The 144,179-nt window shown below is 40.9% G+C and overlaps 2 long non-coding RNA genes across 4 annotated transcripts; one reads left to right on the forward strand and one right to left on the reverse strand.

Annotated features, from left to right (window-relative positions):
* Positions 1-41,244: 41,244 nt before the first annotated feature.
* LOC128850560 (uncharacterized) lies at positions 41,245-115,488 on the reverse strand. 3 transcript variants are annotated; one of them, XR_008448007.1, is made up of 6 exons: positions 115,444-115,488; positions 85,850-85,977; positions 83,819-83,939; positions 44,380-44,522; positions 42,591-42,799; positions 41,245-42,323 (listed from the first exon to the last, which is right to left on the reverse strand). It is a non-coding gene; the product is annotated as an uncharacterized LOC128850560 (long non-coding RNA). The 3 variants fall into 3 exon arrangements; XR_008448006.1 differs by lacking the exon at positions 115,444-115,488 and adding an exon at positions 93,660-93,768; XR_008448008.1 differs by lacking the exons at positions 44,380-44,522; positions 115,444-115,488 and adding an exon at positions 93,660-93,768.
* LOC128850559 (uncharacterized) lies at positions 97,991-112,359 on the forward strand. The gene is made up of 3 exons (XR_008448005.1): positions 97,991-98,444; positions 100,264-100,313; positions 111,749-112,359. It is a non-coding gene; the product is annotated as an uncharacterized LOC128850559 (long non-coding RNA).
* Positions 115,489-144,179: the final 28,691 nt, after the last annotated feature.

Genomic DNA, 144,179 nt, shown 5'->3' on the forward strand with positions numbered 1-144,179 from the left:
TTGTTAGCTGGCTAACATGGGACAAATTAACACACATTATAGCCCTAAAAGGGTGTATCCCACACTACTTTTATCTCCCATCACCCACTCCAGCTCACACACTCCAGGCTGTTACAAAAAGCTCAAGTTGCAAAGGTAATGCAAGAATTAAGTAGCTGGCAACAACTTCATCCCTCAGAGGTCAGGAGAGTGAGAAATGGGTATTATTGCAGATGGTAAGTGGTTTCAAGATGCAGGGACTTGCTAATAGCCTTTGCATGCTGGTAGGGCTGAGACGTGTTTATCTCCACTCAGTGGTTACACATTGTCCTTGCTCTGTTTCTGTGAAGAAAATGAGCCACAACCAGTTCAGATCTCACCACATAAACCAAAATGTATTTTTGAAAAGTCTTGAGAAGCAGAGATTAGCAATGTTGCTTTCTGATGCCATTTTACCTTCTACTTTACTTCTGCCCACTTGTAGACAATAGTGCTGCCTATATTTTTGGTTTTGCCCTCTTAGTTTCAGAAAGCCCTTGAATGGTGTGCCATTCATACATCGCGGTACACACAGCTTTTCCTGAGCAGCTGGGCTGAAGCTTTTTCCAGTCCAGTTTTCAGATCTCTTTTGAATAGAGTGGGAGAAGTCCTTAAGGGCAAATATTCGAAATTTCCTTGACACTTAAAAAGACCTCTACCTTTGGAAATACAGCAGAGATATAAAACATTTGGCCCTCCAGGCACACATCACACAAATGTAGGTATTCCGGTCAATGTTGTATGTCCAGCTACCATTTACAAACCAGGTTAGGCATCAGCCATACACCAACACACAGGATATGATTTTAGGGAGATTTTTTTGAATCCTTGGCCTAAAAAAAAAAAAAAAGCTTATGAATCTGTAAAAGCTTTGTAGAAAGCAGTACTAAATAGAAGCTCTGAAAAACTTTCTCTGATCTCTGAAAAGCCATCCATGCTAGGGGATTCTTGCACAGATTTCCTTAAACTGGCTTTCTAAAAAATCCTTGGAAAACATAGTTTTCCCCTTCTTTCTCCATTTCTCAGTCATATATATTTTATTCATACATATTTTTTTTGAAGATGCACCATTTTGTTAACACAAAGACGTTTTGCAACCTGTTATTAATATTGATCAGTGGAATGGTTTTCTGACTCCAGAATGTAATTTCCATACGGAAAAAACATGTGTCTAGACTATTTTATTGAAAACTAGAACAAAAGCTAATGTAAAAATCTCAAAATTCATTCCAAATAGCTCTCTTCAGACAAGCTTCAGAAACTTCTCCAGCCCCCATCACCACAATAGTCACAAAAACTACCCCACAAAGATTTAGCTTTGCAAACAGATTTAAAAAGCTCAACCAGGTCACATTTAGCAGCTCTCCACCTTGCCAGTGTTTCTTTTAAGTCTCACATCTTACTTCTCACTACCTCAAGAGTTAATTTACATAGAGCCAACAAACAGTATCTCCAGCAGAGGTGTACAAGAGGCTGTGACATTCACAAATGATTGTGAGGCGGAGAAGTTGACATGTTTGCTCGAGAATAAGCATCACATTAATTAAATATGCTCTCAGGGGAGCAAAATATAAGCCACTGCAACTGAAATGTGCAGTCTCTTCCACTGCTGTTCAGGAGTCTCTGGAGCAAAGCCAAACAAAGTATAATTAATATGCCTGGGAACAGATAAACAAATGAAGGGGGCAGGGTGGGAAGTAAAATTTCTGTGTCCCTCATATGTAGGTTTATCTGTGTTGATAGCTCAAAAATAATTTGGGGAGTACTTACCTGTGGAAAATTATTTTCCTTCTAGAGCACTGTTTCTCTACAGACAAGTTGTGCCATGCAAGAAGTAGGAGGATCATGTTTTCTTAAAAGCAACGGTGCCAAAAATATTCTTCCACAGCTATTTTTAAGCTAAATCCAGGAAAGTTTATTGGCTAAAGACTGAACGTGTCAGAAAAGGAGACGTCCTTTGTACTCAAGTCTTCCCAATGGTAGTTATAGCATCTATCAGTGCTAGGATCATAGGCAACACAGTACAACACTCTATATACATATTATAAGGACTAGTACACAGCACTCAGAATTACAAGCCAATAAAATATTCATGAAGATTAATCCACAGCTGAATTGGAGCCTAGCCAAACCAAACTATGATTTTATTTCTTATCCCCGTCACTTTTCACAGTAGGCAAAGCTAGAAATGAATAGATGAAAATTTGGAGTATCTTTTTGTTTAAAAGTCATTTAATTCAGGAAATGCTATCCTTCTAGCCAAGTGAATACAAAGTATCTTGATTCATTAGCAGGAGAGCAATCTCCCTCATTTTGCCCTCCAATTCTTTTCTCAAACATTGCTGTTCTCCATGCTTGTGGAGGAAGACCTGCTAGAAATTTACTATCTACTGCAAACGTGATAAATGCAAACGTGATAAGGAGCCTGAATCTGTAAAGATTTAGTTATATAAATCCCATTCAACAAAGCTGTACTATTGAGCCCATAAACAGCCCCTGCACATGGAGGGAGTGGATTCAACCTGTATAATGCTGTACTTACTTTTTAAGCCTGACCAGAGAGACAAAGGATAGAGAGTTGAAAACATTTCCTATCTGGTCTCTCACATTGCATTTCAAAACAAACCCTGACACCAGCCTTTTAAAAAATGTGAAAAACTAGTGGGTGAAAAAGTAGCTGCTTTATTTAAACTCTAATGTGCAGGCACTTGCCTTTATTTCATAATATTTACATAGCACATTGGAAATTAATATTATTGTCAGGTTGCTAATGTTTTATTAAAGACACTAATTGAATATGAGAAAAGTAATAGAGTTCCCTATATTGACTGGTAGTAATCCGATCAATTAAATAATTTTGCCAAAGACTTGTTTTTACAATCTGAGTTAGGATCAAATTTAAAACCAAAACCCATTCAAGCTGAATGACAAGCATTTGCGGTAGAAGGAGGAAGAAACATTGGAATAAAAGATAGCTGAGTCTGTTTTTTATTTTCAGGACATAGTTGTTCCAAATACTTCTTTGAAGTTTGGGATTGAGTGTTGCTTGGCATAAAAGCCCTTCCCACCCCAGCTAAACATAAAAGCATTTTCTCTTTCAATGTTACTTATTCTGTCCTAGCTGCTCCCTGAAGCCTCTCCGTTTCTTGTTTTGGCCTGTGTCATCTCTGCTGCCATTACCGTTTAGACACATGCTCTTCCCTCTGCAGAAATTGCTATTCATCAGCTGTAGGCCACTGCCACATGAATGGCTCGGAAGAATGACATGAGATGCTAAAAATATAATCCTTAAACATTGCCAGCCAGGCATTCCTTATGACAACACAATGCTTTTTCTGTCACGAATGCTACAAATTCAAGGCCTCAGAAAGGAGTTTTGTTGTTTCCAAACAAGCCCATATCTATTTGGACTAAGATTGATGGTGGAAACCACGAAGAGAAGGGAAAAAGCTCTCCTATTTTCTTTGCAGGTGCACACTATCACACCTTGATAGGCCTCAGCTTATCCAATGACTGATACCAATGTCTGCACAATTTCTTCTGTGTCTCAAAATGCAGTATAGAGGTCAAGGTTTACCTGGGCTATACATCACCTTCCAGAGCTCAGGCAAGCAGAGGCTGAAGAACAGAAGGTAAGTAGACTTAAAAGAAAGCATTTTGGCTTCACCAATGTCAAGTCCTGCCTGACCAACCTAGTAGCTTTCTATGATGAGGCGATCACATCAGTGGACACAGGCAAAGCAATGGATGTAATCTATCTGGACTTCTGTAAAGCCTTTGACACAGTCACATCTACTCTCTAAATGGGAGAGATATGGATTTGATTGGTGGACTGTTCAACTGATAAGAAATAATTTGGATGGTCACATTCAGAGGGTAGTGTTCGATAGCTCAATGTCCACATGGAGACCCATGACGAATGGTGTTCCTCAGGGTTCCATACTGGGACCAGTGCTGTTTAATGTTTTCATTGATGGTATAGACAGTGAAATCAAGCACACTCTCAGCAACTTTGCAGATGACACCAAGATGAGTGATGCAGTTGTCATGCCAGGACAGGATGTCATCCAAATGGACTTGGACAGACTGGTGAAGTGGGCCTGTGTGAACCTCATGAGGTTCAATAAGGCTAAGTGTAAGGTACTACACGTGGATTGAGGCAATCCATGGTTTCAATGCAAGATGGGGGATAATGTGATTGAGAGCAGCCCTGCAGAGAAGGTCTTCAGGATGCTGATTGATGAGAGGCTTGACATGAGCTGACAATGAGCACTCACAGTCCAGAAGGCCAACCATATACTGGGCTGCATTGAAAAAAAGCATGGCCATCAGGTCAAGGGAGGTTATTCTCCCCCTCTATTCTGCTCTTGTGAGACCCCACCTGGTATATTGTGTCAAGTTCCGGAATCCTCAACATAAGAAGAATACAAAGCTGTTCAAACAGGTCCAGAGGAGGGCTACAAAGATGATCCGAGGGTTGGAGTGCCTCTGCTGTGAGGACAGGCTGAGAGGGTTGGGCTTGTTGTTCAGCCTGGAGAAGAGAAGGCTACAAGGAGATCTTATAGCAACCTTCCAGTACCTGAAGGAGGCCTACAAGAAAGATGAAGAAGGACTTTTTACATAGAACATGTAGGCACAAGTTGAGTGGGAATGGTTTTAAATTAGAAAGGGAAGATTTAGATTAGACTTTAGGAAGAAATTCTTCACAATGAGGGTGGTGAGGCACTGAAACATGTTGCCCAGGGATGTTGTGGATGAACCCTCCCTGGAAGTGTTCGAGACCAGATTGGATGGGGCCTTGAGCAGCCTTATTTAGTGGGAGGTGCCCATGCTCATGGCAGGGGGTTGGAATTAGGTGATCTTAAATGTCTCTTCCAACCCAAACCATTCTATGATTCTGTGATTCTATGATTTTTACCAGAAGCCTGAGCAATGCGGAGAGAATGCAGAGAGGATACATTGAAGAACAGGGAAAGGGGTCTTCCTCAAAATTGGGGTGAGAAGAATCACCAAGGAACCCCTCATATACACTTTGCCCAGGAAACACACACACAACAGGAACCAGCAGTAGCAGCCTTTCAGGCTACACAGACCAGTATGGAAAGATGGCTAAAGAGACCCTCAGACTATGCTGAATATGACTTACATGTAGAAATGGAGTACTTCGTTGTTTGATGCCAGTGGGCATTTATTTTCAGTGCTTTTTTTTCTGTCACATAAATTAAATCAGCTGTGATCTCAACATTCACTGTACTGGCTGGCACTGAGAGGACAAGAGTCTGGCCAGATGGTTCGGCAGGCAACACCATTGTGTGTGCCAGTACTGGGTTCAGCCTTAAACAGGCAGCAGGAATTCAGGTTGATAACAGAGTATTTCTGCATTTCTGCTTCAGTGAGTTCCTCCTGAAGGGTAAGGTCTTCAAGATTCATCCATCAAGTCACTACAGTCTTTGTCTGTTAGGTGCATAGGTGTGCAAGACTGAGGATCACTATTAGAAAATTATGGGGAAATGTTATGTATCTGCACCATTCCTTTTTAACTTAAACAATTTTGTCATGAACACAAAAAGTATTCATATAAGTCTAAATAAAAAATGTAACTCAAAAAATTATGTACAAAAGCAAAATAGTAGAAAATTTTTGGAACAATTAATATTTTTTTCACAGGTTACCAACACAAAGTAGCCAAACTACATTCAGAGGGTCAGTGCTTTGAAGAGGTTAAATAGAACCAAAGGCAGAATAAATAAATAACAGAATATTCAAAAGCAATGAAAACTACCTCTCTTTGTTTAAGCATCCTGCCAAGACCAGTGCCAAATTTTGTATTCTGGAAGACATGCTCGGCTGTTTAAAATGACAGTTTTTCCAGAGAAAATGTCTGAATTAGTTATTTTTTAATCATAAACTAAAACTTCTGACTGGATGCTTCAGTCAGAGAAGTGCAATGTCCTTCACACTACAGAGCAGAATGCCATTGTAAGATGCAACTGTGTATGAGATGGTACAGTGTGCTTATGACATTTGTGGTCTGAAAGTTCAAGGCCTATTTCAGAAGAACACATTATTTCCTATATGCCCTCTTAATAGAAATGTTAGGAAGAGAGTTTTGTGGTTATCAAAATTTCATTTGTATCTTGCAGACTCTTGCACCTAATTTCCTAGTAAGTTTCACAGAAACCTATTTAGCTTTAAATTGTGATGTATTGTTCAAAGAAAGGGTGACGTATGCTCTTTCCCTTGACCTTAATATCTCCAGTAGAATAGAGAACAGATACTTCATAAAAAATCTGCTTCCTGTGAAATTGAAATAGTAAATCAATTATTTGTAAATACACACCACAATCTCCTTGCAATGAGTAATCTAGCTGCCATGTATTTTGCAATACCAACCTTTCTCATTTACGATTTGCTCAAGTGCACTGAAAGGGAGTGTGACCACAGTTTTTAATAAGTATTAATGGTAATGTGTTGTCTTTATATTCTGATACTATTTTCCAGTAATGTACATATTCTATACTAGTAAATAGTGCAGAGAAAAAACTCTGTTTCTTATAGGACAAACTTTCTTGTTTCTGGCCCCTGTTGACTGTGCATGCTTGTCAACACACCTAGATGCGAAGAAGCTGTGCTTAAGAAACCTAGTGCCCAAGTAAACAGACTGCAGAAAGGACTCGGTGAACGTAGTTACTCTGCTTCAAAATCTGAGCTCGCTCTGTAAAAGCAGGAGACTTTTTTCATCATATCAGCGGTTCTGATGCCATTAAAGGAACCACACTTGCATGTAAAACCAACTGCAGGGTGTTTGCTTCTCCCATGTTGATACCCTAATGTAGAAGAAAAGGAATATATGTCCCGAGGGCTGAAATTTTGATCCTGAAAACACAGACTCTTCTCTTCCCCAGTGCTGGGCAGCGTTTAACTCAAAACTCCCCAGGCAGTAAGTGCATCAGAGTTAAAAAGACACTCTTAGAAGCTCTTCCTTTATTTCTGGTTCAACTCCAGTGAGGAGGTTGCACAGCTGCAAACTACCCATCCACCAACTGTAAGACTGAGGAGAAACAAGATGGGGAACGGCAGCAAGTTTCTGCAGAAAACCTGTTGTCCCTATCCACACAACAAACCCCCAGGTTCCCTTGCAGAATAAATACGAAGCACTGCAAGTGAAATCAATCCTTGCAGAGGAAGAGGATGGCTCCCACAGCCTGTAAACATTCCCTAGGCTGCACCATCCTCAAAAGAACATCAAAACAACCTCCAAGAAAAAGAAGAGAAGAGTGATTGTCTTGCGGGATTCCCTTCTGAAGGGAAAAGAGGGTCCTGTCTGCAGACCGGACCCACTGCACAGGGAGATCTGCTGCCTGCCTGGGGCCTCAGCGAAAGACATTACTAGAAAACTTCCTTCCCTGGTGAAACTCACAGATTATTACCCTCTGCTGGTGTTCCAAATAGACAATAATGACATACAGAGGAAGAAGCTGAGGGCAATTAAGAGAGACTTCAGGGCTCTGGGGAATATTGTGAAGGGCTCTGGGGTACAAGTAGTGTTTACCTCCATTCCAACAATAAGGAACAAAGAGGAAGAGATCAGGAAGAATCAGTCGCTTAATACCTGGCTCCAAACCTGGTGTGAGGAGCAAAACTTTGGTTTTTTTGAGCATAGGCTGGCCCATGCACCTCCAGGCTTCCTCACCAGGGATAGGGCACGCTTGTCTCTTAGGGGTACAAAAATCCTCACCAAAAATCTAGCAGGGCTCATATATAGAGCTTTAAACTAGATGTGAAGGGAGAGGGGGATGAAATCAGGATAGTCAGGAGTGAGCTTGGAAGTGGAACTCCAGTGCCTGAGAGACGGTGTACTGGCCAGGACCTCAAGTACATCAATGCAGAGCGAGTGGGGGCAAGTACATCTGGTGAAGGAAAGGATGTAACTGGCACTGATGGATTAGACAGTCCAAGTACCAGTCATTTGGGAATGAACACTATTCCCTTTACAAGAGTGGAGGGATTATCAGCCCAGCTGAAGTGCATTTACAGCAATGCACACAGCATGGGCAATAAGCAGGAGGAACTGGAAGCTATTGCAGGGCAAGAAAACTACAACGTAGTAGCCATCACAGAGACGTGGTGGGACAACTCGTATAACTAGAGTGCTGCTATGGTGGGATATAAAATCTCCAGGAGGGACAGGAAAGGTAGGAGGGGTGGTGGGGTAGCCCTCTGTGTTAGAGAGTGCTTCAATACCCTCGATCTGTATTATGGTGATGACTGTGAGTAAGAATCAGAGGAGCCCACAAGAAGGCAGATATTGTGATGGGAGTCTGTTACAGACCACTCAGCCAAGAAGAAGCAGATGATGAGCTCTTCTATAAACAACTGGGAGAAGTCTCAAGTTTGCTAGCTCTTGTCCTTGTGGGAGACTTTAATCTTCCAAATGTCTGCTGGAAGTACAATACAGCAGAGAGGAAGCAGTCTAGGATGTTCCTGTAGTGTGTGGATTCCTTCCTCACACAATTGATGAAAAAGCCGACACAAGAAGGCACCCTCCTGGACCTACTTTTTGTGAACAGAAAAGGCCTTGTCAGGATATGATGGTTGGAGGACGCATGGGGCAAAGTGATCATGAGATGATAGAATTCTCTGTTCTGGGTGAGGTGAGGAGGGGGTTTAGTAGAACAGCCACATTAAAATTCCAGAGGGCAGACTGTGGACTGTTCAGAAGGCTGGTTAGCAAAGTCCCATGGGAGACAGTCCTTAAGGGCAAGGGAGCCCACGAGGGCTGGGTACACTTCAAGAAGGAAAACCTAGCAGCTCAGGAGCAAGCCGTCCCCATGTTCTGGATAATGAGCTGACGTGGGAAAAAGACAGCTTGGTTGAGCAGGGAGATATGGGTGGACATCAGAAAGAAGAGGAATGTCTATGAACTTTGGAAGAAGACACAGGCGTCTTGGGTAAACTACAGGGAGGAAGTGAGATCGTGCAGAGGAAAAATCATCCAGAGATCAGATTGGCCACTTTGGTGAAAGATAACAAAAAAGTCTTTCTATAAATACATTATCAATAAAAGGAGGACCAGGGAGAACATTCAGCCCTTATTGAATGCAAAGGGAACAACTGTGACAAAGGGTGAGGACAAGGCTGAGGTACTTAATGCCTCCTTTGCTGAAGTCTTTAGTAGTAACGAAAGTTGTTCCCTGTGTGTACATACGCAGGAGTTAGAGGAGCAGAACAAAGCTCCCGTGTTCCAAGAGGAGGTGGTTAGAGACTTACTTGCCCAATTAGACACTCACAAGTCTATAGGGCCAGATGGGACCCATCCAAGAGTATTAAGGGAACTGGCAGACGTGCTTTCCAAATCCCTTTTCATCATCTTCCAGCAGTCCTGGCTGACTGGGGAAGTTCCACTTGACTGGAGGCTGGCCGATATTATACCCATCTTCAAGAACGATCGAAGGGACGACCCAGAAAACTACAGGCCTGTCAGTCTAACCTCAGTGCCGGGGAAAGTCATGGAACAGGTGGTCTTGAGTGCTATCATGAAGCACACGCAAGAGAACCGGGTGATCAGGCCCAGTCAACATGGGTTCACAAAAGGCAAGTTTTGCCAAACTAACCTGATCGCCTTCTATGACAAACTGACCCGCATACTGGACGAGGGAAAGACTGTAGATGTAGTCTTCTTGGACTTCAGCAAAGCCTTTGACACAGTTTCTTACAGCATTTTGCGTAGGAAACTGTCAGCCTCTGGCCTGGACAAGCGCACACTTTCCTGGGTGAAAAACTGGTGGGATGGCCGGGCACAAAGAGTTGTGGTAAAGGGAGCTAACTCCAGCTGGAGGCCAGTCACAAGTGGTGACCCCAGAGCTCAGTGCTGGGTCCAGCCCTGTTCAATGTCTTCATCAATGACCTGGATGAGGGGATCGAATGTACCCTCAGTAAGTTTGCTGATGACATCAAGCTGTGTGGAAGTGTCAATCTGCTTGAGGGTGGGAAGGCTCTTCAAGAGGATCTAAACAGGCTGGACCGCTGGGCTGAGACCAATGGCACTAGGTTTAACAAGGCCAAATGCTGGGTCCTGTACTTGGGGCAAAACAACTCTATGCAGTGCTACAGATTAGGAGAAGTCTGGCTAGAAAGCTGCAAGGAGGAGAAGGACCTGGGGGTGTTGGTTGACAGCCGACTGAACATGAGCCAGCAGTGTGCCCATGCTTTATCAGAAACGGCGTGACCAGCAGGTCCAGGGAGGTTATTCTCACTCTGTACTCGACATTGGTGAGACTGCACCTCAAATACTGTGTTCAGTTCTGGGCCGCTCACCACAAGAAGGATGTTGAGGCTCTGGAGTGTGTCCAGAGAAGAGCAACAAAGCTGGTGAGGGGCCTTGAGAACAAGTCTTACGAAGAGCGGCTGAGGGAACTGGAGTTGTTTAGCCTGGAGATGAGGAGGCTGAGGGGAGACCTTATTACTCTCTACCACTACCTAAAAGAAGGTTGTAGAGAGGCGGAAGCTGGCCTCTTCTCCCAAGTGACAGGGGACAGGACAAGGGGGAATGGACTCAAGCTCCACCGGGGGAGGTTCAGGCTAGACATTAGAAAAAAATTTTTTCCCAGGAAGAGTCACTAGGCACTGGAACAGGCTACCCAGGGAGGTGGTGGAGTCAACTTCCCTGGAGGTATTTAAAAGACAGGTGGATGAGACACTCAAGGGCATGGTTTAGTAGTTGATACAAATGGTTGAACTCAATGATCCTGGGGGTCTTTTCCAACCTAGTGATTCTGTGACTCTGTGAATGAAACCCAGCCTCCAAGTAGCCATCCTTTAAGGTTTCCAGATAAGCCTTAAACACACCTTCATGTACTCACCAACCTGGACTCCTCACAAAATGGAGTGAGATTTTACAGGAAAATATGGACATGATCATATAATTCTGATTATATAATTAACCGTCAAATATTTAGACCATTTGCCATTCTACCTTGACCTAGCTGAACAAATGTGATGGCATAGCCAGTAACCATCTAGCTTCAAATTGAAAGGGAAAGGCCTGCAAAACTGAGGAGGTACCTCAACACCCACACCATTCAGTTCCGGAGTCCTCAACACTGGAAAGACATAGGTTTGTTGATGCGAGTCCGGAGGAGGGCCACTGAGATGAACAGAGAGCTAGAACTCCTCCCATACAAGAACAGGCTGAGAGAGTTGGGCTTGTTTAGCCTAGAGCAGAGAAGACTGAAGGGAGACCATAGCAGCCTTCCAGCACTTCAAAGGAGCCTACAGGAAAGCTAGGGGGGAGCTCTTTGTCACAGAATGTAGTGATAGGATGAAGGGTAGTGGTTTTAAACTCAAAGAGGGGGGCATTTAGATTAGATATTAGGGAGAAATTTTTTCACTTTGAGGATGGTGAGGCACTCTTAATGGGTTGCCCAGAGAAGTAGTGGATACCCCAACCCTAAAATTGTTCAAGACCCAATTGTATGAGGCTTTGAACAACCTGACCTGCTGGAAGGTGTCCCTGCCCCCAGTAAAATGGTTGGAACTAGATCATCTTTAAGATCCCTTCCAACCCAAACCATTCTATGATTCTGTGATATGCTTTTTTTCTTTCACATTGGAGCTCCAGTAAAATTTCTCCGCCTTCTGAAGTTAACTATGCACATGTCATTTCTATAACAAGATTTGTTGAAATTAATACAGGTATTAAACCAGAATTTAGTTTACTGAATTCACTCTGACGTATAGTATAGACACAAAATTGTGCAACTTAAACAAATGTCACAGTCTCCTGTAGGTATTACTGTAGATGGAGTATCAAAAACCATATTTGTCTAAGAAATTACTATCTTCGAGTTTCTTCTGGAACAAATCTTGACGTTGAACACACAAGACATTACCTTTTTCACACAAGACATTTACCTTTTCAAGTCACTGGAGTGTTGAAGTAAAAAGAATGAAGCACGTTCTTAAAAATTAGCTGGCTTGCTCTCGAAAAAGATCTAAAAATACCTCTAAATCAAATCATAGTGACTTTCATGTATTGAGAGTTTTTTTACATCGAAAATAAAGCTTTGAATTCCACTGTCTTTTAAATGATGCTTACTTAGCAAACCAGCAGCATAACACAGTATTGTTATTCATATGTGCCTGGTATGCTTAGCTTAAGCCTCATACTCAATTGCCTTAGTAAATTACCTGGTGCTCTCTGATATTTTGCTTAGTTTTGCCATAGTAGTGAACCACTGCAGCTGCTCTTTCAGTTTCAAAATTTGTCCTTTTCTTTCTTTTTTAAGCTTTTCTGACTGCTAGCCTGGTAAGTGATAAAAAACAGTCCAAACATTCAGACCAAGGTTTTAAGAAACAAGTGCCTAAAAATCAGGCCTACATTTTCATCTACATTCTGACAAGCAGAAAGGAAATACTTCTGACACATCTTCACAGAACCTGTACTTTTTTCACCCTTGAGTGACAAGACTCAAGTATTTATTTTCAAGTACTTATTTTCAAGTATTTGTCTAGTGGGACATGTCTCCGCCCATTGCAGGGGAGTTGGAACTAGGTGATCTATAAGGTCCATTCCAACCCAAACTGTTCTATGTTTCTATGATCCTATGATTTTCCATTTTGCTCCATACTAGCAGGCATAAATTACTTTGCACATTTTTGTAATTCCTGGTTGACCAGATGCACAAGGCTTTATCCTAGTTATCGGTCACATGCCTCTTTCTATGACAGTTTGTTCTAATGCCACACAGCTTGTATACTGTAAAATTTGTAGGGAGTATTTTACTTCAGCATATATTTTGGCATAGATGCTCTAAAACAATGATGGCAGTTGGCAGCCAGACATGTGTGTGAACTTCCCCTCTTCTCTGATACAGTAGCCAAAATAAATACAGCCCTACACCGGACCCAAACAATATCTTGGAGAACAGAGCCCCATGTGGGACTCTCCTGACTGCCCATAAAAGATACCCCTTGGCCTGGTATTTGCACCTTGCATGGAGGAGCACAACGTGATTGGGTGTTAACCAAGCACACAGAAAGTGAGTTAATACCACTTATTAACCCCAACAGATGAGCATAACTCCAAGCTGATCAGAGACTGTGTTTGAATATAATTGCTAGCAGCAGTATGTCTAACTGGGAGAGTCAAAAGGGTCTGTCAGTTTTGAGCTTTCATGCTTCTAGTTAAAGACATCCCTTGCTGCTAATCTTGCTTTTTCTAAACTTGATTAGATATAAGACATTCAAGTGCCTTTCCTATGGATTCATGAAAGCATCCCTTATCTCAGGTCTAAAGCATGAGGCACAACAGTGTCAGTTCACTGAGTAATCACAGACCCTAGTTCCATCTTTTAATTTTTTCCTCCCCCCATAAGCTCAGCTGGATACGTAGCTGGGATGAGCCTCAATCTTCTCTAGGGATAGGAACTGCAGGGTATTTAGGCTAATATGAAGGCAGTGCAGACTCCCATTGGTAATCAAATGACAAGGATGTGCCACACCTCCACAGATGACTAGAAGGTGGGATGTAGTGACTTGACAGCAAAATGATAGCTCACTTATGACTGTTGATTGCTTTGGTGCTGCATGACAGACTAATGAAACACTTGTGATTAGAACCTCTGCAATGTCACATTTTGAACCTGCTTTGGTTAAGGTCTCATTCTGCAGCCATAACACTGCCGCATGTCTACCTCTGACTTCCCACATCTGTGGATGGCCGAGCGGGTCACTTCTGCCAGCCTCAGCGGTACCAACTCAGAAAGGTTGTAGCTTCCAGCAGAAAGAAAACTGATGACACTTGGCTGTGTGTACAGCTGTGTGCCATAGTCTTCCATTTCTCTCTTAGGATTTTGTCTATTAATGCTATTTTAATGCATCATGGGACTTTACCCTTGATCTTTTAACAGCAGCAATTGCCCTTAGAAAGGATTCATTAATGAAAATCTCTGTGTAGTAAATATTGCTCTTGTTCCTAGGCATGAAGCATTGAAACAGTCGCAGAAGCCCTATCCTGCCCACAGGCCCTGAAAACTCAGTGAATGACAAAACTAGGAGTCTATCACCTTCCAATTGTTTCCAGCATGTTTATTCTTGAATGGCTGTGTTGCCTGAAATGTTTGTCATCTTTTCTATGCAAATCATCTCCTTTTTAACAGTGTCTTTCTTTGCTTTGAAAGCATCTTGTAGTGGTATCAGACATTTTTTTGCAGAAAGCTCCAGACAGATCTCGTCCACTGCAATTAAAATTGCAGCTCAAATGTTTCATTCATGGAACTAATTTGGAACAGATCTTCCTTATTTTAAGCAGGGTTTCTCTGTAAATTTACATTAACTGTCAGTACACCAGGAAATTTTACTGCTTTCAAAATATACTAGGTTTATTTCAAGTCCATTCCTACTAGCACAAACCATTAAGTACTTTGCAAATAAAATCAGCAAAAGCAGAATTTAGCAATTCTCTCTAGCAGAAGCAACCAAAACCCATTAAAATTCTCATTTCTGGGTGTAAACTATACATGCTTTTCTCACTTATTTATATTCACTACTGTCTTGATTTTTTTTATAGCATCCAGATAAATTACTCAATAGGGAAACTAAGCACAGCCATTACTAAAGACAGGGTCCTGTTTTGAGAAGGTCGTAAAAGGAAGTCATTAAAAGAGTAATGCAGAGTATACACAGGAGTTGAGATAAAAACTTACAGAAACTGACAACAAAAAGTATATTAAAATTTCCAGGTAATAAAATTATGGTGTTGAATATTCTCATAAAGGAAATGGTTTCCAAACACTCTTATTTGCAATAAAATGACTGCCAAGTTATGGGGAAAGAAACAAGCAACAGACATGGAAACAGAAAACGTTCTATCAAAGTATCAATAAACAAACACTAGGGCCAGATTTTTGCATAATTTAGTGCATGTTCTGCATTATAAACATCAGGTACCCTGTCTGTGCTTGTGCTTCACGAATGCCCAATATTAATTAATTTCATTTCAGAAAAGGAAGGAAAAAAGTTGAATTTCGATCTCTGAAAGCTGCTTACAAAGTATCAGCAGATAACGCAAGCACACAGGAAACTACGGAAGGAGAAAGAAACCTCAGAGGGTTGCAAAGTTTATTTTTACTGTCACTGCTGTCTCAGCATGTCCCTGTTCAACCCATCAGCCAGACCAGGGGTACATGAGTGTACCTGGTACCATGGGGTACCTCTCAATCAGTCCACATGCCCAACTGATACAGTGAAGGAATTAGGATGGCAGAAGGAGCAGATCCATAATCAAGTCTCAAAAAGCCGACTCAGTACCCAGTTACTTCAATACACTCAAAAAAAGAGATGCCCTATTTCCAGTCATAGTTGAATTGCACATAATTATTCTCTTCAGAGAATATGAATGTAATGCATTGCTTTATTTTGAAGAGCAATTATGTACATTTTCAGGAAAATATAGTGATGGGGTAATTTTTTTGCAGACTTGAAAACAGGAGCTATAGCTGATAAACCATCAAAACACCACAGTCTGAAAGTCTGAGTACCTAATAAATATTTTTAAAGGAATTCTAATGTACTTGTTACATGTATATATTTCTATTTTGAAATTATGGTGTATGTATACATAAAAGTGAGCATGGTTCTTGCCAACACTGTTTCAGATCACACTCACCCAAAATTTTAACAAAATATGACAAAAATTTGTCACAAAGCATCTGTACTGACTTGAATACCGAGTCTCAATAAAATTCCACAGATTCTAGAAAGGAGAATTAAATACTGTGAAATTTGTTCTAAGAGTGGAGTACTGATATCTCCATAGGCAGATATATGTATGCAACAAACCTGTCCTGACAAAAGCTCTGGAAAGGAATACCTATTAGGAAAGACTTGACATGAAACTTTCTGCAACGGTATGGAAAGGGGCTGACAGGTAGCTGAGTTAATCTGTAGAAAAGTAGTTTCCTGTTAATAAAAATTTCCTTTTCTCCTCCTCGCTGTTCACATCAACCCTTAAGAAAGCTATGACTTCCATCCACTGCAGGGCCCATTCATGCTCTTCTCTCTCTCACGCATTAGCAAATACAGCCTGACAAATTCCCTCCCTAACAAATGGAGATTTTTAAATAGATCATTTATGCCCATTTTTATTAAATAAGAACTCAGCTATCTTACCCTTTTTCCCCAACTGCTAATCCCCCAGGCTCTTACCACCTTGTTAAATGGTTAATGTTGTGAGCATGCCCTGGTTAAAGCCAGGTCAGTGACCTCCCTGATGAGGGAGGAGGCCAGTTTGAGAGATGTAATATACATCCTGCAAAGGCTGCGAGGGAGGAGGATGCAAAACAGCTGCTAATCTGCCACAGCAGGGTGGCACCACTCCTGGAGCATATCTGTCTTTATTTTTGCAATTCCACTCACTTTGTTCTCTCATTTGCTAACTTAGTACAGCCCAAGAAAACTAAACAGACAGCTCAATAGGAAATAATGCATCTGCCATTGGTTATGCAGAGCTGTACAAGTATGATTAGTGTTTTGGCTAATAAATAGGCAAAACCTCACAGAGTAGCTGTCAGCACAACCCTGGGTTTGATGCTGAAAGGGACAGAGATCTTTCAGAGAGTTGAAATTAGGACAGTTTGAGGTTTGGGGTTTTTTTCCCTGCAGAAGAGGAACACACAGGATCTCAGGCCAGCCTGAAGAGAATCCCACTAGCTCAGAGAAATTCTCCTTGTCTCCAGACAGCAACCCACTTTCATAAGACAAACAGGTTCACTCAACAAAACAGTTTTCAGTCCTCCTTGACTAGAATGTTGTACAGGTACATAGGGATAAGGTGAAAAGAATTTTTATTATACTTAAAATTATTCTGCCGTTCCACATTAGTTCATGTTAGACTTGAAAAAGTGTTAGTTGTGAGGGTTGAAAACTGTCATGCGTTAGGGTTTTAGGATCTTTGCAGTCGGTTACATGGTACAAAAAGTCAATGTGAAGTTCCCGATTCATAAACCTTAAAACTGCTTTATTCTTACAAGCATCATCATTGCCACAGGAAAGAGGATATCTTAATCTAGTTGGTGGAAGGGACAGATCTGTGTTTGTGATTACATATCTCACTTAAATTGATTTTCCCTTACTTGAACTTCTGATTTTTCCCACATGTCATCCTCCAAATCCCATCTGAATTTGTTTCCTCTCCTTACATCCTATGCCTGTTAATGTTGTTTCTGTGACAGGAAGATGGGATGTTACATCTACAAGACAAAGAGTATCAGAGTTTATCTCAGTCTGGAAGGGATATTTGGAGGTGACTTGGTCAGATCTACACTCAGACGAAGGTAAACATACCTCATATTCCTGAGGGCCGTCTTCAATTTGAGTACACTCAAAGATTCAAAGTCCACAGCCTTCTTTGGGTAAACTTCACCAGCATTCAACAGCCTTCAAGGTGGGAAAAAAAAAACATCTGATCAGAATTTTACCTGTTGCAACTACTGCCTGTTGTCCCTTTTCCTAACCCTGCACCCTTGGCTAACATGAGAGAAAGCAAAAAGCCCAGAGCTACGCTATGAATGAAACGGAGACAGGGCAGACAAACGAAGTTATAGGCTGCAGAAGGAGTTCTTCCATGAAACATTTCTAGTCTGGCAAAACTTGCAGTGCTTCATCTGAATCTCCTCCAAAGGTTAGGAATTCATATGCCTTCTCCTACTAGTTTCTCAAGGAGTTGTTTACTTTTTTTTTTTTTTTAAAAGGTCTAACTGTGCCTTCTCCTCTGACCTACTGAGAACGAATCATAGGTAACCTTCCTGACATAGTGAAAAATGAAGTTGTGTTAACTAGAAGCAATCACTATATGATGATCAAAATATTTACATTGGAGTCTTTCATTGACCCTAGTGCTCACTTTGTCAGAGGTACATTAATTACTTGAATTTTGCATCATATAAGTCAGCATGAACATGCAGGTCAAGATAAAACCTTGAGAATGTTATACTTCCTCTGTGTTGAAATGTAGTTCTTTTCTTGGGAATTACTCTACAACACTTGGTGGGGTAAAAGCTAAGCTGCAGAAATATATAAGGCCAGTAGTGGAGTGTTTTATGAGAAAGAAAACTGAGTATCTTAGAAAAGAACTCCATAACGCTATTGTCCAAATAGATCTTCAAAAGAGTGAAAGAAGTGATATTTCAGATTATATCTATGGAACACTAACTAATCTAAGCACTGATTAGAAACTAATTAGGAACATTTCTGCCAAAATAATTGTTCAGATTTCACGCTTGATCCCTCCTTGATATTTCAGTCATAGATAAGGAAGAATATGTCTGATGCCATAGCTTCTTACTACAGGGGCTGGATTTCAGTTAGCTGGAGGAAACATAACCTTCATTCATAAATGGGCATGATAATGTCAATGTAGCCAGGTAATCTGATATAAACTGATCTCACTTTATTTGCATGTTGTATGTAACTGTCACTGGAAACATTAGGAAGCAGTTTCCTGCGCGAAAGCTCGGAGGACTATTAGGTTCTAATCACTGGCACAGATGGTAACATATATTGAATAGCCAACCATTAGTCTGGACATGGTTTAAACAAGAAATCTCAGCTCCAGAGTAACATTCCCCGCTATGAAGGTGCAGACACTCCACTCACTATGCCACCCTGGCCCTCTGAAAGTGTGCTGTTAATTAAATCAAATTTGCCAAGGCAACCTGCTCCATGCTGGCACCTTCAGCAGCCGAGTAGAAGATCGTTGTGTACAGGGAGTTTCCCGAGTCAAGGAAGTGCCAGGGTCACAGAAAGAGATGTCAGCTGTGAACAACAATCATGAGAGCAGCTGACAAGAACTAGGTGGGGCGGGCCAGGAGAAATGGTGGGGCATTTAAATGTTGTGTGACTGCCACTAGAAAAGAAGTCTCCAGGGAGACCTTACAGCAGCCTTCCTGCTGTAAGGAGCCTATAGAATAGATGGAGAGGGGTGTAATGACAGGAGAAGGGGTAACGGTTTTAAACTGAAAGAGGCAAGATTTAGATTAGATACTAGGAAGAAATTTTTTACAGTGTGGTTGGTGGGATACCTGCTCAGTGTTACAGGCCCTTCCCTCTCGATTTGAAGCTAGATGGTTACTGGCTCTGCTAGCCTGTTAGGTGTGTGAAACATAAGACATTCTCTTAGTATTTTAATCTACAGTGCTGACTGCACAGGGAGGAAGAAAGGTGGCTCATCTCCCGATGTGGCCAAGCTCCCCTACAACGTCCCACGAGTGCTGTAATGCAACAGTCTTTTCTTCAGCACAATATACTTCCTAGCAGAAAAGAAGGAAACTGAGAGATGGATAACTCAAGCACAAAGTTACTACTCTCCAACAGTCCAAGTCACCAAATCTCTTTATTGCCTTTTGCTTAAGGAAGATCACACACTTACTACGGTGCCCTAAATCATTATAAAAGTGAATTATTCTGCGTAGCAGGAAGATGAGCTCAGCCTGGCGTCATCGTAGGCAAGAGCTTCTTTGGGAAGCAGAAAAGAAACATGCCAAAAATAAATACCAAGAATAGAATGAAGTATTTAATTTAAGGAAAAAACTAGTAGGAAGATAGAAAGGGGGGAACACACACTTTCCAGCAATAAAACTGAGGGTGAGAACTCAAAGAAGGTGGCTAACAGCAGAAACAGCAATCACATCCCGAGATGTAACAGTGATTATTTTACAGCTGGAGACAGATCAGTTCAGGACAGTGTATATATCACAGTGTCGCATGTGACAGAGGAACTGAAATTGATGAAGGGGGAGTATTTCTTTCTGCTCCCTGCTCCTATGCAGTATCCCTAGCATAGAAAAACATACAAATGCCCATTTTCAAAGGTATCCTCTCCTTGTGGTATGCTGCATGGTAAAAGAATCTTCTGCATGTGGCTTTAACCACAGTTGTTAAATACTACTACAGCGAATGTGATGTTTTAATATCAAGGCTTACTGCAATCCAGCTTCTGGATCTTTTCCTTTCAAGCCATGTCCTACGAAGTTCTTCTTGGAAACCTTCACTTACGTATTCATGTACCTGGCAGTAATCATAACCTTACTTCCAATCCAATAAATGAAACCTTTGTGACTATTAAAGTCTTAATTATAAGCTGCACCATAAGAGGGCAATGTGAAAAGCAGAGTAAATTGCAACAAAGCCAGAACAAGCACTTCTTGCGAGTGACCTGCACTGCTACTGCTAAAATGACAACATTTTGTACTAGCACATTACTGAAACCCGTCCAAGTTCCCCAGTTTTTCTGAGGGAAATTTGTTTAAGTAGGAAAACTGTGCTTTAAGAATACTGTTGAAAAGGAATGTGCTACACCCTTAAGCTTACATATGAGAAGCGGAGCGGTCTTTTGAGTTGACAGCAGATATCCTCTATCTAAAGGGCATGAAATTGCAAGGTAGTGCATCTTACTCAAGAAGAGGAGAGGGGAGAGAACATTCAAATAGATCATGCACGATCATTTGAAATCATGCCACTGTCTGATGGACCATGAATCCAATACAAAGTACAACCAGATGATTCTAGAAGCATCAAGCCATAACAAACAATGTTTTCTCTCTGCTCAAAGCAGCTTTCTTTGTCGTTTTAAAACTGACATTTCTTAGCCAAAACTTCTTCTCTTTATTAATCCTTTTCTTATTTTGACCTAAACCAAGACGGACTTCTGGCTATGCATCATTTTCCATGTCCTTGAAAAGGAAGGACATCTTATTTGCTTAATGAACTTCTCTGAAGTTTAGCAAATAAGTGCTTGCAGCTTGCAAACTGCAGCAAGAATGACCATCCTGTTCCTCTGTAAGGTTGTTATCACACAGTAATGCTAAAAAATGTGTCACTGAGGTCACTGAACAAGCATATTTTAAAGACATGAATTTCCCAATGCATTGTTTCAACCTCCCATTATAAGTTACCAAGCTCAAAAAGAAGATGCTAGGCCATGTTAGAAAGGGTAAGGTGTTATTTGCAAAGAATGAGTAAGACAAGGTTCAGATAATCATAAAATCACAGAAATACAGAATGGTTGAGGTTGGAAGTAGATTCTGGAGGTCATATTGTCCGATGTTCACTCTCAAGCAGGGCCACAAATATCTGTTTGCAATGGACCAAAACTGCATGCAGAAGCTCTCCAAGGATGGAGACTTCAGCAGCTCTCTGGGCAACCTGTGCCAGTGCTTGGTCAACCTCACTGTAATCAAGCCTTTCCTGATGTTCAGGAGAAGTGTTCATTGCATGTTTTGTTTTGTGACCTCTGGCCCTCGCCCTGTCACTGGGCACCATTGGAAACAGCCTGGGTCTGTTGTCTTCGCACCCTCCCTTCATGTACCTGTATACCTTAAGGAGATCTACCTGGAGCCTTCGCTTCTCTAGGCTAAACAGTCAGAGCTCTCTTCACCTTTCCTACTATGGGAGGTGCTCCCCTCCCTTCATCATTTTAATGCACCCTTTGACTGCACTCTCTACCGTAGCGCGCTCTCTCTCTCTCGTAGTGGGAGCCCATAACTGGGCACAATATTCCAACTGTGGCCTTACCAGTGCATGGTTCCTTTTGCTTGAACTTGTGGTTTTGCTGTGAAAGCTTAAAAGTTGATCAAAAATTTTCAATAACACATGATCTTTATAGAAACTGAGCTGTCACAAGCCTTAAGAATAGTAAGCCTTAAGTGCATTATTAGGATTTGCACTGCAAAATTAATGGAAATGATGTTTTTCACAAAAGGAGTGGCATAAATTCTGCCACAATAACATGTGCTATGCATACTTTGCCTGTAGGAGAAGGAGAGAGGGAATGAAAAAGAGCAACACAACTAATTTCCAATAAGTTTTTTCAGTTGTTTCTTTCTAGGCTGCATCCATTCTCCCCTGAGTACTGCCTTCATGTAGTAATAATTAAGCACAAAGGTCTTTAGCAAGCAAACAGTTGGCGTTTAAATCATTTTGTCATTCCACATGACCTTTAACTCCTGTGGAAACCTCCTTTGCTTTTATCTCCTATTTCTCTGTAGCTACAACGACAGCACGAATGCACTACTGCTTGGAAAAATTTTGCTCCCCTTCTTTTCTTTCTACTCCTTCTCCAGCAAATCTAGGAAGGTTTAAGTGGAACTATCAGTGTCAGTTTATCTTAGGTTCAGAGGGCAGGAGGTATTTTCCGCAGATGCCTCAGGGGAAGGGAAAAAATGAGATTGCACAGATCATGTGTCTAGTCATGGTGCTCTACTAGGTGAGAGTGCCTCAGCAGCAGTCTCCTACTATGATTACAATTGAAGTCTAATCTGATGATCAGGGAAGACTCTGAACAGTCCACAAACCTGGAAATGCCATGAGAAGTCTTCCCGTTCCTTAGTCTATGGAGTAGCTACAGAATATTTTTTTTTCCACAGTTCATACTTTAGATAAATAATAATTTTAAAAATTTCTCCAGTCACAGTAGGTAGTTTTATGTTCTGAAATTCTACTTAGAGCATGAAGATTTTTAGCATAAAATCTTCTCTGTCAAGAAACCCAAATAAAGAGGAGTGTTGTTAATACGATGTCACTGAAAAGGAAATCATCTTTGGTGTGACTTTGAAGCCTTTGGAGAGAAAGTAAGAGAAATCCACAGGACAGAAATGTAGAAATAGGAGCCAAGAAGCAGAATTTAGATTATGTACTCTGCCCATGAGAGAGAAAAGCCCTATGCTTAAATATTAGCAACCTCAGTGGCAGTGAGAATTTTTTCAAGGACAAAGGTAGTGACAGACAACAATGCCAAGTGTATATTACATATGCCGACGTCCCTTGATTGGGGTTTAAATGTTTAAAATACAAGAGAGAGATAACAATGAGGAAAAAAACACTTTATTTTTAACACTTATATTTAGGTTTGGTTCCAACATATTTGAATTTTTATTTTCTGTAAGTCAGCTGCACAGTAAGGATGCAACAAGGACAAGCACTATTTTCTAAAAGCTGGGCTTTATGCATTATACTTCCTACATTTATATGTTTCTGGCTTTATAGTGTTTCAAAGCTATTAACTCTTGATTTACTTTTACGTTGATAGTCTACAGTACAAGAATATCAGCAGCAAATATACAGTGTTCCAATCGTCATACTTTTTTTTTATCCAGAATTAATCTCACAAAAAATAGTTTATAAGTAACCAACTATCCACTCCAAACCCATAGTAATTCTGCTAAAACGGCCTCTCGGATTTATTACATTTTGTAAAGTGTTTATAAGGTCTGTTTTCTAGTGACATATCATTTCAAGATATCATTTTATCTTTCAGGTAAAGCTTTACAAAAGGTTTCTTATTGTTAAAGCTTGTCAAAATTATTAGTCCATCAGCCTAAGAGCATGCCATTCCCACAGGAGATATGCCGTGGTCAAGTGATTTGGAAGGTCGTTTGGCACGCTATCTAAGACCTCCTCTTCCATTTCAGATCTATCCTCTGTCAAACACAGCTTAGGTTATTGTGGCAAATAAGCTTGACTTATTGTGGCACTTGGCAGCATAGTCTGGGTTGTGCCAGCCTGAATAATCCGAGAGAAGGACATAGTATATCTGTTTCAAGTAGCCTGCAAGGAGATGGAATCATTTTTGTGTTCACTATGAAGAAGCCCTCTGTGTTCACTTCACCAAAAGGCGTAATGTATATTCAGAAACCAGCTGTCTTTCATGAAAGAAAATATCATAATGATCACTATAGTGACCATATGTCTAAGATGCATCTACATATAGATTAAAATGTTTGCAAGACCTTCCTACTTTTTGCACCATTTGAGAATTACCCTGTGGCATGTCCATCTCACTCAACTTCTACAGTGCCCATCCTCTCCAATTGCTACTTTTGTCCTTCATGTTTTAGCCCACATCTGTTTCCACAGTAATTCAAGTTTCAATGGGCCTCCTATCTCCCAACTGCACATCTCTCTGAGTTTGCCTCTTACAAAGGCCCTGAGTAGGACCAGATGAAATGCAGACAGAGCAGGTAGATGCCTCAGACAGCAAGCTGCCTGTTTTGCTCACCTGGATAGGAATGAGGAACAGCTACCTGAGAAGAGTGAGTGTCTGTACGGCACTGGGTAACCCAGTCTTAACGACTGTCCCCATAACCTCAGGGCTCTGCCCGATGGCCAGGGGAGCGTGGATGACAGCAGGCACACGTGAAGTCCAGCTATTGCCCTACTTTTTGTTTCTCCTCTCCTGTAGCATGTGTGATACCTCCTATGTCAGCCCAGCACTGCTTCTTTTCTTTCCAAGTACAGATCTGGAGTTAGCAAACTCCTCCCAGCCAGAGCCTGCACCAGCCACTGGAGATGCCCAGGGAGTCGGAAGGTCACAGTGCACACATGGGAGAAATAAGGTAGTAAGTAGCAGTGGAAGGACAGAAATTTCCAGGGGAGATGGGAAAGGCAATTTTGCAGGCTGCAGAAGAAATTTGCCTGGGATAACTTGCAAGGCATTCTCTTACTCTCAGCATGCTCGAGCCCCTGCTGACTCTGCCATCCTCCTCTTTTCTGATGACACAAAACTGACTTTGCTGCTCTGTTGAAGGTAGAAGTGAGTTACTCTGTGCTCTTCCCCAGGCACCAACATGGACTGTGTCTGTGTTGATAGGAAGACCTGTCCCAGGGCCGTTCACTGAATGCCGCTCACCTCTGATATCTCTTGGCATCCCACCTGGTGCCTTTTGTTTCTGGTACAAAGCTAAGCTCTAACAACAGGATTTTCAGATCTCTTATGCTCACTGTCAACATTCTTCATCCCCTGTTTCCTTCTCTCTCCCTGCCTGCAAACAGGCTGCCCTTACAGTTATGGAAGTGGAATAATTCCACCAATATTTCTGGAGATACATTGCTATCCAACCGTGATTATCCAATTGTTGCGGACTTGGTAGATGCTTAGCCAGATTTCTTTTGTAAGTAAGCTACATAAATAACTCAACAGATACGAAATAGCAGGAAAAAACAACAAAATATTCTTTGAAACATATTATGGCACTCTTGTCTGTGCCAACATATTTAGAATTAGATTCCCAAAATAGATGTTTCCTGTTCTTTAACTTCATTTCTCTTCACCATTTTTGCACACATTTATCCATAACAGATTATTTTACTTTATCACTGAAGATGACAGTGATATAAGGAAAATTAAAACCCAGGATGATTCTATCTCCACACCGCAATAAAGCAGTACCAAAAATAGACGTAATGGACTTGGGGTTTTTTCCTGTAGCATGAACTATTTTGAAAATACCCTTAAAATTACTAAACCATTTTCAGAAAAAAAATGATCTCTTGATCATCAGCAAAGATGCACTGAATTCAATCTGTATCCTGAGCCCAGACAGCATAACCGTACCAGTTATACATCTGGAACACCTGCACACAACTTTTTAATCTCATTGAAAGTTTCTCTGAAGCTCTGACGTTCCCGTAAATTCATTTTGCCTCTTCTTTCTTGTGACAGAGCCACCAGTCACCCTCATTGGATTGATAGGTTTCTGCTCTTTCTGTTCAACTGGACCTGCTCTGGAGCTGTCTGGCTGACCTGCTAGACCTCAACATCACATCTAAGTGGCTGTGGTGGACTTCAGGATGGCACAGATCTCCTTGGGGCCTTTCTCTTTGGTGAGAAATCAGATGCAGGATGGAAGTATATGTCACATTCCCATCACTTTGATAAAATGGCAGTGTCATAAACACAAGGTGTTTTGTTTTTTGATTTGGTCACATTCTTCTGTAAGGGCTTCTCATCTAAGAGTCATATTGCAGCAGAAAGGTGACCTGTTGCAACCCAAAGCATACAGAAAGAAGGAACAAGAGAAAAACTGCTCCAGTTTACCCCACTTACTCTCAAATACACTTGTTCTGTGTTCTCTACATTTATCTAAAATAAAGGAAAACTGAGCAAAAATAGATGTCTAACAGCATAGTGGAAATGAAGACTTAAGAGACTCTCTGGTGCATTAACAGCTAACCTGCTTCTTTCCCCATAATACCTTGCAGATTTACTTCAATGTTCTTAGGTATTTCACTGAGATACAGACCATATATTTTACCGTGTTTTGTTGCTCTGCACACACTGTTGTGTTATTCTTCCCACATTGTCATTTCCAGCTTTATGGATAACATAATTTGCTGAATATTTGCAAAGATAATATATTTACATAATTAAAAGCTAAATGACTATGACCTTTCTACATTGTTTTCTCACATACTGTCAAGTGCTGTCACATTTTAATCAGTCTAATTTCTTAATGGGCCTTTAAAGATAGAAAAAACTTAGCTAGATGTGTTTCTAGGACACTTAGAAAGATATCATTTCTTCCTACCTGATGTGTTACACTGTCTCTATCTATAACATCCTTTCAGGCCTTCCTACACATAGTAGGGGATAACCGCATCCTACTAGAATATTTACTCACAGCTAGATGTAATTGCAGGATTTATTTGCTCTAGAAAATTTTGAGTTGAACTATTATTTTTGGACAAGGCTGTTAAATATTGCTTAAAGTCAGGATCCACACGGATATCCCCAACATTGTTAGAGGATGATGAGAAACTGGCATAACAGAACTGATGTCCTCAGCATCCAAACACATCCCTATGTTGGGAGGCCAGTGTGTTGGACTGATCTGGAGGTGAGCAGTCCCTTGGAAGAGCAAAAGTTTGGATGTGTCCTGCTTCATTTTGCTTCTCCGGCATATTATCTGCTATATAATCTGGATTCTGGATTCACCAGAGTATACCAGCAACATAAAATCAAAAAGGACATTTTTTTTCTGTTGAGTGTATTTATTGGAATATTAATAGCATCAATGAGGCAGAGACACAAACATATTTCCCCTGTGGATGCTCAAGGCAAATTCCTCCTATATCTGCCAAAATTGGCCAAAGCGTGTCAGGCAATATTGCTACGAACACACAGGCCATCCTGTGGGAACATGGTTCCCCTTCTGAGGGCACAAGAATTAGCTAACCTCCTCAGGAAGAAACGCTGAATGTTATCTACGGCATCAAACAGGAAGATCATAGTTTAGACAGTGGGGAAGTTGATCTGAGAAAAGTCTTCCGAAATTATGTTGCATTTATCTTCCTATGTGTTACACCTTTATTTTGGTAAATGCTAAAAAAAATTAATAGCTTTGGGTATAATATGCAAGAAGAATGATACTGTTACTGTGACTCAAAATGGAAATACAATGCAAAATCAAGTGTTTGTAGTGTTGTTCAACTAAATCTGATCCAGTATTTTGCATGTTTATTCATATCTGGTTTAGGTAGGGTTATCTTTTTTCTTTCTTTTTTTTTTTTTTTTTTTTCCAGAAAAAGTCCACTTTAAGGGTTCATTCATTTTTTTCAGTCCCAGAAACAGGAATAGATGCAGATTGTTAAGTCTGTCAATGGAAAATAAGTCTAAAATAAAACCATAATAATGGTACCACCAGACCTTCAAAGGAACTTAAAAATAAAATGTTCCAAGGACACACCTGCTGAGAGACAGAGGAGTTAGTGTCTCTAAGCAGGAATCAATTATTGATGATCACTGGTGGGAAATTTTCAAAGGTGATAGTTCAGCAAAACTAGAAAGCTTTTAAAAGTTGCCAAAGCTAAGCAGAGTCTTGGAGGTGAACCTTTCTGTATTATACCTCATCAGGCCATTGAAACACTGTCCTTCCCAGCCATACTGCAGGTAGGCCAGGTACTAGCTCAGACCAAGGTTTGGCTGACTCTGTTTCTGTCTGAGTGAAGATGGAGAGTCCCTTTCTGAGTTTTCTATAAATTTGTTAATCAAAATCCGTTATACTTCATTCTTTCAGAAATATTATGTCAAATATGTTTTTCTTGAATGTTTATATTAAAGCATCTTGAAACACCTTCTGAAATCAATACTTTCTGTCCATTTCATAAATCCATGAAATATTGATGTTGGCATATGGATACAAGTATTCTCATGACAGGACCCAGTCTCTGTTCTTGTAAATACAGTCACATTTTCGGCTCTACTTATTCAAAATGCTGCTCTACCTTCACTAAGGTTGGCTTTAACTCTTTTTGAGGCATGTTGTTGCTGTGCTAACACTTTAATTTGGTGCTGATTTTCAACATAGCCATTAACAGGAAAAGAGCAGAAATGAGACTAGGTATTGATTTTGGGTTGGACTTCATTTGTTTTATCGTTTTAAGCATGTTTTGAACAAGCAACCCAAACATAGAAGGAAAAACCCAAAGTAGGGCAGGTTTCAGTCCTAGGAATATCTCACTGCCCCCCTCCCAGATATGCTTAGGGAACAGAAAAGAAGTAGGGTACAGAGACAGAGAAGGAGAAAAAATTACACTATATAAATTAAATTGGGCTTCTGTTTATACATTCTGCCCTGCTGAAAAACTCCCAGCCCTGGTAATTCATTTCCTTTTTGCAGGGTGCAAATTGCTCTGTAACAGCAAGAATGAAAAGGTGGGTCATGTTTTTACTGCCTCACAAGAAATTGCTTAAGTGATTTAAAATTACTAGGTCACAGTTTCTGGATTAAAACACTCTGAGAATCCTGTCTTTTTTTGAAATAGGAATTAAAATCTCAGACAATGATTAAATCACAGGAACCCTCACACAGTAGCTGAGCCACAGCATGCTAACTGCAGTAAGGTGGAAACAATCAATGTAAACATGAAATATGGGCTTCCTAGTGTTGTATCTACAGGTGCCTGTGTGGCTATTTCTAGCTTTCTTTTACAGTCTTTTATTTATTAGGATTTTGCCTAAAAAGAAACCAGAGTACTTCTTCAGGGAGTATATAGGGTCACCAACTTTTTTCTTGTAGTTACATTGCACAGAAAAGAACAACAACTACAGTCAACAGCAATCCAAATCAGCAGCCAGAGATGTGTTGATATTTCAAGTTTGTTGATTCAGTGGATTCTATTTTGTCATTTGGTGGATGGGCTTTTAGATTTATATAGTTTGTTGCTTAAATAAGAGCTGCTTGCTTTAGGTAGCTTTGGTCTGAATTGCTTTGGGAGAAATCAAGATTATTAATGTCACAAATTACACATTATTTTTGTCTCGATTGTGCAGTTTAGAGCAGGAAGTGGCAGAAAAATCTGATCTTTGTTATCAGAGGCGGTAACGTTATCAAGGCTCTAGAGTTAATCTCTTCTTTGGATACTGCTGTCCAGCCAGCATTGTCATGACACAGACACCTGCTCTGAGCCCCTTCAGGCTGTTTACCAGCTTATGCAGGTATGAAGGAAGGAAGGAAGGAAGGAAGGAAGGAAGGAAGGAAGGAAGGAAGGAAGGAAGGAAGGAAGGAAGGAAGGAAGGAAGGAAGGAAGATTAAGCAATTATATTTATAAATAATAAATAATAAATAATAAATAATCCCCTCGGCACTTCTTTATTGTTAGTTTTCATAAGCAGGACTATGTGACAAGGCTCTTATGTCCAAAGCTGCAAAGGGCAACATTCTCCCTTCAGATGTTCCCAAACGCAAAGTTGAGAGTGCTCTTCCATCTGTAGATGTTCCATGGACAGTAACAAGAGGTGCTTCGCATTCAATAGCCGTAAAAACATGCTGTCAAAGTCACCTTGTAGCTGGGACAGGAACGTCCTCCTGATGAACAGAAATATTAGCAGCAGCAACACCCAAATGCCTCTTGGGATCCTTAGCAATTACAGCACACACAATGCTTGGCATGGTTAACGCAGACCATGGATAAAGTGGAAATTGAACCTTGTTCTAGCTGAATAGGAAAACTGCTGGAGAGTTAAGAAACACCCAGGCATTCCTGTTGTACTGATAAATGCTCTGGGCCTGTTGATCCTACAGCAGCAACAGCCCTCTATAGTTGCTCACAAGTGATCAAGCAAAATATGCTAACATTAGTGTTAGCGGCAGGCTAAAGTTATTCCACTTCTTTTTCGCACTCCTATTGCCCAGTGCACATTGAACTGGTATATGGGAACTAAAGGGGAGCATGTAATTCTTCTACAGGTACGACAAGAGGCGATCTTATTTTTGTACTGTAGTACAACTGTGACTTATATTCACAGAGAATATAAGTCATGAGAAATGCAGAAATACACAATTCCCTAAACTTGTTGAAGTTATTATATATGCAAAACACTCTGACTTCTATCAATCAGCTCTCTTATTTTCTCCTTTCATAATTTTTATGAACCAGACAGGGCAAATTCACCTGCAGTTTTCCACAGACATAATACATGACTATTCTTATTTAGATTCGCAAGGGACACCAATGAAGTCTGACTGAGGAACTGATTAGGTCTAACATTGCAATGTGTTTGGTATTTTTATTTTTTTATTTACAGGACACGGCTTCAATGTGGGACAAAGACAGATGAAAAGTTCTGTGTTAGAGTGGAGCAATATTCAATAAGAAATTATCAGTTGTAAGAAGCTCTTATGGGACAATCTCTTGCTAAGGTATCTTCAAAATATTAATAACTTCCATGTCTGCTTTTTACAGGAGTTTTGCAAAACTCATAGAGCCAAGAACGCCTCCATGTAATTGCAAGGGACTGGGCAGCAAAGGTAAGTGCTGGCCATAGTATATTCAGTATAGGCTGACATATGAGTTATGATCTAATTGCCTCTTTCTTTGGTGAATATTTTCTACTTATGTTTGGTTAAAGTACAGCTGCAACATGTTAACTGTCTCCATAATTTTCAATACTTTTCTGTCATGGTAGTGAGCATACTTATCCTAAAGTTGAAAGAAAAGTAAAGCACACAAAAAAACTTAATCCATTTTAGGAAATATCAAATTGCTGTGACTCCAGTATGAAAAGCAGGCATGCATATACAATCAATATGTGTATAATGTATGAATAGTCTGTATATACTGAAATAGCAGCAGTAACTATACATAAAGCCTATAATTAAGAGATTTCTGCCTTTAATCTATTCCAAAATGAGTCTTTATAAAGGGTTCAAGCACTTTTACACAGTCACTGCAAAGAAGTGTCTAAAGAAGTCTTCAGTGGAAAGATAAATAAAATAGCAAGAATTTATTTAAAAAAAAAAAAACACAACATTTTGTGTTTTGAAAATATGAAGTACATTACCTATATCTCAGAAGAGGGCATAAACAACCTGAAATCTATACTCCCATTACCCTGTAATTATCCCATCAACACATATTTTGAGGTAAAAATAAAGTTAAAGAAGTGAAGATGAATAGAAAACAGGGGGAAAAGGAAATGTTATTAGGCCAAGAAAATTCACCGTGCCAGAAAAAATACATGAGAATGCAGTAAGTCTAATGCACCTTGACTACATAAAAACTGAAAAAACAGTTAAGTTGAAGAAGATAGAGGTGAGAAAAATTGCATAGTAGGAGAGATTGGACGAAGCAATGGCAGATGGTGGTTCTGAACATGACAAGTTGGGAGTTGCAATTTCAGTTTCTAAATGATGTCTGAACTGTCATATCCTATTTGTACTCACAGCAAATTGGTGCCCATGAAAGAAACTATACTATTTACACACCTATCAAGTACTTCTGTACTTTCTGCACCTCCGCTGCTTGCCTGCATATTCAAACACCTTATGTGTCTTCAGGCACCAGGGCAATGGGTGGCTAAAGTGACTCCTGGATATTCTTTTTGTCTCTGAGCCTGAATCAGTTTCTGCCTCAATATAATAGTACAAAGAAGGCTTTTTTGGCAGCATCCTATGCACCACACTGACGTCCAGGACCTTTGCTAAACTGTATGACTTGCAGAGCTACTTCCCTGCTTCACTGCCGTGACTTCTTATCATTTTGCTTCAGCATCAGTCACAAAAATACAACACAAAATAGTCGGTCTATGATGAGTGAATAGTCCTTTAACTGTCTGCTAGCAATGCCCAACTCCATAATACAGGAATAAGGGTTAAGAACTATTTGCATATGCTACACCTGTAGCATCTGCCCAAAAAACATGCACTGGGACTGAAAATTACATTCTTAGCAACTTTTTCATTTACAGTTGAAGTAAATGGACTCCTGTATTTTCTTTCAGTGCATGTGAGAGTTAAGTGCTGCAGGATTTGTGCTCTGGTCAAGAATGTCCCCTTCTTTTTGATCAACGTCTAACCCGAAGCATACACCTCGGAAAGTACATTCAGAACTGATGTTTGTCTTCCATGTTCTTTCTACCTAGCTTATTTAAAATAGTCATTAATTAGGTAGAAATGCATGCTTTTCCATTCCTGAAATACAATTCTCATCTGCTAGGGGCTGGAAATTTGTTGATCTTTCATTCAAATACCAGTAATTCAAACTAGAAGGAAAAATGTGTTTAAAAGTTGGTGGATGATACTGATACAAATTAAGATGAACATTCTTTGCAACTTCAAGGTTATGAATAAGAACTCACATGCAATAGCACTACAATGAAGATCCTAAAAGATAGGTAAGCCAGTTAATATTTTCATTTCTTAAAAAAATGCCTGATTAAATGTAATTATCAGTGCTGATATAAGAATTTATCTTGATATTTGAATAATAAAACGAGAAAGGAAATATGGAGCCTATTGCTTATGAACACAGAAAATAGTCCAGATTAATATAACTGCAGGAATCTCTCAAAGCAAACAAAGTCTATTTTGTCATTTCAGCACTGTCTTTTAGGACATTCACCCAAAGAAATGAGCAGATGTTACGCAGAATGTAATGACAGCAACACATCCAGAACTGGAAAAAATCCAAAATCAAGATAAGGCCTGTGATTCAATGACAGTCTTCTATAAAATACCCTTTGAAAACAACTTCTAAACATTACTAGGCCATTTCTAGAAGCTGGCGTGTAAAGAAGCATGTGATCAACAGAGCATCAGAATAGGAACATCTGTTCCAATGTCTTCTACGAGTGAAGCATTCCTTTATTCCTCATCCAAGAGTTTCCCTTTCATCTAAGAGAAGCCCCACCGCCATAAATTCTGTAATTGCCTTGCAGTGAGTAAGATGAGGTACTGAAACTAAGATACTTCTCTTGAATAACCCCATGAAGGACTTGTTTCTGATGCTGCCAGGACTGCCCCTTCGGTAACACTGGAACCCTTACTGAGGAATGGTGTTAGATGGGCCCCAAAGCAACCCATTGCTATGTTAGATGTTGAGATGTTAGTCACAAAGAGGTAGGCATTTTGGTGACTGCTGATGGTTACATCATAAGAGACATTTACAATTCTCTCTTTTCACAACACAATTTGATTCAATATCTATCAGTCAGCTGACATGCAAGCAGCGTGCCAGTGGTGTGCACATGCATGACATTTGCATGCAGAGAAGAACGTGATCAGACATACAACGGGCAAGTGTGCATGGACAGAGCTGCACTTACAATGGAAAAATACCATAATTCTGCTCCAGCTCAACACTGGATAATCACCTGAAGTTCCTTCTCTATGTAACCCTGTGCTGTCACTCTGACAGAGAAACTATCTTAAAAAAATGGGAGGAGAAATGGGCTGTAAGCCAACTGTTGAGCAAGATTTCTTTACATGATACACAGCTTGACAGGACACAGAAGAATCAAGACTTAACTGTCCAGCTTCTTCATTCTTAAAGGAGGTAACAAAAGAGAAAAACAAAACGAGTCTTACGTGAAATCAGACAATTTTGTACATCAAAAGGAGCATGAGTTTGCTCCACGTATTTTTGGGGGGAGGTAGTTATCAAGGGCATAATAACCCTAGACTTTTCACCTTTCAGCGTCAAACCCTGAGATACTGTCAGACTTATTAGCTGGCACTGTCAAATATTGTGAGCATTTGAGGACATACTCCTAAGAAATTGCTGAAAAGAAACAACAATACCCACCTTCCATCTGCAGCTCTCTCCTGGCTGGCCCTGTGTTCGGGTGGCTTACAAACCCAGAGAAGCCATAACAATGAATATACAACAAAGACCACACATGTCTGTGTAAACGTAGGTCAAAGCACAACAACATGTGTTTGAAGAGGTCAAAGATACTTAAGCAGTAAAACAGGCTTCTGTAGGAAGGAAACAGTGTTATTAAAAGACAAACTCCCCAGGGGTTTTGATAAACTGCTCTTTTGGGTAGCTAAAGGGTAAGCAGCAAAGGGCAAAAATTAACGGCAATTTGGCACCAAGGAGACATGTCAGGAGAAGAGTACCATCAGGCACCAGGTTATTCAAAACCTTAACTGAAGACCTAGAAAAGTCAGTAAAGAAAGTGATCTCTAAATGAGTTACTAAACATCATCCCACTGGTAAGGGACTCTGGAAAGACTTTACAGAACTATATAAAAGTAAGGTGAAATGAGCTTTAATATTAATTAACGTAAAGCATCTAGGCAAAATAACCTATGTGGACCTCAAACTCATATTGAACCCTCAGCTAGCAGTAAGGGCATAGGAAAGAAATTATGAGGTAAGTGCTGACCTGAAATGATCATCTCTGCATGCAGCAGCAGTCAAAACATATGAAAAATATTAGGTGTCACTAAGAACATTACTGAGAAAAGACAGAGTGCCATTCCTTCCAAATATAAATGTCTATTTGCCAAAGTACCAAGCTGTTTGCCAACATAAAAAGGAAAGACATCTCCTGTGAGAGGAGATACTCAGCAGGCCAGGCCTTTGCAGTCTGGAGATGAGAAGGCTAAAGAGGGTAAGCTAAGGCTTTGGAAGTCTGTAAAAGCACTGAAAAAGCTGAACGTCAGCCTGCTCTTTGCTGAACCCTGTGCTGCAAGAAAGGTATTTTGTGATTTTCATGGTCTCCTAAGGTTACCTCCGGCCCAAGTGACTCTGTGATTCTAAGCCTCCATAGAAAGTCATGCCCAGACCTCCACAACTACCCTTGCCCAGAGACCTCCAACCTTTGTGCTCCTCTCCAGCTCACGAACACCTGCACCTTTGAATGTCACCTCATTTCTGCATAACAATTGCCTTGGAAATGAGTACACATTTCATAAATAACAAACATGAAAGACCTCTTAATTAATTTAACAAAGTATGTACCTGTGGTTTCTATTCCATTACTTCTTTATAATTAATATTTAAGGTCTATATTTTGCCTTGACATATAGTCTTCTAATAGATACATAATTTATTTATTTTTTTTTAATAGCCACCATGCTTCAGTGTTTGATCAAATAGAACTCTAATTAAATTGCAAATATTATACAGAATGTCCACTGACCTGCTGGGTGTGGCTACTTGTTAGATTTTTCCTATTATTACTTTTCACATAATGTCTCGTTATTAAATCAATCCAGCTGAACTTCGATGAACAATAGTAATTTACTATATAGCATTCCAGTACTGGAGTAAAGCATTGCATTTGATCAGTTAGCTACGTACAGAAGACTTTCTATACTTCCAGAATTATCAGAAGTTAAATCTTTAAGAATAAAAATGAAGAGTGTTTTTTGAGGTTTTATGAGATATTCAAAATAGTCCCAGAGACCTCATAGGCAAGTGTTAGGGCACTGCCCTGCTTGGGACATGCGTAAAGTACACCATTCCTCTCTCTCCATGCCTCTGTGGCCCTATCTGTTGTCATTTGGGGCAGTTTAAATAGCTGAATCTGATTATTTTTTTTTAATACATCTTTTGGTCACATTTTTCTTTCACTATAGCATTACATTCTCTGTAATTAATAGAGAAATATTTTTAATACTATCTAAAGAATAAGACTTAATAATCTCTAAATTTAATAATTTCTAAATATTTTTGGATATGTCTGCTAGATTTAATGCCTTCGAGAAAGGATCAGAGATTTACCATCTGAATAGATAAGCTGCAGAAGTTTAAGCTGCTCACAAATGAGCAGAAGTTGAGTAAATCTTGCAATGCACTGAACCTTGCAGGTAATGCAGGTAGCTGAGCTACAGTGCACTTCACATCCCAGTAAATCTTTTCAGTATTTGTTAAGTCTGTGGCACAGCAACCTTCATTTTGTGCTGTATTCATACAGCATAAAGTGTGAGAGGTTCACGCACCACGCCAAGGCTCAGATACTACAGTAAAGCAAATAAGCTGCCTGCAGGAAAGCGCAGCAGCTGTCACTATCAATAAAAGAGGGAGTTCATTTTTCCTACTACTTTCTACAAGCTTGTTTGATCCCCTGCAACTGTCCTTTAAGAACACTAGTATAATTTATGTATTTTTCCTCGAGTCTTTCACTCAGCCTTGAGTGTCTTCTGCTTTGCCTTATAACAGATAACTGTTCCTGACCTGAAGGAAGATCCCTGGTAGTTTTCTGCCAACAGTAAGCTATAGTTTCCATTTCCGTTTTTTGGAATTTATGACCCTCCAGAGAGGTGTGCTGCCTACCAGGGGCTCGTTTCAGGTTCGCCTCCAAGCGTGTGCCAAGCCTGGTGCAGCCCACAGGCTACTATCCACTACCATGGGCAGCAATATATCTAGGGGTAGTCTAAGGGATATCAAGAGGGATTACAGAGCCCTGGGAGCAATGATAAGAAACTCAGTCCTCCTGGTCAAGGGAATGGGATTTCAAAAGGCCAGTCAAGCCCGGCAAATCAATAAATATCTGCAGGACTGGTGTCACAGCCAGGGGTTTGGCTACATAGACCATGGGACTTGCTTTGAGAAACCTGGTCTACTGGGGTCTGATGGGGTCCATCTGTCAGAGAAGGGGAAGAGGATCTTTGATCATAGCCTTGCCGGGCTGGTGGAGTGGACTTTAAACTAAAGCTGACAGCGGAGGGGAAGCTAAATCCATCCCAGTGTGATGCCAGTGCTGTCAACAGATGCTCAGAGACTGGAGAGGGAACACGGTTTTCCAGAAAAGCACCTGAAGTGAAACACAAAGCTTCTCTTGCCAGTCAGAGGACTTCAGGGGCTCAACTTAAGTGCCTCTATATGAACACATGTAGTATGAGGAATAAACAAGAGGAGTTGTAGATGTGTGGACACCTGCAGAACTTCTGCCTATGATCTCATTGGCATCATGGAGACATGGTGAGATGGATCCTGTGACTGGAAAGTTGGGAGGAAAGGATACAGGCTCCTTGGGAAGGTCAGGTAGGGGAAACAAGGAAGGAATCTTGCTCTCTATGTCAATGGACAGCTGGAGTGCATGGAGCTCCACCTAAAGATGGATGAGGAGCTGACCGAGAGCCTATGGGTCAGGATTAAAGGGAAGGTAGGGACAGGAGACATTACGTTGTGGGTCTGCTATACACCACCTGACCAGGTAGACTGAGCGGATGAAGCCTTCTATAGACAGATAGGCATGGTACACAAAGCCTATAGAAAGGAAGATAAGGTAAGTCAAAATTATCCCATAGACTAATGGGTATTTTGCAAAACAAATACCCATCACAATCAATTTTAAGTTCACAATCAATTTTAATTAGTAAGTTCATTATCATTTATTTCTCTGAGAAAAGTCAGTTCACTACAACTCCATTTTATATCCTTGGTTATTAATAAGTATTAAGAGCACTAAAAAGTCTTGAGGTCCAGGAACTTTTCATCAACCTTTGCAACAGAGGTTTTAGGCAGTTTAAGAAGAAACTATTCACAGTGTATCACAAATGGAAAGTTCCCTGGCAGGCAGTGCATGAAAATATTATGCTTCAACCTCACTCAGCCTTCAGAGTGTTTCCTTGACAGCTTATTCATTCACTGGGGCTAGAGCACATTTCATGTTAAAGCATGTGCTGCTGTTATCACATCATTTACTAAAGCTGAGGTGAGGATTTCAAATTATGACACTGACATCATGTTTTGGCTCAAGATGCTACCAAGTTCCTCTGTGTGATTACTGGTGCACTTACAAAGCACACATTTGGTGTGCAGACTCTTGATTAAGTTCAGAAGCACAACAGAGGGTGAAAGCTCACTTCAGACCACCAAAACATTTTGTTTTATCTTTATAGGGACTGCCTTTTGGAGCACAGCTTCAGCCAGGCTTCACACTGCACTCACAGGCCTTAGGGAACAGTAATCTTTTGTAGATTTTAAATACAAACTGTGTACATCTTCCAAAGCATTCATTTGGCTCTCAGGCTGGAAAATGACGTTGTGTTTAAATCATTGGCATTGACCTCATAAAATCTAAGTATATACCGTCAATTTGGATTAATTCTTGTCCTGATTGATTTGTGCATTTCGTCTTCACAATATTTTGCCTACAACCATGTTGTTGAATATGAAATACATCTTTTCTGGATAGTCAGTCTAGTACACAAAGGCTCTCAGAGAAGGGAAACCCTAATCTTAGGAAATTAACTCTTAGGAGTGATTAACTCTGAAGACAGTTTTATCTCTTAATATCTGACTTGGAGGTTCACCTACTGAAATTATTTTCTATGTTATCATTTGATTAGCCTGCAACACTTTATGGAGGCACAGAACTTAACTGTTCTCGTGCATGAACAAGAACCAAGAGTAACACAAAATCCAACAGTAACTGGAAAAAGACCGAAGTATTTTCCTTCTGCCAAATCACTCAGAGGAAATGTAGTTGGGATCATGCTGTCTGGACTCAAAACCAGGGTTAGGGCTATAATGTCAAATGAAGTTATGCAACTTCAACTAAAAAGTTAAAGATGCTTGGACCATTGGGCTTGCAGAAGCAGTAAACTTCCTTAAATAGCCATGACCTTTCCTTGAAGTTGCAGATTCTTGGCTCTTCTGTAAGATCAGATTCCAGCCCTCTGTAGTTAAAGATCTGAAAAATGAGATCAGAAAACGTAGTAGATGTCTGGACAATTGACATTGATCTCTATAGTCTCTTTCTTGTTGTAAAATAAGGACACAGGAATCAAACTTGTAGAAACATCTTGAAGTCTCTAATTGATAATATGGAGTCAGATGGAAAATGCTGTGTAGTTGTTAATCAGTACTGGTATCATTACATAGCTCAGAACAACACTTCATCCATCCCATGGTGGGAGATTTTTTTAAAGGTCCATGGGACTCCATGCAGTTATCGTGTCTGAGTTACATGCAGATCTATTAACGCATGCAGTGCATTCCCCTCTTCCCATTGTGGATATCCTCCTTAAGGGACACATACCACTGACTGACCATTAAGAAAAACATCAGCTTTCCTACAAGGCAAGTGGAGTGGTATAACTTTCATTTTGTCAGTGCTTTCATGCCATGGCTTACATAACACTTGAGTATATTTACCAGGGCTTATAGCCTCCTCCGGATAACTGAGAAATGGTAAAAAACAAGAAAGAACCTTCAATGGGTAAATGCAGTCAACCTCAGAATCTGGATTTTCCATCATGTCCACTTTTGTATCCACAAGTAACTACGATGTAATTCCTATAATTAAAATGTTTGAATACTTTGCCTGCGGGCACAATCACGTATTTAGATGTCTAGTTGATGCGAAGCTCCTGCAGTTCCTGAAGCCTGCATTTGCTACTGTAAAAATATACAGCATTGTTTAAAATCAGCCTCTTAAAGTGTGTCCTCAATGAGAGGTAACATCTGTCCATAGCATGTGCCACTGCCAGACAAATAGAAAGGTCATGGACAGATCTGCACCCATTTCTGCAGAGTGAGACAGAATATAAACCCTTGAAAGACTCTATTGCTTCCACCTTTTTTCTTTTCTTACACAGGTAAAAGCAGTTCTAACTACAGACTGTCTGCACCTCAAAGGATTTAAGACCGTATTCAAAGGAGATCTAAAGCAGGAAAAAAACATAGTTTTTTGTTACTTAGCCTGTGCCCAGGACTTGCTGGATCTGTAAAATAGTTCACTAAGCCCTTCCCTCATGTCTGTCTGAATAAATATTAATTGGCCCAAAAGATCATAAAATATGTTTTAATTGAGCATCGTCTAAGCAAAGAACACAGGAGCTGGACTCATGATACTCTTGTGTCCTTTCCAAACCAGCATGTTTTAAGAGCTCAGTAAAAAGAAAACTGTACTGCTATGTCAGGGACAGGTCATGAGCATCTCTTTAGAGAAACGCTTCCTTAACTACTCGTCTCGGAAGAAAATAATTTCTCTATCCCGTCTTCTCTGTGCTCATTTTGGTGGTTTACTACTGATCTTCCACTTCAACTTATTTTGCTCTGCATTTTCTTTAACATCCTCATTTAAGGCTCTTTTCTTTCATTAAACATGTGGTGAACTACAAGATAAATCAGAGGGAAGCAGGACATGACTAGCAGGTATTTGTGGAGGCAGAGGATTACTCCCCAGCTGGAGAAAAAGGAAACCATGTTCCCATCAGGAAATTTATTTAGCTGTGACTGAAGTATATGCAAAGACTGGGAGAGTAACTTACTGACTCATTCAGTTCAGGTTTCCCAAAATGAAAGGTGGAACAGCAGAAGTTGAGACTGGGAAAAGTCAACAGCAGGCCAAGAGGCATGAACTTGAGGCACGGTCTCAAGTCTGACAAAGAAAGCCAAACAGAGTGGCAACCAGCTGCTCAGCAGAGATCTGCAGGCAAAGCCATGCTAGAAAACTTTCCCATCATAAAGACATGACTGTGAAAAGTGCAGGTGCCAACTCTTGTAAGGGTCATGGCTCTGCACAGAAAGAGCAGTGCGTGGCCAGAAGTTGATAGGATCAGAGTCCAGAGGAACAGCAGCCCCAAGTGGTGAATCAACATGTATCCCAAGAGGTGTACTGCTGTCAGAGGGGCCCAAAAATGCAAACACAGCCAGTGGAAAAGCAGGAAATCTGTCCCACAGGGAGGGCTGCGGAGCAGCATCAGCTCAGCCAGGACAGCTGCTACTTCAAACATCCCAAATTCAGCGTGCATCAGCTGTAGGAGAAATCACCCAGCTCTGCGCGATTGAATGAACTTGAGCTTCAAATAAATGTGCCCACACCATGCTGTATTCACACACACACACAGAGTTCTCCGAAGGCTCTTGTGGAGAATCCCACCAGCAGTAACTCCAGGAGCTCCAAAACCACCAAGAGATTGCATGCGCATGTAACCAAAGTGACATGAGGGATTACGCATCTGGGTGAAAACTACACACGTTAAATCATCTACACTGCCTGCACAGCAATTTTTGGTATTGATACAGTAAGGACAAGGGCACTGAACGCTCAGGAAATGTTGGTAGATACACTAATTGATGTATCACTTGAAAATAACTCTTTAATTATAACTAATTACATTAATTAACAAAGTGAAAGAGTAATAATCCCAAACAGACAGGTATGAGAATGCAGAGGCCTGCTACAGGATTTATTTATGCAGGATTCTATATAATGCGAAGAAAGTGGCTAGGAGAGAAATAGGGCCATTTTTTTCCCACCTGCGAGCAGGTGATAGGTTTACTAAATAATATATGAACAAGTGAAGAGGTTTAGCCTATATGTGAGTCATTGAAAAATTTTCAGTTAATGTCAGAATAACCATGTCTTGGAATGTATACTATCTATTGCGGAGTGAGACTAGATTTATCATCTTAGTATAATAACACCTAGAATAGAATTCATTTCAAATTACTTCAGGGTGGAGCTCTTAATTAAGTTACAAGTTGGGTGTGAATATCAAATGCTGGCAAAATCAGAGTCTTAAAGATATCCTTTGTGGAAACTGTGAGTAATTAAAAGCAGCTGTGAGAATTTCAGAGGAAGCTAGTGCAATGGTTCCCTGCATTTTTGTGAGCTGAAAAGGGGGACAAAACAAGAAATCTGTAAATTCTAAACATATCAGGGAAGTTAGAGGAGCAGAAATAATTGCTTCACCAACATGTCCCAAACAGATGTGATTGCAGACAATATCACCAAATGGGGTTTCCCAATCAGATCCTGTACTCTAGCAGGTGACCCCGGCGTCACTTGCAAACCACATGGGGGTCCTGCTGTGTAGTGTAGTCACTGGCAGCAAGCCCTAGAGAAAAGCCAGCACATCAGGAGAGAAAGAATGTCCCACATCCCAACCTAAGCAATGAAATGAATAGTGTGCATTCCAGACTCGCCAGCTGTCGGGTGACATACAGAGCGAAAGAGCAAGAATCCTTTGACGGCCTTCAGGAAACCCTGATTTCAGGCCACCCAGAATAACCCCTCCTACTGCAGACAGCATGAAGATTCATCTTTGGGCCTCCTAAATCACCTTTGCAAGTTCTTCTGCAGAAAGACTGACCCTGTTCAAGGCTGTGGCAATACTGAAGTTGAAGAGCCTGGAGAAGAGTATCCTTCGTCAGAGATGACCAGGGAAGTGGAAGCACTTGGCTAAGTGCCTGAAGTGTCAGGCACCCAGCCAGTCCCACCCTGCTGTTTAAAGTCTATGAGCTATAGCTTCATCATCCCATGTCTTGGCAAAGCTGACTTGCTCACTCTGTAAACAGAAAAATGGATTGGCCATGTGAGTTTTCGGGCAGTAGGGAATTACTGGAGAACTGGACACTTGCTGCTGAGCTCTTTGATGTACCCAGGTATGCCTTGCCCCTTTTAGTCCTTTGAGGAATTATCCCGTAGTGAAATTCAGATGTTAAAAAAAAAAAAAAAAAGAAAAAAAAATCAGACCTAGGTGGAAAGATTTCCTGAAGGGAAGGAGCAACTCAGACTTTGTGGAAATATTTTTTTATGACTGCAATATACTCACCATCAGTCCTTCAAAGATGCCCCACCCACTGCACTTTTCTTGAATTAAGAAAGAGGCAGACAAAAGCATTCAGACTTGATAGTAGAATACCAAATGCAGGTAACATCACATAATAATGAAGCATCCAATAACAACAATAACAGCGAGATGTAATTTCTGCCTTCGGGACACCAGGTACATCATCATGGGTGCTTAGGAAGACATGGCCTCTGTAGAAAACAAAATCATGTACAAGATTAAGTGACAGTAAGGGAGAAAGAGAAAAAAAGACACTGTGGGTAAAGACTCTGAAAGTGCCTGAGGGGGTGACTAATAGACATCCCCAGGAACTCTGTCTTCGATAGAAAATACAGTTTTACAAAAATCAAAAACTTTCATAAACATCAGCCAGGTGGGAGAGAAGGCCATTTAAAGCCTGAGAAGACGTGGACTTCCTCACAATCCAATTCACAGGAGAAAATGAGGGCACAAGACCTGTTGACAACAACTTCTGAGAGAAAACAATTCCTCTTGGGAAATGTGGTTTAATTTTTGAAATTACTCAAAATGTGTGGTACGCTTTCAACAGACTAAACTAAAGCATTTTAATTGTGAATTTTTTATTCAGAGCTTTCTGTTCCATAATAAAAAGTCTTTTTTTTTTTTTTTTTGCAACTTTTCCCGTTTGTTTGGTATGCAAATGCATTTTTGTTTCTTACAGAACAGAAATTTTGATTTTGAATTTGTCTTATGCAGACTTCAAGACTCAATTTTCAACAGCACTTTCAGGAAGGAGCCAGTGGTATGGTTTATATGAGCATTTACGCCAGCAGAAAGGGAAGAACAGCACCTGGGTGGTCTAAGCAGCCAGATGTTGTGATGCAATGGTACAGCAGAGCTTCCTTCTCCAGGAACAAAGCCCACTTAAAGCAATATTCAGACTTTGTCAGTATTCTTAGAGAATTTTCAACACTGTTCCTAATCATTTTTCTTCTGTTAAGTGGGAAATGCAAGCTGACAGCTGTGCACAGGGCAGTTCAGTGGGAAAGGGGTCCACAGTCCTCCTGCATGCTGCTGGCATGAGAAGAGACAATCAAACGTTCTGCAAGACAATTTTCCTGGATGTGAAGTGGAAAGAACGTTTGGGATAAATAAGCATCCACACACCTTTTAGGGATGTGGATACAGCACAGGAGATTTTGTTGAAGGAACTTGACTAATGACATGCAAATGGGCATGCACACTTTCATTATACTAAGAGGGGAAAGCAACATACATGTTCCTCCTACATCTGTGCACACATATTTGATACAAGCTCACAAACATGGTAAATCCAACATTATTACATCAACAGGTAGCCTAAAAACAGACTGCCTGAACTTTGTATAGCATGAGGAAGCCCTGTGACTCCCTGCCCAAAGTTGCTCCCAGCAGCCTTATGTACTGCTCTGACCCTGAAATATCTGGCTCTGAAGTGGAGCTTCATGGAAAAATTTCTGCATACTATTCACAATCCAACTCTTCAAATTCAGTTAAACAACTTATTTCCACATACATAACACATTCAAGAAGATCAACAAACCCAAGTAACTGAAAACATTGGGCTACAATGGACCCTTTCAAAAAAAAATATGCAACCCTGTAACTCCTGGGACCCAGCACAATGCTAATTTAGTTTTGGGACATCTTCAAATGCTGAGTAAGCATACCCTAAAATAGAACTTGCTAGAAAGAGCACTGAAATTAACTTTTGTCAGTACCTATAGAAAGTACGTGGGTCACTGATATTGCAAACTGTGAGTACCCACACCTCACGTGATGCGTGACTGAATACCTTCTCCAGTAATCACTCAGATTAATTTCTTGATTGATGTCCTTTATTTGTCTTGGCTTCTTGAATGAGCAAGTCATACATCTGCCACATTTATTTTCTACTGGAACAAGCATCTATGTCTAACAGGGATAAGAGTGGGGGGAACATGAGGAAACAGAGAGTTATAGAACATTTTTTTGCTGCTGCAAGAGAATAACATGGCTTTTAACTTCAGCAGTTGTGGTCTGTACAAAAAAAAAAGCACAATTCCTTATTATCAAGCTGTTTAGAGACACAAGTGAGCAAGAATGAAAGGTAGTCAGGGCAACAGAGGAGGGCAGAAAGCACATCAAGTAGGACAGGAATACTTCAGGCATATAAAGAGCATTTTCATCCACGGAAATCTTATGAATGTTGTAACTAACTGTTTCTTAGATGCCTGGTCTTAGGATCTGGTCTTGGGAAAATATGGACACTGAATTCCTGCCTAGCAAACAGGTCTCTCTTTTTTTTCATGAGACATGGAAAGGTGGCAGTAGTCTCACTGATACTGATCTCTCAGATGCTACAGGGCAAAACATGTCCCTGCTTTGGGCTGGCCATGACTGCATAATTACCTAGTCACTCCTGTGTGTCATCACTTCCCACCTCTTACACCTCTGTCATCACAAAGCCTAGATCTTTGTTAAAAAGAAAAGCTATATCTACTATAATATCTTGCCATTCAGAAATATGCATTTCCTCTTGTTTAACTTTCAGCGTTTGCCAGCATAATTACATCAGCTGTATAATCTGACATGAAGTTGCATAACACATACTGCCTCATGTAATTTGCTGCATCATCCAGGAAATGTGAAGACAAATAAAAAGAAGCTAAGCCATCAGGAGTTTCTTTGCCTTGTCTCAAAGCTGCTTTCAGATCTTTAGTCAGGAAACCATAGCTTTCAAACAGACCTTTTAATCCACTGTAGCCAATGCATCATCTTTACTAAAGCAGTCACTGCCTCTTCGCATGGTCCATTCCAGCAAAAGTGCAAAATTTTTTTTGCTGTAACATAGCATTCTTTACCCATCATGATCTCGACCCCACTCTGGGGCTGATTCTGTCACTGTTATTCACACTGAGTAACACTCCTGAATCAAGAGACAACACCCACAATTCTGACTGCACAATTTCTTTATGATATTGTCATCTCAGCAGTACAGTAGTAGCACATGCTCTTGGATATGCCACACACACATCTATCCTAAATTCTCTTTCCACTTTACTTCCAGGGCCATAAAGAACCATGGTATGAACAAGAGAGCCATCCAGCTTCTGTTAGATGTTGGTAGTTCCTACCTTTCTTAGTATTTAAGGCAAGGCCAGGATTTTTTTATTTTTTTTATTTTTTATGAAGTTGGTCATCAGCTCACATTCGTGTCCACTGTGAGAACTCCCAGGAGAAAAATAAGCTTCCTTAAAGCAAGGAAGACTAGAATAAAAGCCTTTTAATTTCTAAGTGTCGTGAACCACAGTGATAAAGACTGCTGTAGTGACAGGTTTTATTTGAATGGGTGAGACATATCTGACACAGTAGATGTATGATCCCTGGATTTTTTTTTTCCAGACCTGCACTTATATGATTCAGTAGTTCCTCCAGATAGGGAAATTTATTGCTGCGTGACCTGCAATTTGGGGGGTACACCTCAGCAAGATCACTGTTTTAGATTCCCTGTTTTGCAAGTGAGACTAGGACAGAACAAAAACAGTACAGTGCAGGTCCCTGTGGCTTGTCTTCTTACTTGGCATGGACGTGAACTTCCACTTTCCCATATTTGGAAAATGAACCCTTTCCAGCTGTTACGGTGTGAGCATTTATTTGTTTCATACTACTAAGACCTGGCCTAAGAAGGAAGGAAGACTTTACTTAAAACAGAGGTGTTCAGTTAGGAAATTAAGGCTTAAATCGAATGAACAATCTACCTCAATAGTAACTGTGGTGGTAGTTCTCTATGGCTTCATTGTCCTGCCCTGGGTTCTTGGTGTATACACCTGTCTTGCAACGCTGTTTACAAAACATAAGGTCCTTCATCTATACCTCTGAGCCATACTCTCCCTGACATTTACTGTGTTGTACATACACAGACAGTACCAAGGAGTATCTGTAATGCACACTGTAATTGCACACCTTAATTTTCTTCACAGTAGCATGCTAGCTCACATCTTTAGTCTCATGGTACATATACATCAAAAAAGGGACAAGCAAAGGTCAAAAGCTTCTGAAATGCACTTTGTGGGCTAGGATGCTCTATAAGAACAAGTAAGCTTTTAATTATGTCAATCAATCTTTTGTTTAGAGTTATTAATGCAATTTGCTTATTTCAGAGTGGTGAACTGAGAGTTCTGATGCAGAAGTTCTTATGTTTAAATAAATACATTTCGCTGAGATCTGTCACTCAACATCCAAAGGAACTATATTTTTCAAATACACCTGAAGACATAAAAATATGGAAAAATTAAATCCTCTGACAGGCCAAAGAACCCTAGCTCTGACATACAACTTAAAATAGATTAATTTTTATCTCTAGACCTTTTTTTTCATCACGTAAACAGTATTCTCATGGAGGAAACACTGAAGTGCCAATGTAAGCACTAGCCTGTGTTGAAGTCTTTCCTCTTGTCCTGCATACTAATATGCATATGCATAATAATACGCATACGCATACTAATTGTTCTCCTTCCCCAACTGAAATCTTTTTCTTTTAGCAGAACATTTTCGACAGAAAGAAGTGTCATGGTTTATCTGTGGTGTAGGTCCACATGGCTCAATCCCAAGCAGTTACTGGTGCATCCCAGTCTTCTACCAGGGAGTTGTATACTGGTTCTTCTTTCAGAGAAAGTTTGCAAGGGAGCCTTCAGCATCACTGCCTGAGCACAGGGAGGTCTCCAGGCACTTCGTATACACACACTGAGACATCACAGTGCTCAGAGGCAAGACCGCCTTTTCCCACCACTCACCACTCATCATGGGATGTACCCTCTTTCTGCCTTGCAGACTCACCTTGGTTTCAGAAGTGACTGCAGTGTTTCACAGGGGGGAAAACGACATATCCCTGAAGCACTCTTCTGCCACCAGGAGTAAAAGGATGGTGTGCATCTAAGTCACAACCATAAAACACAGCCACTCAGAGCTGTGAACCACTTCACCTGTCTCACTTCATACAGCCTCCTTTCATTGTTCAAGGACTAAGTAAGGGAGTCATAACATTTTTCCAAATGACAAATTCTTATCTGTTTCAGAAATTCTCAAATAAATCCAGAGGGACATGAATAGCAATAGAGCAGCCACTGAAAGTCCTCGTGCTCATGCCTCCTCTGAGTAACACAATGTAGTTACGAAGCATGGACAGGCACAGGTTGATGTGCTCTGAGCTCGGAGCTTAGTCATTTGATTCTCACTATCCCACAGAACAAGAGGAAAATTAATGTAAAGTGAAACTAGTTCCAACAAGCATAAGCTGCACAACAAACTAGTTCATTATTTATGGAAAAGTCATGACTGTTACTTTACACAACACTGGTGAGACAGCGGACATTTCCTAGGATTATTCCTGGGATGTTCATAGCATTCAGTGAGATGCTCAAGATGATTATCAGAAGGTAATTTGAGTCAGATAATGTTCTCTGCAAGCAAACACTGATTTCCTCTCATTTCTTATGGGATGTGGAGGTAGCTTTTCTTTCTGGTCTATGTAGCACCCATTGCATAAGAAACGTGGCTCCCTAAGACCCTCAGAGGTCTTAAAGGCCATGAAGCGTCACTCTGGCTTTCAGAAGGCCAAACTAAAAGTTTAATACAGCTATATGTAGCCACAACCCTGTGTTCTGACTAAACCCTTCTGCCTACTGGTCATGTAACTGTCTCAGGAATCATTCTCTCTTCAACACCTTCAGCATCAAAATATAGATTTTTTGTGAAAAGAGTCAGAGCCTCTTCTGTAAGCATCTTCACAAAAGACAGAACAATCTACATGCTGAGCGCCAAAGTGTTTGGGCCAGGCTGGATAAAGCTTTGAGCAGCCTGACCTAATGGGAGGTGTCCCTGCCTGTGGCAAGGGATTTGGAACTGAGTGATCCATAAGGTCCGTTCCAACCTAAACCATTCTATGATTCTATGAAATAACATCTCCCAGAGTATAATCCTATCTGAAGAATCAGATGGCTTGGTTTGGCATTCAGTAAAGTTGCTCTTCTTCCTTATTGAACCCTTCTCATCCTATGCCAAAAGTGTTTGGGTCTGAAAGCCCCAAATCTCTCTTTTTTGGGGGGGTGGGGGAGTGGGGGTGTAACTTCTAGCTGAACCTATTGGCATTTTTGTGTTTAAAGTGCCACACAAGGCACAGTCAATTTTGTGACTTGGGACAGAACTATGTATAATAAGTCAAGCACAGGTTTTTGTCTCTACCACTGATCATGCAGACCTTTATGAAGAATATAGTCTAAAAATAAAAAGGTACACCATAAAAAAATTAGCTAGCTACATTACTAGTGCTTAAGCAGTGGGTGTGTGTTCCCTGCACACATAGTGGAGGAAGATCCAGGCCTATGTTATGTTCAGAGTCAAACCTCCCCTTTAACTAATTTACGTTCTTGAGAAAGAAAGCTTCTGTGCTGACTATTCTTCCCGGGCTAAAATCACCTTTTTTTTGAACTATTTTCATGCAACAGAGGAATCTCATACATCCAACTGTAGTTATTCTCTAGTGCTGCTGCCTTCATTAGACTTTCATCTCCCAAATCCAACCCAAGTGCCATTTCCAGAGCTGATTTCTTTGAAAATTGACCACAAAACATGCAGAGGAAAAAAGAAGCAGCAACACCTTATATCAGTAAAAGCTTATAAACTCTCTCAGTGTGGAGAGCTGGAGTTGTTCCATTGTGCACTGGTTATAACACGTTCATTAGGCTGGGAGGATTAAGGTGTTTTCTGACCCCGAAGGACAGTACTGGGGAGTTGTAGAGCACATAACAACACAGAAACGAAAGAGCTGAAGGACGATTTGGACTGACTGATGCTATTCAGGACAAAACTGAAAAAATTACTGTGTAGTGACAATTTCTTATTCTAAAACTTTTCTGCAGGAAGAGGGAGCTGAAGACTCCACACTTCCAGACTCTCTTTTACTGACTCCCTAAGTGATTTAAATATTCCTGACCTTGTTCGACTGGAAAGAAGGCTTGTAATGAAATGGGAAACTATTCTTGGGTAGAAAAGACAATTCCATAAACCACTATATCTTTGAGAAGTGGATCCATTAGGTAACCACTGTCTTCCTGCACAGAACCGACCATGTTTGCAAAGGCACAAACATAAACTATTTCATTATCATTATTGGGAAAGAATAATTATGCACGCTTTCCAAGGCACTTTTAATCTAAGTTATCTTGTGATTCAGCTAAGATCTGGCTTAAGATGGCTATGAGGTGGGCTGTGAATGGCCACAATGATTTTTAGACTCAGCACTCTATTTAGTCTGAACATACCATCACAAGAGCTTTTTTAAAAAAAGATAAAGCAATGTGTCTTATCCCTAAACATCCACAAGTTTAAAAGGTGTCATTGGCATAATTTGTTCACCGAACTTATCAAAGCACTTCATTACTGTGAATTCAATACACATTTTAGACACACTACTCTTTCTGGGAAACAGCATGTGTCAGAGATGCTGACACTCGGGAAGATGTGCAGTTGCCTGCTACTGTGGAGATCCTTGAGATTTCCTGAACAACTTTTCCTACATTATCTAGGGAAAACTCTGTAAAACATCACTTGTTCTGGAGTTCATGTGTTTGCAAGTCAGCCTAAATCCTGAATCCAGTCTTATCTTAGCTTCAGTACACCACTGGTTTTGTTCATCCTGCTTTAATACAATATATTCTTCCTGAAATGTCTTTGTTTCCTTTTGGTAATGAAGTGTAAGTCACTGAAGAGCTTTCCCCTGCAAGGATGCATTTATATTGAAATGTTCTTTCCATGGAAATCCAATTATATTGCTTTCAATAGAAAACCTAGCATCACATTTTGTTAGAGAAATGAGCCTTTTTAACTCACTGATCCTTGCCAAGTTTCAATCTAAGAATACATTCCTAGGTAATGATGAATTTTCCCCTTCCTTTTTTTTATTTATCTAATTCAAAATACCAGGCTGCAATTGAGAAGATGAAAACAACAAAGTGGCAAGAGGCAGTAAAGTCTCAAGAAGAAATGCCTAAAAATCAACTTCATTGTACCATCTGGAAGCTTCTGAATTAAGTGTCGAGGGGGGAAAAAACACACAGAGGAAATATCAACTCATTGTTAAAACACACACAAAAAAAGGGAAATCTCACTGGCTTGTGTAAATGGAGAGAAATCACACGGATGGCTACTACTGCTAGCCATGTCTTCTCAGCATGACACCAAGGTGCCAGGGATTCACAAAATCACCGCCTATGTACAGGTTTGGTGGTGCAAAGCAAGTTCCCTGAGGGATCAGCAGCCCAGAGCAGCCTAAATATATGACATGAACCAGGGCTGTGTTCTTCTCTCACTGCTCTGTAGTATTATTTCTAATAACAGATAATGAAACCTACAAAAAAACTGGTGAAGCCAGCAATGCCTGTATTTTACTGAGATGACCTATGTTTTACCAGTAAATTTCTGCCACTCAGCACAACACTAGAAATGCTAAAACAATATTAACACAGCAAAAATAGCAGGAAAAGCAGAGTTAAAATTAATGAGGACAAGAAAACCAGCAATGAAGTTCTTGATGTACAGCTGCAATACCACTGGAGCAGGCAAAAATCAGAAAAAGATATGAGCCAATGCAGAAGGAAATTACATTAAGTATCAGACAATTTCCCACCACATTCACTAAACCTAATGACAACCTGAAATCAAAGCAAATACAGCTTCAGGATAAAAGTGACTTTTTTTCCCAGAGACATCTTGGAGATACAATTGCAAGAGCTGGATTTCTGCCAGTGCATTGGACAGGAAACCAGGTGTTTCATAAAACAACTGCTGCCAGAAGTCCTAGGCAGCATCCAGAAAGTCTGCCTTATTCATGAGACAGAGAGAGAGAACTTGCCCATGCACAACAGAGTGTGAAAAAGTGTTACAAATAATTAGACTCTGCATATGTGATAAGTACCAAGATACTGCCAGGGACATAAACCCAGCCAGCAGATACCATCCTGGCTGAGGAAACAAATAAAGGTGGGAGCAATTCTCTTTCCCTACTTTTATTTATCTTAGCTCTCCAAGAGGAGACTTTAAAAATCAAGAAGCCATAAACTTTGTAGTTTTGGTTTAAGCTCTTCAGTCATCCAGCTGCTGACTTGCAAAGCTTGCTACTCCTATGGAGCATTAGCACTGTTTTTACTTAACTATTGTTAACGATAGCCTATATTTCAGGCAAAGATCCTGTAATGGAAGGCAACAGAACTATTTAGTTTTCCTTTACCTTCTTCACCCAATTTAGAGTACATGATTTGTGCAAAATTTGAACAGATTCAATATCAAAAAAGAAACCAAAGACGCTGAAGAGCAACAAAAAGCAGCATGATCTCTGTGAACACTGATACAGGAAGGTGTTTCAAAGCAAGTCATGCCTCATACTTTTCTGGGAAAAATAAATAGTAAAAGGCCACAGTTTCCCTCTGGGGGAAAAGAGAACGAGGAAGAAATTATCTCAATATATGAGGAGTCTTGTACAAATGTGACTTATCGAGTAACATTTATAGCAACAGCCAAAACAGCCAAAGCAGTTATGAAACTGCTAAATGGCTGTCTTTCACCTACTAGGCAAAAAAAAAGACATCTTTGAATTTGCTACAGGAAAACAGCAAGAGTATGTATTTAAATAGATGTACTCATGCATCTTCCTCTTAGATCCTGTGTTTAGTTGATGGAGTCATTTTTAACTGTAAAAATTCAGTGCCTCAGGTGGAGTTACTTCAAATGTTATTTGCCTTTTCCAACAGGACGCTGTAATAGTTAAACCATAAAATATCTGTATAGGACCAGGAGAAAATGATGTGGTACATCACAATGTGGGTGCACAAACTTTTGGGTCAAGAATTTCATAATGAGCTTTTTCGTCCCACAACATGGAACACATTGAACAACAGTAAGACTCATTTGTTATGAAATGGATATTGGATAGAGAAATGAGGTAAAGGTATACTAAAAGAGACCTATGCAGGACTCTGTGGGAATCCATTAGAAAGTGTTTCATTTCTCAAAGAAAGGAGTTTTTTCTAGGGGTCTAGAAGTGATACAGTGGTTTTAAATGGAAAGTAAATTTGTATTAGAGCAGAAGAAGATAAATAATCCTCTAGATGAATGCAATAGCTTCTGGATCTGTGGCTTTCTAGAGCTAAACAAGTTCTAGAAACAACTAAACAAGCTCACCCAGAAGAGCTTGAGGCCTCCTACCAATTCATAAAACAAAAGAAAGATTTCAGACAACCGCTTTTACACAGAAGACTGTCATGGTGAAAGGACTGTAAACTGCTTGAAATGTCCCGTGTCCTGGAGATCTCTGGCTTGCTGAAGGACTGCATGTTTTCATGCAGGTTAGCTAAAAAGTGATCAAGACCTAGGGCTTTGTACAAGGTTGGATTCATTTCCACCTCTTTCCTTTCTGATCTGAAACTTTAAATTTTGAAGATATCTCAAAACAATTTCCTCCACAGCTGTAGTCCTTTGGTCCTATTTTTATTAGTTCAGGTACTACAGATTATTTTCCTTCAACCATATGTGTTTCCTCACTTCCTAGCAGAATTTTGAGCCTGAGAAATGAGTTGGATGTATAACCTGTTTAAAAAATCCTGCTATCTGCCCAGCAGAGATGTTTCCAGGCAGTGTAAAGGCAGGTTTAGGTAGACTGTGCAAAATTACCCATCTCAGTTAGCATAGACTTTACCCCTAGGTTACCTGGCAGCATTTATTAAATGAGGACAAAAAGCTCCACATACAACATTTCCACTAATCATTTGCACACTTACTTTCAACACACCACACCGCTTCTCCGTATTGGTATCTACGCAACAATCTCTGCATCCTGGTGCAGTGTTCAACAAAGCCATCAGCCTTTCCCAGTTCTATTAGCTTCTAAGAACAGCCTTTGTAAAATTAACACCAGAGCCTCTAGTTTTCTCAGACCTCTTACGAAAGGTATTAGAACCAAAAGAGCTTGAGATGAGAGGTAATTACATACATTGCTATTGCAAACCAGTACAAACGGATTGTAACACCAGTCATTCCGAGCTTTCTGTCTCATTGCTCCCTGCCAGTCCTGCTGGTACATTCCCACTGCTTCCCTTCAGAATGCTGTTCTCCTAGAAATGCTATCCCATCAAGCAAGGATATCTATATAGCACTCCTGAATGAATGAAAGATGCACTTTAGTCATACCAAGTACAGAATTTCAGGAGCTCATGCCAACTTAGTGATGATTTGAAGTAGTCCCATAGTCAGCAGAGACTCCCTGCTGGGGTTGCCCATGAGTGTCCATCAGCATTTTCTGTGCAGGAAAAGCTACGGAGGTTGCTTCAGGTAAGAAAATAGCTAGTAAATTATGCGGTCCCCTTTATAATTTTTCCCATTTCAGCACTGTCATGATTTACGCCCAAAATGTACGTATCACATACTAAGAGCAGTCTAGACTTAAAAGATAATTTAGAGTAGACATTTGTACGGTTAGGTCACTTCTTGGTGATTTTTCAATACTCTGCAGACACTACACACAGGTCATGCAATTTTATGGCTATATTTATATTTATGTCTTTATCAGTGAGTGCTCAACTGTCATCTCAAATACAGGGATAAATCAGGGTTTCTGGTGTCACCAGCAAGTCCTTGGAATAATCTTTTGGATTTGTTTTTTTTATGTAACTGCCAGAGTGAAATGAAGCTTTGCCCAAATTCATTAACTTCTATAAAGAAGATAGAATATTTCTTTCAACCAGAACATAATGTAAAATTTGACTAAAATAAAAGGAGGAAATGGCTCTTGAGAAGATCTAGCCCCTTCTGCTTTGAGAATAGACAGATGCAATCCTGGGGTTTTTTTTGAAACCTAGCTGACTAAGCACAATTGCTGCTGCAAAAGTTGTATGAAAGGACCAAATAGTGGGTTTTGGTTCAAGCCTTCAGTTCAATTGTGGCAAAGAATGACTAGGTTTATGTAATCACTGCTTGTCCCTTTAAAACTTATGTGTGCTCAGCACAGGCAATGTCTCTCTTAATACTGTAGAGTGAAAAATTTCTAGTCTTCATCTCTCAAAATTGCAGGAAGATTTTTTTTATTTAACAAGAAATATTAAGAGTGCAGGTAAGCAAATAAGATCACCAGCTTGAAGTTAGTGCCTTTTTTGTAAGCTATGCTGTGGTATTTAAAAAATATTTCTTCTCAAATGCCAGCAAAAAGGAACCTTGGAGAAGTACTTGCAGTCACAACAAATACAGAAGTATGTAAATGCAGAAATGCAGTCTGGGACTTTTATCTCTTTTATTACAAGAGTCTTTTCAATCCTACAAGAAAGTATTATCTAAGCAGAGCAAAGAAAAAATATAATTAAATATAAGATCTATCCATTTCATAATTCATACTATTTATGTTTTTCTTAAACTTCAGTAACAGTTACTTCTACTCCCATTACTACAGGCATATAGTATTATTATTAGCAAAAGTTTAACAACATGCTTTTGCGTACCTAACCGAACAAGAAGCAGGATCTTGGTAACAGATTGATTTAAGAAATTATTAAATGCAAGGAAATATTTGCAGACATTGACTGTTGAGTCAGCCCGGCCATTAAGGGCTGTAAAATCTTTCCATGAATTCCTATTCACTTTACCGCACAGCAATACCCTGTTCTCAAAAACTACCTAGGCAAACACTGTGAACATCAAGAACTATCACAGTTACTAGGAACTGAAGGGGAAGATTTTCATTAGCTAGTGCACAAAACAGCAGTTGAAAGAATTTTACATAGAGAACAAAAACTACATTGATTTGTTATGTGAGATTCACAGAATCCTGTCACAGGAGAGAAAAAAAACATGAGTCACAAGTGAAAGAAAAGGAATACAGCTGAAAAGACAAAAAATACTAGCTAAGAAGCAGAAGTTACTTTCCTCATGAAGTAATCAGAAGGTATCCTGTACTTTGGCAGAGTCCAAGACAGGGGCGTGCATCCAGGTACAGCTGACTTTTTCCCTTCAACACACCCACACCACTCCCTCCTTATCCCAACTCCCACTAATGAGAGTCTGCATGCCCCACACACAGCCCCTCCAGTCCCCAGGATGCCCATTCAGGCATGAAACAAACACTCAAGGACAAATCTTGTGTTGACTTATCTGAGTTTAAAAGGCCGTTAGAGTTACCAAATGTCTTTTCTGCATTTGCATCTTTTCACTTCAACTCTTGTACTCTTAACTCTTGATTAGCTGATTTTTCCCAATGTCCACACCCAGGAAAGGGACCTATGGATAAATTCAAGGTCAGTGGCATTTTGTGGATGTGTCAGCATCCGATGAGACCCCAATGATCCTGTGGATTTTCACATGCAAGATTTCCTTCTTCTCTGTGGGCAGATGGTATATACAGGACAACCTCCAAACTGAACAACACCTTGCTGATCTGAAAGGAGAGTTTTGACTTCATTCAGGAAGCAGAGGGAATTGAGTTGTGGCATCTGAATGCTGAGGAGCTGCTTGGTGCCATAAAAATGGAAATGAGCTGCACTGCAAACACTGTTTGGCTCTTGCATCCAGACCTTGTGAGGGTTTATTTTTCATTTTTAGTTACACTGCAGATGATTTGTACAACCACGTGGCTTCCTTCAGCTGTTGCAGAGGAATGAACAGCTCCAGTGAAGTCAATGAATCCATGCAGATTCATTCTGTCTGAAAAGGGGAGTTAAGTAGACTTTATGATCTCCTGTTTTCCTTATGGATTCCCATACACTAGTGTACTAATCATAATTTTTACAGAAGAGAAAAAAATCTCGTGAACCTGGGACTATCCTCCACTAGTGCGGCTGCCTAGCCCTTCAGGTGCCAAGGATCAGTTCATGCAGCTGCAGCTACTGCATCGCAAGCCAAATGATGTCTGGACTGCGAATGTTACTACACATCCAGTCTCAGACACTCAGGAGAGAGATGGCAGTTTTTGTACATCATAGATTCTCCTCTCACTTGTGGTTATAGCATAAATTAACACAATGGATCGCATAGAGCAAAACGTGCTGCACAGGTACCTGAGTGAAAATTGTAGTGCCCCGTGTGCTCCCTGGGCTGAAACCATGAGTAGGGTATGTGAGAAGTAAGCTTCTTGCAACAGCTTTCTTTTCTGGAGTTCAGGCAGCACCTGCAAAGATTAATACCGCTTCCTCAAGCAGTCACTTTAACAGAAACAAAATCTGAAGCACTGTGTTTCTAACATACTTCCCTGTCTTACCAGACGGCCCTTATTCAAACTGGTAGGAGTCTAACTACTGTACAGCAGCCGCTGTTGTACAGCAGAGATTGGCAATATGGGAAAGGTCTAATGCATAACCCTTAACCACTATTGAATTAATTCAGATAGTAATGAATGAAAGGCCTTGGTAATATAGCCTGCAGAGTTAATAAATGTCAGGGGAATTTTGCAGCAGCAGCAACCACAGCACTTGTTTCCCTTTCACATACATTTTATAGGAAGCTTACCAGAATTACCTGTCAGTTGAAGTGAGAATCAAAGGCAACAATATCACAAACTGGTATAAATAGTTTGCAGAGAGGTTTGGCTTAAAAATCGGCTTCTCAGATATAGGGAGTGACAAAAATAATTTCAAAGTGTTATGTGTCCATTTGTCTTAGGATGGAAATTTCAGTCCCCCTGTGTTTTAACAGACTCTTCCTTTTCATTTGTTCACTTGTACTTCAGATCTTTTTGTTTCCTTTCCATGCTCCACTGGCCTTTTCTGGGCCTCTCAGTCTTGACCATATAACAGTTATAATAGTTAATATTTCAGAATTTTTTTTTTAGTACTTATTCTAAATGTAAGTACTTAGTATTTTTATTAAGTACTTATTCTAAAATCTCTACTTTCATTAAAGGAATTGTTCCCATTGAAGTAAATGGCCAAATTCCAGAGTGAGTACCATCACACCTAATGTGATAGTTTGATGTCACTTTCTATTTTTAAAATGTTAATAAAAGAAAGATTTTGTGCACTCCAAGAATAAAAGCAACAACCTCATTACCTAAGTTCATCTTAATCTAATTGTGAAACTGTTCAAAAGAAAACACAGCCTCTATTCATGTTGAGTCTGTTTCAACAATGTTTATTGAGAATTAATCCAATTGCTTTTTCCCTCTCTTCATTCAATGCAATGTGGTGTAATTATTTCAAAATACAAAAAAATATTTTAATCAGTGCCTAAGATAAAACATTGGTAACTGCTGAAGCAAAATGCCACAACCCTGGAATTGATATCTGCTTTTCACTTCTGAGAACCATCAGGATTTCTGTGTGCCCAAGGATTTCAGCTCTGGGCTGCAGACTGCCAGATCTCACCAGTCTGCCCAGGAGCCTGAGCCCAGCAGTGCAATGGCAGCTAGCAGCCCTGGATGGAGTGAGCCTCCAGGATGCTGTGCTTTCAGCAGGGATGTTTTTCCCTCTTACATGTGTAACGTGGGCTCACCTATGGGCCGTGAACTGTAACATATATCTGCAGAGCACATGGGGCATCATCACAAATGTAGACCTGTATAGGCTAAATTCTTCTTTAGATCTCACTGCTCATTCTCTTCCAATGAGGCAGTCTTCTGCTTCCTTTCATTTTGTGCAATTTCTTTGTTAGCTTTCCAATATCTTTGAGAAGGAGGAAGCTCAGATCAGGAGTATTGCTTCAGCTGCTCCAGTTTTATGGTTTTGTTCAAGTCGATTAAGTTTGAATTTCCTAAATGTCAAATATGCCCAGATGCAAGGCTTTGCTTCAAACCCACCTGCAAATGAAGAGGTCACAAAGAAGTGTCAAGTGAAAATATCATGATTATAACACAGGATACATCTTGGAGAGGTACACAGGAAAAAAGCTCTGGTTTAGATGGGCTTCTAATAGACATCAGGCCTATTTTTATCTCCTTCCTCTCTTGTAAGATAATAAAACATTATAACTTCTCCAGACAGTGTGTGGGCAATTACCTTCAAACAATACTTTTGAAACAGAGTGGGAAGAGAAGCCTCGAAAGAGATGTAAATCCCAACATGTTTTTTATTACGGAAAGAGAAATATTGCTCATATCAAAGTGCTGAACTACCACTAGTTACCAGAGATCATGTTTTCCCTAACTGTGTCACAGAACGCTCAGTCACTTGCAAAGCTTAAACATGCTGCAAATTATGACCTGCTTGTGCTACTCGACAGGCGTAGATAATTCTTCTAAGCCTTTGCACAATAGACTGCTTACAGCCTAAATAGAAATCACCCTTCTGAAACCCAAATATTTTCAGTTTGCTCTTATTTCTTCCAGTTGCTGACCCAGTTTTGGAGTGGAATAGTGGTTTTCTGAACCAGAATTATGAACCCTTTGGAAGACACCAACAGCAATTGTAAGACAATATCTGAGAAGGGTTGTGCTCTCGCCAGACCAGGAGGCAGCATTCTGCTTGGTGCGCCAGGTTCTTGCGTCAGCTCACCTGGCAGTCACAGCTCCCCAGCTGTGGTGATTACCCCACAGGCTCAACTTGAGGAGGGCAGTGCTGCTTTCCAAAACATTCAGAGTTCTGCCACCCCTAGAAATCATCAGCACAGATGAAGGGTCTACTGGAAAGTAGCACCAGACCCTCCAGGTGTAATTGTTGCACCAGGAATAACTTTGGGTAAGGAGTGCTGGAGATGTTACAATATGAGCTAAGAGAGAGCCATACTTGTATTTTAGAATACTGGCATACATACATTGACCACAAAAACTTTCTGAAAGCAGGAATATTTCTGGCCCATGTGGCAGACCTTCATTTCCTACAAGGGAGTGACAGGCTGCTGGTTTGAGAGATGGTTCATCAGTTGTGCAAAGTGAAGTTCTAGCCTTACGCATCTACAGCAGCTTTGTTCTGGTGGGGTTTTTTCCCCTGATGCTGGTAACAATAGGAACTTTTATGCCTGGTATGTGCACAGGAAACCAAAGTTGAAAACACGAAGCAAGTGTTCCTTGGGAAAAAAATTTCATGGCTGCCAGAACACAGTGATTGTCTCCTAGTTTTCCAACAAATTGCACCAATCTCTTTACATTGTTATTCATAAAAGGTAATTACTAATTTTCCACACATTTCCAAACTGGTAACCCTATCCATTACCCATATGCCGAACATCAGACTGCGGCAGCTGATTGGAACACACTTTAATCTCCTTCAGACAGCTTAAAATCCACGGCTTATAATTGTATAAAGGTACAGCCAGGCAAGATGTCATAAAAATGTTAACTTCGAGGCAAATGGGATGTCAGATGGCATCAAGAACTCCTCAAGTTTCCAGGATACACTCCAAAGAAATCCCTCATTTGTTTGATGTCATTCCACCCCAGAGAATATTGGCACCAGGACACCTCGTGTGAAATGTGAGCCCCTTCCGAAGTACCTCCTGGAAAAAGCTGTGCTTCTTCTGAAGCTGATGTGAGTATCATAGACCATATGCAGTGATTAATGGACTGATCACAAAAAGTCAATGCAGTGAGGCAGCAAACAGCTAGAGACCACACAAAGGCAGAAGGTGTACTGCTGCTCTTGCAGGAGGCCCATATCGAAGGGCTGAATTATCTCTATAATGCTTGTTCTTTGTGCTGCTAAACTAATTATTCTGTTTCAAAGGCAGCGTTGAGGGTGGAATTTGCTTTAGTTTATCTATTTTCTCTATCCCTTATATGCAATGCTTGCCCTGCAAGAGAAGAAAGGTCCATTCCAGTTTCTTCTTTTGGTGGCAGCTATTAGCAGGAACTTTAGAAGGATATGCAAGAGTTTCCGTAACCTGTAGTCTGATAGTAACTTGCTTATAGGAGAACTTGTTCTTCAGTATCAAGCATGTAGTATTTGGCTTACAACAAGGTAAATTTTTTGATGATTCCAGAAAACCTCAGCTAAAATCCTCATTGTTGTCCGTCTTATTTAAGACATGTCATCTCCAGTTTGTGCTTTTCACACCCAAAATTTCTCTCCAGTCCATCCAAATCTAAACTGATAGAATATTTTCTCCTTCATCTTTGAATCGCTGGTTTCTCCCTTTGGGTTTCCTTTTCCTCACTGAGATCTAAAATGTTGCATTGCATAACTCTTCTATTCCCTCTTGCAGGATTTGATGTTCTACTTACTATTTAAGTCACTAACCACTAAATTTCCAGTAGCACCACTGCTTTCCAACAGTCTTAAGATTTTGACACATCAAGAAATGGTCTAGCCAGGACCAGAAACAGAAGTTAAAATCTTGAAAAGTCCATTAATTGAGGGTGTGGAAAATGCTCCAAAATAGAGCAATTAAAAAATATCTTATTTTTTTAATTCATAAAACTTGTTTTATTTTGACGGTTCTCACTTTTAAATTATATCTTAAAAGATTCAAAATATGTCATTTATAAAATATAAAAACCATATGCTTTTAAAGGTTCGTAGCTTTAAAAAAAAAAAAATGAACATTTTAACCATGCGCATCTTCAGAACAAATCTGTCTTTGAAAGCAATTTCGTTTTCCTAGAAAAAAAAGTGAAAAAAATCAGCAGTTCTCTTTTTCAAGTTCACCAGACTTGGCTCTCCATTCTCTAGCTTGGCAAGATACTAGCGGCTTCAAAAGTACGTAGTCTTTCCCTATTTACAAACGTTATTTAAAATTTATCTATCATTTTATCTATGATTATCTTAATCTTGCCCAGGTGAATGATGTCTATGAATATACCACTGAAACTTGCATCCTCCATCCTCGTACTATGATTTATCTGCAGCTGTCATAGCTGAAACTTATGTTGGAAGCTCTTTGCAAGGAGACTGAGCCTTACTGTTTGGGATTGACCCAGCCCCAGTAAGGGAGCTGCATAAACTTGCCATGGCAACCATCTCCTTGTCCACCTGCCAGTGTTAATTGGGACAGAGCCAACAGCCTTAGTAAATGTGCATTTGACATTGTGTGTAAAGTGGTTATGTTTCCCCTCGGCACTATGAAATGGGAAACTGTTGTTCATGTAGTTAAAAACAAAGATAATATACTTCAGAGGATTCTTTGAATTGTCCAGTTATATTCCACTGGACAATTTCTGAAATAAATTAGGGAACTGTGATTTTCTTTCTATCTGAGGATTTCACACTTATTTTTTCCCCTTTAAAAATCTCTCTCAGGGCATATGTTTCTATTGCTCCTTTCATCCTGCGTTCAGGCTATTCCTTTTACGGCCTGAAGTCCTTCAGGTTCTCAATTCTCTCCCCGTACTTCCCTAAACTCCTACAAGAACTATCATGCAAACTTAAAAGGAAAACAAGATTAACCATGGCAGCCTGGGGTTCCACCATACCATCGGAGCTTTCACAGTCCCACAGCTAGGAAGGAGGGAGGCAGGGGTGGGGAAAGAGTCTGGGAGGGGAGGGTGGGGTGATGATAGGGTGGAAGTAGCTTTTGAGTGGATTAAGTTCAGATGATTCGTAAGACACTTTGAGTTTCCCAGCCATGACAGCTCAGCTGTTGGGAATAATCTGCTTGAACTTGATGATGTTCAGGGAGGATGACTCAGAGCTCCAGAAGGGCCAGGCTTAGGGCTGATGCTTAGCTCTGCCATCCCCGTGCAGAAGATACTGCACAGCATGACTCAGGCCAGTGCCGCTCACGGTGTGCTGCCGTTACATCTCAAGACTCATGTGATCTTGATGCAATTCCAATTACATCACCCACATGATGTAACAGATCAGAAGAATGACCAAAGAAAATATTAAGCAGAGCTAAAGAGAAAAAAAGCAGATTTACAGTTTCAGTAACCCATAAGGATCTTTTGAGGCTAACTTAAAATCTACCAGGACAACTCTCTTGCACAAGCCAGGCTACATGATTGCATTGTGATAATAACTACTAACTTCCAGTCCTATTTGCATATTCTTTGGCTTTTAGTCTTTCCTTTTTCAGTTTAAACTCATCTGAGGGGAGGCTGGAGATATGAGTGGTTTAGGATTAAGCCCACTGCTGCAGCTCCCATGATGCTGCTCAACTGACTCCTTTCACAGTCGATTTAGAACTGAACAAGAATGACTTAGAATGGGAAGTAGATGAGGCTAGGGCTTTCCCTAGACTAAGAAAGAAAAGTATTTCATGAAAAGTCCTTGCAGTATAGATTAATTCTCTTTAAGAGCATGCATATTCTTGTAATCGCACCCTTTTTTTTCAGTTTTAAGCCACAAGCCAATACCATAAATGAACCTCTTTCCATCACTGGACTTTGAACTAGACTTGATAATAAGTTAAAATCAGGAAGGGCAAACTTGCTGCTTGTTTTAAACTTATCTCAAGACCAAAAGATCTAGGTGTCTTAGAACAAATATCGCTCATTTTACTCACAACATCAAGGCTGAATTTCAAAGAAATTAATTGCACTCATAAAATTCACAGGCTTTGACCAATTGTTAGATTTTACAATTAACAACTTAGATCAAATTCTCTGTTTACTGCATGTCATGCTGCAATTGCACCTAAGATAAATTCTTTTACTTAGCTAATATATATATCATTACTATGCTCAAGATAAAAACAGAAACTTTACACACACGCTAAGCCACGTCTACTCCAAGCATCCATATGATTGCATGGTGTGTGATGGCTTGTAAATAAAAACATAGCCATTTTCAAAACATTAAATCCATTTTTTCAGTTGACTGAAAATGCACCTTTAGGACAACTTTACTTGACAAGAGTCTTCATAGGTCTAATGAGTTATTCTTTATACTGGAAGTAACAATTCCCTTGCAAATTTTCTAATTAATTCTGCAGCTGCTTGGAAGAGTATTAGCACAGCAAACATTTCCTCTAAGCAAGCATACTGGGACTCTGCTAGTGACCTTACCCTAGTTGTCAGCTGAACTGAGGACTGCATAATGCATGATGCAGTGTAGGCAAAATCAGCCTCATAGCTGCTCACAAAGAAGGACAAGTCCTAATGAGGGTAAAAGTCAGGGAGAAAACACCTGCAGTTTCTTATTGGGTAACAGAGCCTTTTCCATATTTTTCCTAAGAAAAGATAGAGATGCAGGAAAAGTGTAAGACTTGAAACAGGTGGAAACTCATTTGCTTTGCATGCAGAGACTAGTTGAGATTTAAATTCAACATAAATAAACTCGATCTCTTGGCTCCTTGGAAAGAGCTGGAGGTGGGGGAAACCATTGCAGGTGTAGCACATCTTGCAAAATAGGCTGAATCAATCTCAAGATTTTGTCCACTAATAAAGAAAAAAAAATATATGTATCCAGCTGTCTAAACCTAGTGAAAGTCTTCATGAGTATAACAGCCAAAACTGTATGAATCAGAAAGGATACACAACTGGTCTAGTTTCAGAAGTAATGCTTTGATAGCTTACGAAAGATTGACCTCTGCTTTTATCTAGGGCTTTTAATCATTAGGCCTGCAAACTCCAGAATTTTGGAGTGTTTTGATGACTTGCAATAGAACTACATCAACTCTTCAAATGCTTTAGAATGAATTTGTCACCATTTTGAAGTGTACTGTCTGCTCATACTGAGGTACAACGTGACTACATAAATATTAATAGCTGTGTCTACAGCTACGGTGAAATTTCTATTTCATCTTAAGATGAGATTACGTGCAAACATATTAATGAGGACTATTCACACCTCTCAGCACACACCCAACCATACATATTATCATGTCTTGCTACAGGTAAATATAAAGCAGTAGACTGTTCCACTGTACCCTGTAGTCAGCAGGGAACATCAGGCAAATCACTGATGAGAATGCAGAGTGCACTCGTGTGGCATACAAATAGTTATCAAAAAGAGAAAGGAAGGACCATTAAAAAGATAATAAAAGGCTTCTAGGTAAGCTTCTGTCTGTTTTATTTTTCTTAGGAGCCATAGGGTAGGAAAAATCTTAGCATAGGCAAAAGGACTGCAAAGGATGTCAAAAAAAAGGTTGCCCGTGAGAGGGAGCCATCAATAATGCACAAAGTCTGTATATTGATCTGTGAATCCACAGCTGTCAATTGCATCTCCAGTACATAATTTTGTTTCATTTGTTTCAAACATGTTTATTCTATGCTAGGGTATCCTGCAGACAATCTCTTCTCTTCTACCAGGGGTAAAGATACCTGTACCATTCTTAAATACCCTGAGCGATGTCTCAGCCCTCTCAAGATGTTATGCTCAGCTGTCTTATATTGGTAGTATGACCTTCTTAGTAACAGGACTCCCCTAGTACATGCTGCTTTCAAATATATGTTACAATTTTATCTTATTTTCTAGCTAAATTAGGCCTGAAGAACAGATTCATTCCTTCTTTTCTGGAGGTACCTTCTATATGCTTGAGGATCATTATCAGATGTCCCTCTAGCCTTTTTTTCCCTCTTGACTAAATCACTCCACTTCTTTAAATTTGTCCTCAAAGGTAACATTTTCTAGACCTCTGATCCTTTTCATTGTTTTACTTTGGATTTTAAATAGATAGTTATCTATTTCTGTAAGTCCAGTGTCCAAATCAGGACACAGTGCCACAGTTGCAGATTGAACACATTTGTCTGACGGGATGGCAGACCCTGTCAGATATCATAGAATCATAGAATCATAGAATCATAGAATCATAGAATAGCTTGGGTTGGAAGGGACCTTAAAGATCATCTAGTTCCAACCCCCCTGCCATGGGCATATCTCTGTGTGACTTTTACATTTTGCAAGAGAATGGCACTGCAAATAATGGTATTGCTGACTCATCTTCAGTGTGTGATCTACTATAATTGCTAGGACCTTTCCCACAGAATTATTTTTATATTTGGCTTTGCCCACCCTAGATTTATTCCATGTGACTACTCGCATATCCCCACTGGCCACATACTGAATTGTATCTTACTTTTCAAATCTGTATCCAGTTTACCATGATCATGTTAAGAGCTCATCCTGTCCTGTGGTACAACCCTGGCTTTTCTTGGAGAAATGCCAGATGAACATATCCGGCATACTCTTTACTCCACTTTACAAGCAATTCAAAGAAATATTGAATACTGTGCAAACAATGTGAATATTTGTTCTAGTACTTTTCTGGGAACTGAAACTATATAGTCAGAGACAATAATGCCAGTCTCCTCCTCTTTATCCTTTTTAAAGCTATGCACTGTTGTTACCTATTACAGTCACTTGCCTTCCTGGGGTGAGGACAGACATTCCCGAAGGTGACATTGCTTTGCTGACCTCAGCTAATGCTCCAGGCTCAGGTCAGGTCCAGACAAAATGGACCTCTGCCTTAGATAAATAGTCTGCATTTCAGTCTGTCCTTGACTCTCCTCTACTGCTGGATCATCTCGTCTTTCTGGTAAAAACTGAACCATAACAAACATCAAACATTTCAGCTTTCTCAACACCATTTAGCGTTTTCTTCCCAGCCAGTGACAGATGAGTTTCTCTCATTCTGCCTATTACTAGCACTGCCCTCACAGAAGTACTCTCTCCTACCTCAGTCTACAGCTTGACTGTCTTTAATTCATGCCTACCTTTTCCTACCTCTCTATCATACACATTCTTAGTAGCCTGAACAAGTTTGCACCACCCTCTCTCGTTTTATTTAGGTGACATACTTCCCACACTTTTCAACGTCTTACAGTGGCATAAGCTGAACCAGAAACTTCAGTGTATTCCCCTTGCAGGACTGTAAGTTCTCCTGAATATCTCTCTTATCCCTTTTAAATGCATCTCCTGTGGGATCTTTTCTGTATACCTTCCAAGCTCACTGTTGTCTAGGTTTCTACAAGCCTATTGGTTCTGCCATCTTATTCTCCCTCCCCATAAGTCAGATCTTTGCTGATCATTCTCACCCAAAATGATGGCACGTTCCTGTTCTCCAACAGTTCCTTCCTCTTGATTGCAATCACATCTCAAAGAGTTGTCTCTTCAGTTGCTTTTTCTGTCTTTCACATTAAGAAGTCCTCAGGCATACAATATATTTAAGGATGCTATAATCTATACCCCATTATACTTAATTGAAATTGTTCTTATTCCTCCCACATCATCCCCCACTCACCCTGCAACCCATACCCCATAAATGCGTTTCAACATCTAACCATGCAAAAAACGTCCCTGCTAACTTCAGGGTAGTTCCAAAAACGTAGTAGTCCGAGATAGCTAAATTAGCCTGATAACATTTTAGTTCCTTATACATACCTGCTGACTCAGCTTTGGCTATTTTTCACACCAAGACTGAGACAAATATCTCTGCCTTCAAAGACATCGAGCTATGGTAAGACTTCAAGCAATATATATGTATGGTCATTTTTCTTTAGCATAAAAAGTGGTGAGGGTTTGGCTAACAATGAGAAAATGTCAAATTGTTCCAGTTTGAGTATTTTCATATTTAAAAATTAAAAAAAAAAAAAAAAGCCTGCTATTTCTATTTTTTATTTGTACTGGTCTGCACGTGTGTTAAAACTTACCATCTATCTTGAACATCCCAATATCCCAGTGGACCTCATGAGAAAAATCAATGTAATCACCAACAGCAGGTGAGTTGTACAAGATTACTCTAAAATCAAACAGAAATAAATGTTTTTGTCACCTTGTTCAGATCTACAAGTGGACCTATTTATAATTACTCACGTACCATAAATTGGTATTAGATAACTATTTTCTGACTTTATGTTATAAATATTTAATTTTCAAGTGTTCATTTCCTGAATAATCATCAACAAAGGCAGCTTCGATTGTAGCTATGTCTCTGTATCCTCGACTACAGAAAAATTGTCAGGCTAAGCAAAATATCAATATGTCAGTTTGTCTAAATGGCTGCCCTCTTTCTCTGAACACCAAAGCAATGGTTTGCCAGTACCCTCTCAGAAGGGCAGAAAATTGCATTTCTAGAAGGGCCAGATACAGCGCTGGCTATTCGCAGAAGATGGGTTGTTGAGCATTCCTGGGAACTGAATGGAAAGTGAATGTCCCACACCTCAGAAACTCTGCTGGTGAACCTCAGAAAAGGTGAAAAGATGTAGCTTTTCCCTGGAAGGCACCAGCCAGGCTGGTCATGGCATACAGGTAACACGTGGCAAGATTTTCCTCAGCACTACCATCTGGAGTTGCACAGCAGCAAGGGGAATTTAGACAATTAATGAATGAAAACTACCTTTAAAGATTTCTGTAGTGCTTTTTTTCTTCTCCAGACAAAATAAGTTAATTGACTTCAGTTACATGGCCAGATGGCAGTTTGGAAACTAACCTGTCATCTGACTGATATTCTCCCTGCAGTCACTAAATGCAGAAAACTTCTTCATTTCATACTCTAGACCCTGACCCTGGAAAGATATCTTCCTGATATGACAACTAATGAGGTAAGCAGAATATGGCACATCTGTAAGGAATCACAGGTGCTAGTTTTCTTTTTGAAGTAGAGTATGTGTCTGCTGTGTGAGGCATCTATGTCATGTTCCTTTTAGTGGTCATGGTCATTATCTTTTGTCCTCAAAAGAACTGTATTTCATTGCTGGATAAGTTGATTCCTTTGAAATAATCCTGAAAAACACCCCTTCATATCACAGGCAGCCTCACCTTTCTCTTTGACAGTGATAGTGCTAAAGTCTCAGTGCTTAACTCTAACTACATATTCTCCAAGACAAAAGATCTTGCATCCAAATTGATGGATTATTTTCTGTTACTACAACAATCCTAAATCCTTCACATCAGGATGCATGTCATTTTAGAGAGCTGTTATTTTTTGACAGTGTCAGTTTAATGCTACTGTAGAAGCGTGTTGGCACTTCCATAACTTTGCTATGTATTTATTACCTGGCTTCAGAGGTTACATTCAACAAAACCTATCTGATGTGTTTTTACGTAATGAACAGAGCAACAAGACATGACTTTCTGTTTGCATTTTAAGTGCAAACACTCCTAACTGTCTAGAACTAGACATAATAGTTTGCAGAAAAGATACATGTTGCCTCACTTTCCGAGAATGGAGTTTGCGCTCAAAATTCTACAAGTGCTGATCAAAACACCCACACTTTATTGTGACAATAGCTTTTCTTTTGGAGTGGGGCTATTAAAATTTGTCCAGGCATTGTGCCAGTGTTGTATTTGAGACTAACAGGATGTCCCAGAAGCTGCCTTGCCACGCACCTATCTACCAACAGTGCCAAAGGAGGGGCAACCTACCTCCTTCCCCCTCCGCAGCATGTGACCATAGGAAACGCTTTGCCACTTAGGAAAAATACAATTGTAGAGAATGAAACCTCACTGCAGGTTGTGAATATGAGTAAAACCTGATTTTGATTTGAGCTTGTTTATTCTCTAGAGTGTGCTGCTCCTGCAAGTGAGCTCCAAGATGGGTACAGAGAGCGCTGCACCAGCTGGCCTTGACAATCTGCTAACGGACCCCACTCTGAAAAGAACACTCTCACCCTATTTCTTCATGCCTTTTGCTCACAGAGTACCAGCAACGCATATGCAAATATGGAGCATAAAGGAACATCACTTCAGCACTAGCTGAAATTTTCATCACTCTTCAAATGTTCACATATAAGAAATAAAGGTATTTGGCCGCAGATCATAGTGCTTAGTGAACAGAAAAACTTTTGGGCAAATGTCACTTGGTCACAAAGTTAAGCCAGTGATCTGTAAATGATGCTTTGTGTTCCAGAGGGGTTTATGCCTGCAAATAGCATATTTATATTTTAAGTACTTAGGACTGTATGCTTACTCAATGTGAAATTAGTATTCTACATCAAAGGAAAACAAATACTGTAATTCTGTCGTCATCTGTCTCACCGCAGAGTGGAAAATTTGCTTTCACAAAGCAACAGCATATGGCATAGTCCCAGTTGAAAAAACATGTAGCTGCAGTCAGTGCAGTTTACTACATGGAACTGCAGTTCATCACACGCCTATGACCACCATGTGCAGGGAGGGTCCAAACATGTATGCAGAGACACAAGATTACATTTCCATGCCAAAAACTCAGCTAACAACGGGGTATCCCAGGAGTGATGTTGGGAACTCAACACTCTCCTTCATCTCATAAAGGCTCCAGGTTCTAGGCACCCCCAGGGACCATGGCAGACATTCCTAAGCTTGAAGCATAACAAGCCAGTAGTCCATATGAAAAGTGTTTGCTTTAGAGCAGGTATCTAAGGTGTTCCTGTGAGTCTCTGATCATCGATAATCAGAGTAAGGAAGCAGCCAGTGAAATCAGTGTCACAGAACATGAGTGTCTTGCAGTCAAAAGAGAATGCCTACATAGGCATGATTTACAAATGCTGTAAGCCAAGAAAATGTTCCTGCTACTCAGACTTAACGCTTCGCAGCAAAATACACAAGCTTTTGATAGAAAATCCAGCATTATTCTTTTTCCTAACTGGGACTCTACAAGGAAGAAAGATTTTGACAGCTGCAGATTTCACATGTCTCAGAAGTATAAGCCCCAGTCTTATAGACGGATTGCACAGAAATGTGGCTGTTGTTGAAAGATGGAAAACTAAAAGAGCATTCAATAACCAAAAACTCTGACCGGCTTCTTAGGCCAGGGCTAATAGCTTGAGTTTATGACCTGTAATAAATCCTAAACTGATATAATGGTTTAGAGCAGATGACCACAGAGATCTCAGGCAGAGGAAGTGCATTATCACAGTGGGCCACCTAGTTTTAAAAATATGAAACAGATTAATATTCTTCCTTGTCATACAAGGCTTACAGTAGCAACGCAAGCGCATTCATAACTGATTTCAATTACTGCATAAATAAACCTTTTGTTACTCTATCTGAAATTGTATTTTGAAAAAAACTTTTCATTTTAAGTGCTAAACCATCAGCTATTTTTGTTCTTTGTTCTCTAGAAATCTTCTTAAGATGAACATTCATTGGAAGCAACTTCCAGCTACAAAGATAAGTAACCCAGAGATGACCAAAGAATTTTGTCTAATTTTGTATAATTACGTAAAAGCTGCCCTTCTCAAATTTGTTTCAGATGTTTGAACACTTTTTAAAATGCAGGTCCTGGTCTGGCTTTACGCATCAAGAGCAGGAATAAATACATCATTGTCTCCTTGCAAATTTGCCCCTCTTAACTCTAAATTAGCTTGCATCCTCAGAGGTTGTTTTGTATATTTAGTATGAAATTGCAAGAACATAGAAATCCCCATTCAGAAGGAAAGAAAGATGAAGAAAAAGAAACTGGAAAGAATCCTGCTACATGGATTAAGCAAGTACACATGAACACGAAAAATAAGAAAAAAGAAAATAATTAGACCTCAGCTGTTTTTATCTAAAACTTAAAATACCAATGTCTCCAATTGCAAAGAGTTATTAAGATATTTTTGTGTGACTCTAAATTATCTGCAGTTAGTAATAAAGGATACAGCCACATATACCACATTGTATAATCTCATGCAAGTGCCTGTCTCTTCTTACAAACATAATAAAAATAAATGCACACCTGCAGAATCAGAGCCTTCAGGTGTGGTTTGTAGTCCTCTGCAGAGTACATCACTGCTGCTTTTAGGTATGGCATTATGAAAAGAAACCCTATATCATAAATTTCATGATCTAGAGATAAATCAATCATAAGTGTATAGGTTCCAAGCTGTCAAACTGAGGATTTGAATTAGTGCATGTACACACTTCAAATATGACCCTTGCTGACTGCGCCAGATGTCAGCCAGTAGCTGCGTCACATTTACGTTTTAGAGCTGACTTTTCTATAAACTGTTTGGCAGAAGTTCTTGCAGATATCAGGGTGACAGGTTAATTTAGGATTTAGCCTTCCCTAAATGCACGTGCAGCCAGAGACAGTGTTTGTCAGGTCAGAGATTTCCCCCAACAGCCCTTTCTTTCCTTTAGCCCTACCCAGATTTCTTGCAGTACCCTCTGGTGCTTTAAATTATTAATAAAACCTCTCAGTCATGCACCCACCCACCTCCCCAAGCCATAAATCCTTGAGCAGCCTTTCATGGGGAAGTTTCAGTGGCAATTTCTGCCCAGATGGGAATCTGCAGGCAGCTGCTGGTCCGTGTACCTGCAAATCCGCCACTGTCAGGTTGCAGACCCTCCTAGATACACCACACTTTTCCATGCTTCCTAACACTTCAAACAGGTCCATTCCATGTTTCACAAGCAGCATCAGACATGGCAGGTAGGTTTCCTCAAGCCACTTTCTTTGATAACCTTCTCTGAATGCTTGCTAGCTCTGTATCCTTAATGAACATTCATTTTCACCAGCATGCATAAGCAAGTTTGCCTTGACTTTGGACTCTAAATATTCCTTATAAGTTTTTTTTCTTTTTTCTCTTTATTTTTTCTTTTTGTTCTTTTGTTGGGTTTTTTTTTAAGGCTCAAAATGTCAGGGCCAAAAGGAAATTAAGATAACAGTAACAACAGTAACAATTGTTCCCTGGTGCTGCTCAGGGGGAGATCTAAGGGTCTGAGTGATCCCATGGAAATTGGTACCAGCACTAGGACAGGGAACAACAACTCCAAGCTCTTCACTAATGGTCTGGTCTGTAACCACTCGCTTTCTTCACTTCATATCACTGACTGTTAGAAAAAAAAAGTTGTACATGAAGAAACTGGAGGAAGATGCAAGGTGATTTCAAAGTAATTACAGCAGGATGTGGGTGTGTGCTTAATTCAAGTGTGTTCCTGGAGTTACACAAGCACTCAGCAGCATTCTGACACTCAATGTCCTGTAAGAAGCCAGAAAGCTCTGCCTGGAAGTCCAGATAGGAATGGCAATGTGCCCAGACTGCCGTGTTTATAGAAGCCCTGGAGAGTTGTTGACCTAATGCACATGACTCCAAAAGCTGCCCTGCTGATAGTCATGCCTTCTCCATGCAGGGAATGGGGTGCAGCAGAACAGGCTTGTAAAAACAGAGACTGCCTGCACTCCGTATGCAAAACATGACTATGCAAGGAAAATTTTCCATGCCTATGCTGTCATTTGCTGTGGGAGCCATGCAGCTCGCAACACAAGTAGCCAGTCTTCATCTAGGGCCAGAAGGGAAATGGTACAATCCTATCAAGTTTGTATTCCCTGTGACTTGGCACAACTGAAATGGATGAGGACGGCCACCAGCGTACAAGGAATTTTTTAAGTTATTCCTCACTCCATGGCCAAGCGAGTGATTAAAACACAATCTCACCAAGTGACAGCCACCAAACCATCGCTGCTCTCACAATGCCCCAAGCAGGAAAGCAGTTGGGAGTTCCTGAGCTGGTGCAACAATACTTAAGGCTGGCACAGAACATGTCACTCACCACTGTTCTCATTCCAGCTTGGCGAAGCTCTATAACTGCCTCACACGTACCCACATTTCTGGCTGACATAAAATGCTCCCTTCTTTACAGGTTAAATCATCTGAGAAGAAGTATCACAAATCATTCAGGGGATACCAAGCAAAATAAAAAAAAATATTTGATAAATACCTGCTGTCATTTTGACATCAGTGTATCAGCCAATTAAAAGGAAAGAGTGCATTTCATCTTCATCAAAATTATTATAAACAGATCCTCATTTCAGTAGCTGCATACGTAATTGAAATCTAGCCTTGATAGTTCATTATAATAAATTTTGTGGAAAACTGGGGTGAGAATTGAAAGCAACAAGACATTTCTGTGCAACTCACAGGAGCCATTACTTTTGTTTTTCCTAAATCTTCTCGAAAAGCCTCAGGATTCTAGAACTTGTCCTACATTTCAGTAAAAACAGTGCATAAGTGCATCTCATTTTATACAGGGAAAAGGCACTAAACAAGCATGAAATCCCAGGTGAAATATACCTAACTCATTTAAATAAATGTAGTTCATTATCTAATGTAACAGGTATCTTAACGAGAAATCTGTGTGTTTTTAATCATTGCTTTGCTTAATCTCATAAAATCAAATATTTCACAGCATTCTAAGGAAAAAAATACACGATGACTTGCTTTATTTTACTAATAGGCAGTAGCATATTTCCCAAATCAAACACCGGCATGAACCAGGCATGTGTTGTGCACAAGGTACCACTGAGTTCCCATAGAAGTGAATAGAGGGACTAATTTCAGCACAGCAGCACTAGAAGAGAGCATCATGTCCCCTCAGCCCCACCGCAAGAAGCCGTGTGGTATGGGAGGTGAGGGAGGAGTGGCAGAGCCTCAACGCACCTTGCAAATCCCCAGGCCAGAGGAGAGGACCCTGGTGGCTCCTAGGCCATTTGTGGTCTTTCCAATGAGAGTACTTGCTGGCCGCTGCAGACAGAGCTCTCTTGCTGCTGCAGGTCATACCCCAGCAGCAGCCAGCACAGTCGGCAGCTGTGCAGCAGTGAAGCAGAGTGAGCAAAATTCTCTCTTGCTTGTGCCCTCTGGTGATTCCCTGGCATGCCAGGTTCAGTGGCAATGCTTCAGACCATGGCATGCAAGGAGGAGAACTGCTTCTCTCAACAGACATCAAATCAAGGTAACTGTAGTGGTCATAGCAGCCATCTGGACATATCTCCCTGCCACCTGTTTCACTGGAAGTTCCTGATTTGAGAGGCAGTACAAATGATAAAAAAACTTCTTACTACTTTTCTGAGGCATATTATAAATTATATTTATATTTAAGTTATATTTACATTTATATAATTAGAAGCAAAATGCAAACATCTAGAGGAATCACAAGCCAATGAAAATTCAAATGCATGCATCTTACTTGTTGCCTTCTGTCTCCCCACAATTGTTCTACCTCCTAGTAGCAACACGTGTTTTATATCCACAACATCTCAAAAACTGACCTCAGACTCCCATAGCACCTGGCCGCAAACACCCTTTTGTATTTCTCTAACCACTGTGCCCCATAGGCATCAGTATCTTTCTTTTACCTCTATCATTTAAAGAGAACTCATCATCTGCATTTTTAATTGCTTGCAATGAATAAAAGATAATACATATAAAATCTGTATTTCCTACTTGCAGCTGAGAGCCAACAGTATCTATTTATCTACTGCTAGGTATGAGGGATAAAACTATTTATTCCTTCAACATTTAATTCAGGGACAAAAAATTCCTTAAGTGTTATAAAACTATGGGACCAAGGGTGGTCCCAGTGTCACGGCACCAAGTCAAGTTGGGCCCTGCCAGTGGAAATGTGTGTGGTAAGTCAGATCCTTTGGCAGTGAAGCCTGGGCTTCTTTTCTTCTTCCCTTTGCCCCTCCTCCCGTGCGATTTTTTTTTCCCCTCATTTTCCACTATGATGATCATTATGGAGCATCCTGCCAACTGCTGAGTTGTTTTCATCATTCCTCTGGCACAAGGAAGGTCCAGTCACCCCCCTGTTTGGCAAAGCTGGGATGCCCCTGAGAGCAGTGAGATTTCTTCCTAGGGACAGGAAAACCGATTACTGTTTGGAAAAATTCTTTACTTTCATACCCACCCTTGCCTTCAAAAAAAGATTGCTCTAAGCTGTTATTTTCTTAACAATATAATGTAACATTATCCTGAGTTAAAAAAACCATGGTGATTAGTTAGCTGGCTGGTTTTGTCTTACTGTTCCATTTTCACCTGTTTAAAAGCAAATATGAAATGCCTGGTCATAACACCAAGACAGCTGTGAGAAGAAGTAAGCAATTATGAAAATGTTAATTTTGGTTGTATGCTAAGGAAATCATTTCCCAGTTGTGTCTCTGCAACTCTGCTTAGCATTTATTTACATGGTAGCTGATGAAAGAGAAATGCATCCTTTTTGGAACAATAGAGTCCATTGATAGTGGTTGTGCTAAAGGAAGATGCTATATATATTCCTGCCTCTTCTAACAGGTGGTTAAGAAGCAATGCCATTAGCGTGGCAGAATACCAGCAGCATTTGAAACTGGAACAAATGGCTTGATTAGCAAAGGGTAGTCACTTCAGATTTCTTTGTGTTCTTCAGTGAAATTGGAAAATTTGATCCCCTGGAAATCCAAACACACTGCTGGAAATTAAATGGTCATTATAATTCTGTACCCAAGCCTTAAACACCAACTCACTCCTGCTGTTAACAGAGATTGTTTTACCACAAGATAAGAGAAAACAGGTAAGCTTGAGGGTGGATCATAGACTGTGGACCTTCTTCCACAAAGCTGGTGCCCCTGTCTCCTTACAAACTTGAAATAAGAACTTTAGCAGTTTAAATCAGTTGAACCAATCTACTTACCCAGTGGTACCTCATACACTGTTTGTGTATGCTAATGCTAGTAAATTCTGTAATTCAATGCAGCTAACCGAGAATAGTGTTCGTTTTTCCCCATTTGTGAGACATAACATACTATTGCCTCGGCTGTTTCCGTCTGTGTACTCTCTCAGGAATGAACGTAACAGAGATCTGCATGTGACAGAGTGACAGAAAGATCTGATGGAAGGTAAAGATTGTCATAAGCATTTACACTGAACACAACAAAACATGCTGCATAAATACTTTGGCTAGGATGTGTCATCGAAGCTTTATACACTGCATTTACTGAGAAACACAGGACCTCCGAGATGTGGCAGTAAGGCTGATTTTTATTGAAATTACCCTGCTGATGTACATGGAGCAATTACCATCTTAAATATCTTCTGACTTAACTTTGCATTCTGTGAGTTTGTTTTCTTCCTGTATGCGCGCACACGAAAAAAAAGCCACTGTTGCATAGCCACTGATACAGCACGACTAACACATTTTGATCCTTGCAATGGGCTCTGGTAATCTACAGTCTGAAGGTAGGTGGGATTTACTTCCCTAGTCAGATATGTCATGTACTGGAAGGAAAATAACTGTGAATTTTACAGTACATTTGTGAAGCTCTCATTTTCTTTTGTCATTACTAAAAGGTAAGAAGAAAAGTCTTGGTTAGAAATAATGCAGACTGTAGAAGGAAAACCTGCATAAGATCTCACAAAGTTTCTCAGTTCTGCTTCAAAGGAAACCATTCATTTGACAGTTATTGCTTATGCACAGTAGCTGGGCAGTGACTGATAATTAGGCAAGGTACCTTTCAGTTTTTTAATTATAATCCATTTGAAGTTAATAATAATTTGCCTATCCTCATGAAGTTTCTCAAGATTTCATATCTTCATTAACTTACAGCAGAAAACACTGTTCTGCTAACTATTTTCTCCCATCATTCTTCCCAAACTGACTGTTCTGGATTTTGTGACATTCGGATTTGATGCACCTTCTCTGAGAAAAACAAAAGCAATTTCAGAGGCAATTATGGGTTTTATGGACTTCCATAACTCCCTTCCTACTACAAAAATACAGACTCTCTGCAAAGGATTCTCCTCATCCAGTTGGCCTCAAAAAGACACATCGTTTTTTCTACTGCTAAGAAACACATTACAAATTTGCATTATCATAGAAAAAAAAAACACCTAAACAAACAAACAATGAATGAAAACATAGAAATGAGAATAGCTAGATTTCGAAGGTTAACATTTTCTCAGCTGTGGAGGTGAAGTTGTTCATTAATTTGCATTCAAAAATATTGTTAAGTAGTGTTTTATTATAAGCATTTTACTGAAAGTAGTTTTATTGTTGCAAACAGCTTTTGTGTCAAAATTAAAAGCATTAATTAAAAAAAAATCAAAATCATTATGTGCTTGCCTTAATGGGGCTTGTGAGTACTAGCATGTGCAGTGAGTTTGCATTTGAGCGTACAAAGCATAGTACAGACATTGCCTAAGTTCAAGCACATATGAAATAAATTGCTCATTTCTCACGGTTCGGTGTACCCAACGACATGTGAACTTACTTTCTAACTCCAGAGAACATTTTATATGTTCTAAGTGGGATACTTTTGCAGGAACATAGTCCTCTGATATTTTTCAGATTTTCGGGGGTGGGTGTTGTTGGATCTGAGACACCTGAATAGACTTGACAGATGGCGCAGGACCTCTACGCCCTTCTGGGGAAGCAACTGAGAAGCCTCCAGGCAAAGTATGTTAGCACCTCTCAGATAGCACTGGATGCCTACTCGGAGGGAATGAAACCCTAACTCCTATGTCTACCCATCAAAATCCAGCTTACTTGCAACTAGGCTTCCCTTTTTGACCTCTGGTGCTCCGGGAACATCGAGACAGAGGTGAAGGACAGAGTACAGGCACTCCATATCACGACCCATGGGCTTGGAAAGCAGCCATTCCTGAGCTGAAGAACTTTCTGATCTCATTGTATTTACAATGAAGTTAGTCTTGGAAGCATAAATTATGTAAACAAGTTTTCTAATGAAACCTCTCTCTCTTCCAAATCAAAACCTCTAGATAAGCCCAAGTAAAACTGAAATTCATCACATTTCTCCAGCTATGAACATTTCCTACTAAACTCTGAAGATGAACAGGTTTTAAAATCCCTCGCATCAAAGGGAACCTGCTCCCTCCCCAGCCTCCAGATTGTATGTAAGCATAGCAAATCCCCAAGGTAGAATAGCTGGAATTGGTTAGGAAAAATGTTTAAGAGTTTAAGAGTCACCTTGTTTCTCCTCCAAGTATGTCTGTATGGTATGGCATGGAAGCATATTTAACACTCTTAAAAACTGAAAGAGAGTCCAGAAACCATATGTCGTATTGTAGGGATGGCTGAATTTCTTCCACTGACAATTTTAACTGCCAACAAATTACTGAGGGTTTCTGGAGAAACACTGTCACTGCTGTTATTATTGTAGCATTATGGACCGGATTCCCTAGAACTACAACAGAATAATGATGTGCTAGAAACGAAAAAATAGGCCTCTGTTTATTAGGGATCGCAACATAATAAACACACATGCTTAGATCCAGCCTCCTGGGAAGCAGATACATGCAAGAGCAAAGCTACAGTCCTGCTTGATGCACCCTAAATTCTCAGCAGCCTTTAACATAGGATAAATAGCAAGTGACAACATGCTCTGAGGTTCCCATTTCATTGTTACAGGCAGCTAGCTTGCTATGATTCCTATAAACACCTTCACAGGGATGAACCTTGCCACTGTAAATAATCAGCAATGCCATGTACAGTAAGCTTATTGAAACAACCTCTGCCCCAGAGGAAATATATACTGAATTAAGACCATTCTACTTGCATAAATATGTTAGAGTCAGCCTTTGTGAAAGTTAAAGTAGACAATCCAAACTGCTGCTTCTTGAAGAACTTTGGCTCCAAGGAGAATTACCTCCATTTCACCCTTAGCTGTCTGAACAGACTGATTTCTGGCTTTGCTCCGGCTGTGCATGCTGAACTCTTTAGAGCATAAATGAGCCAGATATGTGTTAGTCGTTTCCCTCATTAGTTAGCAGAATTGGAAAGGCTTTCAGTGAGTCTGTGTGGTAAGAGGACAGAAGAGGGGTGTTCAGCACAGCACAGCGCACCAGTCCATGAACTGCAAAACACATTTCATCTTACTGTCGTGTCTTGTGTGTGTGCATGTGCAGGAGGGCATAGGAGAAAGGAAAACAGACTGATAGCCATTAGGTAGGTTTACAGTAACAAACCTTTGTGTTCCTCTTCTCGGATTTTCAGCCATCAGACTTTCTACCATTAGGTCTTGACTGCTGTGCTAACTGCAATTTCACGCAACTCTTACATCAGTGTTTGGCAGGGTATAGTTTTTTGATGTATTTTGCTGTGGTTAATCACTGCATCTGAAATTCAATTCTTCCTTTTTTGCCTCCAGCAGGGAAACGTTACAGAAATCCATCTTTTATGCACACAGCTCTCATTAGAAATCTGATGAACCACCAGCACAGAAAATATTGCTTTCCACTTGAGTCATTTGCATTGGATGTAATAGTTATTTATTCACATTTTATTAAAATAAATAAGTCATTAACTCCATGGCAATGTTATAGGAGCTGAAAAAAAAAGATTCGTAGCATTGCTGTCTAGATTCAGAGCCTCCTTATGCAAATGTGCAAAGGATTCAACTGAGCTAAATAATCAAAGTTGGCAAAGCCACATGAAAATTTAACTTTTCTACACTTCCAGGACTTATTCCATGGGGAACTCACTTGTAGAGCAGGAAACTAGTATTTCTGTGCCACCTTTGCTTAAATTCAGACAAAAGGATTTGAATGGGTCATATCCAGCTGATATACACAGCTGATCATATGTACTCTGGAGCCATATTGGCTTTCTAGCATAGATGAGAGGGCAGCAGTACTGCTTCAGTGTAACCTTACCTGTAGCTGAAACCACAGACTGGGGCTCTCAGCCAACAAATGTCTAACATTCGTTCCTGGAAGACTTTTTCTATTAGAATGATAGCAGCCAGACTACCCTTTCCTACGCCTCAATCATATTTGATTAGGAATGTACCTTTAAGAAAAAAATACCTTTTTCAATAGAATTTGTTTCACCAAAAGTTTTGCTCAGAAGCAGAAAATAGGTACAGCTCAGATAGCTATTTTGAAAGTCCTTTAACATCATTACAAATCAGCAATGTGCAGAGCCCTGGCAGGAGCACAAGTCCCTAAACTGCTTTTTGTTTTCTTAAGTCTCAGAGAGCTTTTTAATTATATGAAGCTTCTTAATTAATGAAAATCATACCTATCAGAATACATAAAAGATACACTATGATGAAATAACGTATTTTTTCCCCAGCATCATTTTAATCTCTCTCACTGTGATGTTGCACGTACTATCTGGTTTCTATGGCACTTTCTAGACACAGAAGCCATACAGGACAGGAACGTATTCACAAGCCAGCTACGTGAGGTCCTTATTATCTGGACAGGGAAAGAAGTAGAATCTCAGACCGCTCCACAAGTACAGGGACCTGCCTGAGAAACTGAGCAGTGTTCCTGGGGCACACTGGCCTAGCGCTGCAGGCTGGGGAGGTACTTGCAGGTGTTTTTCAGCTGCTGGGATCATCACAAAAATCTGCACCCATACATAGACTGGCCTCTCCCACCAGACAAATCTCATGGACACAGTTTTGTTGCAGTTGCATCGGTGCAAATGGAGAATTATTCTACCGAGCGCTGCACATTCAGTGTCACTCACCATCTTTATTTTTCACTTGAACGTTACCTGAGGGGAACAGGGGAGATTTTACAGCAGGAGAGAGTTGTGCTACACAACTCTCGAGGGAAACCTCGAGAATGCTTTTGGTTTTTATAATAAGTTCATAACGTAAGAAACCATTTGTAGTCATTAGAGCTTATAATTCTGAGTAAACTGAAATGAAGAGTTGCAGTGAAAATGGGCTACCACTTTAGATTAGGAGAAAAATGTTTAGTGTTTCCTTGTAGAATAGCTTTGTTCTTTTGAGATCTTTACTCTAACCACAGGCTTTGAATAATCTCATCTGAACTGTTAGTATTGTAGTCCTATCCATCTTTTAACTGTCAGGCATGAACTGACCTTATGCACAGAGGTATAAGTTTACTGTACCGTGAGCATTTTTCCCCACAGATTATATGTATCTATCAGCATGTTGGTTAAATAGAGTGCATGGCTTAAAAAGCAATGTTTATATGAGATTTCTGAGACTTTAATAGTTAAGCCATATAAGTATGTGCAGATCTTAAAGATGGCAGTATTGTACAGCACTTAACAAACATGAAAAAAATGGCTTTTTACCTCTTTACTTTTCCTCCCTAAAAGGATTAAGAATGTGCTACACAACTCTCTACAGCTAAATGCACTGACACGTTACACTAGGCCAAGGTGATTTTGCTAGTATTTCCATACGAGGGATAGAAAAATCAGGATGTTTGGATGTACTTCAGCTACTCCAGTTAGCAGCACAGCACATTGAAACTGTTAATCTAGGAAGGCCGTGCAGATACATTACCCTTGAAGCCTAAAACATATGCACACTCTACCTGACAACACTGCAGAGGAGGGAGTGAATGCTGCTGGAGGGATGTGACAAGCAGCTAGGAGCAGTGATACTTTAAATGTTCGTGGCCAGTCCTACACAGATCTCTCTGCCTTAGAGACTGCTGGCACACCTGAAAACTAGTTCACTGCATTTAAACACCTGATTTGAGGCCATCTGGTTTGAAAATGTGCATCTAAAATTACAGTTTGGTTTAAGTAGGCTTGATTAATTTAACAACCAAGCAGTTGGAGTGAACTGAAAAGAACCACACAGAAGAATATATATTTGCAAATGTCTGTTCACAGCTGTTAAACTATGGTCAGTCAAAGGCAGACAAGATCAACCTGTGATGTAAGTAGGCTAAATAATCCTATAATCTCATGAGTAAGGAATTCAAGAAATACGTGGCATGAAGTACATTTTCCCATATAAGCAGCTCAGCTGTTATCAGGATGTCAGTTAAGGTGATATTTCCATACACACATTCACATATTCATAGAATCATAGAATCATAGAATCACCAGGTTGGAAAAGACCTCTTGGATCATCAAGTCCAACCATTCCTACCAACCACTAAAACATGTCCCTGAGCAATCATCTAATTCCATACTGGAAACCATATTTGAAATCCTAGAATAAATAAATAGAAAAGTCATAGGGAAAAGGCTGAATGCAAAGTAAATTTCATCTATAACACAAACTTGGAGCAATCCAGTGAAAATTGTTTTAGAGGACTCATGATTTTTTGCCTTTCTTTCATGGCTTTTTGCCATCCTTCTTTCTTCAGATTTGCACTTTTCACATTGGTACAAGCAACTTCTATTCCAAGCAGTTCCCATAGTTATGTCACTATTAAATCATTCTGATCCATGAATTCTTGAGGCTGCTTTTTAGTGACTCACTGTAATATCATGCCTCAAAGAAATTTAACTTTCTCCTATCAAACCTGTTAAGAAATTGTGGGAAGGTGAATCAGGAGACATCCTTTCCATTCATTAAGCTTCACAGTATTTATTTCCCTCATAGTAAGAATTTTATTGTCATTCTAATGGGTGAAATGAATGTAAACATAAAATATTTCTTGTATGGCAGCAAGCAGCAACTACTGAAATAGAATCCCAAAACCTACCTGTTGACTTTTTGTTGTCATTATCTTTAAAGACTTGTGCAAGAACCTTTCAGTGCCACTGAAGAGCTTTTGTTCAACGCGACACTTTAAAGGCTATCCTTAGCCCTGTCGGGTTAAAGTAGATGCTCAAGGGTGTTAGATACTCAACTTTGCAGGATTTCTTTGGACGGTGTGAGCTTCAAGAGGTCTTAGATTTTTAGAAATTTTAAAGATTTAGGTCTCCTGAATGAGGTTAGAGAGAGACAGAGAGATCTGGAGTAGAGGAAAGTAAATACTGCAATTATTTTTTCAGATTAAGTCAGGCACAGATACTAATGTGTGATGTTCAAAAGTGGTGGGCATTGATATAAACATTCAACAAAGTAATATACCATTTTATTTCAATGGTCCTTGAATTAGATTAGCACAGGGCATTTTTTTAAAGGCAGTTACATGCTTGCTTGTTCAACCAATACATTTGTATTTTATTCAAAACAAATCTTTATAGTGTTGAATTACTTCATAAAACTATACATTTTTAATTCGTATATTCTTTGTAAGGGATAAACTTTGTAGATCTTTGCCTAAAAAAGTCCCAAGAGCAAATAACAACTGATTAGTGTGCCCTCCTTTTGCAAATCGTAAGGGAGGTGCTGTCAGTCATCACCATGGGCTGAACAGAGAACACAGTTACTAATATCTGTCTCATCTAGCCTTCTGCTAATAATGATAGAATCATAGAATTACAGAATCATAGAATGGTTTGGGTTCAAATAGACCTTAAAGACCATCCCATTCCCAGTTCCCTGCAATGCTATCTGCCATGGGCAGGGACACCTCCCACCAGATCAGGCTGCCCAACGCAATGTTAACTATTCAGGCATTCCACCCCTAAATTCCTCTATAACTTTTACAACTGTTATCTGCTTCTGACAGTGTGTTATTGTTAATTTACTGCTTTACAATTTTTTAAGCCAGCTCATTTTTGGACTGATTTTCTGATGAGCCTCTCACAAAGCAAAGCTTCACAATGGGAATTTCCTTGGCTCCTTCTACTCTAAAAAGATTTATTTACTTGTTCTGCGAGAGTCTTATCTAAGTGATCCTTCGATACCTGTATCTTCAATGGGCCCTGCAAGCTCTCTGTCAGGTCTCCTGTTTCTGAAGCAATTTGGAGATTTTTTACTTCTGTTAGCTGTTCCTTAAACTCTTTTTTTGACAGTTAAGTTATATTTATACCTTTAATCTGCCAGAGTTTATGATCCTTTCATTATCTTCATTTGGATAGCACTTCAGCCTTTTGAGAGATTACCTTTAACATGGGGTCAGTTTTCTCTTCCTGCAGCATAAGGCTTGTCTTCCTTTTGTCCTCAGCCGTTCCTTAGTGGGCAGTAACCTTGACTCTGCTTTCAATATGAGTCTGCTTGAAGCTTCTATGCAGCCAGAAAGAAAATTAAATTTAAAAAGCTCAGGTGCTTTGGAAGCCCCACTAACATACAGATTTAACCTAACTCCTAACTTCCAATGCCTAAAGTTTAACAGCATTAACTTTCCCGTAAATATAGGAAGAACAATCGATCAAATCCTTCAAAAAAAAAGCTATGACAAATTGAAAGGCTTGGTTCTTTACCAAATATTTAGAAATACCGTATTAATTAATAGATTAATAAGTATTACAGTGGTAGAATGCATCCATAAGAATAAACACTAGAGGATCAGCTCTCAGACGTGGTAGACACACTTTATAAGGCAGGTCTGCTCAACTTTTCCTGTCTCCTTCTGAAGGCAAAAAGCAGGAATGGCCCCTTTTCCTCTCACATGGATGAGGACAAGCCAAAGATCCCGCAACTTAAAAGCACTTCTTGAAAGAATAAGATTTGACTCTGAGCTAGTAAAGGCAGTGAATTACCCCCTAGAATAGAGTATTACAATATGGTATCTAAGATTGCATCATGCTTCAGACTTTCAACAGCAGATTAACTCAAGAACACTCAGTCATAATGTTTAACTTCCTTGTCTTTGGAGATATTAATCGATGAAATTTTTTTCCAACAGCTTTGAGATGTTATATATACAGGTCACTGAAAATTTTACTATTCTACTAACTGCAGAGAAGGGAAATTCCTTCTAGCAGTACACCTCAGCACCCCTGAGGCAGCTCCCATAAGACCAGATCTCCTTCTATTTTTCTGAGCAAAGTACCTTTTTCTTCCAGTGATCTATGAAACCAAGAAATTATACTTTCTTGTCCTTGAACACTGAATTAAGAACAACTCAAATTTTATGACCATGGCAAAATGCCAAGTAACACCTCAGGGCCTTACAGACTGTAACACAAAGAGCTGTAATAAAAATCTTCCCAGAAAATACTTTTTCAGCTAATTTGGAAAAAAAAAGGACAAGTGTCATTCTTTGGCATTTTTCTAATACTTGAAAAGGCAGTGTACACTTCTTAATGCAGCTGTTATCTTATATAGGTATCTTTTATATTTACCAGGAGTCATGTTAATCTGGCATCTGCCATCACTAAGAACAGCTAATATAATCCTGGAGCAAGATGCCAGTACTCCAGTTCTTCTGAATGGCACTCAGATTAAGATGGAGTGAAAGGAACATGGAGAAGTGCCATACTCTGGCATAGTTCAGAAGGGAAAAAAAAAAAAAAACCCAAACCTACATGACTGAGCTCAGTTTTGCTGAAGCAGAGGATTCACTGCTTGGGAGTCATCCAGGCTCTGCAGATGTCACCCATGCTTAATGCAGCATCATGTACTATTGATTTGGTTTGAACACTGCAGCACCTTCCACTGTTTCAGTTAAAGTTACAGGCTCACTGTCCTGCAGATGACTGTGGCATGAGGATATCTGCAGTGGGACCAGAGCAACTGTCATCTTTTAACAGACAGTCACATGGGAGAATGCAGGACTTGCCACAGTGATAGTGAAATGGCAGATATCCACAGACCTAATCTGCTGTTCCAGCTGCACACTGGATGGCACTTCCTAGCTGAGTAAGGAGCAGACTTTAAACAAAACTGCAGAGGGGAGTGGGACAGAAAGACCAGCCAAGCAGAACTTGTACAGATCAGTGAGCACAGAAATCTCCTATGTCACTTCCCACTCCTTAATATGCAAGATACTAAAGCAGTGTCAACATGAAATCTGGTACCCTTCTTAGCTCTAGGAGGGGCAGGGGTGTGAGGTAGGGGTCCTGGGAAAGCCAAGGACTGTCTAAATGATTTTTTAACATTTTCATGCCATGAAGACCATAGCCCGCTCTCCAAGTAAGTCACATTAACTTGACTCAGGGATGAGGTTGAGGCAAAGGCATCTGAGGACTTACCTGAGCCTCTTGTTGCTCACATGGTCCTCAGCTTTGCAACTTTGATGACAGTGAAATACCAGGAACACAGGTTATATAGGTGCCTATTCTGCCTGGGATCATTGTTTCACAATTGAAACCGATTCACTCTGTAGGGAAATAAATAAATAAATAAATAAATAAATAAATGAAACAAAACTCTGAATTACACCAAGCTGACCACTTTGCAGAAATATAGAATGTACAAATTCATGTAGCCAACAGAGCATAAAAGAAAGAACACACAGAAATCCCGAGCAGTTTGTGACACTATTTATAAGAAACTATATGTGCAAGAAATAACTCGCTGCCTTCTAATAGCACTCAGCAATTCACATTTTCAGAGTGCAAATGTGGTACCAGCCTGATCAAAGCTTGTGTGCTTTTGCCAGGATTTTCAATTTGAAAATAAGCTATATAAATAATTTTGTGTGCTACAAAGTTATTTTAAGTGTTAATGAAAGTCAGATGAAACTCCAGGGTGCATAAAAATGCAAATACATGTAAGCCGTCAATGATCAGCAGAGTCAACAAATCAAAAGGGCAATGCAACAGGTTCTGTGGAGCTCTAGAGGTTTTCATGTACTTGCTCCAGCTTTCTTTCCAAAATATGCACATTTCTTGCAGGACGATTTACCAAACGAATCTCAGAATTTGAAGCTCACATGACCCCTATGCCCAAATAAATATCATTAAACCACAGTTTTAAGGTCTGTTTAACATCATGGCACACTTTCTAGACCTTAAGTAGACTTATTTTGTTTATTTTAAGGAAAGTACAGGGAAACAAAACAGCGTTTTCAACCAGTAGCATGGGCTGAAATTTCTACTTTTAAGGCAATCTACCAAAGATCCACCCGAGTTAACTTCCTCCTGCCTTTGATGTTCTTCATTACTCACACAAGCCTCTTCTTAGTTAGAAGAAAGCTAGTTAGAAAAATTCTAGAGTGCCTTTTATCATAGACCAGAAAAAGAAAGTTAAAAGCAGAGCACTATGTTTTCTAAAACACCTGCAAGCTCATGAAAAAGCCTCAGACTTAAAAGAAACAAAACACATATGTGCCTAACCAAAACAGGCTGAGCAGCTATTGAAAAACCACAAGAAAAATTCCCGTCTTATGTGGGAAGATTATTCACAAGAGCTAAATATTCGTGGAGAGCTGTGAGTTTTCTTACAAATATCAAAGAGGAGCTTGCTCCATTAAAAATAAGTAAATAAATAAATAAGTGAAGGTAAGCAAGAAGAAAAACTTCACTGGATGTTATTAGTTTGCAAAACTTCATCACATATTGAACTTTTAACTAATATTTTGCTATGCGCGCAAACATTTCACAAGAAAAACAATCACACAATAGCTTTATATGAGAACTATTTTTGACATTGATGGTCTTTCAAAGTATATTAATTTTCCCTCAAAAAAAAGAATACACTTTGTTCAGAACCTTAAATTGCATCAGATAAGTAGATGTATCTGCAAATGGTTTGGCCCATCAAAAAAGTTTTCACGTGAACCACTAGGAAAGGCTGCATTTTAAAATAGAAACAATATTCCCAAAAATATGCAACTGACCTTTGCAGTCAAAACTATTCCGTGTTTTCTCAGATCCTGGTTAAGCAGAGCAAATTGCTAAGTACTAAGCACCATTTTGCCTGTATAGGCATGTAACAGAATCAATAGCTAGAGAGAGGAGAATGCAGGGTTTTGGTTTTGTTTCATCCCACAAAGTTGTTTAAAAGAAGCATACCTGACATAAAGTTTAGCCTGTACAGATGACGTGACAGTGATTTATTCTGTTGGCAGTGCAGACACTGCTAAGACTTCACACCGTCTGCTGTACACCGCTGCAGTAAAAATTATGCCATTTTCTCTGAATTGAAATTCTAGCCTTCTGTAGGTTTTGAATCAGTCCCACAACAAAATAAATTCGCTAGATATTTTCCACCAGCGTTAACACCGCTCTTCTAATATCAACCAAGGCAAAAGCCATTGTTCAGGCAGGTATTCAGCTTTTTGTGCTGCCACGTCAATTGGATCTGCTACTTGTGTCCTCCAAGCTCCAGCTTCACAGCTAGTTCTCTTTTGTCCCATATGAGCATCTATGTCCTTTTTTCATATTTGCAGTAACCCCCTCCTTCTCAGCTTTGCAAAGTTGCCTGCTCTTTGAATGATGAAAGGAAAATGGATGTGTAGTGGTGTTTTCTTAACACAAATTGCCCAACAGACTGGCTTTGAGCAAGGTCATGGCTTCCTTCCCCCACAAACACTAGCAATATATGTACACAGCCACTCCTGAAATTAACAATTTGGTGAAATTAAGCTGACAACCAAAAGGGTAACCTTGGGAAATACTGAGATGGACAGTTTGATTCTGATCTTTCCTGGGTTTTAACATCTCAAGAATAACTTTTAATTATTTATATATTTAAAACTGTTAAGTAATAAGATAATCAGACCGAAGATGATGGTAAAGAAGGGAAGCAGGAAATTACATGGAGGTAAAGAGAAAAATAATTAAGGAGGTAAAAAAATTAAGCAGAAAAAGAAAAGCTAAGCAGAAACTACAAAGCTTTCCCCCCCAAAGATGTTCTAAGATGTGAAGTTCCCATACAGGTTTTTGAACAAAATTGTCATCTAACTTTGTCTTTCTTGAGACAGTTTGCCTGATTGCATTGCTATACTCCTGTGCAACACAAGCAAAAGGTTATCTGCAGTGGGGTAGATAATTCAGTTCTCAGTAGAGCAAAGAACAGGAGAATTTTAGGCAATTCAGCTGCAAAACAACATCATTTGCTGAAGACTTATAGACTTCAAGGTGGTAAAATGACACTAGCTTCTACGTTTTCCTGCCACCAGTCTTGGAGCAAACCTTGGCTCCAACATTCTGCATATGGGATGGGTCCTGTCCTTCTTGTGGAATACTTTCTATTCCTATAAGATCTATACCTGCTGTCTCACGTACCTGGGATAAAAAACCTGACAGTCACAAAAATACAAACCCCAGTATTTGTATTGCTGCTTCCAGGGAGAATGCTAGGGTGCCAGAGCAGCCAGGAGCTACCAAGGCGATGCTGCTTCCAGCAGATCCTCCTTTTCCAGGGGCAGACCCTCATCCTCAAGTAATCTGCCATGACTCAAGGCGACCTGCAGTCAGGGCCTTGTTGTTGTCCCAGCTCTTTTCCACCACCCAACCACTTCAAAGGGAGCAGAAAGTATGTCGCAGCATACTGCTTTTAAATGATTTTTGCAATGAGAAAGCTCTTCATATGCCCTTTACTCATCAAGACCAGCAGAGAACCCAGCTCTAAAGGCTCTTTTCCTTAATCTTTGGTCTGCCAAATTTAAGACATAACAGGGCTGAAAGGTGGCACATGGACTCCAACTTAGCAGCTGAACAAATTTTGCAACCATAAATTATGAAAACACAAAAAGAGAAAGGTCAGGAGAAAGTGCTTCCTCATCATGGCCAAGTGACAGATTCTCACCCCCAAAACAAGCGCTGCCCATATGAGCTGCACCAGCCAGGCAGTTAAAGAAATGCAGCTGGGAAAGAGAGAGGATGTGGTTACTGCCTGGGGGGGAATTGGAATTCAAACAAAACCTTCTTCTCCTTTTTTCTTTTTCTGTTTTTTTTTTTAGTGTTTCCGTCAAAGCTTTTTCCAGTTCATAAAATCTGTCCTATGAAGCAAGTCCTGTGCACCTCTATCTCTTCTGGTAGGAACTGTTACCTCCGAAATTTACCATTTTGTCTTCTGTTTGTCTCCCAGACAAACGGACAGAAAATTGTCCTTTTCACCATATTTCCTCTTCCTCTGCTCAAGGGTAAGTGCACTTAGTGTGCACTAGTCCTTAGAACAAGCATCTGTGTTAACAGTTTTTAGCGGGGGACACTGATCAGACAAAACCTCAGCCTTCTGCATGGAGCATCCCAACACTGAGACACCAGTCTGCACATCATGATGCTTAAAAGAGGATGAAATGCACCGTGCCTTTGAATGGCCACCCTTGGAATTGCTCATCCAGAAGTGCTGGACTGCAGCACAGCCAAAACAAGGAGCACTGATATCTCTTCATGAGCCAGCCCTTCAAGGGTGGTAAGGAGCAAGGAATTCCCTTAAATAATCTGCTGCACCACAGAGAGAAAAAAAGGCAGACAGGAAAATATTACCAAGAAAAATCCCACAGGAGAATTTGAAAAATCATTACCAGCTTATTACAGTTTCATCCAAAAAGATTTTAGCAAGCTATGAATAAATACTCTCTAGGACAGCAGTCTAATATATTTACTGTATTTTTCAAAACCCTTCAAACAGTTTTACTTGGAATGTAGCTGTCAACAAACAAATGAAAGTACTTTTGTTTTAAGAAAGAAAAAAAAAGAAACAAAAACACACAAAATGACCCATATTCCTCAGGTCTATGAAAATGAAACGAGGAGGATGGGTTAAAACTACTGTCCTCTGCATTCCCTACATCAGTGATATATGCAAGACAATCATTAAAAACCCAAATTTGGTGTTCGAGCTAGCAATAATACAAATGAAAGCAAAATTTCAGTCTTTTAAATGTCTTTGAAGAAAATTAAAAGGGAGAGGAGAGGAGAGGAGAGGAGAGGAGAGGAGAGGAGAGGAGAGGAGAGGAGAGGAGAGGAGAGGAGAGGAGAGGAGAGGAGAGGAGAGGAGAGGAGAGGAGAGGAGAGGAGAGGAGAGGAGAGGAGAGGAGAGGAGAGGAGAGGAGAGGAGAGGAGAGGAGAGGAGAGGAGAGGAGAGGAGAGGAGAGGAGAGGAGAGGAGAGGAGAGGAGAGGAGAGGAGAGGAGAGGAGAGGAGAGGAGAGGAGAGGAGAGGAGAGGAGAGGAGAGGAGAGGAGAGGAGAGGAGAGGAGAGGAGAGGAGAGGAGAGGAGAGGAGAGGAGAGGAGAGGAGAGAGGAGAGGTCTAGTGAATCCTTCTATTAAAAATCAGATTGCAATAAACCAGTGAGATGGAAAGTACCCTCTTTCAGTCCATGTGGGAGAAGATCCATATTCCCTCTCTTCCTGAGAAGGAATATCTTCACAGGCTATTTTTTCTTTATAATATCCTCTAATTTGCAGGAGATTGAGTATTTCTGTATGTATTTCAGATAACTCTGACAAAACAGAAAAGAAAATCATCTACTGTGAAAATTCTATTAAATAAATTGTTCTGTTCTAACAGAGCAGATTTTTTTTTAAAATCAAGTTCTTTCAAACCTTACTGATGCTTCACTGAATCTCTAAACACACTGAAACACTATCACAAACAATAACTAACTAGTTAATTATCATGGTGTTCTTCTATGAAGAATATCTCCCTAGACAAACTATTACAGAAAAGCCAGGTTTTACAATTATATTGACATTTACATGAGATGAAAAATCATGTTGTATTAAATATATGTCTCTAATTATAGTAAGATTTATGTACTGGGGAGGAAATAACTTTGCAACTCAAACTATTACTTATGTTTACATACTTCATAAAAGTAAACTCAACACGGGATTATTCCTGTCATTCATATACATAACTACAATACTGCTAAAAGTAATTTGACTTAAATAGTTCAACCTCCAAAAAGTTAGACTGGGACAAGCATGGAACTCACAGAAAACCTCTTTGGTTTTTTTGCAGTTATTTTGTTGGTTCCTTTTGGGTAGGAAGTGAGAAGGCTGTTTATTTTTCAAGTTGCAGTGAAACACTCAAAGCAGTCTTCTGCTTCTTTTTTCAAAGCCTCTCAAACAAAATACAGATGTTGTAAACTGAATACTAACCAGGAGTCATACCACACATTAGTCTTGATGTCACTCCTTTCAGTATTACACCAGTTACACACTCTGTCATGGACAGGGCACATATAAAAACTGTCCAAACCAAAGGATTCTTCCATTTAGTTCTTCAGAACTTTCATGTTTTTATGCCTGTACAATGAACTTCTACATGGCAGAGAGTTTTCACCAGAGGTCACATTTCATTCAGAAATTGATAATAATATATGATACCACTTCCCTAATGAGCAGGAGAAAATCCAGAAGAAAGCCATTTCACCCATGGAAAACAGTTTGATTAATGTGTTCAGAAGAGGACAAAGGAGGATGATCTGCAGAAACATTAATCAAGGGAGATACAACCACATCGTGTAATACACCCACCAGAGACTAAGGTCAACAAATAGACAGAGGAAGTGCATGAGAAGGAAAGACAGTCAGCCCACCCACACAAAAGGAGATAGGTAGCAGACTCATGGGAAATGTTGGTGATGGTAACAATGTAGTAAAAACTCTCAGACATTCCCATTCCCACAGCAACTGTGGGCTCTAACACAGCTATCTCATCTGCCCTATTCCTATGCCTGTGTACTGCCGCTGCGCCCTGACAGACAGGCACAAGGAGCCCTGCAGCAAGGTCCCTGCCACGCCACTCTGCTGCATATAGAGCCCATGGGGCTGCCCCTAGGCAGGGCAACTCCTGCCTCTGCCAAAGTCTGCTGTGACTCACCAGGCTGTATGACAATGGCTGTGGTGACTAAAAAGGTAACAAACACTCCCCTATTACTGCCTGCTGTGTATGCATAAAGTCTATTTTGGATTTCATGAGGAAGTAAAGCTGCTTTTCCTTAATCTTACTTACTAATTAGTGAACTGTGGTGCAGGCAGTCCTGCTAAGCTTAGAATACGCTGCAGAACGAGGCATCAGACCTCCTGACTCTGCCAGCTTATCTGGCTTCCCCATCCATCAGGAAAGGGCAAAAAATGGCAGTCACAGATACTTGAGTAAATCAAGTATGTGTATGACTGTTCTTTTGCACAGAAAGCATCTGGCATGCAGTAGCCCAGATTCATGCTATTAAACTCTCTTTTTTCCAGAAGAAGATGGCTGAGCCCAAAATGCCTGCTGGATGAGGGCCCTGGCCCATGTTAACTTCCAAATAAGTGCCTGGCAATCGCCTAGGAGAGAACTCGCTGGCAGGGGCTGAAACTACAAGCGGGACTGTTTTAACAATTTGATAGTATAGATAGTTGGGTTCTTCGCCTGGGAACATTCCTTACACTGTACAGCTTACAAATAGAGACACAGCAAGTGCACATAGCTATGCACTGCTCTCACCTCCATGTGAGCATGGTTTGGCAGCTAGGAAAAAAAATAGCTTAAAGCACTACATTACAGTCTGAAGGCACAGAGTATAACAGCTGAATCACAGCCTTCAAGGCTGGCTCATTGTTGATCTTAATTACACACATCTTATTTTAAGCTCCCTCCTTTGGAAGATAAAAAATACTTTTTTCCATAATAGAATAAAAAGAAAGATGGTATGACCACAGGTCTCCTTTTGTTCTGCTTCAATGGGAAGTAGGAACAAATTAGTTTTTACTTCAGTGCAACCAGGATGTAATCTAGCCTTTATATTGAAAAGTATGCAGGTATTTCTGGAAGAGACCTGAAATACCACATACAAGAAGTGTAGGTACCTTGATTAACCAATGTAAAAAGAAGAAAAAAATTTTAAATTGTGATCATTATAAATTATTTATTGCTAGCTATAAAGAATACTAGCAACTATACAGTAACAGTACCATGAGCTATAAGCATCAAAGAACACCAGTCATTTCCCAAAAATAAGGAAACTGACTAAAACTATTAGACTTTAAATAATATTAAAAGATAAAAGGGGGGGTAAGGGATATTAACTTTTTGTGTGTGTGTCTTTCCTTCTTTTTGCCTCCCCCGTGTCAAGATCTCACAGCAACAAAACAGCACTAGGAATACAGCAACCCCATACCTTTTTCAGAGGGCTGCATGCAAGGGAGTCTCATCTCCTTCCCTGTTTGAGATGCCCCAGCAAGGAGCATCATCCCACTCAGCATTTTCTTCAGGCAAAGGTGGAGAAGGTCCCTCAAAGACCAAGCTGGCTCACATCTGTCCTCCTCCAACGTACCAGAGCCTCCAGGTCTGAAAGCTTCAAATACTAACAGGTCAGAACAGAAATGGTCCACCGGAAGAGATCCTATTTCACTCTGTTTCTGTAGAGAAACTTTTAGCCAACCTCTGATAAGAGAAGATATCCTATATTGAACTCCATGTCAGCATTCAGAAAACAATGGAGGCAGCAGCAAGCTATTTGGTGTTGGTATTTCAAAAAAAAAGTGCAAGAGCACAAACTGTCTGGCACCACCACAGCCACCCATTTCCTACAGTAAGGTTCATTACTGTGTTTTTTACCTTTACCAAATGGGCAGAAAGATTCAACTGATGGCTAAAGGCAAATGGAATGCATTTCAGGTGTTGGGGGAAAAAATTTTGAGCTCTAACCCCGTCTAGAGCAAAAGCTCCTTCTTACATACAGACCTCTATGTTACAGGGAAAGAAAATAGATGTGAACAGGTATCTTAAAGAGGAAGCAGCAGATTAGGAAGCTCAAATGCAACATCATCTCCAAAGGGAAGATTTTAAACAATCTTCAAATACTCAGCTAGCTGCAGTAGATGACAGAAAACCTCTGCCCATCAGGAAAGTCCCTATAGAATGTGCTTGAAATGTGTTGCAGTTTCTGTCCCTTATCCACAAGTGGACTGCCGGATACAGTTAGATACTACCAGAAAAGTGCTTGGCCACTGTAGGGTCTTTTCCCCCATTTAAGCTATACAAGTAATGTACCTTTAAGGATATACTCAATAAAGAAAATCTACAAATACAGCTATCCAAGAAAATATTTTCAATATAGATCACAACAAAATAAAACAAGCTACACTTGTGCAAGTGTAACAAGTTTACTAACAAGTGCAAGACTTCCACCAAGTAATTACACATTTCATCTGCAAGTTGAAATGTATATTAACAAATGCCAAAGACAGTGCGTGTCCTGAAAGAAAATAGTCTTCATAGTAGGCGGGGTTTGTGCCAGTTATATTTTGAAAATGTCATTAGAATAACCACTGCAATCTAGTGGGAGACCAAATCAAAGTATTATTTGAACTACATTCTACAAGGGATTATAATAAGTGATTGCAAAAAATACTTCCCCCCAGAATTAGAGAGTTATGTACATTTTTCCTAGATTCGAGTTTCTCAAACCAGGAGAATAAATACAGGGAGATATCTGCAGAGAAGAACAAATCTTAACTTGTTGATTTTTGCAGCACAGCAGGCAATATTGAAACAAAACCTATATGAGGAAAACAAATGCAGCTGCCTATTAGTTACCTGAAGTCAAGTGTGATAACTATGTGAGTTATGAAGAAAAAAAAAAAAAAGCATAGTGTACTGAAACTATTTGTGTATTTGACTCTATAATCTGAATTTTATTGGGGATTTGGTCTTGTTCTGATCATTTGTACAAAAAAACCCCTGCTTTTTCTATCCTTCAGACAAGGTCTCTGTGTCTGCAATATTTTTGTTTGGATGTGCATGTGAAAGTATTGTTTGACTTATGAACACCTCTGCCCTGTTATTCAATTGCATTTAGATTATTATTGTTTGGTACATTCTGAGTCATTTTGTAACCTTCACTCCAGTGTTTGCATCTGAAATAGCAAAAAAATATACAAGGAAGAAATGGAAGACACAAATTGTTGACTTAATGCTGTGTTTGTCCTAAATTTTTGAGTAGTTTGAAAATTTAGTTGAGCTCAAACTCACATCACACAAACAAAACTATCAATTTATACTAAATCCTTTAGGTTCTGCAAAAATTTTATGTAGTAAATTACATCAGGTTTGGGTTTTCATTCTCTGTATCTCAAACAATGTTTTTAAGCATATCTGGGTTCACATGCTCCTCCAGCCTTGGATGGGACTGGTGTGTGCCTGATTTTTATAGAGCAAGTGTGAGTGAACAGCAGTGTTAGTAAGGAAGAAACACAAAATCTGTTCCCAAGAAGTTACATTCAGAGACTATCCCGTGCTACAGTTTTAAAACACTGCTTGTTACACAACAAAGTCGCACTGCAATACTGTCAGCCTGCATCTACAAACCCCTTTGGTTCTGCTTGCTGGGGATGGAAGATCTATGCAGGAAAGCCACTTCTGGAAGCCTTGCATCTTTACTCTTCTATTCTCTCCTCCAGAGTGTTCACATTCAGTAAAGCACTACTTTGAAACATCTTGCCCTTTTGGTTTATTCAAGCAAACCACCAAATCCATGGCAAAGACTGTCTTCACTATAGCTGTGGACACACAAGCCAAAAGAATTGATTTTTATAGAACAGAGAAATCTGAGAAAGTTTACATAGTCCCAATACAGCCACTGCTATTTTCAGCTTAGAAAAAAAAGAAAAAAAAAGAAAGAAAAAAATCCCCTGGCCAACTGCACTTCACTACTTCACAAGTCAGGGATTAGCACAACTTTCTATCTGATCTGCATAAATTGTGCCTAGCAGGGAAACAGCTGCAGAGTACAGCACGGTTCATTGCCGTAGTACTACTGAGTTTACATCAGCCACCAGCCCAGGACCCTGGAAATATTTCGAGTGTTTCTGTCCTTTCACATTCAGTCAACACTAGTATATGTAGCACAACTCTCCTTTTCACAGAGGGACTCTCTCAAGCCTTCAAAAAAAAAAAAAAAGGCAGAGAAGTGCACAGATACTGCAGAGATGAGCTCAGCATGAGAAGTACCCCAGCGAGATGCCATCTTACTCAGCAAAACAATAAAACCAGTGTGTCACTGAATACATTTATGTCAAGCTCTTCACTCCTCTGCTATCATCTCTCACCAGGCTTCTAGCAACACCACTTCCTGCTCTTCCCCAGCCTCCAGACCAGAGGTTTCTTCATTTTGTGCATTTCCTTTTGCGTGGGAAAACAGCACTTATGCAAAGGCAAAGTTTACAGCTGAGGAAACTTAAGTAATTTTTCCTTAGAAGAGGTACCCGTGGGGAAGATTCTACTCAGATACAGTGTGCCACACTCTCTCACCATACACTCAGTCTCCTTGTCAGTGGCACTTGCCCATTACGTTCCATGAGCAAGAAGCAGAGAGAGAGAATAGCTCATCTAGGGTGAAAACAACAAGAAACCTCTTTAGCTAGCCTCAGATGACCAAAGTCCACTTGAACTGAGGAAACTATGCTTATTCACTCCAGCTGAGGGTTGGCTTCTCGCTTTGTTTGTGCCACAAGAAACCCTGAGATGCTGAGAGGTAGTTTTTCAGGCAGATCTCAAAGGGTGGCTACTGATGAAGTTGGAAGTCTGTTTGCCTGGTGGAAGAGCTGAGAAAAGTCTCAGCAGCAGAGCTAATCAAGGAAGGTGAAGAAAAAAAATAATTTGCGGGATCAGGCAAGCAGGGACCTTGGCAAAGTCAGAAATAGAAATCACTTGGACCTGTATCTGTGCTGGGAGATACAAACACTAGCTGTTGAAGGCCTCATCCAAGCCTCCGCTTGTGGCAAAAGGCCTCTAAAATCTGCAAAATGTTATCGTTGTAGCAGCTGCTGCTGGAGGTCCTTTCCAGAAGGCAAGTCCTAGAAAGAGCATCCTTGTGCTGATCACATCAATGTGTCCTGGAAGGGACAGACTGTCATCTGTAGCCCTTCTCTGCTACTGCCTGTCCTCACAGTGGTTCAGATCCCTCTATCTTCTGTCCCAGATGAATCTCCCAGACTAACCTTTACTAGCTCTTTAACACCAAAGCAGAGGACAAAAACAGATTATTGGTTTCCTTCCTCGGAGGTTATAATGTTGAGTTGGGGTACAGTGTTGCTCCATCAACGCTACTTCTTTGGCTTTCTTTCTTGCACCAAAACAAAAAAAATATTTATATTGTTCCCTTCCTTCTATAACTGGAAAGTTTTGTCCTTCACATAAGCACTTGTAGTACTTCTCTCTAGTGAAACCTGAGTTAAAGCTGACACACTTTTGGCCTTTGAAAATATTATACTTTATTAACTGAAGATGTCACCAGGCTCTCTCACAGTGTGGCTAGTAGGCATAAATTAACAGGAAACATCAGCAGCCGCAAGCAATAACAAGTACTTCTTTTCCTCAGGACATTAAAGAAACAACTAATATATTAAGCAAGGCATCACAGTCCAGACCTTGCAGATCTTGTCCAAGGTCAAACACTTCCACCTCTGTACACCACAAGCTGGTTTTGCAAGCAGTGATCGTTTTGCAACAAGCAACCAACAAAAAATTATCTGTCTGTGGGGAGATACTCTGCTGCAAGTTCTTAACTTCTTTTTGGCAGGTCTGTGGCTGTCAGTGACACACTGCTGCTTTTCACATCAGCTTTTCTACTACCTACCCAGGAAACTGAGGATCATAGCAAACAATCCCAGCATCTGAGCGTCCCAAGGACGATGGCCCTACCGCTGAAAAAAGTCCTAGGGAGTTCCTGTAACATCCAGCTGCAGACAGGGAGATATTTCTAGTACATGGAAGAGAATCACATGCATGAATGACAGAGTATGTCAGAATGTCAAGTAGGCACTAAGAAAAGCAGGAAAGTGGGATTAAAATACCACTCTTGCACTACTACAGAAGCAGAACCTGATTGCTGGCAAAGAAGTTCACCTGGAGATCTGCCAGCAAAGCACAAAGCCTCTAACACAACTCCACAACACTGGAGGTGAGTAACTATCCCCTAGTACATATCTAGAAGTGGGATCAAGAGCACTAATATTGACACAACAGCAGTTTAACTCCAGATCATAAAATTAACTAGGTCTTCATTTGTAACATTACAAAACAAAACACTTTTAACCTCTCCTCTGAGCACTTGGTATTACAGACCTCCTCTGTTGGTATTACAGACAGAATATGAATTCAAATATGGGGTGTAATTTTCTTATAAGTTAGCATCTCATAGATAATCAACTATTATAACTCAATAATTGTATTAAAACCATAATTTTGCAGTTCAATGAAATCAACTATGTAATCATTTGGAGTATCTGCTGCATGCTTGTGAATAAATCTGGAAAAGAGCTTCACAGGCAGCTTCCAACAACATGTTCATATGATATTAACAAGGTATTTGAATAGAGTAGATGAAGGCCAGGTATGGCATGGCCCACCTCAGAGGGAAAATAGCAAGGGAACCACAGTGCAAAGCTTGCAAAACACAGTGAAAGGGAGTTGAATGGAAAAAGATATGTGAGTGGTGAAGAGAATAAAAAGCTTTAATGCAGCACGCTAATTCAAGTCTGACCTGGATTAGTAATTTTTGAAAGAGTTTTAGCAATAATATCACACTTGCAGAGCCATGCACGGCAAGAGTTAAAAAAAATATTGGGTTAATACCTGTTGTATTTACTCAGTCTTCATAAATTTTTGAATGTTTTTGCAGAAAAGAGCCTGGTCATGATGCCTTTGTTTCTACCAAGTGAATTTTTCTTCCATTTATCTGCACATTCCTAAAGACTGCAGTAAGTTAATTAATTAGAAAAGCAAGGGTGATCATTTTCTAATAGACATCATATTCAACTCTGGAAGCTAGGCTTTGACTTCATTAAAGATAATTCCCTAGACTCTGGACTGTATAGACCACTATAAGGGAAGAAGAGGGTATGAATCAATAGTACAGTTGCAGCCAGATCTCTACACAACCTGTAACAACAGTTTGAGAGATGTGCACTCCTATGATTCATGTAAGCAGACTCTCACTCCAAACCATTAAAGGGTATTCAAAGGTAAAAGGGAGCCCTATTGTTGATACTTTTCAATGTTGTCTGAAATGCAGAATTTAAAATCTCATGCAAGGATACACCTAGTACCTTTTAAGATGCCTTGGAGAATTATAAATATTATTTATTACAAATTCAGTCTCAGTACTACTACAGAGCACCTTTCTGGTTTTTGTGCAATGATAACTGAGGTTTCCACAGAATAATGAAGTCCATGATTCCACATTGACAGCCTATTACTCTGCCACTGCAGGAGGGGAAAGGTGTCCTTCTTAAGACACATTAATTAACCTCTTCAAACCGTCTCTCAGCTGGCCTCCTTGGAATTTTTATTGGTTTTGCTCTGAGTTATAGTTAAGCTTCCCAGGTAGGTACACTTTAAGATAAGCCTATATCTTGAAAAAAAGCAGCTCAAAATGACCTTTAGCACATCTGGAATATTTTGCATCACTGAACTAAGCAGCCTTTAATACTGGAGACAATACTCCAGTATTGTGTAGTGTGGATAAAAGCTTAGTCTTCAGCTGGAACCTCTAGTTTCATCTTATTAAAATAATTACATAAGAAACTGTGTCTTAAAATCAGTGCTTTGACTGACATTTCTTAGCACTGAACATTTAGTTCAATCTTAAATGTTTCATCAAGCCATGCTTTGCATAACAGGAGAAGTTTATTTATGTAATTTAAAATCTACAGTGACTTTGTAAAATATTGGCTACCATCAAATATACCTATGCATTCAGTATTTGTTTATTTCTACAGCTTTATTACACAGAAACAAGGAAAATGAAGACATACTAACTTTGGAAAAGGTACGAACATGTTGATGGAAAATGATATTGCAACCAAGTATTCTGGAGAAAATTACAGTGCTTTTTTAATTTGATCACAGCAACCGTTACCTATTATTAAATCACTAGTGTTTCCAGCTACAAATAATAGTATCACAAGGTATACCTAGGTGATGAATGCCTCACTGTTGGATGTCTGACTCAAACTGGCATTTCGCTTAAAAAGTGTTTGTGATGTACTAACACTTTGGGGCACAAAGCAGAGGATACTGCCTGCTTTATAAACATCCTCCTCAGTTTGCACTGGTGTTGGTGAATTGAAAAGATAAGGATGTGATCAAACTAGGACTATTCCTTGCCAACCACGCTCTCTCTCTTGAAGCTAATTTATGATTAATATATTAGCTAACACAGTTCAAGTCACTCTGCTGCCTTGGAACACATGACAACTGGCAAAGCAATCTATACCCTGGAGATTGAACAAGTTTGTCCTCATCTGCTTTAAAAAAAATGTGCTGTTGTGTTAACTCATTAGCAGCCATAAACTGTACAGAAAACTTTACAAAGATTTGCTGCTGGTGAAGCTGCTTTCAGAAACTCTCAACACAGCCCATTACCTTACCCCACACACAGCCTTCCCCTCGTCATTTTAATTTCACAGGAGTTAGCAGAGCCTGAGGCTTGCATGAAGGAGCCTTGAGGTCATCAAACCGCCTTGCTGGTGCAAAGAGATATCTCTTAGGAGGAAAATCTGGAGACACTACACCACTTTATCTTGCAAATTAAATACTTGATAGAATTATAACAAAAAAAACCCCCAAACATATAATCCAAAAAAACACCTGCACTCTGATATACAGGGTCAGGGCAGAGGCTGTGAAGGGTTGAGGGTTCCTGGCTGGCCATGGCCTCAGCCCCTCTCTCCCCAGTGCATTGCACCTACACTACATATTCAACTTCCTTGCACCACGAAAGCAAGCATGGGGCACTTTGGTACAGACAGAAAAATGGCCTGGAGTTTCCTCCATCCACTTGTCCCCTGTTACACAGCCATCATCTGGGAGGGAAAGTCCCTTGAGCAATGGCTCTCCAGCAGTGGGGCAGCCCTGGACAGGAAGGGAGATATCAAGGTCATGGTAGATACTGTCTGTGTGGGATTAGTAAAGCTTTGCTATCACCAATCATTGACTGCAGTGATGACTAACTAACCTGCCTCACCCTTCCTTTCCAAACCTCTCTCTAATATCTTCCCTGAGAGATTTGGATATTGCTGTACTTAAATAGGTAAACACAAGGACCTCTCCATACCTCTGCTGCTAAACTTGTCATCCAGACCCTCTTTCTTCCCTGTCTCCATCATGGGCCTCTCTGCCCACTCTGATATCCCTATTCCCTATGCTTACCTCTATGGAAGAAGATAGATGCTGTGGTTCTTTTCCTTACCCACTACCTAACAGCAGAAGAATCTTCTATAACATGCAATTCCTTTTATCTACCCACAGCCTCCACCTTTCTACTAATAAAGCTCAAAGTCTGGGGTTTTCCCTGGAGGCTGTGGATAGTTCTATCCCTTCTCCATCTCCGGTTGAGACCTTCCTCATGGGGTCACACTGGTCTTGAGTTTATTGCAGAAACAGGAAGGCTCAGAAGTAGTAAATGGAGCAATGAAAAGAGGAAAATTTCTACATTGTCCTAATTAGGCATGGAAAAGTCTCCTTGTTTTTGCATGCCCGCAGCTGCTTAACTGGTACTCCATACATTTGCTTTTTGGCCAGTGTCCCTGCTTTTGTCCTTGCTCTACTAGGATAAAGCCGTCATCCCTCACCATTCCTTCTTCTTGCAATCTCTCTCCTCAAGCCTCTCCTTGGTTTTCTAGTCAGTTCATCATGGCTGAACAAAAAAGGTTTGGGAAAAGTATCATTATACATAATACAAGTTGATTTAAAATCCAGACCAAGTTTGCATTTATCTGACTCAGAGCTTTGAGCATCTTTCCAGAAGCAAATGCAATCCAGAACAAACCATCGTTTTTTGGGGTCCTGCTGCCCTTGATCACAGCACCTGCAAAAATGAGTCACAAGCTTCCCCTGCTGTGGGGCAGATGCACTCATTGCCATGCTCTGCAGCCTCTATCCCACGTGGAGGCTAAAAATTCCTCTCTTATCTACCTGGGCCAGGATTCAGATCCACCTGTCAGTAAATCCTAGAGCATCCAAGATCCCACCCATACTCTGATTGCACCACCACAAGGTTTACTCACACATATTGACATCATGAAAGAGGAGGTTCAGCCACAGGGGTTCAGTCCAGCCATGAACCTTCACCTATTTTCAATCCTGTCTCCCAAAAATAACTAAGAAAAGCTGCAGTGACAGCTCTTACCCCACCCACCCTGGCAAACAGCACTGCCTGAGAAAAGCTTAACACTAATCGGGATATACCAGCAAACCCTGGTGAGAATGGTCATTACTCATATTGAAAGAGGGCTACAGCTGAGCTTAGATATAGCAGATCTTCCAACTGTAGAAAAAAATTTGGAACAGAAACATCACTATGCTGACCTTCAGCAACAGAACAGGCTTGCACACACTGCCTAGTGAGAGCTCAAGCTGCAATTTCTGATGTGCACAGATTAATGTGACACCATTTTTATCCTGGGTAACATAAGAAGTGCTGCAGTGAGAGAGGCTGCTGTTCATGGCCCCCAGCTTTGACTGTCCCCCTGGGCTAGACAGGGTGTGGTGTGGTGTGCCACAGAAGTGGCTAACGCAATCCATCATAGGAAGCAACACCCAACATGCTGCAAAACTGTACCACTGCAAGGCCTGAGGCTCAGCCAAACAAAGCTGTCACCAAACAAGACTTTCAAGTTCACAGGAAAGTATATGGATCAGCTGAAGGAGGAACAATTTGAGCTGCTGAAGGCAATGTCAGCACTATTCTGGAGAAAAGAGGGAATTCCCAGATACATATATTTTCTAGAACAAAATCGCGAACAGTGAAGTTGGCTAAGTGATCTGTAATGGTAATTAATGATAAATCATTGCTCAAGTTGCTGTAAGGCATAACGTATTCATAGTATGCATGTAGTTGTAGTCAAATAATGTTTACAGCTTCTATGCCTGACGCACTTTACCAAGTGTACGCATGCAATCGCTCTTCCCTACCACCACCGGTTTTACAGTTTCTGTTCTTCCACTCCTCTAGGGTGTATACATGTGTTATGACAATGGCTCAGGATATGCACCCTGACACAACAGCTTGTGCTGCTTTTTTCCTCCTGTACTCTAGCTTGGACTGCCACTACAGCCCCAGGGCATCTACACAGTTCCCCCAGCAGGTGCTCCATACTGGTTAACTGTAGTTCTTTCTGGAGCTAAACCCAGAAGCAGTCTGAAGGATTTCTGCAGAGCAGAGGTAAAAGTTAGCACACGCTGTAGGCAAAGGGCACTTGTAAGAGCCCTGCTGAATGAAAGGAAGCCCAGTGTTTAATGGCAAACAGCAGCAAAGCAGGGCTCTTGCAAAAGTCAGTGGTGCACAGTAACCACAAGTCATTCTTCCTCCCTTCCTCTGCTCAGCTGCAGGCACACTTCACTAAATATACATACACTCTGCCTTCCTGTATATAAGCATCAATAACGTTAGGAACAAAAAAGTGAACATTTAGAGTCCAACTGCACCAGTGTGACATGCGAGAATAGGGACTACACAAAATTGCTGCCAACTCATAAAAAAATGTGAAATGTAGCCAATGTGTTTGGTCACTGGGGCCCACTGCAAATGATGGCATGATCAATGGTGGGCCAAAACTGTCCAGGACAGTTTGTGTCTTTTCTTCTAAGCTTTCTCCATCTTCCTTTTTCCTTTCCTTCACTCACCCCTCAATTCATGGAGTAACATACAGTGTTTTCCAGTTGTAATTAAGCTTCTGCAGGGGGAAAAAAAAAAAAAAAAAAAGAGGTAAAAAATAACATTGCAGCAGGACTAGGACAATGCAGACAAAAGTTCTTGCCTCTGACAAAACCAGCAAGGAGAGAAATTTCATTCTAAGCACTGCACAGGTTGGGAGAGCTCTGTACTGGCTTTCTTTTTTTTTCCTTATTTTCTATTTTTCCTCATTTTCCTTTTTTTTCCTCTTTTTCTTTTTTTACCCTAGTTTTTGGAGAAATGAGAGCAAACTGATAGAAAGAAACACCTTAAAGTTCATGCTTATAAATAAACTGTTAATATTTCCCTTTAAAAAAAATTGAACCTGACCCAGGGTAGGAGTGAGGGTAGGAATCAGAATATGCACATGTATATTCATTTATTAGGAGACACACTCACAGAAAAAAAAAAGGTAGAAAACCTTGGGCAAGCCTCCAGCCTCGCAGCACCTAGGCAGATGTTTGTCCCTTCCCATGGGAAGTCCCTTGAGCCCATGCCAAGTGCCCAGGCTCACCCAAGGAGTCAAATTTAACTTGATATAGAAACTGGGGTTTTCCAGCATCTTTATGCGGAGCTAACTCACTCACCAGCCACAGCACTCACAAGGCACTTGAGGCCTCACATTGTTCAGACTCATGAAAGAAATGACCCCCACGTGTTTTAGAGGATGCAGGGGACTTATATCACGCCGAGTCCCTTTCTCCAGCACAAAAAAGTAATCAAAACCATTTTATTGGTCTTTCCCAGTACATTTATCCAAATTTAAGAGCTATGAATTACAGAGTTGTTTTCTTTATCACAATGTAAACTGTTTTCTTCCTGCCTCCTCTTAAATCCCCTTATGCAAAACCCTAGTGGTGCAGCCCAGTGGTGTGTCTCATGTACAACTTTTTCCATATGTAAATGCTACAGTAAATTTGGACACACACATTTCCTGAAGGTTCTGGTAAACACACCTGAGGGAAAACCTGATGTTTGCATCAGAATTAGAATTTTGTCACCAAATACTAATAAATTTTCAAATCAGTTTCATTGAGCCACCACATGAGCTGGCCCTAATGCAGTAAGCATGGAGTACAATATTGCTGCCATAAAATACATAGTGACAGAAGGTTAGGCATTACTAGAAAAATATATCTGTACTTATAAGAAACTAATACGTGGCTCAGTTTAGGCTAAAACAAAAAGGACCTCACAGCTCTAAATAGATATATAAGGACTGCCACATGAATTAGTGCTACTCTTTAAGCTGAGATGCCGTATTTTTTCAATATTAAGATTTGAAAATTAATAATAACCACCTTCTATTAAGCAATAAACATCTTATTAATGAGGATTGTCACAAATAAGAATTTTGCAAGGTGACATTCAACCATGTAGCCGTTTATTAGCTTTTAGCTTTCTAGAACTCTCTTCAAATACTTCTGCTTTCACTGTCTCTAGGGTAAGCCTCGTGGGTTGATCATTTACCAGTACAAGTCCAGAAGTTCCTCATCACAGTAACAAAATTAAGGCCTCTTTCAGTTCACCACACTTGCAGGGACATTCCCAAGATGTCTCTAATTTCAACCCGTGGCTTAACCTAAATATCCAATGGATCATATGAGACCAGGATAACCACCAAGAAACCTGGTTTTACTCCAGTGGCATTTCTCCCAGACAGAAAACATAATTTTCCTCCAGTCTAGAGCGTCTCCTGAGCTCAGAAATTCAGAGCAATTCTTCTCATTGAAAATGTGAGGAATTTCAAGACAGTATAAGCACACTTTAAACTCTTTTTTACAAAAGCATGTCACAAATATCACTTAGGGAATAGCTGGCAATCAAAGCCAGTGCCTTCAAGCAACAAGCATTTACTCTGTCTGGGAACAAGTAATAATGCAATGCAGTGCCCAGAGATTATTCTCACATTGCCACAAGACATAAAAACCTATGCTATCTGATCCAGAAGTAGAAAAACTCATTCTTTAGACTTTGGTATTAAATACAAGCCTTTTTCCCCTTGCTCATACAGTAACTGGGATTTTTTGTGAGAAAAGTCACAAAAAGCTTAATGCATATCTCACCTAGAATGATTTATCACTTCCATGTGCAATACCCGTGCATTGTTTTATAAGTAAACTGGCTATTGCTTCTTACAGGCTAGGTGCTGTTCACCGTGTTTTTTCTCTGAGATGTTTTTTTCCTTATCCTTGATCGGGTAGAATTGGGTAGTTCTCCCTGCGGCAAGTTCAAGGAGATACTACACATACAGTGATGCTTGTCGTAGTTGCAACATTAGTTAGCTAGTTCCCACTGAAGCTGAGTCATCAGAGCTTTCCTGGAGTCACTGACGAAGTATTTTTGATAGCGGTTGTTCAAAGCACAGGATACCTTACTGCACAGTCAGAAGTGCTTAACTAAGTCTGCAGTTTACAAGCATGCATCGCAAGAGTGTGGCAGCGAGTGGGCCGGTGGCCACAGGGCTGGGGCTGTCCTATACCAGTCCTCATCCTGTGCCCTTCACTGCCCTGGCAGCAAATCCCTAAGGGCTAGTTTGCTCTGGCCTCAGGCCAGGCTCTGGATTCCAGACATTTAAAGAAAGAAGCTACTAGTGTTAAAATCCACAGTAGCATTTGATGTCAAGTAACACACAACTTTTCAACATCCAGTAAAGTCAGCATAGGGGAAAAGTTCTCACCTACTCCCAGGGTCCCAACCTGCAATCTGTTCCCTCCCATGGAACAATAGAGACCAGCCTGATGCCATTCATCAAACATGGCCATGCATGTGTAATTAATGCTGCAGATAAAGAAGTCTTGCCACCTACCCTTCTGCACTCTTTCCTGTTGCCTATGCTGCGCAACGTAGCACTGGGGTAGATTCACTTTTAAGAACCTTCTGTTCTGCAAGATTGCTTTGAACATTTGCTGCTCTCTTGTCATGAGGGCAACTCCTCCTGTACAACATGCCAAACAGGTAAAAATGCAGCTGGAAAACAGAATAATTTTAACTGCCAGTAACACAAATGTTGCAACTTGCATTCCTATCATAGGTCTGTTTTCTGACTTTCCATGTTATCCTCAAGATGGAAAGTACAAGGGATGGAAAGCGTGCAAGGTTTCCATACATGTGGCTATCACAATTAACCACGCAATACTAGGGAAATTCCACATAACAAGACACAGTGTCACATTGTGCTATATCTGTCAATATGCACAAGCCGGGGAAGACCACCCATTAAGTAATTCTCACTGCCTTGTCAGCCACCATTGAAGGATACAGTGTTTATGGTCCTAGCTCTAATAAAAACTCAGCCCAGGATTGCAGATGTTTGCAAGTATGAATAATATAAATCCGTGAGACTCTCGTGGAAGGTCTGTACAAGTGTGTGCAATTTTTTCCCACAGCTCTCCAGAGCTAAAATTAAGGTGAGAAGAAATACCCTTTGGGCTAAGCTTGCCCAAAGCAGCAAGGCAAACAAGTGCATTGCTGCTCATACCCATAAGCTGTGCCTCCCAGAGGACCAGCCCCGGAGGTCGAGCAGATTGAGCCAGCTGATATTCACCTGCTCCCCAAATGAGACAGCAAGAGAGAGAGAGAAAACAAATGGGACACCATTGCTGCTGAACTGATGTTATCTGCAGGCAGCTGTGCCTTTTGTGCAAGGAGCACACAGTACCACAATTTGCAAATGTCAGTGATGAACTGCTGCTGCCTCTGCAGCACATTGTAAAGAACTGTCTGCTCCTAATTACCAGGGCTTTGGCTTTTTGTAGCAGTAATGTCATCTATTAAGGAGTAAACTTAGACTACCAGAAAATTAACTTCATGTTGCACAAATCCTTCCCTACCTTCCTCAAGCACTAGCACATGAAGGAAAAATTGTATGGTGAATACAGTTATCACCTCAGACTCCTTAAATCTGAATCTGATATGCATGGAGCCTGAGACTATCTTTAGAGATGAAAAAAAAATACAGTTAAGGATTCAACAGTACATTTTGAAGATATCAGAACAGGGATTATGTTGCAGTTCATCGTAGGATGATGGTCAGCCCTGGTAACAAAGAAAAGAAGTGATCTAGGGCCTTGAGATTCATATTTCAAAGAGACTTAAGCAGCTGAACACGCTTCTGGACATGAGCCACAGTATTTAGCCACACAATGTGTATATTGGTTCCAGTCTGCAGCTTGAAAAGTCTTATCTTGGACATTGTTCTTCTTCTAAAAAGAATAATTGGTAGTCAGTCATTCTAAAATATTAATTAATTAGTTTCCATTTTTCACATCTCACTCTCTTTCACTGCTGAATACAGAATGCTGGTACTGAGGGTCTTAATCTGATGTATACAGATAACTGGTAAGAACAGCAATCTCCTTTGTTTCTGTTCCAAAATCAAGTTGTTCCAAAGGTTTTGGCTTTGGGCTTGCATTTCATGCCTACATGTCACCTAAGAAGGTGATGCAGCCAACAGTGCAGCTGAAGTGCCTCTACACAAACGTATGCAACTTGGGCAACAAACAGGAGGAGTTGGAAGCTACCATGCCCCTAGAAAAGTATGATCCAGTTGCCATTACTGAAACTTGGTGGAACGAATCCCATGGCTGGATCGTGGTTATCGATTGCAACAGGCTGTTCAGAAGGGACAGACTGGGAAGGAGGGGTGGAGGCATTGCCTTCTATATCAGGGCATGGAAAGAGTGTGAAGAGCTGTCTTTGAAGAGTAGTCACGGACAGGTTGAAAGCTGGTGAGTCAGGATAAAAGACAAAGGCAGTGAAAGGAACCTTGTGCTTGGTGTATGCTACAGGACATCTAACCAAGGAGAGCCTAATGATGAAGCCTGTTTCCTACAGCTACAGGAGGCTTCAGGCTCACAAGCCCTCATCCTACTGGGGGGCTTCAACACATGCTGTCAAGTAGCACGGCAAGCAGTAGGCAATCCAGGAGACTCCTAGAGTGCATTGAAGATAATTTCTTAACCCAAGTAACAGACTCCCCTTCACAAGGGGGTGCAATACTGGACCTGGTGATCACCAATAAAAGTGAGCTTATCAGTGATGTCAAGATCAGAGGCAGCCTGGGCTGCAGTGATCACATACTCGTGGAGTTCAAGGTCCTGAGGGATATGCGGCAAATGGGGAGTATAGTCAGGACCTTAAAGCAGGAAAGCAGAATTCCAGCTCCTCAAGCAGTTAGTCAGTAGGACCCCCTGGGACATGGTCCTCAGAGACAAGGGAGCAGAACAGGGCTGGCAAATATTTAAGGATACTTCCCATAAACTGCAAGAGCACTCCATCCTCAGATGTAGGAAATCAGGCAAGAAAGGGGAGAGACCAGCATGGCTGAGTCAAGACCGACTGGTCAAACTGAAGAGCAAGATGGAACCGCAAAGGCAGTGCAAGCAGGGACAGGGAACGTGGAAAGTGTATAGAGATATTGCCCAGTTGTGTAAGCTTTGGAGTCAGGAAGGCCAAGGTGCAGCTGGAGCTGCACTCGGCAAGGGAAGTGAAGACTAACAAGAGCTTCTGCAGGTACAAGACAGGAAAGGTATCAGACAAGAAAGGTCAAAGAAAATACCCCCCAAGTGGTGAATGAAAATAGTGACCTCATAACAAAAGAGGAGGAGAAGGCTGAGGCACTCCACAAATTTTTCAAATATTTTAGTGCCTTTTCAGACTTCACTGATAACTGCTCTCCTTACACCTCCTGGGTCAATGGACAACAAGATGGGGAGCAAGAGGGTAAAGCCCCTCCCACGGTAGAGGATGATCAGGTTCGTGACCACCTGAAGAATCTGAACATATATAAGTCTATGGGACCTGATGAGATGCATCTGAGAGTCCTGAGGGATTTGGCTGATGCAGTTGCCAAGCCACTCTCCACAATATTTGAAAAGTCATGGCAATCAGGAGAAGTCGCTGGTGACTGGAAGAAGGGTAACACTATGCCCATTTTAAAAAGGGTAGAAAAGATGACCCTGGGAAGTGCCAACCTGTCAGCCTCACCGCTGTGCCTGGGAAGATCATGGAACAGAGCCTCCTAGAAGCTATGCTAAAGCACATGGAGGACAGGGAGGTGATCAGTCGCAGCAAGCCTGGCTTCACCAAGGGCAAGTCCTGTCCAACCAACCTAGCGGTGATAGCACTAGGGGAATGGCTATAAATGGAAGAGGGGCAGATTTATACTGGACATATGGAGGAAATTCTTCACAATGAGGGTGGTGAGGCACTGGCACCGGTTTCCCAGGGGTTTGTGGATGCCCCATCCCTGGAGGTGTTCAAGGCCAGGTTGGATGGGGCCTTGGGCAGCCTGACTTAATGGGAGATGTCCCTGCCCATGGCAGGGGTTTGGAATTAGATGATCTTTAAGGTCCATTCCAACCCAAACCATTCTATGATTCTATGATTAGGTGAACTGCATTTTCTGACATTCACTGCTAAACCAGATTATTGTTTTCAGAAGGCACTATATCTTCAGTCTCCTGTCCTTTCTGCAGCTTGTGGTGTTTATGCAGGCTTTTCTGTTCTTCCTATTGTTTTGTAGAAGACTGGCTGCTACTTCACACTTTTGAGAAGTTGCCTTTCTGTACTCAGAAACAGACTAGCACATGAACACTGTGTAAATACCTGGAAGTGTGAATATACACTGTGTAAATATCTGTCTAGCCAGAACATTGAGAAGTGTAGTAAGCTCAGTATTGTCTTAGTTTAACATCATGAAGATTAACCTTGCAATTTCTTGAACTATTAACTACAGTTCTTTGTTTGCAACTGTAGATATACTCCCTTAGTTCCTATGACAACCACCTGACATACTTGTGATTTTGGCAAACTGCCAAGGATTAATTTGACATCTGTGTTGTATGCCCAAAAGTATTTCAAGTTTTACTGCACAGTGACTGGGGCTCACATTGCCATTTTACACCTGTTTTGTACTGGATTGTTTCCACTGCCATCACTGATGTTTCACCCACTGTAATTTTTTGGCCAAAGAGAAGGCAGTGCTACATAATTACAGAAGAACATCCTTGCATCTCTAGTTCAAACAAAATCAAAATGTATATTCAGTGTTACCAGTGCATCATTTTTTCCATTGTTAGCACATTTTTATGCAGTCTATATTACATTTTTCAGACATGATTTCATGTTATTTTATCATCCAAACTTTTGCCCTTGTTTTCTGGGGAGAAGAGTATAATGCTTAGGTAGAATATAGCTCCTCTGATATTTTAGCACCAATCTGACTTTTTACCTTTGGACAGGTTTAAAATAATTTAGAAAAAAAATAGCATAATCCTAGTAAAAAAAAAAATGTATGTGTTTTTATTGAGTTAATCTATATTGAAACTTTCCACAAAAAAACAGAAAAGTCTAATATGCAACCACAGGATCTTGTATGTATGCTGTAAATAAAGGTAATACTTCTATCTAATAGGAAAAAATGTGCTGGCAATCCCATGAAACAAAGACATTTTTGTCCTCATACGCAGTATTTTTCAATGTGATATACATCTTACCCTTATGACAGTATTTTCTCTACATCCTAGGCAGGTCTGGAATCCTGTTCTAAGTGATAACTACAAAAATGTCTACCTTGAAGGTGTCACACTACATCACGATGATGACCGTCCAAGATCCACTCTTAAAAGCAGCATTTTGTATCAGTGTGATTCAACAGTTCAAACCAGTCTGCACCTTGCCTAGTGTCCTTCTACTCAGTGAGGGCAGAAAATCACTGCTGGGGCAGGGCGGACTGCCAGGGGGGCCAAACCTTCCTCTCTGCGTGGCACAAACCAGAGCTAAGAAGCTGCCCTTGTCAACAACTAGCCCATGAACATGACCATGAGCTGCGAACTCACTCCAGTTCAGCCACTCTTTCGTATCTAAAGATCCACAGACTTCTTCAAGTAAATTACCTCAGCTAATTGAAGTTGTGTCAATGACTAAAGGGCCATCATTAACCGCTTCTATGCTGTCTTTTTTCTCTTGTCAATGTGCAAAGTAATCATAAGAGCGCAAAGCAATCATAAATTCCCTATCATTTTTGTCCTTTTGCTGTTTGGCCTACATTCTTTAATTTCCTCTCTCACACTCAGCATAATCCGTTTCAGTTACTTCCTTCTTTGACCACAACAGGATCCATGGGGAAGCTAACCACATAACAGCCACTGAATTGTGCAAACCCTGCTGACTCTGTTGCAGAAAGCTTTAGGGTCCTGCAGAGATTTACCTTAAAAAAAGATGTTCACCACAGTCTCAAAAAATTCAGTAAACATATTCTTGCAGATTTCAAAGTAGCATTTGAGCACTGTCCAGCCCAAAACCAGAATGGAGGAAGAGGATGACGGTAAACCTCACTGCACTGGTATCCTCCAGTTTCTACTGACTAGCTAGGAACTTCTGAAAAAAGACAATGTCGATACCTGTTTGTCATTTATAAATGTTAATGTTTAACATAGATTGTCTATACCCTGACCTTGGGAAGGAACAGAGGTGATGGTCTAAGGTGCCTTTCCTTTGTGAAATCATCTCCATTCCCTGTATGTCTTTTCTACTTTTTTTCAAGACAGAAGTATTAATAAAACCTTTGAATTGCCCACCCTGGTGGGGATTTTCACAAGCAGTATCTAGGGCAGTGATTTCATGGCAAGGCAGATCACCAGCACACATAGCATGGTTTTGCTGACTTCTGATGTGAGCAGCATTTTCATTTCTCAAGGAGGTGCAACTCATCATAATATCAAACAGACTGCTCCAACTGTACCATCAAACTAGAATTCAGCTCAAAGCAGACAGCCTGGCAAAACGCCACAGTAGATACATATATACATGCATACAGGCATAGATGCTTTCTTCAGTATCACTTATTGTGGGGAATAGCTGTTGTATAAACTTTTAATAGCAGTGCAGGGATTTCCTTCCCCCTCTAGTCTGTGGCACACTTTTCTTCTGTTCTGTGATGTACTTTGACTAATCATTTCTTAGTCCTCTAGGTACAGACCTTTAAAAACACTAGGAGCTCTCAGTCCCTCTTTTCAATTGCAAACAATTCAATTTTGGCAAAGTGTGGCCTCCCTGTTCTTCCGCCAGCCGTTGTGTTTGTGAAAGGACCGTCTCAAATTTCTTGTGCAGGAGCAGCTGTTGCGGGACCGAGGCGGCCTTTTCAGAGCCCCCTTGCAGGCGCTTTTCACTTCTCCTCCTCCTCCTCTCCTTCCTCCCGTCTTTTGTCTCTCCCAAAGCAAGAACCCCTCTGACCCTTTGCCTTCCTCCAGCCTACCTCCTTTGTCGGCCACTGCAGACAAGTTCCACCCTAAATCAAGCATTGTCTCCATCTCCAGAAGCCAGCACGTGCCCACATCTCCCTAATCTTTTAATTTCCCCACAGGAAAAGGCAGCTGTTAGCGATACATGCAATGCACAGCTGTCAGCTGGAGCCTGCCGCCTGCCCACACTGAACAATAAGGAAGGCAGCGCCGAGGCCGAGGAGAAGTAATATCTACGTATATGTGCCTTTTGGCAACAGTTGGCAGCACGTGCTCTGAAATGCGGCATTGTCAAAAAAACTACCCCTGCCCTCCCCCTGCCACGGCTCCGCACACGTATGAGCTGAACTTTAGCTGATTTCAGAACGAAACACCAAGCTTCAAAGGGCAGGACTCCCTGGACAGCTGCATTATACCTTCACTGCTGAAACAATCCTCTGCAAAATTACAGAATACGAAAGAGACAGGCCTCCAGTAGCCTGGCGCGTGGTTCACATGCTCTCCTATTTTACACACCAGTCAGTTGAAATGTTTTGTCCTGGGGAGAGAGCAGCATAAACAATCTGGAGTGGGAGAACAGACCTACACATAACCATTTTACCCTTTCCCCTGTATGGCAAGGGGGGACAGACATTTTAAAGTAAAGCAAGGACAGACATAAAAGTGTGTAGCTGGTGATCTCGCTACATTAATGTGCAAGGGACAATGGCTTAACATTAAAATGAAGTAAAAGGTAGTTATTTAGGACCATAAAAATGCAAGACATAATTACACCTGTGCAAACACAAGCACATTTTCATGCCAGACTTTTACCTGCAGCAATGGCAAACATGGACATAAATGACAAATTGCACAATACTGCGGTAAGTTGTCAGTGCAGTTGCCACAATTGAGCTAGCAAACACAGTAGTTACAGACACCAGTTAGTCATATAAATGTGCTTGCCTCTTGACATGTAGCATGGTACACGTAACTTTACAAAAATCATATCTCTGCTCCACCTTAGCACCTGTCAGAACACAGAGAAGTTTCCTAAGGAAATTCACTTTCAAACTCACATCTTGTTCTGAGGATACGTAAAAACCTTATGCAGTTTAAAGTGTTTCATGTAGTTTCATTGTTTTCCCACGTAGATTATTTTAAAGTACGGATATATCCCTCTCACCAGTCTTCTGGCTAATCATTAAATGGGAATTCTATTGATTTCTACAAGCAGTTGTTCCCAAAGACTAAGCATCTGAAAAGTAACTGTCGCATGTCTTGCTTTCACAAAGGTCTGTTGCATAGCTTCTTCTCAAAGCAATGGAACAAACAAGCCACCCTCCCAAAAACTCCAACACCACAACCTTTTTGCAGCGAAATGGACAAGCCTGGGTTTACTTCCCTTCTCCCTGTTGTTTTACAGGATAAGGAACAACTTCTGTGTTATTGATATATGCTCCCCAGCTTGCTCCCTGCACATGTTTTTACTTGCTTTATCTCACCTGGTCTGTAATTTAAAGGACTTAAAGATACACTACACTAAGTGGACCATATGGCATATGGTACACCTGCCCTGTGCTTAGCACCTGCTGAGCTCACTGTGGGTGTCAGGCTGCTAGACACAGCACTCCTGGCCAGAGGGCAAAAACATTTCCACACATTTGCATGCTGGATGGAGTGCCTCGGCTGTGAACCAATCCAACACAGCAGCATATCAGTGCTTTCTTTCAAGATTAGCAAATCTGTAGAAAGCAATGTATTTAAACAACAAAGAAGATTCCACATCTCAGAGACCTACAAACACACTGACAGATTGGGAATCCTAATAACCTTGCAGTGATAAACCAGGATCTTCAATAAATAGTAGTTTGCTTTGGGTGGGGAGTGACAAAACTGATGCATTTGGATGCAGTTTGATTTTTCCTAAAGTACTCTGAAATCACAGATGGATGTATTTTGTTATCAGTTAAGCAAACACAAATGCCATCCTGACTTACCTTCATGCAGAACCACCACAGGCACAGGCAGGAAGCACCATGCAGTCAAAAACAGGTGTCTCAAAATAAAAATAGTAGGCATCAATTAGAAATAGAAGTATAAAACTTCAACACTCATAAAGGTTTAGCAAATATGTGTCTCAAGAACGACCTACAAGACCTACCCTTTCTGGACCTGCCAGTTCTGCAGGCCCACAACTCACTTTCCCCATATGCAAATTGTGCCAGAAAGCCTGCGTTTTGGGGTAAAAGTGTAACATTTATGGAGGAAGGACAGCATGCAGAAGTATTACAAGATGCTATCATTAGGTGACTCTTTATTCCTCCTGGTAGCAGCAGCAGCCTATGCCAAAGCAGTTCATGTATCCAGCAAAGGCAGGAGACAGCAGCCCATGTGGGATCTGTAGCCCCTAACATCGGGCAGCTGGACAAACAACAAACGGAGCAGCCAAAGGGATTTGTCTCCCTCGCTCTGCTCAGGGAGGAAAATTTATTATGCATGTGATCACCAAAGGGATGCTCGGGACAGAAGAAGTCATAAGGCCCTTGTGGTGTCCTGGGCAGCAACTGGCAGGCTGCAGAGGAGTTTGATTTTGCACCACGGGCAGAACTGGTCCTCGTGTGGGGTTAGCACGAGCGGCAATGCCACTGCCAAGGGAAAGGGCACTGCAGATTTTTTTCTTTTTTAGGCCTTCTCTGACAGGAAGCATTGCCCAGTTTAGAAGATTTCTACTTTCTGTTTTGCTGCCTCTCAACAGTATGCCTTGATTAACCTATGTGAAATAAATTAGGCAGTGATCTTTCCGTTCGCATGTTGGAATGCTCCCAAGTGAAACACGGCTATTCCTTCATTTGTAGTTGTCTTTCCTGTTACTGGAAAGCAAAATTCTCTTCCTAGACGGCGGTTGTCAGCCTGGCATTGCCTTTATCTTTATTGCTGGAAGGATCCTGTGATTGCTTAAGACTGGGGACACCCATGACCCTGTAACAAGGATGTGCTTTATCTGTCACACCTGCAAACCTACCAAGCGCACCAGAACCAAACTGCAGTCTCACCAGACAGGCTGCTCTCTGCCAGGGGTTTCTCTTCATTCCACAATATAGGTTCGCTTCCCATGGCTTTTAGCCTGCCCTTCAGATTGGGAAAGAAAACAAAGCACATCCAGCCGCGAAGCCAGAGGCATCTTCCCGTGTGGGATTGGGATACAGGTGGGCGTCCCTGCTCCCCGCAGAACCCAGCCGGGAGGTCCTGCTCCTGCCTTGCTGCTTCTCCGGCAATCTGTGGCGAATTGAGCTATCAGCGAGTGCCCCAGGCCCCCGTCTAGCCTCAGACTACCCCGGTCCCATCTGTCACACTATCTGGGGCATCTTTTTCGCATGATTGGCACAGGGCTTGAAAAGGGAGCACAAGAGGGGCCATGTGGCAGCCCTGCCGACGGGGGGGCGGCGGGGGAGCGGGGTGAAATATTGTGACAGGACACTTCAAGCCCCAGCTAATCACAGCTGCTGAGGCCTGAAGAGTGCTACACATCCCCTCGTATCAGGGATGTATCAGCGCATTCCTGGCAGCATTATTAATTCAGAGGAGTCCCTTTAATTTGAAGCAGAGATTAAGGCCTTCCCCGGTTGGCCCCACTGCGGCTGTAAAGGCAACAGGCAGGCCTATTGTAAGGCCATTAGGGAAGAACAATAGGACGCTGAAAGGGGGATGCGGGTGAATAGGGGAATGAAAGCTGGCTTGTGCCAGAGGCCGGGTCGGCTCATTACGGGAGCGGCAGATGGAGCGTGGCCGGGTTGCTGGGCAGAGTCGGGGCTGGCAGCTGGCGGCGGCTCCCCCCGCGCTGCATCCCCCTGCCGCACCGCATCCTCCTCCTGCACAGCACCCTGCCGCACCGCATCCTCCTCCCACACCGCATTCCTCTCCCGCACCACATCCTCCTCCTGCACCGTATCCTCTGCCCGCCCTGCGCCGTACCCCTACTCCAGCCTCCACCTGCCCAAGAGACAACAGGTGGATGGAGATTGCCGCCCCTACCAGATGAAGCAAACGAAAAAAGGGCTTCCCTTTTGCCCCTCTTGTCTTATTCCCTCTGTGGCCTTTCTCAAGTACCTCTGAATTCGCCAAGCAGAAATGCCAAGGGCATGACAATGTTATGGATAGCACACTGACTTTTCATATTTGTAGTCATATCAGTCCATTCAGGCATTGCATCCTTCTCAACAGGGATGAATGACTGCAGAAACCTGACAGCTGTGCAGGAGACTCAGATTGCCAGATCTAGTTAGGAACCTAACTAATCAGTCTACTCCTCACTGGATTTTTAAAAGTGCCTGGTTTTACCAGCCTCAGAGGAAATATCTTGTCTTATACTAACTAAGGGTTTTCTTTCCCTTTAGATGCTTGAACTCATACGTGTCATGCCTGTGGAGCGGCTAAGAAACAGCTGAAAATCTGGCCTTGCTGTCTACCAGGTGCTGTGGCAAACAGACCCCTGCGGCTCCCTACCATCCCCACCACACAGCCTCCTTCGTTCCTTCGCCTGGGGAGCAGGAGAGCAGCATGGACAAGAGTCCTGCCTAAAAAGAAGACTTAGAATGCGTCACAGAACATTTTTTTTTTCCTTAGCTGAGTTGGTGAAAAAGTAATATTCTTCTTCTCATTTGGCTGTCATTGGGCACTGGAACAGGCTGCCCAGGGAGGTGGTCGAGTCACCTTTCCTGGAGGTGTTTAAGGAACCGGTTGATGAAGTGCTTAGGGACATGGTTTAAGGGAGTGTTAGGAATGGTTGGACTTGATGATCCAGTGGGTCCTTTCCAGCCTGGTGATTCTATGATTCTATGATTCTGCCCCCCAGAGCTTGTGAAGTAATGGTTCTGGTAATTAGCGCTACTGGCTGGGGCACTGACAGCTGCCAGAGAAGTACACACTGTCCCATCTCCTCAGATGTGGTACAGAGGCAGCTAGATGGAGGAACCTGTTTGAATTGGACAGTTGTTCCCCTGACACTCCAGAAGGTCAGCCAGAATATGTTGCTGAACGTCCCAACAGAAGTCTATGGTCTACGTTCCCTTCCAGTTCATGGTTATACATATAACTGGTAATCAAAGAGCAACTGCAATTTCTTCCACAGAAAAATAATTTTGGAAACTACAGAGAGTATTTTTAGTTACAGAAGGGTAAACAAGAAAAAGTAGCCAGCATCCTGTGATCCGGTCACTTTGTACAGACTGCCATCAGGCACTCTTCATATCACTCACTGTCCCACAAAGTGCTCTTTGGGAGCAGTGGGTTTATTAAAGGTGACATATTCAAAGCAACACTGTTTAGGCCTTCTTCCTCAAACAGCTTTTCCTTCCCAACACTGTGGTACTTGCACCTTATTTTCTTTAAACTTATCTGAATTTTTATTTGTAGCACAATATATGAATTTCAGTTTATTCAGAGTGTAACTCTATTTTCCATACAAACAATGCATTGGAAGTGATTAGAGAAATTAATTTTATTCCTTTTATTTTTGCCACTATCAATTTATTTTTTTATTTTATTTTCTTGTGGTTCTAAATATCAATCCAGTCCTGTCACACAGACTGCTCACTCTCAAGTAGCTGCAGCTGTGCAATTGGCACTGCCAAGTTGGAGCATGGCATGAGGCGGTTAGCGGCATCAATAGTGAGGGTAGGGATTGATGTCTGCTTACATTGGCTTTGACACTGAAAAGACCACAACTGGATGATGCTCACTGACATGATAGGTCACGAATATCACATACACATATGTATGGATACAGGGATCGTCAGCTCTAACCTTCCACCTGAAAACACAATTTTTCCTCACCGTTAGAAGCAAACAGTGGAGAGGCTTAATGTTCAAATACAAACTTCTGAGAGCTGAGAGACCTGATCATGTATGAAGTTGTTAACAGCCATGGTAGTTATTCCAAGGAAAGACAAAAAAATCTTTTCAAGTTATCTAGGCATAAGCAGCTGATCATTAAGCTCATCCTCAGGCACCACAGTAATTTAAAAAGTATAATCATCTGTGCATACACGAAGCTTTAATCTCAGATTCAGATGCAGTGAGGGAAATAACAGCAAAGCTTTCACATATGAATCTGAAGAGGATTTGCCCTATGCCACTATCAGTGGCATTTGCCTGTCCCAGTGGTTTTGAAATGTGCTACTTACCATCCACAAAGCCTGTCAGGAAACTGAAGGCAAATAATATAAGAGCAACAAGAAGTCTTGCTCTGCAACCAGCTAACATTCCAGACATCGGGACTGCCATTTTCTGTCCAGAACACAAAGTCTGGGCAAGGAAGGATCCATCCGTCAAACAGAGTTAAACCTGCTCCAGAAAGCTGGATAATTTAACAAGTAGAGAATCATAAATTGTCACACTCTTCTCATAGGAGACTTTATGACTGCACATTTGCAGCAATCTATTTGGTTGGTTTCAAGCACTTTTGAGACAGATCCCTGAAAGTCTTTCCATCTTTTTGTTGTGAAACCAGGATGTTTATTGCTATTTATAGTAACTCAGAGCATCAAATCTTCACTGCCAGGAGCTGTAGACTCCTTAAACTGGCCATAGAGTAACAGCGTTGGACCCATATTCTCCCATCTTATCATTTCATGTCAACATTAAGTCCCTGAATAGTGTGATTGGAAGCCACAAAGGGCAAACTCTGATTGCCAGTGGAAATTCTTAGGACATGAGGAACAGTGAAAGAATAACTGTCTGGGTCTCATACCATGTTCCCAGCATGGGGCTTGCTGTGCTTCATAGTGGGCAAGTTGTTACTCAAATGACAGCAGCTCTGCTCTCTGGCCCCACGGCAAACTCCCAAATGCCAACAAAAACAAGTGTGGCAAAGTCAAAGCGCACACAGGTAATGTCAATGCAGAAACTCTCTCTGAGGGGAAGACATGGGCCATAGGGTTATGCTGGTTTTCACTGAGCAAATTTTAGCCTGTGGGCTCTAGCAGAGGCTTTGGCTGCCAGGGGTGCAATACTATGAGTGTACATAAATACTTACTGCACATTAACTCTATGGAGAGCAAAAGGCAAAAGTACCGAGAATGTAGGAAAATAATCACATCTTACAGCTCAGCATTTTCTTTTTAGAAATGAAAAATAAGGTCAAGGACCACATGCACATGTGTTTGCACTTGCAGCACACCTTAAAACCCCTAAGAAGTGTCTGAGGTCATGCTGTTCTCACACTCTGTAAAGCTTCACAGAAGTTAAGTTCTACAGAGAACTACTTACCAAAGTAGCTGTGGTCCTGTATGCCAATGAAGTGTTCATGCAGAAAAATCTCTATTTGCACCCTTTATTGGTAAATACAAATTATTTGCACCTAACTCTCAGAGTAGTGGCTGCAAATGAAGGAACACCTTTCACATATGCTTTTGTTTATGGGATTTGGTATTCATTTTTGAAAATACAGTCCTAGGTCACTGCACTGAAGGAGATCAGCCACTGCACATGGCTTTAAAATGTGTAATCTCAAAAAGGTTACCTTGACCCACTGCAGTAGCTAGTAAGGCAAGAAGATCAACATAAGCATCAATGTTTTCTCTTGAGGCTGTTCACAGAATAAATGAGGTCCACTTCATTTCTACATGTGGTAATTAGTCCATAAAGCCAGAAATACAAACTTAACGGTAGAAGTCAGGCAGTTCTTGCCATGTTCTTGTCTTTCAGCTACTTTAAGTGGACAAAGAAAAGGAGATTTATTCGAGGTCTGATACACACAAAAAAAAAAAAAAAAAAAGACTGTGCCTCTAACTCTCGAACTCTTTTCATGTAACAAATTAAGAAAATCAATTATTCAAAAATCATCTATTCAAAATAGTTCCCTTGTGAGTTGACACACAGCTGCATACAATGCTGCTAATGTTCAAAGTGGTTCCAGAGATCATTTCTGAAAGACTGTTGAGGATCTCCCATTGAAAAGACCACAGCTTTTGTTTTCACAATGGCTTCCTTTGAGCACCAACTCGATCTTTGGGAAGAGGCAGAAACCCCACAGAGCCAGGTCTGGCAAACAGGGTTTGTCCTCAAGCACAGTGATGTTGTTATTAGCTAAAAACTGATACACACACAAAGCGTTGTGGGCTGGCACCCACCAACATTTTCCAGCAAAGGGTAAGGAACCATCCATGTTTGAGCACACATCCACTTGAACTGAGTGAGGCGATAGAGCTGTGCCTTGTCTCACTGACTGGTTTAGAACACATTCTGTAGCTATCTCTTTGTCTCTTCCCTCTCAATCTTGTTTCCCAAGCTACAGGGTTAGCTTCATTCTTTTTCTGTCAGACTTCATATATATTCAAATCCTAGTTTCCAAATGACAAGTAGTACTCCTACCATCCTCTTGGAGCAAAAGTCATGTGTATCCTTCACCCATTTCCAGGATAAGTAGACTACACATATCTAAAAAACAGGAAAAGCAATGGATGTAATCTATCTGGACTTCCATAAAGCCTCTACCATGGTCACCCTAAACTAGAGACATATGGATTTGACGAGTGGACTGTTCAGTGGAAAAGAAATTGGTTGGATGGCCGCATTCAGAGAGTAGTGGTCAGTTGCCAGATATCCAGATGGAGAACCATGACAAGTAGTGTCTCTCAGGGGTCTGCACTGGAATCAGTGGTGTTCAATGTCTTTATCGATGGTATAGACAATAAGATAGTGTGCACCCTCAGCAGGTTTGCAGATTACACCAAGCTGAGTGGTGCAGTTGGCACATTGGAAGGATGGGATGTCATCCAGAGGGACCTGGGCAAACTGGAGAATTGGGTCTGTGTGAACTTCATGAGGTTCAACAAGGCCAAGTGCAAGGTACTACAACTGGTTTGGGGCAATCTGCGGTTGCAGTACAGGATGGGGGACGATGTGATTGAGGGCAGCCCTGTGCAAAAGGGCTTAGGAGTGCTGGTTGGTAAGAAGCTCAACATGAGCCAGCAATGTGAGCTCACAGACCAGAAGGCCAACAGTGTCCTGGGCTGCATCAAAAGAAGCGTTGCCAGAAGGTCAAGGGCGGTGATTCTACCCCTCTATTCCTCTCCTGTGAGACCTCACCTGGGGCATTGCATCCAGTTCTGGAATTCTCAGCATAAGAAGGATGTGGAACTGTTGGAACAGGTCCAGAGGAGGGTTACAAAGATGATCAGAGGCCTGGAGAACCTCTGCTATGAGGACAGGCTGAGAGAGTTGGGGTTCTTCAGCCTGGAGTAGAGAAGACTCAGGGGAGACCTTACAGTGGCCCTCTAGTACCTGAAGAGGCTACCAGAAAGCTGGGGAGGGACGTTTTACAAAGACATCTAGTGACCGGATGAGGGGGAATTACTTCAAATTGGAAAGAGGAAGATTTAGATTAGATATTAGGAAGAAATTCTTCATGATGAGGGTCGTGAGGAATAGGAACAGGTTGCCCAGGAAAGTTGTGGATGCCCAGTCCCGGAGGTGTTCAAGGCCAGCCTGCATGGGACCTAGAGCAGCCTGGTCTAGTGGAAGATGTCCCTGCCCATGGCAGGGGGATTGGAATTAGATGATCTTAAGGTCTCTTCCAACACAAAACATTCTATGATTCTATAAATCTGCATATTTTACAGGAATCAAGCCATTTTCTAAAGGATATGTACTTACATCATTTCTATAGGCCCATCTTTGGATCTCCACAGAAACTACCATGTATTTATTCTTCCTTAGTTGAGAACAGAGTCTGGCCCACAATTGTGATTGCATTTAGCAATGCCTTTCAAAAAGTTTTCCACATGTGCATATGAAAAGAATCACTTGTGCCTTTTTTACAATGTCCACATACCTACAGATGATCTTTAAACAATCTCACATCTGTAGACATGCATGCATGTAGCCATAAAATCAACTTGTGCACCTGATGTATAGTGAATATCACAGCTAATGAATATTCCTTGTAAAATGCATTTTGTGCAGGTGAAAGTTTTATGCTGATAAAACCCTGAGAAGTTGATGGACCACGTATCTGGATTTGTTAGAGAACACTGGCTAAACTGAGTGTTAAGTTACAATTCTTACACTTTTTTAAATCTATTAGAGTGTATTTGGTACACTGAAGGGCTATGTGAGCATACTCCAGCATAAGAGGTCTCTGCCCACACAAAGCTCCTTGAAAACCTGCTTCATGACCTGCCACTGTTCCAACCTGCTTTTCCCAATCAATGCTGAGCCAGGAGGATCTCAGCTGCCTCCTCTCTCCAGCAACCTGGTTTCATAAGCCTTGGGTGAGCAAGAGGACCGTACGCAAGCAAAGAACTGTTCAATGCGGAGTTAAATGGACCTTCACAGAGGGCAAAGTGGTAGCTTTACAGTTAACTGCAACAGAGTGTTACTGTAGTTGTTGAGGTATCAACTGCCAAATTCCCATTTACAAACAGCTCCCCAGCACAATGTAATCATGCAATCTACCCAGTGAGTTCAACACCTACTGCACAATGCTAGGGTGCTAAACTGAGAAAGTTTTAAATTAGAAAACAAATACTCAGAGGCAGTTCTTTATTTATGCTAGATTCCAGCTCTTGCAATGTATTTTGTACCAAACAAGTCTGGAAACAATTATTGGGAAATAGATAATGATGGCACTACTGCCACAGCATCCTGAGCTGCGCAGTTTCTGTGGCCAGTGCCTTCTGTAATTGCCGAGAGTTGTTTTGCAGCAAACATGTTACAAAACAAATGCCGGCTTCCTTGGTTGCCTGCAGAAAGGGAAACCAAGATTTATTTTCTTCCCCTCATGATCATCAGCAGACACTGCTTTCACAGAGGTCTCAAGTAAAGGTACAAACAATGGTGCAAATTGTATAGTTTTCACAGTATCCCTTCTGTTGTTCTCCCCAGTCATCCTAAACACCTTTTGCTCTAAAGAGAAAGCAACAGCACAGGACAGTTTGTACATAAACAGGGCTGTGCTGCACTAGATGAGGAAAAGCTGAGCTGAATTTCGCAACTAGATGCTATCCTAATCATCAGTTAGTGTGGAGGTGGGAAGCTGTTTTCTCTCTGCAAGCATTGCCGCTGCTGGGTGTTTATTTATAAGCACTTTGTATCAAGGAATAAGAAGCTGCTCTTGGAAAGAACACGTACATTTCTCTAGCTATCAGGATACTGTCTTAACTTAGCTCTCTTGGCCACAGCATTTTGCCTGGAGGAGTGTTTGACTTTAATCCAGCAAGAGCCTATTTAATACTTCACCCGAGCAAAAGGGAATGGTGTAACTCTCTACATGCCAACAGGTAAAATCAGTTCCAAACCTTTTCCAAAACAGCGGAGACTAACAAATGTAAATGTGATTTGTCAGGGCCCTTCACAAATGCTTAATGCACTCAATATGATTAAGTGATAAGCAACAATATCGGAGAGTTTGCATTTGGTCTGCTGTAGCAATAACATGATGTCCTGCCAGCAGCAGCACAGAATGCAATGCTGGGAGAGCAGAAAGCTAGTGGGAAGAAAAAAAAGAAAAAAGAAAAAGCAAGTCTTGTCCTTTATGATTTGCTGATGTGGAAAAATAAATCAAAAAGCATAATAAACAAAGAGCTGATTCTGAGATCACTTTCAAGAGCTAGGCCATGGGTAAGGCAGTAAAGCTAGAGAAGAAAGTCTAAGATGTGTCTTTTTCAAGTGCTGTACAGCAAAATGAGCAGCAATACCTTGTCTTTTCCTTACTAATGCTGCCACATACATCTGATATCATAATTCTTTCCCTTTTTTGTGTATTAATCCTTTTCTGACCCTCCAATCTACAATAAAAGCACATTGGCCAAAATGAAAAAAAAAATAATTTGGCCTAAGACAACCACTAGCAATATGAGCAGGCCCTGATTTCCTGGAAGGTGTCATGTCCTTACCCTCTGTAAAGTTGTTTCTGCTTTATGTGAGTAAAAGCAAGAGCGGAAGCAAGCATGACATGTCAGTGCTGAGTCTGGACTTATCTATTTTTCAGTGATTGATCTTGAGTGACCAGCTGATTTGTGGCTAACTCCCTGCACTCAGAAGTCAAGGACAAGTGATAAAAAGTCATTATGTGTCTTGGGTGAGGCTATGGGACTGTAGGAAAAGCAGAATGGAGAAGGATGGGCTGTGGGCAAAGCGTGGCAGGAGAAGAGCAGTACCACTGGGCTTCAGGTGTCCAAAACACTTCTCAGTGATAGTCCTGCAAGCAGATGATACCTCAGGCAGCCTCAAAGGGCACACAGAAATCTCGGAGAGGAGAGATGCCAACATCAGTTTCACACCTCCCTGCAAACTAACAGTGCAATGCCTGAATCAGTAGTTTTTCATGCCGTAGCAGGAGAAAAGATTCTCCCTGGGGTCACACTGAGGCAGTGGTGCTGTTTCTCAGCACTGCTCTCAACACTTTGGAAAGTCTGTCACATGAATCTGCATAGTCATGTGCTCACTAAGTGTAAGTAAATAATTTCTTACTTGGATTAGCTCTGCTTGCTGAAACCACATCCACTTTTTATGCTAGCTGCTTATACTGTAAACTAACCCAGAGATGTTTAAAAAAAGCTTCAAGGCCCTTTTTTTCAGTAGTCAGCTAATTATTTTCTCCTTACTCCTTCCTACATGAATAGATAATAATTTCAGTAGAACTTTCATTTTCCTTTTTGTTTTTCTTCTCTAACTCTAACTCACAGCATCTGTGACGATGTTTTCTAACATGTTACTATGTTTTCTAGCAGTATTTTACTACAGCATCCAGCTACCCTCCCCTCTCAAAACAATGATGATAACCCTCTCTTCCCTTTCTACTAGAAAATGTATTTATGCTTCAGTCTAGCACTACTGGAGTTGTATGTATCTCTCTTTGTGTGTGTTGAATCTACGTGAACATGCATATGCTATTATCACCTCTTCCACTCCCAGGGTGGTTGTGAATAGATTGTGAGGCTTGCTGCGGCAACAAGGGTGTACAGGAACAATGATGCTTCCTTGCAACCTGACAGCCAGATCCTCTGTCACCATACTCTGTGGGCACCCACTGACATTCATTCAACATTAGTTAGGCTTCAGGGACACCCTAATCTCCAGATAAAGTCCCAGGTTTGCACACCACAAGCAATTACACAAGCTAAGAGAAGTCTAGCCCTCAGAGGTGGCAGCCAAGTGGTACAGTCAGTGACACTGTGGCACTAGAGGTGCCATAAAATTTGTGCTCTTCTGTATAAAGAAATACCAGTTCTAATTTTGTCACTCAGTAGGGTTTTCATTGACCCTTAAGAAGACATATGTTTAAGTGGCATATGTTCTTGCATCTCTTAAGATGAGAATGACTAAGGCACTCTTCTTCGGCCCAGGGAGCAGTTAAACTGTCTTGCTTTTCTGTCACTCCTTAAGTGCACAAAACGTAAGCTATAGCAATGATCTGTGCCTCAGCAACAACCAAAAATGCCTTAAGAGAAAAATCCTGCCAGCAAAAGTCAGCGCATAGCTATTTACCAGACTTATCAAAGGACAAGTTGTACACATAACAAATGCTACACTGCCATAAATAGTCAGGTAACAGCTGTAGAGACCACAGGAATAGTCACATGAAGGGAAAATCAGCCTTTGTTAATAATGGCAAATGGAATGGTGGTTCTTGGTAATGAACAGTGGGTTTGAGCGCCTTAGAAGGTCTGCTCTGGCAAAAAGAATTGATGTTGGCAAGTTAGGCAACTAGTTTTCTACAACCCACTCTCAGCATGGAAGACCAAGCTGTTGCACACAGGTGCAAGATCTCAGCATAAACATGTAAAACACAAGATTCCTTAACATGTACAGCTTTTTGCTACTGTTCTTATGAAAATAACGAGGTGTTTGTTCTACATCAATAGGTTAACATTCATACTATAACTGCAAGTCTTGCACAAATAAAGAGCAGGCCCATCTTTACGCTAAGGCAGGCTGTGGCAACAGCTTGGTCTTCCATGCTGAGAGTGGGTTGTAGAAAACTAGTTGCCTAACTTGCCAAAATCAATTCTTTTTGCCAGAGCAGACCTTGGCACACAATGACTCAAACAGACCTTGCAACAAGGCCGGAGGGCAAAATGTTGAATGATCCAGGCTTTGTTTTGGCATCAAAGAAGCCAGAAATTCTGAATGGGGATGCCAATATCAGAAAAGTGAAGCTTGTAACATCAGTTCATGGCAGGGGCTCAGCAACGACTCCCAGCAGTACACACACCAACCACCTGAGCAAGGGAGGGAATTCACTTTCCTTTGCACCATGTTTCTCAAGACCATGACAGCAAACTACTCAATTGAATAGGACATTTTCAGAATCCATTAATTTTTGTAATATGTATTAATAAAACACACATACAGAGTTTGTAAAGCTAACAGTGGAAACCAAACTCAGCTATGCCATCTCTCTTGATAGAAAGTAGTGGCACTGTTACCTCAGTCAAAACCATACAACGCTGCTGTACTCTGAAAGAAATGAGCATAGTAAGTACCACACTATGAAAGAGTATGACATACCTGTCACCTTTAGCAGTTTACAAAGAAAGGCTTTGACATTTCAAAGAAGTGAGCACACATTCAACCTCTCTCACTCTGGGCAAAGGAAAACACTGGGGCTTGTGAACGTGTCACATATAGGCATGTACTTGTACTAAGACTGGGGTTTAAAATCCTAATGCTGCAGCTACTTCCTTGTGCGTGAAGACACGGTGAAAACAATGACACCCCATATACTGCCAGGTCTGAACAGCTGAACAAAAATCACGCCTTTACTGCACACCAGGAAGGGATAAAGTACTGTGCGGATAAAGTACTGTGCAGGTTTACTACTTGTAGCCACTGATGAACTTTTTGCTGTGCTGATTGAGCTCACTCAATGAAAGCTTGGGTGTTTCAGTTAACACATTTCTTAGCTTTGCATATTGACCTGTTGATCTGCGTTTTCTGCCAGCAAGAGGTTGTAGTAATGTCAGTCTTTTGCTACAGTATCTTTTCAAATCCTTTTAATAATCAGTGGATCAAATGAATAAGCAAAAGTTAACAGTGTGTAGAGACTGTTGATTTCTAACCAGCACTTATGTTGAGGCTCTCACACACTGTGTATCTTAACTACTAAGGCTTTGAAAGTGTAGCAAATGGCATGCATGTAGGAGCTGCGTGCAAGAGAAACTAGGTTTTGACAGATGAGCCTGAAACAGCCTCCTGACATAATACGCTGAATAGGTATTCTCTGGGAACATGAGAAATGCCAAGTCCATGCTGCTTTTGTGAATAATTTCTAGACATTCATGTACTTTTTTTCAGAAGTTCCCCAAGTGGGGATGACAGATAAGTCTGAGGTCAGTCTAGGGGGTTTTTTTTTTTGTCCTAGAAGACACATTTTTGGGGTTGTAATTTCTACAAGAAAGGTGAAATCCAATTTTGCTTTGAGTCAGTCTTAAATTCCTCTAGCAGTTTAATAAACAAATTAAAAAAAAACTGATATCCAGGCAAGCTTTCTACTTGAAAATTATTGGTCTCCAGCAGACAGATAATAAGTGATAAAAATAACCGTATTAGGGAAGTTTACTGACTATTTACTTAGATGGCATTATGTTCCCATAAAGTATGTGATTCATTTCTTGTTTATATTCCCGTGAAATATGTGGAATTGAGATGCTTGCTGTTCTCACCAGCGCAAAGCCTCAAGCCCAGGAAGTGAACAGTTAAGATTTGACAAAATAAAAATCTCAGCATCTGAGTATGTACCATATTGACTTATGAAGTGTCTCATCTACTCATTGTGCTCATTCTTCATCTTGCATTGAAAATAAGATCCACCCTCTCCCCTCTTGGTTTCTTTTCCCCGTTGTTGTCTTTATTTTTATCTAAACCTTCACTTCTCCTGGGCCAAGCTGACCTTCTGCCAAGAGGCCAACCTGTAGGGACTGATCAGCACACTGTGGGAGTCATTCCTACTCTCAGTACACCTATATAAAAAAAAAGTAGGAGAGGAAGCCTGGGCAACTAACCTGCTCCTAGCTCCAGTGGCAGACCAAGGTCCTGTCCCTGGAACTTGGTTTTGTGGGTCACTCAAATGGATGCTGAAGGCTCCCATCTGTATTCCTTTCAGCAGGTTTCCAGCACAGGCAGAATGTCTGGAAGAGGAGTGACTATAGATATGACTCAACGCCTGCTAGAGTCATTAGAACCTTTTCCAAGTTGTTTTTAATGGGTATTATGCTTGAAGACACTTGCCCAGACAGTATATCCCCAGTAAGCCACCAGAAGTGAATCTAGACATGTGCACAGGCTCTGAAACTAGCTGGTGGGCAAGTTTCCATCAACTTGAGGGCTAAAACCTGTAGGCAGCTGGCACACACTGCCAGGCTCCTCTTGGGGGATTTTGTCTGTGTCACCTGCCACCACTGTTGTTCTGGCAGCTCAGAAACAGTGGGGCTCTTTCCTCCATGCAGGCAGCCAGGTGAGCAGCTGTTTTGCTGCCCATCATGTGTGCATGCAGCAGCCAGGCAGGTGGTTAGGAAGGACAGCCTTCACCAGCAATTCCAGCAGTGTGCCCCAGCCCCTCCACTGGAGTTATAAAGAGCTCTAAAGAGGTCAGATGTGTCATGCTTGGTATATTATGAGTAAAGGTACTAATTAATGTTTGGGATATGTATAAAATCTTGGCTTTAGCAGCAGGTACACTTAAAATAGAGCTACTCCCACTGCAAACGGACACTAAAGAGAAAAAACAGAGTCTGTTGGTGAAGTCCCTGGTGGACAACCCATTGGCCTCATCCTCAAGCTACTTTAGTAGCACTGTGCCATTCTTGGCACAAAGCAGAAGCCCTACCTTGCATATGCTGGAAAGGGTAGTACTGAGCATTCTCGAAGGATGTTGAGAGGCTTTCTAAGTTACCAGGAAGACCAAGGCAGCATGAGGGGCTGAAGGAGGAGAGGAGAAATATGCAAATCACACTGAATCTTGCCTGGTGCACCCTCACAAGCAGCTGTGGTGCCCTGACAGCCTCAGCCTGGCCCAGCAGTGGCTCAGGAATGGAGAACGGGGCACATGAGGGCTGTTCCAGCCCCAGCTGCTGCACAAGTAGCTGAGACCTTCTGCAAACAGGACTATGTTCCCATGACTTTGGGCCATTGCTACTGTGTCCTCACTTGTGATAAACCCTTTACAGCCACCTTGCAAAACCTACTGTAAAGATATTAGAAGCCAGCAGAGTCGAAGCTCTTCAAGGAGCGTACAACACCAGAGTGGCCAAGCCTGAGGGTCCTGGAGTGGCTGGCACCAGATTGAGACCCTGAGCAGGTCTCAGTGCAAGAGACAATGGTGCAGGGCCCCACCCCTCTTGATGAGTTTGACATTGGCCCCACATGGCTGATCTTGGCTCAGCTTATACTGGCCATAGCCTTTGAGCCAGTGGGCTTACCTGCATGCTTGAGTCCCCAGGCCAGACCACTTCCAGCACTGTCAGCTTCTGCAGGCTGCGTTCAAAATCTGTTTGCAGCAATGTCCTATGGGCAATGTTTCACAACTCTGAGTCTGGCAGTAGTGCACACACAGTGACATATCCCTCTGAACACATTTCAAAGTGCAGGGAGAGGACTTGGGACTTTTTTTGGAAAAAAATTTGCTTTCTGTCTGCAAATAAAATGATGTCAGTGACATCTAGGCACCAAATGTATCTCCCCTGGAAATATCAGGCTACACTCTGGGTTCTGGTGGATGCTTTTTGAAATGTAAGTTCTTTAACTTATGAGAGTTCTATGTTTACAACCAAAGCCAAAGAAATCACAAAGATAAAATTTGTAGGAGATATAGTTACTACCACCAAGGTAAATTTGATGAGGAAAAAGGGAAAGTTCATGTTCCAACATTTCTAAGACAAGCAAGACATGATTGGAAATACGAAAATGTTTACTACACATGTCTGGCTCAAACGTCCTCTTGACACCAATGAGTGCAAACATGCATCTGTGTTTTGCTGTTGAGACATTCAGCCACCATGTCTCAGACACCCTTTTGAAGGGAAAGTTCCTCCGGAAAAGCAGTCAGGGCTGAAATAACAACATCAAGGAGGAGAAACTGGCAGCTCTCCATAAAGCTGGCTTCAGCTTACCACTTGTTCCGAGACGCCAGCCCGATGACTGATTGCGGGAATGCTTAGGACACGTGGTCTAAACAGAGCCACCACTAACTCCTTGGCCAAGGGATGGAAAAAAAAAAAAAAACAAGCTACCAGTCCAGCTCTGCTCTAATAGGTGTTTATGCCCAGCTTTGGTACTGGGAGTCAGCTAAAAAATTGCAGACCTTGTTTACACATTGTTCTGTTCATGTGACTGCTTTGATCCAGCCCTTTTATTCCTGAAAATAAAGGAATCACTCCAGTCTTACTGTGGTGTCTGCTGTGATGATGATGCTGCTGCACAGAGAGGGAGCCTCAGAGGGGCTGGCTTTGGGGAATCTCCCCTGGGGTGATGGAGAAAGCCTGCACTCCCCTGCAGCCTGCACACTCAGAGATGTCAGCCTGCATGTGGAAACGTGCTCCTACTTGTCCCACAGATAATCGCAGCAGGAAGGAGGAAAAAGGAGGGAGCCTCCTCTGAAGTATCGCTTTCCACATCCCACCCTTTTTCACCTTTGACCCAACGATGGGTCACACTAACACAACAGCAAGACAGAAAAACCAGTTCACTATTACACTAGAAATGCTTCTTTTGGCACCTGCTTCAGCATGCTTACAGCTTGCAGAGGATCAGCTTTACGTCTGTGCACCACTTTAATGACAATAAAGCAATTTTTTTTAAGAGTTTAAGCATAACGCAAGCCATGAACAGACTGCTATAGGCCACATGAACAGAGTAAATCTCACTTTTAAGACACAATCCTTTGTTTTCTTATAAGACTCATACTCTTAGCACTACAGTATTATTCATAATCCTATATAGGGTGGAACACAGAGAGCATAGGCTAGAACTGCACAGAAATCTGTTTTCTGACAGTACTGTCAGCAGGGATTTTCTCATGAGCCTGCTAGCATGCAAGTGTTTTCATGTTGTACTTCTTGCTCCTAGGATTATTTGAAAAAAGACCCTAAACAGAACTAGAAAACAAAGCTGAGGAGTTTCCAGCATGAAATGCTACTCCAGGAACCTGACAGACTTTTTGATAATAAGGAAATAGGTCCACATTTGGAAGTATGGAAGTGAGGGGTCATGTGAGGATATAACCTGAACTCCTATAGCTTACTATAAACCAAAAAGCAGATGAATCCAGAGACGTGCAGCAGCAGTGAGCAAAACACAGTAACTTGCCACAAAGGAAAAACTTTATATCTGTGATTTTGCTGTGGTTTTGTTATTACTTACAGATACGTTCTTCACTGACCTGGGCAGATTGCATTTTACTGTCAGTAAAACATGTTATAGGTTTAGCAGTTTGTTGTGTTCATGAATTGGACTTATCTTCTTACAACATTTTAGCAATTCAGAAGTGTCTGGTAAAGGCAAATACAAATAAAGCCATGTGACCAAGCCATAGCCTTTCATTGGCTCACAGATTATTTAAATCAACTAGTTACTGTCACAAATAGTCAGCTTAAACCCTGAGGCTGTCTTTGTTCCACGATTATGTGACTGCTAATTTTTAAAGAAGAGGAACACAGCCATAGAGAATAATGCAGCACCTGACCAAGGAATCACAGACTCAGGGAGAGGTGACTCTGGTTGATGTTTGAGAACTACATATATTTTTGTGAACTATGTCAAAATATTTGTGGATAGATAAACATGTCCAGGAATTTATTCCCAAAAATATTTACAAATCATGTTTTGTGATTTGGCCATTTCTATTACAGCTGGGTCTGTCTTGCTGCTGAAAAAGTGAATAATTTGAGCTCATTAGTCATCAGTTATCTGCAGAGAAGTGCAGGTAAGTACAATTGAGTCTGGTGTAGTAATGAGCCAAAGAAAAACCGCTGTAATGGACCAATATGGTTCAAGAACGTAATGTGTGTTTTCCTACAGAAGGCAATATACACAGCAGATTTTTGAGCACCTCTTGGGAATGCTCAGTCTGTAGCATACAACATGAACATCACCGTACTATCTGGAATTGAAGCATCCATGAAAATTTAGGAGCAAGGCATGATTTTCTGCATTGTACAAGAGGGGAAAGAAAAAAAAAGGGGCATTGCCAGATCTCTGTATCTCTATTTGCAAGGTCTCTGCCAAGTAAAGTCGCTACTGGAGCAAGACAAGCATTGGCAGCAACCAGCATCAGGGGACAATGGAGAGGCAGAGAGGAGAAAGCCCTGACCAGAACAGTGTCAAGTGAATACGGGTTTCATATGAGGCCAAGATGTCTTTAATAAGGCATGAATACTGAGGGCACAAGTGTTTTTTAATGGCTTTCACACACACAGCCTTGGCACTGGCTGCAGTGGGAGGCAAGAGTGAGGTTGAGTTCTCTCTGCACATCTGCAGACCAGGCACTGCAGACTCCTCACCAGAAACACTCCGGTTTCCTAGTGGGTGAAAGCAGCACATGCCAGGAGAAACATTTCCTTCATGGGTATGCATTTGAAATAATTTTTCAAACGCTTCACCAGCTACTTCTATCAGCAGGCTCAGCTTAAGATACTCAGGGACACTGAGGGATAATTTGTGTTTCCCAAGCCTTAGATCTGTCCTTACAAGCCAGCTGGGAACTAAGATGTGAAAAGATCTCCCGCCACAGGAGATCAGTTGGTAAAGGAGAGTGTCATCTAACAATGCTTTTCTCCTCCATCCATTCTAAATGGCAATCAGGCAGTTTAGTCTGATTTGAAGGTCAAGGTCCAGAAATAAGCATGGCCTGAGAGCACCTACAGAATAGGAAGGAATCACAGTATAATTTAGGTTGGAAAAGATGGCTGGAAGACATCCAGTCCACTGTCTTGCTTGAAATAGGGGTAACTAACTTCAAAGTGAGACCAGGACCATTTACTGTCAAGCTGTGAGTATCTCTAGGGATGGGACACCCAGCCTGTGCCAGTGTTCATCTTCCCTCAAGGAAAAAACATTTTGCTTTATATCTTGTTCCAATTCCCCTTGCTGAAATTTCCAGCAGTCTCCCTCTCACCCACTTGCTGTGCAAGGCCCAGTAGAGCATGGCTTCCATCTTTACTACAGCTATTCGTCAGGGAGCTGACAACAGCAATGGATCAAGAGCTCCAGCTTCCTTGATGCCTGGACTCACTCCAAGTTATCAGTATCTTTCATGTGCTGGACACAGCACCCCATCTGCATTCTCCTCAGTGCTGAGGAGAGAGAAAAAATCACATCCCTTGATGCAGACCAGGGTACCTTTTGCTTTCTCACAGACTTAATGTGCCATCCACCAGAACTCTCGCCATGTTTTCTTCACAGAAAATTCTTTGGCCAGGCAGCCTCCAGCCCATACTGTGGCACAGGGTTATTTTGTCCTGAATGACAGATTTTATGCTCGTTGTCATCTATGGGTTCCCATTAGTGACAGCTTGCTGAGGGAACCCTGAGTGCCAGCACTGCCCTCCCGCATAAAGACCGCTCCTCAACAACCCATCTTCACTTAGTCAGGATGCCCTCATTCCACCATCCTGCATGTTGCCAAGACTGTGACAAATGGCCAAGTCCTTAGTCGGTGGGAATCACACCAGCTACACTTATTCTGTTAGCTTCATATGTCACTTCAACACGTCGTAACTTCGGACCATCTTCAAAGACAAAGGAGAGGGAAGTTTTGCAAAATAGCTTTCCTTTCTGCACTTGCAATACATGCTTTATGACGTCTTTTCCTAAACATTGCAGGGGGTGAGAGGTCCCAAGTGAACATATTTTGACCCATTTCTGGTAAGTTCACAGTGCTTTCAGCTTCCATTTTTAGGAGGCTTGATACCAAAAATGCCAGCAAATATAACTCTCTAAGACTCATTTCAGAGTTTTAGAAAGCAAGCATCCTTTATCAGGCCTGGGCAACACTTGGGAGTGATCTCTATCAATCATGTGCAACAAGACAAACATTAGATACAGAATATATTTCCCACTTATATGCATGTGTGTAAGTTCTCCCAGAAATCTTATACATATTCTATTATCTGCCAAAGTCTAATTTTAATGTTATGAAACTTTAAAACGGTCAAAAGTCTTGCTAATTTGGAGCTGGCTCCAGCTCTCTGCTTGACCTTGGCTTTAAGATAGAAAATACTGCAAACAGAAGTGGTTACAAAAGAAGAGACTTCTGTTCAGCACAGATCATACTTCACACAAGGCATTATCATCTTCAAGGAACAAACAGTGTCTGGAAAACACAGTTTTAAAAAAAACATGCTATCAGAAGGACATTCTGTCTAACTTTCAAAAAAATCAAAACTGCCCAGACGAAACTTAACTGTACTTTAGCTTAATCCAAAATATTCCACTTTGTGAAGTTTCAAAATATTCCATATATAGTATCAAATCCCTGCTTTTCTTTTCAGACCTTCGATTCTGATCTAAAGGTCCACACCACCCTTCTTCCTTCAGGATAACAAACAATCCTAGTTTATCAGCATCTATTCTAGAAATGCGATCTCTTTTCAAAACTATGCATTTTACACAACTTAATACTGAGAAGACTATCCCTGTTATGATAGTAATTAACACTGAAGTTTGTGACAAGGAAGCCAGCCACCCAGTCAGCAACATTCCACCTACATTGTTTAAAAATTTACTCAGCCATTTGTTTTCTGCATCCTCTCTAAGATACCGATCTTGTCAGGCAACGGTCTGAATTTTTTCTATCCACTTATTAAGATCCTCCATTACATTTGCAATATGGATGCAACAATGATCTGTGTCCAGTTTCAGATCCCCACAAACTCCATGTTCTTTGGCCAGCAATAAATCTAAAATCAGGCGGTGTAGTAATACTGCTTTTGTATTGGCCTGTACCTGCTGACTAATCAATTTAAATCCTTTAGCAACAGAACTAGTCAGTGTTTCCAGTCACCAGGTAAGATTTTCAATTAGAATCTGATTTTCCAGTGCCGTCCATCCCTGGAGTAAAAAACTCTGTTATCCCCACCCTACCTCACTGGATGTGCTCATTACTGGTTCTTCTGGTTTTTCCCCCAATAGTGATGGTTTATAGGGCTTCACTTTGCTCCCAGATAGGGCACAGTGTGAGGAGTCCTAAGGTTACAGGAATATTTTCTTCAATAAAAGATAACGTGGTAGTCTAAGGCCCAGTTCCCAATAACCATACACTGTACCCTGGGGGTTGGCACTTCAGCTTGTGAACAGCTGGAAGCATTGATCCAGGCTTCTCGTAATTATAGTATCATAGAATAGTTTGGGTTGGAAGGGACCTGAAAGATCATCTTGTTCCAACCCCCCTGCCATGAGCAGGAACACCCCACTAGATCAGGCTGCCCAAGGCCCCATCCAACCCGGTCTTGAACACCTCCAGGGATGGGGCACCCACAACCTCCCTGGGCAACCTGTTCCAGTGTCTCACCACTCTCATGGTGAAGAAATTCTTCCTAATGTCCAGTCTAAATCTGCCCCTCTTCAATTTATACTCATTCCCCTGGCCCTGGCCCCAAAAGCCTTTCTGAATAGCCCCTCCCCAGCCTTCCTGTAGGCCCCTTCAGGTACTGGAAGGTCGCTATAAGATCTCCTCTGAGCCTTCTCTTCTCCAGGAGGAACAAGCCCAACTCCCTCAGCCTGTCCTTGTAGGGAAGGTGCTCCAGCCCTCCGATCATCTTTGTAGCCCTCCTCTGGACCCACTCCAACAGCTCCATATCCTTCTTATGTTGAAGATTCCAGAACCTGACACAGTATTCCAGCTGAGATCTCACAAGAGAGGAATGGAGGGGCAGAATCCCCTCCCTCAACCTGCTGGCCACGCTTCTTTGATGCAGCCCAGGATATGATTGGCCTTCTGGGCTGCGAGTGCACATTGCCAGCTCATGTTGAGCTTCTCATGAGCCAGCACCCCCAAGTCCTTCTCTGCAGGGCAGCTCTCAGTCACATCAACACCTATCGTGTACTGAAAACAGGGATTGCCCCGACCCAAGTGCAGGATTTTACACTTGGCCTTGTTGAACCGCATAGGGTTCTCAGAGGCCCACTTCTCCAGTCTGTCCAGGTCCCTCTGGATGACATCCGATCCTTCTGGTGTGGCAACTACACCACTCAGCTTAGTGTCATCCGCAAACTTGCTGAGGGTGCACTCAATCTCGTCGTCATCAATATCGTTGATAAAGATATTAAACAGCACCGGTCCCAGTACAGACCCGAGAGGGACATCACTTGTCACCAGTCTCCATCTGGACCTTGAGCCATAGACCATCACTCTTTGAATACAACCATCCAATCAGTTTCTTATCCACTGTACCATCCACCCATCAAATCCATATCTCTCCAATGTAGAGAGAAGGGTGTTGTGTGGGACTGTGTCAAAGGCTTTAGAGAAGTCCAGATAGATCACATTTGTCACTTTACCCATGTCCACTGCTGCAGTTACCCCATCACAGAAAGCCACCAAGTTGGTCCTACAGGACTTGCCCTTGATGAAGCCATGCAGGCTGTCATTAATCACCTCCATGTGCTTTAGCATATCTTCTAGGAGTATCTGTTCTATGCTCTTCCCAGGCACAGAGGAGAGGCTGACAGGTCAGTAGTTCTCAGGGTTGTCTTTTCTATCCTTTTTAAAAATGGGTGCAATGTTGCCCTTCTTCCAGTAGAATGCTCTTCTCATGCTCTTCTCATGCTCTTTCAATAATAAAGGGAAGGCTGTTGTTATTACATCTGTCCCTGCTAAAGTTGCATGTGATTTTCCATGTGCAGCTCCAGGACAGCTTGGTGTAATCAAATTTACCTTTCTTTCCCTACCTAAGACAACAATTCAAAATGTATCTCCAATCTCCTTGTAACTTTTATCCCAAATCCCAGAGCCTTTTCTCAAGATATTACATTCTCGTACTTCAGTCATGTTACTGCTGCAGCTGGTAATAAATAAGGCCATTAATCCAGCAGCAACTTGTGTCTCACTGTACCCTGCAACCCAGTTTAAGAAATGGTGGTCTAATGGGGTGGACCCCTTTGGGCAGGGAGTGTTAGTACGATGCCCAAAACCAGTCCTGTTACTTCCCAGCCTCCAAAGTGTTGCATCCTGCAGTATGTTGCCACTTCTTTGCTTGCACCATTTTTTTCTATCTAAATAATAGCTCACATCAGCCTGTTTTAGTGCTTTGGTGACATTATCCAATTTTTTAAGATCTGTAAATTTTAATGGAATGATTCCTCGAAGTATGGAGTCTGAAGCGGAATGTGGCATGGGGAGGCAGGCTGTCATGCTAGAGAGTCTATTAATTTTATCAAAACCTTTTATCAATTCCAATATGCTGTTGTCGTTCCAATCCACCCTTTTTACCCACAGTTATTGTAATAAACACAATCCAAAAATTCATCATGATCTAATTCTTTGAACCCTCATCTTTAGTGGGTTCCCTGAGTTCCTTTGGATTTTCCACTCAGGCTTCAATACTCAGTTGTCATGTGGTGAGCAGCTGGGGATCGTTGTTCTTTGGTCCATGAAGCAGGAACCTTTTTAATCCATGAATGATGAATCCAAGGTCCATTTCTAGTTAGCTTCACAGCTGTGTGTGTAGTTTAAAAGTATCTTATATGGTCCTTTCCACTTAGGAGTTAATGTTTCCGAGTCCCAGGACTTGATATATACCCAGTCTGCAGGCTGGAACAGATGTGCTGGCATATCAAGCTCTAAGGATCTCTTAATTGTCACAAATTTCTGCAGTTCCTGGAGAGTCTTTCCTAAAGATATCAAATAGCAATTAATGTCCAAATTCCCTTTAACAGTTATGTCTCCTGGGACATATGGCATCTGATAAGACTCCCATACAATATCTGATATGGGCTAAGGCCTCCTTGTCGAGGTGGAGTTCAAATTCTTAATAACACTAAAGGTAGTGCTTTTACCCAGGTCATAGAGTCATATTTTCTGACATATTTTACTCAACTGCAGTTTCAAAGTATAATTCATTCATTCAACTGCAGTTTTAAAGTATAATTCATAAAAAAAGGTGTATGCAAATCCCAGGATATTCCCAGAACATTGCTTGGTTGTCTGATTACTTCTGCCACAAAATGAGGACCTCTGTCCTAAGGCATTTCTAAAGGCACCCCAAACCCTGGAATAATTTCTTTAAGTAAAATTTTATTAGTGCTCTTGCCTCATCCCAAGAAAATTTCTTAACTCACAAACTGTCGGGGGCAGTTGGCAAGCAGTTTCTTTTCTTTCCATTCCCAGTTGTCGCTGTCCTTGTTGTACCTGAAATCCAAGTCACATTTCTTTGAGCCTTCTCTCTAGAAACTCTGTAAACACTCAATCCCAAAAAGTTTAAAAGATTTGTAGTCAGTCACAGCATTATCTAGCAGTTGTAGCAATGAGGATATCATTCACATACTGTAATATTGTTCCCCCATCATTTTCTTTTTCCATATTTTTAGTTGTTTGGCTAATCAATTCCCAAAAATTGTTGGACTGTTTTCACATCCTTGGGATAGAACTGTCCATGTGTACTGAGTTTTTCTGCCAGTTTCAGGATTTTCCCATTCAAAAGCAAAAAGGTCTTGATTTCCCTTTTCAAGAGGAATGCAGAAAAAGTATCTTATAAGTCTAGCACTGTAATTACTGATACTAACCAAAGATTATCTTCTAATTTTAAAAGGTACTGTTTAATTCTTGCTGGAATCTATCTTGGTTTCAAATCACCTCTTACATGTTCTGCTCACGTGGACCTCCCAGGTATCTCTCCAGCCCACACCATTGGGACCAGAGCATCTTCAAACTTTCAAGGGATTATTTTCTTTAAAGGTTGACATCCTGCAATAATAAAGCTGTCACTTCAATATATTTAGACTCTGATATATAAACTTCAACTTCCCCTTCTCCAAATCTTATTTATCTCCTACGTTTTCAAGCAAATCCTTTTTTAACAGCAGCTTTGGGGAGCCTGGCAAACACATAAAATGATGAGTTACCGACTGTTTTCCTAATTTAAGTGTCAAAGATTAAAAAAAATGATCAGCTTTCCCTGGCTCCAATTTTGCCAACAGTGCTTATATTTTATTATATTTATATGTTATTGTATACGTTACATATGATTATTATTTCAAAGTATTCAATACAGAATACACAGCCCTGGTATCCACCAGAAATTCAATTTCCTCTACCCCCAGCTTGATTTTAACCAGAGATTCTGGGGAAACTTCCTCCGTTCTCCTTTACTCCTGTTCTACAGAGAACAGGAGATTCAAAAGGGTGCTTTAATTCAAAAGAGGGCGTTCCCGCTTCCAAAGCACTTCCATTTTACATTAAGCACACTGATTTTCTCCTGAATGTACTCACACTTACTGTGGTAAGGGGCTCCAGTCTTGGCCCCTTTCCCGGTATCCTTCCTGTATCTTCTTTTTCCATGAGTGTTCTGTTCTAACACTGCGATTAATCTCATTTTTTTCTACCGCGATTAACCTCTTTTTCTCTCCCTATTTCTGCATGCCAGTCAAGCAACACACAATAAGTTTCCCAAGTCTCGTGCCTCAGCTCCTTGAAAACAATAGCCACGTCTCCCTGTAAAACTCCTGGTATCTGCCTAATGAATCATCAAACAACACTTGCATAATTGCCCCAATGTCTTTCCAGTCAGAGCCTTATGTTTTTTAATCATTCTCTCAAAAGCCCTAGCTATCAGATCTGGATTGTCTCTATAATTTCCAGCTGCTAATTTCTAATTGTTCAAAACAGTAATAGAAATATTAAAGACAGACTTTATAGTAAATCACCAGTTCTGCATTTCCCACAGCCTAACATAAGGGGGTACATATAAGGGGGTATATATAAAGGCCTAATATAAGGGGGTGTATAACTTCTCCATTCACCTCTCCTTCACATCCCCCCATCTCTTACAAAAAGCGTTAACTGCAACAAAGCATTACAATTCTGTGACCCATTAGCAGGCCACCTTTCTCCTTCATCTGATTTATACTACATCCACCACTGATTAGAGTATCTAATTAATTCTTTTTTGTTGTCATTCCCCCTGAAGGCCCACCTAATTGTTTGTGTGAAGTTTCAAAATATTCCACATATTGTATCAGGTTCATTATTTATGCATTTTTTACTAGTAAACAATTCCTAGAAAATATTTGCTGCCAGTTTTCTAAATCGACTTTATACTTCTTCATGATTTTCTCTACACACAGAATTAAAATCTTCCTTTAAAATTTCTCCATAGTAAAATGCATATTAACTGTTCATCACTCTTCTTTCCTTTGAGGCACAGCATCCTGAGAACAGGTTTTCTCTCGGATTATTTCCTTCAGTATTGCACAGTTAGTTTTATCATCTTCCGTTTTTTAGCAATTAGAATCTCTTTAGCTCTCCACTGATTATAAATAAAATCAACTTATTTTACAATTCAATATTAAAGAAATGTTATAGATACTGTAGGCCTGTAATGTTAGGCAAAGGCAGTCTGGAAAATTTCCTTTCTTTCTAAGAAGAGAGGATTTGCTTTCTTTCTGAGGATTATGGATTAGATATCAAAATAATCCATAACCAAAATTAATTTCTAACTGTAGTTAGCCAATAGCTTCTTCTTCCCACACAAATTAGTTTAAAACCTTAAGAGGTCGTGCACTTTAACATGTCAAAAGACAGAACACAAAAAATTTATTTTCCTCATTTCTCCCTCATTAAGAGGAAATATTCAATGAGGCCTATTCTTAAAATAACTGCAGGCCCACTACTCCTTTCTTTAAGGATGAAGTTTTAATTCTTTTTCACAGAGTGCAGTTACTGAAGGTTATCAGGCTCAGAAATGCTGTCTCCAGTTTAGATGATACAATGCTTCGGACCCAGAGATTAAAAAATTACAGTGAGCTCCAGACCTTGACCTGCAGGCAACATCCACTCCGCAGCCAGTTTTGTAAGAAAGGTCACCTTGCCTTTGGCTACAGCTTAGCCTAAAGAGAATACTGCCAGCGCTTCTGGCCCACAGAACTCCATTTCTGCAGAAAAGGTTGTAGTGACCCAGGGACTTGTCAGGAATGCTCAGAAAGCCAAAGTCAACCTAGGTACAGAAGGTCTCATCACAGCGTACACGTTCTCTGGGCAAGCCAGGTAGAAGTGCCATTCACTGCAATTGTCATTTACAGCGTTTAGAGAAAAATATCATATTCAATATGTCACAGGAAAAAAATTACAGAAATATCCTTGGGTAAATACAATGGTAGAATTAAAATTATCTAGATTTTCTAGGACTTGCCAGGACATTACCCTCCTGCCACATCCTGCAAAACCTTTTTAGATCAAAGTCTTTTCTGTGTGAGTAAAAAATCTCTCTACACAGCTAATAAGTAATACAGGGGCCAGATTCTAGGCAGGGGAATAGTAATAATAATAATAATAATAATAACAACAACAACAATAGACTCTGCAAACCTTTCCAGTATGCCCCAGTTTAAAGAGGTCTAAGCAAAGGGTCATCAACTCGCAACTTACTCTGGTTGCCAGACTCTGCTGGCTGCTTTTGGCATCCATCACAGCCTATGCTCCTGTGCAGCCTCGGACCTTGTGCTGTATGCAGCGCACAGGGCAGGACTGCACAAGATTTCTCTTTTATGAAGATTAACTAGTCACTATGTCTATGGATAAACAGCTTCCCAAACTCAGTGGCTGTTTTAGTAGTAGTGAATCTTGCAGGAGTCACACTTACAAACAAGCTTGAAATCTCTGTGAAGAAAATTGTGAACTGTAGACGTATACACAATGGTTATGTTTCAGTTTTATGTCTCTTCCTTGTTTCACTTTTAATTTTGGCTGCATTACTGCCATGCCAGCAAACATGCCATTGTTTTTTTCAGCCTGCATGACTGTGTGCGTGGGTCAGTGTGAATAGCTGGAGCGATAACCCACATGCTTACAGGATAGATACACTTGTTGGCTAATCGTCCTTGCCGAAGAGAGACAGAGAGGACAGTGGCTGAGGTAACTGTGCAGGAATGCTGAGTACTCAGCATTGGTGCCATGCTGAGTTTCAGTCCCCCACATATGCTCAGAAAACTGTAAAAGCGCACAGCGCAGTCCTTGTTAGGACAGAAAGAGCAGACCATATATCTTGAAAGTGTGGTATTCCTTTTCCTACAAAAAGGTGTGTATGGGTCCATCTGTAGAATTAGAAAACCAGCTCCCTATTTCTTCTTTCACAAATTGTGTAGAAAAATCGGCAGCTGCCAGTGAAGATGGGTTTTCTTGTTCTGCTTTTTTTTTGAAGCCATTTGCACGTAATGCTTCCATAAGAGAATCTAAATGTTTCAACATCAAGACATAGGTGTTGATCCTAGTTGTAGGTATACAGCAAAAATAAACACAGAAATAGTTCCTAGGAGTAGAAGCTAAGTAAAACTGAAGACAACTAAACCATAAGGTAATATACTGAGAAATTTTTTTATCCTATTCAATGAACAGGAATACACCTTGCCTACACCATGCCCACGTCTTGCAAAGGAGTAACCAGCTAAGCACTGATACTGGGTGTTTCAGATCCTTCAGTGACAGAGACTTCACTGGCATGATGCTTATAAAGCAGTCTGGACGTCTCAGTTCTCATCATCGTAGAAACAGCAGGGAAAGTCAAGAAGAGGGTGAATCTTTCAG

This window comes from Cuculus canorus, chromosome Z, assembly GCF_017976375.1.
Source record: "Cuculus canorus isolate bCucCan1 chromosome Z, bCucCan1.pri, whole genome shotgun sequence".
Classification (NCBI taxonomy): domain Eukaryota; kingdom Metazoa; phylum Chordata; class Aves; order Cuculiformes; family Cuculidae; genus Cuculus; species Cuculus canorus.